This window comes from Anomalospiza imberbis, chromosome 10 (assembly GCF_031753505.1).
Source record: "Anomalospiza imberbis isolate Cuckoo-Finch-1a 21T00152 chromosome 10, ASM3175350v1, whole genome shotgun sequence".
Lineage (NCBI taxonomy): Eukaryota > Metazoa > Chordata > Aves > Passeriformes > Viduidae > Anomalospiza > Anomalospiza imberbis.
In genome coordinates, this window is record NC_089690.1 from 1,785,005 (window position 1) to 1,926,347 (window position 141,343).

A 141,343-nucleotide genomic window follows, 5' to 3' on the forward strand; every position below is an offset into this window, starting at 1 on the left:
AGGTGTCCCTGCCTGTGGAATCCTGGTGGAATCCTGATGGAATCAAGGATCCCTTCCTGCCACCACACTCCCACTCCCCACAGATTTCCAAAATGTAGCAGCTGAGGCAGCTGCACCTCCCCAGATCCCCCAAACCCACAGAGGGTGCAGCCCCTACATCCACAGCCACTCCAGGATGAATCCTCTGGCCCTGGCTCCTCCCGAGCCTGTATTCCTGCACTTCCCCAAGCCAGGCAAGGGGCTGAGGCAGCTGGGGCTGCTGCAGAGCACAGCTGCACGCCAGGATTGGAATTCTTATTCCTTCCTGTGCCCTGCTCACTCCAGCCACAACGCTCCTTGTGTGGTGGGACACGGAGCCGCTCCTGAGCCACTGCTGCAGGCTGAGCAGCAAAGCCCAGCTCACAGCACACAGGGCCAGCCTAAATGTTGTCTTTAACGAGCTATCAACAGGCTTTAATATTTCATGGAGCTCGGAGGAAGCTCCAGCTGATCAGAAATGCTGTTGAAAGGCTGAGCTCTATTAACGGCTGGGCAGGTTGCACCAGGCACCTGCTGTTTACTCCCAGTTTGCCTTCAAAACACCACATCAGTTATTGTCAGCTCTGCAGGGAACGGGGCCCCTGGAGCTGCTGCTGGAGCTGCTGCTGAGCATCCCAAATCCTGCTGGCCATGGGCAGGGATGAGCCCCCAAAGCAAAGTCCCCCCGTGTGAGGCAGCAGCTCCTAAAGCAGCTGGGGCTGCACCAGCTGCTGGCACCTCCTGCCCTCCTCTCCCAGCCCCTGCCTCCTTCTGCAGGGAGAAATGTCCCCAAAATGAGGACACAGATGCAGAATAAACCCCTGAAATTCAGAGAGAAACAGCAGTTTCTCCTGGTCTGCCAGAAGCCCAGCACCACCAACACCTCCTTCCTCAAACTCTGTATCACAGCTGACAATTTTTTCCCCTCATTTTTGCCCATGAGCACTCCAAAATGTGTCATAAATCCGATTACCCAAAAGTGGGGCTGACAGCAGGGGGATGGCTTGTAGCTATCAGCAGCAAAATCATCACCAGGGGGGTAAACAGGATAAAGGAAACAAATGTACCCCACGTGAGGCTCACGTAGGTGGGTCAGCAGCTGCCTATCAGATTTGGCAGGGTCACCCAAGAGGAAACCAAGCAGAAAAGGTCTGGTCAGCTTTTGCCATGTTACTCACTTTGATGTTAGTCAGTTTTTCCATGATGAAAGCTCCCTGTCCTTTCCCTTTTTACTGGAGTTTTGCAATTAAGCTGAAGGTAATCAGCAAACCACACAGATGAGGGGCTGTGCTCATGGGGGTGGCTTGGGACACCACTGGGTGACACAGGGACCTGTGAAACCTTAATGGCAGGAATAAAACCCAACCAAAATGAAGAAAGAAGGTCTCACTGTGCCTGCACAGGTACCAGGGCCCCAGTCTGTCAGTGCCTGCTCCGACTCAGCCGTTGCCTCCCTTTCTAAGCTGCAAAATCCGTGCTGGGCTCTGCACCCTGAGTTGCTCATGGCTCGGGTGTCACTTGCCCTGATGTCCGTGGGTTCTGCTCATCCCTGCAGCCCTGGGTTTACCCCACAGACTCAGGCATTGCTCATCGACACATCTCTGTGTCCTTGGCTCCTGCTCATCCCTGCATCCTCAGATTCACCATTCCTTGGGTGCCGCTCATCCCCACATCCTTGGGTTCCTCCCCGTCCTGGCTCCCGCTGTCCCCGTGTCCTCACACACCGGCTGTCCCTGCCACACGGGCTCAGCGCTCAGCTCGGGCACGCTCAGCCGTGACTCGCTGGCGGGGCCATCCCGCCGCGGACCCCGCGGCTAAGCCCGGCCTGGCCGCGTTCCCCGGCCCCATTAGGCTGCGAACGGCCGCCAAATGTCCCCATCAATATTTCATGCGGACCGAGGCCGCCGGGCGCGGATAAAGCGCGGCGCTGCGGGCGGGCGGCGGGGCGCGCAGCGGGGATGGCGGGCGGCCGCTGCGGCCGGGGCGGCTGCCTTGGGGCGGGGGTCGCGGCGGCTCCGGGGCCCGCGGCGGGGCCCCCGTGGGTGCCGCGGGCGCGGTGGCTGGCGCGGAGGCTGGCGGCGCTGCTGGTGCTGCTGGCGCTGGTGGCCGCGGGCTGCGCGCTCCGCCGCCGCGCCTGCCCCGCGCCCCGCCGGCCGCGCCCCCCGCCCCGCCGCGCCCCGCCCGCGGCCCCGGGCACCGGGGGCACCGGGGGCACCGGAGGCACCGGCAGCCCGCCGGGACCGGGCATGGGCGTGGAGCTGCCGCACCTGCCCAGCTACGAGGAGGTGAAGCACCTGCCCAGCTACGAGGAGGCGCAGCGCTGCCCGCCCGCGGAACGGGGCGCGGCCGCGGGGATGCGGGACTGAGCACCCCGGCCGGCCCCGCACCCATGGACCTGCGGGATGGATCATCCTCATCCTCCTCCTCCTCCCCCGGACCCCCGGGAGGGACAGCGGACAGCCCCAGGTGACCCAGGAGGGATGCGAGGGCAGGATCCAGCAGCGTTCTCTGGTGGGACAGGGAGGAACCCCGGGAATGCTCCACAGCGCACGGTGACCTGCTGGACACCCGGCTCTCCAAGAGACCCGCCAGGGACACTGGGGATTCCCGGGAATGCTCCACACCTGCTGGACACCCGGCTCTCCAAGGGACCCGCCAGGGACACTGGGGATTCCCGGGAGTGCTCCACACCTGCTGGACACCCCACTCTCCAAGGGACCTGCCAGGGACACTGGGGATTCCCGGGAATGCTCCACACCTGCTGGACACCCCGCTCTCCAAGGGACCGGCCAGGGACACTGGGGATTCCCGGGAGTGCTCCACACCTGCTGGACACCCGGCTCTCCAAGGGACCTGCCAGGGACACTGGGGATTCCCGGGAATGCTCCACACCTGCTGGACACCCGGCTCTCCAAGGGACCCGCCAGGGACACTGGGGATTCCCGGGAATGCTCCACACCTGCTGGACACCCCGCTCTCCAAGGGACCTGCCAGGGACACTGGGGATTCCCGGGAGTGCTCCACACCTGCTGGACACCCGGCTCTCCAAGAGACCCGCCAGGGACACTGGGGATTCCCGGGAATGCTCCACACCTGCTGGACACCCGGCTCTCCAAGAGACCCGCCAGGGACACTGGGGATTCCCGGGAGTGCTCCACACCTGCTGGACACCCGGCTCTCCAAGGGACCGGCCAGGGACACTGGGGATTCCCGGGAATGCTCCACACCTGCTGGACACCCGGCTCTCCAAGGGACCTGCCAGGGACACTGGGGATTCCCGGGAGTGCTCCACACACAGGACGCCTCACAGGGACACGGCACAGCCCTGGAAGGAGTTCCAGGAGGAAGGTGACGTGGGGACATCACCTCCAGCGCAAGGACACGGAGCGATGGGAAGCCCTGGCTGTGGTTCGGTGCAGCATTCCCAGCTGCTCTCACCTGGGCTCGAGTTCCCCGGGAATTTTGGGATGGCTGGGGCTGTGGGATTTTGCTGCGTGGACAGGACTGGGTGATCCTCAACCCCACGGGTGCCAGAGGGAGCTTTTGGGACAGCAGGACCAGGCTGTGCCCCCCGGCCTGGGCAGCAGGGGAAGGAGGGAACCCCTCCAAAACCTGCAAACGAAATATCAGCACCTCCTGCTCCCGTTCACTGCGGGGAGCTGGGACCCCTCCTGCCCCAAGGGAGTGAATGGCACGGCTCCTGCCCGCAGCTGGCAACTCTTCCATCAAGGAGAGAAACAGCAAACCCCGAGGACAGGCAGCGACCTCTTCCACCACCCCGGGGGAGCCGGGAGTGCCTCCTTTGCGCCCGAATTCTTCCTGCAGCACACCCCAGCGCAGCCCGGCGCTCTGACAGTGCGACTGCTCGGAGCCCAAAGCTTGCATTCAATACCTTTTGTTTGCCTTTCCCAGCTTGACTTTAGCACTTGGAACCGAGGATGTGCTCAGTGCAGGAGCAGCAGCCACGAGCACTTTCCTTTCTCTCTCTTGAAGGTGTCTCTAATGGCAAAGCAAACCTGCAGGTTTATTTAAAATACAGATTAGAGCTTCTCAGAACTGCAGGGCTCCAACTAGCACAGTCACTTCTTTATATGAAGTAAAATAGTTCTTGCAAACCCCTCATGAAAAACACAGAAATAATGGAATGTTTTATTGTTTTGTACAACCAAGCTCTGTGCAGGCTCATCCCTCTCTTTCCCTGCAGGTACTGGCCCATCCTATTTTCCCAAACTTTCACAGGAGGGCAAAGGCACCTGAACTAAAATGAAAAAGGCTAAATTTTAGTATTGGAAATTTTATAGCACAAAGCAACCACTGACTGATTTGGATCAATACAGATAAACTTTGGAAATAGAGATTCTCACATGTGATCAATTCATAAAAAACATTTTTCTCCCTGGCTCTTCCCCATCCCCTGCAGAGTAAAATCTCAACTCTGTTACTATGAAAATAAAGAAATGGAGGTCTTAAAACGTTTAATAAAAACATATAAAACCAACATAAAAAACATATCCATAATATAAAAATAGTAAATAGCTTCTCTCCAACCTCCCCCCAGCTGTAGGTGATACAAACTTTACATTAATATTAATACCTATTAAAATTTCAGAATTAAATTTTAGAAAGCTTGAGCTTTTCCATAGTTGCTCATTTATAATTCTGACTATTCTGAAGTGAATCAGGCAACAATCACAGTTTTTCTGCAGGAAACAGTTCCACATAAACTGTAAAATTAAATTTTCATGTCAGATGATTCAAACCTTCCTCCTGTTCCAGCCCCAAAGGGTAAAAGCCCACAGACAAATCCAGATCTCCAAGTTTTATTGCCTTAAAACCAGAAAAGCTATTTTTAATTTTTCCTCTGAACTACTACAAATATGCAGTAGGATTTAAACACCCACCTGAGCCTTTACTTTTGCCTCACTTGAGGACTTTATTTTTCACCTAAAGATGTATTTTTCAACCTCCCTTTTTATAATCAGAGAGGATTTACTGTGGCCAAGGTTAAATGAAGTGAATGAACTCAACTCCTACCCTGCTATGGCAAAATTTAGGTTATTTTTGATTATTGATCCATCACAGCAGCACCTAAACAACTGAATTTTAATAATGTTAATTATTCTCTGTTTCTTAAATTGGTTTATGATGGTTTAAATTAAGCAGACAGTAATTAAGTGAGAGGTATTTCTTTTTAAAAGAGGGTTTTGAAATAATTTCTTGTTCTGGGCAGTAATGTAACCAGAATGTACCTGAAACATCTGCAGCCTTCTGCTATTTATTTTTACTTAATACTGAAAATAACTGAAAACAGGTAAAAATACAATGCAAAACTTCGGACACCCCAGAAAAACCAGCTTGGAATTACAATCCCTAAAATCCCTGCCAGTAAAGTCATATAGGAACGTTTTCTCCTGAGAATATCCTGAAATTCAGATTTCATACCCAGGGTCATGACCGTATTTAGAACCTGGTGAAAACAAGGAATAAAAGTGCTCTACCAAAACATTTTGCTTTGTTTTCTATTTAACACCAGGATGCTCAGGACTGGATGTGTGTGATAAAAAATGGAGTTAAACACCTCTCCCATCCCTTCTGAACGTAACTGAAACACCCCAAATATTCTTTTTTTAGCACTCAGTGGAGATGCCCACATGCAGCAGCTCTCAGATACATTAAAACCTCCACTTTTCTTTGGTTTTATTAAGAAATGAATGAACTGTGCAAGAAAGGGTCACACAATGATTTACAAATATGCTGTATGTACAGATATTTAACATTTTGCTGGTAACATTTGGAAGATACATAATAAACCTTGTCAGTGATGAATAAACTGGTCATGTATTTATAACATGAAGAGAATGCAGCCAGCTGTGGGTGTGAAACAAAGGAAAGTGTATCTTAATGAAATAACATAAAATTAAAAAAAAAATATTTACAAATCAAGTGCTTTGGGCAGAAAAAATACATGAAATATTCTCTTATTATAAATATTGTCAATTTTACACATTACATGCTACAAATGCTGTTTGTTACTTCCAACAACCCTGAAAGAGCATTCCAAAGTATTTTAAACAAAAAAAAAAATCCTTTTACTGCTGAATGTTTTGCTCAGTGACAAACATGAGTTGCTGAAATTACCTGAAATAATCTATTAAAGAACTTACTAACAAATATGCATTCCCTCTACTGGGATTTGTACTTGAGAGGCTCAAGCTCCTTTTTTTTTGCATTTTCAGCACTTCCACTTTGCTAAATTTGTTTTAAGGCAATTGAAAGAAGTCTGGAGAGGTCCCTGGGGTTGCAGAAATAACCAAACTGCTTAACTTGGGGCTTAACTTGTGATTTCAGTAGAGGCAACCCAGGTTAAAGAATATTAATGGCAATAAAGATTTAAAATCACTAAAGAGAGGAACTGTTAATTCCCTTTTTTCTCATATATGTAGTCATTACTGGCACCAGAATATAAACCCAGCTCAAAATGAAAGGAAATAATTCCTCCTGTGTGTCACCCAAGGATTCAAATCCACAGAAATTCTCACTCCTGTGACCCACAAAATGTTTGCTGTGGCTTTTTTTTTTGCAACAAACCAGTATCAAATATTGAAGCAGCACTTTGAAGGTGCCCAAAATGTGAATTATTGCTGCACAGTCACACTGCTCCTCCCTGCAGCACTGGCTGCTGCCCGTTCTCTTTCTTTAGCAATTTCCATCTCTATTTTGGCTTTGATTTTATTCCAGTCCACTTCCAGCTGCAAGAAGAGAAAAATGAAACACACAGAGCTCAACATCAGAGAGAGCCAGGTCAGTTATTCAATTAAAAAATACAATTATTAAGTGCTGGGTACCCAAACTCATGGAAGATATGAAGGCACAGCTGAGTTCTAACTGAGCTTCACCTTTAAAATAAACCAAGCCTGAGCTATTTTAAAAAATCTCATTGTGTCTGGCAATAAAACACAAAAATAACCTGCTTCTGATTTAATTTTATGACATCAGTGTCCTGTTACTGAAAATTTAGCCCTGCATCATTTATTTATGTGATGTCTCCTCCAAGGAGCTGACAGGATATCAGACCAGTTACCTGCTCCAACAGAAATCAGACTCCTGCTTGGAACTGCCCTTCTGCATCAAAAAAAGGTTTAGTTTTAACCTTGGCATTTCTCCAGCTGCAGAGAATTGGCATTTTCTGGCTGTGTTTTGTGTCAGTGAAACCCCAGGCAAGACACACACCACAACATCACAGCACAAATGTGGGCAGAAAAGTTGTTTCTTCCCCAAAAAATGCTTGACAAGGAAAAAAAAAATGGATCATGGTGCATTTGATGACCATAAAAACACGTTCAAAAATGTCATTGTGCAGTTCAGTTCATGGCTGGAGAATTAACACTGGCAAAGGTGGGATGGGAGAAGAATTTCAAGGGCTGCACAGGGAATTTTCCTCTGTAATTAAGTAACAGAATAACAGGGGAGATTCTCCAAGAGGGAAAGTGAAATTAAACACCCACATTCTCAGGTGAAAATATAATAATAACACCTCAGTTCTAGAGGCATTGACTGGGTCCAGGGTTCTCAGGGTATGTGTAAGGAATTGAGAACCTGATATGCAAAATAAGCACGATTTTAGATCCTGCCTGGCTGCAGAAAAGAGAGGAAAAAACTCCTTATTTAAGCCTGAAGAGGTTTGAGGCTGTGAGAGGGAAACTGAGACCCTTTCTTATCCCTGAGAAGGAACAGCAGCACAAAATCTTGCTTTTCTTTTCAATTTCTTTCTGATGTTGCTTTCTGAGTCTGACAGGTTCCATGAAGAATTTAATTACAGCTCAAAATTCACATTATGTGGATCCCTCCTACTCACAGATCCAGCAAAGACCTCCAGCACCTGGATGTGGAAAAGGACTTTTTCCCTCCAGAAATCTCCTGAGTGAGAAATTCAAATTTCAAGAAAATGTCCAGATTTCCAAATCAAATTTCAGAAAGCTTCAGAATCTCCAAATTTCAAGACTGAGTAAGCTGAAAAATCATCCTGCTCACACCTTGTCACCGCCAAGGTGGGATTCCTTAGGAATCCTTCTGGAAACTACAGCTTCCTCCAGGATTTTTAAAAAATCAGGATTATCTCCAATGTCCATCAGAGGCATCAAGGAATTTCTGTGATTTTTGCTCTATAATGGGTTTTACAGAACACACAGAGCTGGAAAAGCTGCAGGATAAAAATGCTTGGATTCTGTGCTTTATTTGCTGTATTTTCCAGGTAAATTACTGTGGAATTGTTCATTAGGGGCTGACTTTTGCTCAGGAAATGAGACTCCTTAAAAGTGCTCAAAGCTAATGCCTTCCACTGGAAATCCAGCTTTAGTCCAAGTGTCCTGGGCAGTGTCCATGGGAGGATGGGAACTCCCAGCCCAGGTGTCCCCTGACCCTCCAGCTGCAGGGGACAAAAGGATTCCACACAAAGGAAAAGCCTTTTTGGGGCATTCCTCCCTCAGGATGCTGAGGAACAAGGAGGGGAGAGGACAGGAGGGAACTGCGCCTCTCCCGAGGGAAATGTGTGGAAATATTCCAGTGGAATCCAGGATCCAGCTGCTGACCTTCAGGACGTGCCCTCAGGATCTGTGAAACACTAATAAATTGATTTCCTGGTGATGCAGAGGCTTTCCAATAAATGTATACTGAACTGTTGATCGTAGTTTATATCAGAATGGTTTGTGGTTCATAAATATCCTGATTTCCTTCAAGGTTTGTCACTGTTTCTACCCATAAAATGCCAGAAAAAATGTTAGAAATATTTGAGAAACTCACTGAACCATGGTGAAGTTTAACTCCCTGTTTATAGAAAACAACCGTGCCTTCACCTGTGTGATCTTCACCAGATATTAAATCTGTATATTGTGAATCTTCAAATACAACCCATGCCCAGCTATTCCTGGCCAAGCAGCCCAATATTAGGCCAAAACCTGTAAAAATTCCACATCTCCGTTCACTTTTGAACCCGAGAAGGAAAGCAGAGGTGCACACCCACCCCACCCTCCAGCAGGAACCACCCCGAGGGACACTTACACCTTCCGCATATTGCAAAAACCTTTGGTTGGTTTCTTTTTTCCCAAAATCCTCCAAGAACTTCTGCCTGTAAGCCAGGACCGTGTCCACGTGTGTCCGGTGCTTCACTGCCAGATCCAGGGCTCTGCAATGGAGCAGGAACGGGCTGGGGAAATGCTCTGGCACCACCACAACCAGCCAGGCTCTGCAGAAACTCTGGCGGTGAGGACAGAGATCCCAAATCCAACCCCACATTAGGATCAGGAGGTTAAAAGTAGCCAGCGATGAAAAAAACCCAACAGTTATTCCCACTGACAACCTCATCACGTCATTAATTTAACCCCAGGAGGCTTTTTATTTCAAGGAAATGCAGAATATTTCAGGGTTTAGCACTAAAATAATCATGTTTAGTAACTTTTTTCTCGTCAGAAATAGGTTCTGAACACTCATAATATACATTAATGATATAGTCTACATAATATTTATAAATATTGTATAGGTGAAAAAGGTCAGACACTGGATTCATTTAATGAATTACTCACACTTGGTTTCTTCTCAGTGGCTTAAAACCACTGATATTTGATCTACAGAGAGTTTTTAGATAAAAGAATATTTTTTTCTAATATCCAGCTTAAACCTCCCCCGACACAGCCTCGTAACAAAACAAAATTACAGATTTGTGGGGGAAAATCAACCTTTTGCCTGAATATGTCAATATAACAGCAGAGAAATTAGGAGCAAACAACTCAGAGGATTCGGTCAGAAAATGTGGGGGTTTTGTTTAAATGAGAAATTCCTCCTTTGTTTTCTCAGCCTTAAATCATATTTTCTCCACCTACACAACGCTGGGAGCCTGGGTAGCCACAATTTTATTTTTAGCAACAAGACATTTCCAAGCAGCCCAAATTCCACAGCCAGTCTGGGGCATCCTCTGTGCTAGCAGTGATGAGAAAGCAAAATGTTATTTCAAAATGTTTCCAGGAATATTTTGGGCTTTTATCAGCAAATATTTGTATTTTCTAAATACAAAAATGCTGGTTTATTTGATTATTGTCAGGCTATGATTTAATTAGTTTTTTTGAAGTCGTGGGTGATTAAAAGATAAAAAATGAGTCAGCAATAAAACAACTGATGGGAATAATTAGGAAAACAACTGATGGAAAATAATTATTTATCACCAAATATTTGTATTTTCTAAATACAAAAATGCTGGTTTATTTGATTATTGTCAGGCTATGATTTAATTAGTTTTTTTGAAGTCGTGGGTGATTAAAAGATAAAAAATGAGTCAGCAATAAAACAACCGATGGGAATAATTAGGAAAACGTATTTTAATGGGAAAAAACCTCCTACCTTTCCCAGTTGTAAAGGTTAATGTTGATTTGGATAGCTTGGTAAACCAGGCCTGACTGGAGCAGGAGGGTCTCAGCCTCCTGCGTGTTCCCACTGAAGAGCAGCATGTGAGCCAGCCTGGACTCCTTGGAGGGCAGGTCCTTGATGGAATTGATGTACTGCACTTTGTCAATCTGCCCACGAGCAGGACAGCAAGGAAATTCATTAATCAGTTGGCTTTGCAAGGATTTCATTGGGGTTCAATGCCACTCCCTCACTGCGTTTCCTTACCTCGCCGATCGCTGCATAGGCAATTTCAGCCGTGCTCATGTCCTTGCTGGCCACTGCCATGGCAGCCAAACAAGCCCACAGGGTCTGATCCTGAAATTCCAAACAAAACCAACTTGGAAACCTCCAAATGTTCATCATCAGGCTGCAAACGACTCCTCAAAGCAGCTACACAAGGCTCAAAAATTATGTGTAATACTACATTTCTCTGCACATTTATGGCACTGTGCTCTAAGTCTCTTATTAGGAAATTATTAATTATTTCTCTGGACTAGGAATTAGAAAAACTTCATGGTAATAATACTATGACACCTTTTATTTCTTATTTTATATATTACTTTTGATTATATTTTTATATCTTATTTATTTATAAATTTATAAATAAATACATACATCTATATATATTTTGTTTATATATATTTATATATTACTTTTTAACCTTCCATTTATTATTTTATATATTACTTTTTATTATATTTTTATACCTTATTTATTTATAAATTTACAACTAAATATATAAATCTATATATTTTTATATTTATATATTACTTTTAACCTTTAAATTATTTTATATACTATTATTTTACATATTACTTTTTATTATATTTTTATACCTTATTTATTTATAAATTTACAACTGAATATATAAATCTATATATTTTTATATTTATATATTACTTTTAACCTTTAAATTATTTTATATACTACTTTTATTATATTTTATATATCTTATTTATTCATGAATTTATAAATAAATATATAGATGTATATTTCTATATTTTTATATATTACATTTTTACCCTTTTATTATTATTTTATATATTACTTTTATTGTTTCTGTGAGGGCATTTTGGGGTATTTTACACAACCTTGAGGAAAGCTCATGAACTCAGAATCTAGGAAGATCCTAAATTACATTTTGATGGATTTTCAAGCGACAACATTATGACAAAGACACACTCATAAACCGTATTTTAATATAGTTTAAGCTACAACATCTAAAACTCTATTCAGGCAGGAAAAATGTAATTTTGGACTTGCTAGTCCAGGAATTAAGGAGAATTTTGTTGAGTGGGTTCAGTAAGAAATGCGGAAATAAAGACTTTGCACTGTGCAGGTTTGAGAAGGATCACTCTTGACTGAAATCAGAATATCAGAATGAGCAGCTGCACTGAGGGAGCTCTGAACACATTCCCGTATTTCCCAAGTGACTTTTCCATCAGGACAAAGCCTCCTGCACGAAGGGCACAATCTGGGAAAATTCAGATTGTTCAGAGAATCAAACTATCTTAAAATCTTTGTCACATTCCCTTCCCACTTCCTTTTTATTTAGAAAATCAGGTGATAAAATGCTGAAAGCTCAGCCTGAAATTGTCCAGGAGATGAATTTTGTTTTTGATGGTTCCAAGTTATTTCTTGCTGTTTTTTCCCCCCTCAAAGAATTGACTCATTTTGTTAGTCCTGATTGGAAATACTTTCTACTCCCTACCTGGACTGCCAAAATCAAATTATCCTGACTTGGATGCTTAAATCAGGTGATGTGGACACTGCAAATAAAGATTCTGTTACAATTATTCTAATTATGCAACCCAAATTATCTGGATGTGAATTAATTTAATAATAAGTTACACAAATATCTGAAATACACATTTAAGGTACTAAACTTTTCTAGGAATAACTGGGAAGGAAGGTTTGAAAGGATATTGTTGTTTTATGAACTACCACACTCACCTCATCTGTTGCTGTTGTCTAAATAAAAACAAAAGAAAGCAATGGAAAAGGAAGGAAACAAAAAGAAGTGAAGTAAAAGATGCAAATTAACAGGTAATTGTGAAAATGTCACTTTTCATTGGTTATATTAAGGCTCAGACCTTAAAGTTAAAGGTTGGTGTTATTAAGGCCCAGACCTTAAATATTGGTTATATTAAAGCCCAGACCTTAAGTTTAAAAACTTTAAGTTTAGAACTGAATTCTGTGAGCACCTGTGCTCAATCCAGCTGGATTCTGGTGTGGCTAAAAATAAGAATTATTATTTATCATGGAACTTATGGAATTATGATGTTATGGCATTAACAAAACCACCTCACTTTCCACGAGTGACAAAAACGAGCGACAAAGCAGGCTGGGAATGAGCTGCACCATTTGACATGGAGAGATCACAACTGAAGAACACTTAAAACCATCAAAAATGGTTGTGAATATTGCCAAAAATCAGGGGTACCTTATTGTAAATGCAGGTGAAGCCGGTGGGAAGAAGTGATGATGTGTGACTCCAGCTCAGAAGCTGAATGGTTTCTTTATTGTAACTATGATATAATACATTAATATGCTATTTAAAGGAGATACTAAACTACAAACCTACTTGTTCTAACTCCCGTATCTAACTCACTCACAACTCCTGACCCTCTCTGAGTGCAGCCACAGGTGGGTTGGATTGGCCATCAGCTCCAACAATTCTCACCAGAACCCAGCCAAGCCATCACCCCAGGTAAACAATTCTCATTCCACATGGGAAAAACAAGGAGCAGGAATAGAAATGGATTTCTCTTTCTTCCCTCTGTGCTCCTCTGTGAAAAATCCTGAAAGAAAGAAGGATGTGCCCGGCACAGTACCTTGACGAACCTGCAGAGCCTGAGCCCGTCCTCCCAGCGGGCCGCGCTGGCGTGGCCGTGGAGGATGGCGGGGTAAGGGGAGACGTGCAGGTGCACCAGGGACCCGTCCGCCCTCCTGATGGTCACCTGGCTCCCCACAAAGCTCACTATCTGAGCGGCCGTGCTGAATTCGCTGCAGGAAAATCCAAAAAGAAGTTGGCATTTGTTTGTTTTGACAGGAAAAGGATTTCAGATCGGTTATTTGTGAGCTGTTATTTTGCTGCTTTTAATTTCCGACATCGTCGGAACAAATCTTTTCCGGGTTTTTTTTTTTTTTACAAAACCTGAGGTAAAATTTTACGAGAAAGAATTCAAACTTTGCTTTTACCTCCAGATGCTGCTCTGCTTTCAAACCCTGCATCACCATTTCAACCCTAAACTTTATCATTTTCCTTATAAACCCCTTTTTCCTCATTTGCCAAGGAGAATTTTAGAAGTTGCAAAGCCAGCTTTTACTTCTCCCGAGCACGATTTGTTAAGAAACGAGGGGAAAAGTTAAAATAAATCATATTTGGATTAAAAAGGATTTCTCACCTGGCATCTTTTTCATACAGGGTTTTTGGGAGCAGGTCTTTATCCACGTAGACTGTGTTGGGATAATACCAGACCGTGAACCTGGAATCCTGAATCCCACAGAGGATGTTGGAGGCGTCATTCCAGGCCATACTCTGCACCATTGTCCCTTCATTTATAGACAACAAAAATTATAATAAATGAATAAATAGATAAAGAAAGAAATAAGACATTTCCAGGAGAAACTTCAAAAGAAAGGGAATTATAACAGGGTGGTTATTCAGCATTTTTGGTCGCTTTTTTAAGGGTTTAACCCCAAATTTGTAGCATTTTAAAAGCTGCTTTGCATGGAACTGCTAGAAAAATAAGCAGAATTTAGATAAAATTTAGTGAAATTGTTTTTGCCTCTATCATGCAAAAGCCACAGGGTTTTTTTTTCAAATTCAATTTCACTATTAATAAAGCAAAATGTTGTCTCTTGTATTAAATATCAATTTATTTCCCTCCCAGCATCTTCCCAAACATGAATTTGAATTTTTCTCACCTATTTTGACAATCTTCTGCTCTTTCCCAAACCTTTTCACAGAGGTGATGAAAAGATCTCTGTTCTTATCAATAAAAGCTATTTTTCTCTCACTTGTCAGTCCTTTCTGGTCCAAAGCAATCTCCACAATCTCTGTCTGAAAAGATAAAAGAGAATCTCTGACTCTTATTTTGGAGATTTTATATTTGAACATTCAAATTGATTTTTTTCCTAAAAACAAGGCACAAAATTCTTGGATAAACCGGGATGGAAAAACACTTTGTGTGTGATTTCTCTAGGGAATAAATGATTCCATGGGGTTAGAATTAAGATTATTTTAAAGTCCTTTCCAACCCAACCCATTGCGTGATTCTGTGATTTCATAAACTGAGTTTCATGAAGATTAAAACAGTTCTGAAGACAACACAAAGCATTAAAAGTCAGCTGAAAAGCTCCTTTCTATTACGATTTTCAAACCTTTCACGGGTTTTTAGTCCCATCATTGAGGAAAACCATTAGTGATTCTTAATTTCTGAGTAAAATAAAGACATTAAAGCCTTCACTTTACCTTGTGGGTCAGAGGTTTTCCATCACCCAGTGGCTTCCCAGATAAAGCATCAAAGATGTAGATAACTGAAGGAAAATAATTGCATAGTTTATTAATAAAAGCAGAAGTTCTTAATGATTTTCCAGTGACTCCATTCTTTTTTGAGTGTAATTTAATGCAAGTGGCTGAAACATTCCATTTTATCCACTGATAACATGGGAGTTTTATCCAGTTTATCCACTGTGAGTTTTACCAGTGACTTTCACATGGTGGGGAAAAAAAATCTTCTAAAAAACGGAATTTTCACTTCCCATCCCTATTTTTCATTTCCTATCTCAAATGGGGCTTTCCAGAAATGACACCAAATTGTGATAAACGCCTGCACCCATAATCTAAATAAACCCACATTTCCAACATCAGATTGACTCAATCTTAACCCACAATTTCATCAAAGTTTAGAAAGAGAAAAAAATGGAAAATCCCATCAGGGAGTGAAAACTTACTCAATTCTTTTCTGTAAATATTCCAGGGATCAACTGGAAATTCAGAGCCAAACCATTCTCTTGAAGTCTTTAGATGTAATTTTGAGCAAGACCCATAACTTGAGTTCATTTTTGTTCTGAATGTATGTGTTTTTATCCTAAATAAAGCAGAATTTACCCTTCTCATCAGCCTTGTCCTTCACTGCCAGGGTGTCATTGCTCAGGGACACCGTCAGGGCGTTCAGAAGGTCTGTCCTCATGCCTGGGTATTTTGGAGAGGAAATCCATCTGCCTTCATAGGAATATAAATAAAGCCCTCCACCATCCACGAGAAGAAAATGCCTAAAAAATAAGAAAAAAAACCCCTCCAACAACAAAGAAGTAAATCAGTAAATAATATAAAAAATGGTATTTTCAACAATGGGAAATGTTTAATATCCTGCAACTTTTCTTCCAGCTTCCATCATTCCTAAGCTTTAAATTTTCAAGATATTCTGGAAGTTCTGTAAGGAAAAGTTTTGTTTTTTTAATGTGTTATCTTCTTCCAGGAGAAATATTTATTATGTCAAATATTTATGATTTTATCTGGGTATTTTTTGTTTATTTCTGATATTTCAATTTCAGCTTATTTTGTTCATTTTATATATAATGAACAAAATATAGCAAACAATACTATTATAATAAATAATACGATTAATATACTAATATTAATATACCAATAACAGCATATAATAATATTATTATAAGAAATAAAAACATTTATTTCTAATATAGATAACAATGAAATAAACGTATTTGTAGTATAGATAATAAATTATACTAAATAGATAGAGATAATATATTATACTATACATAAAAATACTATTATAATAAAACCATTTATTTCTAATACAGATAATAATGAAATAAACGTATTTATAGTATAGATAATAAATTATACTAAATAGATATAGATAATATACTATAAATAAATAATACTATTATAATAAAACCATTTATAATATAGATAATAATGAAATAAATGTATTTACAGTATAGATAATAAAATATACTAAATAGATAGAGAAAATATATTATACTATACATAAATAATACTATTATAATAAAACCATTTATTTATAATATAGATAATAATAAAATAAATTTATAGTGTAGATGATAAATTATACTAAAGAGATATAGATAATATATTATACTATACATACATAATAATATTATACTAAAACCATTTATTTATAATATAGATAATAATGAAATAATTTTATTTATAGTATAGATAATAAATTATACTAAATAGATAGAGATAATATACTATAAACAAATAATACTATTATAATAAAACCATTTATAATATAGATAATAATGAAATAAATTTATAGTATAGATAATAAATTATACTAAATAGATAGAGATAATATACTATAAATAAATAATACTATTATAATAAAACCATTTATTTCTAATATAGATAATAATAAAATAAATTTATTTCTAGTATAGATAATAAATTATACTAAATAGAGATAATATATTATACTATACATAAATAGTACTATTATAATAAAACCATTTATTTCTAATATAGATAATAATGAAATAAATTTATAGTATAGATAATAAATTATACTAAATAGATAGAGATAATATACTATAAATAAATAATACTATTATAATAAAACCATTTATTTATAATATAGATAATAATAAATTTATTTCTAGTATAGATAATAAATTATACTAAATAGAGATAATATACTATACATAAATAGTACTATTATAATAAATAAAACCATTTATTTATAGTAGAGATAATAATTAAATAAATGTATTTATAGTGTAGATGATAAATTTATTTATGTAATAGCTACATTATGTTCATGATGAGCATTTTAACAATTCCGGCACCTTTCTGCTTGGAGAATCAAACTGACAGTTCCTTCCTTCAGGTCAAAAATCAACGGAGTGTTCCAGTTCCTGGTCCTGCAAATAGAAAAAAATCAGCATTAAAATCCCTCATTTCCACGTATTTCGACACAGAGTTGGATTCAGCAAGCAAAACAAACATTTTTAATCCGCAGATGTTCCTAAAAGGAGTTTTTCCAGCTTCACGCAGCCTTTGGGAAGCCAAGGAACCCCGAGGAGCACCAGAGATGATGGAACAACACTTGGGCCTTTATTTCATCCCTTCACCGCAGCAGCAGCTGCCCCCGGAGGCTTAAAACCCAGCAAAACTGTATTTATACGGATTATTTTATTTGTAAAATATTTCAAAAAGATTTCTGACTCCCTTACAGCCATCTGCACTAGTGCCCACCGAGCAGATATTCCAGTGACTATTTCAATTAATTAAAAAGAAATGAGTTCTTGTGCTTCCAGTGAAGTTTCTGCCCCTCTTTTCCAGACAATGTGAGGAAGAGGAATTTATTTTAGTTATTTTAGTTATGTGTTTTTCACAAAAACACGTAACACTGCAGGGAAAAACAGCAAAATTATATTTATATGGATTATTTTATTTGTAAAGTATTTTAAAAGTATTTCTGTTTTACAGCCATCTGCACTAGTGTTCACTGAGCAGATATTCCATTGAATATTTCAATTAAAAATTAAAAATTAAAAAAATTAATAAAAAAATTTAAAAAAAAATTAAAAAGAAATTCATTCTTGTGCTTCCAGTGAAGTTTCTGCCCCTCTTTTCCAGACAATGTGAGGAAGAGGAATTTATTTTAGTTATTTTAGTTATGTGTTTTTCACAAAAACACGTAACACTGCAGGGAAAAACAGCAAAATTATATTTATATGGATTATTTTATTTGTAAAGTATTTTAAAAATATTTCTGTTTTACAGCCATCTGCACTAGTGTTCACTGAGCAGATATTCCATTGACTATATCAATTAAAAATAAAATTTAAAAAAATTAAAAAGAAATTCATTCTTGTGCTTCCAGTGAAGTTTCTGCCCCTCTTTTCCAAACAATGTGAGGAAGAGGAATTTATTTTAGTTATTTTAGTTATGTGTTTTTCACAAAAACACGTAACACTGCAGGGAAAAACAGCAAAATTATATTTATATGGATTATTTTATTTGTAAAGTATTTTAAAAGTATTTCTGTTTTACAGCCATCTGCACTAGTGTTCATTGAGCAGATATTCCATTGACTATATCAATTAAAAATAAAAAATTTAAAAATTAATAAAAAAATTAAAAAAAAAAATTAAAAAGAAATTCATTCTTGTGCTTCCAGTGAAGTTTCTGCCCCTCTTTTCCAGACAATGTGAGGAAGAGGAATTTATTTTAGTTATTTTAGTTATGTGTTTTTCACAAAAACACGTAACACTGCAGGGAAAAACAGCAAAATTATATTTATATGGATTATTTTATTTGTAAAGTATTTTAAAAGTATTTCTGTTTTACAGCCATCTGCACTAGTGTTCATTGAGCAGATATTCCATTGACTATATCAATTAAAAATAAAATTAAAAAGAAATTCATTCTTGTGCTTCCAGTGAAGTTTCTGCCCCTCTTTTCCAAACAATGTGAGGAAGAGAAATTTGCTTTACTCACAAAAACACGTAACACCACAGGGAAAAAATAGCAAAATTATATTTATATGGATTATTTTGTTTTAAAAATATTTTTAAAGTATTTCTGACTCTTTTACAGTGATCTGCAGCAGTGTTCACTGAGCAGATATTCCACTGACTATATCAATTAATTAAAAAAAATGTAAATAAATTCATTCTTGTGCTTACAGTGAAGTTTCTGCCACTTTTCCAAACAACGTGAGGAAGAGGAATTTATTTTACTCATGAAAACACATAAAACTGCAGGGAAAAATTAGCAAAATCATATTTATATGGATTATTTTATTTGTAAATATTTCTGTATTGCAGCAATCTGCACTAGTGTTCACTGAGCAGATATTCCACTGAATATTTCAATTAAAAATTAAAAAAATAGAAAATAAAAATATTTTAAAATAAGTGAATTCTTGAGCTTCCAGTGAAGTTTCTGCCACTTTTCCAAACAATGTGAGGAAGAGGAATTAGCTTTACTCACAAAAACATGTAACACTGCATGCAAAAAAATAGCAAAATTATATGGATTATTTAATTTTTAAAATATTTCTGTTTTACAGTGATTTATACTAGCCTTCACTGAGCAGATATTCCATCGAATATTTCAATTAAAAATATAATTAAAAAAAAAAAAAGAAAATAAATTCATTCTTGTTCTTCCAATGAAGTTTCTGCCACTCTTCCAAACAACGTGTGGAAGAGGAATTTATTTTAGTTATTTTTGTTATGTGTTTTTCACAAAAACATGTAACACTGCAGGGAAAAAATAGCAAAATTGTATTTATACGGATTATTTTATTTGTAAAATATTTCTGTTTTACAGTGATTTATACTCGCCTTCACTGAGCAGACATTCCACTGAATATTTCAGTTATTTATAAATATTTTTTTTTAATAAATAAAAAATAAAAATATGCAAAAAGAAATGAAATCTTGTGCTTCCAATGAAGTTTCTGCCACTTTTCCAAAGAGCGTGAGGAAGAGGAATGCGCTTTACTCACGAAAACACGTAGCACTGCAGGGAAGTGGAGGCCACCAAATATCCATAATTCAGGGAGGCTTTAATGACCCTGTCCCGGAATTCCAGCAAATCCACGGCGTCGTCGATGACATTGTGCACCTGAGCACAGGGAAACGGCCATGGAATTACACTGAAGAATGAAATTCCACTGAAGTCACCAAATATCCCTGCTGAGAAAGCAGCTTGAACCCTGAATATTGTTTTGTTAAATTTGTTGGATATATTGAAGTAGATAAGGTATAACTATTATGATAGTTAATATATATATGTTTATTTTTAAAGGTTTTTTATAATGGTGTACGGTTTAGTTAATTAAATTATTGAAATATGATTTTGAGTTTGTATTTTTATATTTAATATACAATATAAATATTTTATATTTGTGTTTTGAGATTATATTTTTAACTAGACAGGTCTGAAAAATTGCCATTTTAAGATCGTTCATCTGTTGATGAACTGAGTGTTTGAAATGAACACGTCAATGTTTATTTCATTGTTATTTAATTAAATTTCAGTGTTATTCAAACAAACACTTCATCCAAACGATCCAGCAATATCCAGCATTGGGATGAAGATGCTGCTGGAATTTTTAGGATTCCACAGCTGGAAGCACAGGAAATTCAGGAGATGGGCTGGGTGAGCAGCTTGTGGTCTTGTTATTCTGCTTAAAATTTGCTCAACAAAATCAGAATTTGCCTCAGATTTTTCAGCTCAGATATTTGAGAGAGCTAAAAATCCAAGGGGGGGACCTTAAACAAAAATTATTCTGGTTTTGTGTGGGGTTTTGGGGTTTTTTTTGAAGATGCCACCATTCTGAGGGTGGTAACTTCCTTCCATTATGCACCAACTGCAAACCATGGACTGACCTCAATTATTCCAAGAGCCTGGAAACCATTTCCAAGGATATTTTAATTGCCATGCCCACCACAGCATCACTAATTAACTTTGCCATTGTAATACTCAGGAAAAAAATCCATCTGCAAGTTTTTTGTAGGATTTTGTAGGATTTTCCTACATAATATATAGCAATAAAATCACTGTAAATGAATGCAAATTAAAAATGAGTCAAGGTTAGCTACATCTCCTCACTCTTTGAATTTAAAAAGGGAATTCAAACCCCATGGAGATCATTCCCAAGTGCATCTGGAACGAGTCGACGTCTGGGAATGAGGGGAAAATTGGGAATTTTGAGCTGATTTGTGCTGTGTGTTCCCAGACACTGACTCACAGCATCCCACCCACAGCCCAACCCCAAATCCAGCCCTGCTGCTGCTCCAGCTCTTCCCAGTTCCAAACCCAACATGAAAGAAAATGAAAAAAAAAAACCATTGAAGGGTCTCATCAGGAATTTAGGAACTTGATGCTGAAAAGCCCCAAATGTGTAATTTGGAAAATGTGGAAGGATGGAAATCTTGATGATCCCAGAGAACAAACCTCGTGAGTCAACGTCTGGCAACACAAATTAAATCCAAAACCCCCATTTTGCACTAGAACAAGCTTTGTGATCGGGCTGCCCTGCTCTGAGGTGATTTTACCTTCATGGTTCTTCTCTTAATTAAGGTAATTTGGAAGTTCTGCCACTCCCAGTGCTGTTCCACCACGTGGGCAAAGATGACCTGGCCATTCCCACAGGCTCCGGCCAGCTGCGTGCCATCGACGGACCAGGAAAGGGCAAAAATGCTGCCAGTGTTGGGCTTCTCCAGGCCATAAGACCACTGGAAAAAAAAGAGAAAATCATCACTGCACTTACTCTGTGCTTTTAGAAATGATTTCTTGTCAGAAATACGTTTGCAGGGTTGGGATTTTTCAAGCAGTGACAATAAATGAAGTTTTTGAGATTGGATGTTTCAGTCAGAGTCTGGGGGGAAAAAAAGGAAAAGCAGCAGGCAAAGCAGAAATTAAGAAGTCACAATGCCTCAAGTACACCAGGTACCAGTCTTTTACTCACAGTTTATTCCAAGTGTGCTCTCATTCATAAATCCAGGCAGTCACTACATAAAATTAAGGTGCTAAAGAAAGAATTACATTTTCTCCACTCTGATGCTGTCCCAGTGAAGGATTAATTAAAAATTTCCTCCAGCAAAGGCCTTAATTCTTAATTCCCTCAGCCTTAGCCATGAGACTCCTCTGAAGTTTAGATCCTTATTAGTAAACTCTAGTCAAAAATCAGAATTCCCAGACCAAGACATTCTTAAAAATTTCCTGCAAATCAGAAACACAAATCATCCTGAATCTCCGAACAGATGCTTCCCTTAAAACGGACGACAAATAAAAATTAAATAATCTTCTCAGGGAATTTTAGGAAGATATTCAAGCAGATTTTAAAACAAGAAGCAAACCTCAATTATTTCCTCTCTATGTAACAGAATATATTTTTGTAAAATGCAGTAATTGAAGAACTACCTGAATATTCACATATATTTAAAGTCTTAGAGAGCAAATCAATAATAAAAACCACAAGACTGAAGTTAAATGTACACATTGGATTGACTTTTGGAGACATGAATTATCCCAAAAGGGGCACAGCTGGAAGAAAATCCTCACCTGCTGCTTCCAACACGTTTCACATTCTGATTTCTTTTGCAGAGCGTAAAACGCTAAAAATGAAGTCCTTCTCACAAAGTCTTCATATCATTTAGGTGGACAGAAATCCCAAAAATCAGTGTCTTTGTATGAGTTAGGTGGAAGAAAATTCCCAAAATCCAAATCTTCATATTACTTAGGTGGAAGGAAATCCCCAAAATCCAAGCCTTTGTATGATTTAGGTGGACAGAAATCCCAAAAATTCCAGTAAAATAAAGGTGTTGGACTCAAAAGGTTCAGTGGGGAGGGAATTCCACTGGGTGAAATCCAACCCCAGTCATTCTGGAAATTCTGGGGTGGAAAAAAGAGCTTTAATTCCACCCATTTTTGAATTCTAAGGAAGGAAATGTCAATTTTTGGACTCCAAGGAAGGAAATTTCAATTTCTGGATTCTAGGGAAAGAAATTCCCATTTTTAAATTCCAATATTTGAATTCCAAGGAAGGGCACTTCAATTTTTGAATTCCAAGGAAGGAATTCCCATTTTTGGATTCCAAAGGAGGAAAATCCCATTTTTGGATTCCAAGGGCAGAAATTCACTATTTTAAATACCAATATTTGAATTCCAAGGAAGGGCACTTCCATTTTTGAATTCCAAGGAAGGAAATTGCCATTTTTGGATTCCAAGGACAGAAATTCCCATTTTTGGACTCCAAGGAAGGAAATTGCCATTTCTGGACTCCAAGGAAGGAAATTGCCATTTCTGGATTCCAAAGGAGGAAATTCCTATTTTTGGATTCCAAGGACAGAAATTCCCATTTTTGGATTCCAAAGGAGGAAATTCCCATTTTTGGATTCCAAAGGAGGAAATTCCCATTTTTGGATTCCAAGGACAGAAATTCCCATTTCTGAATTCCAAAGGATGAAATTGCCATTTTTGGATTCCAAAGAAATAGATTCCCATTTTTGGATTCCAAGGAAGGAAAATCCCATTTTTGGATTCCAAGGAAAGAAATTCCCATTTTTGAATTCCAAGGACAGAAATTCCCATTTTTGGATTCCAAGGACAGAAATTCCCATTTCTGGACTCCAAGGAAGGAAATTGCCATTTTTGGATTCCAAAGGAGGAAATTCCCACTTTTGGATTCCAAGGACAGAAATTCCCATTTTTGGATTCCAAGGAAGGAAATTGCCATTTTTGGATTCCAACGGAGGAAATTGCCATTTTTGGATTCCAAGGACAGAAATTCCCATTTTTGAATTCCAACGGAGGAAATTCCCATTTTTGGATTCCAAGGAAGGAAAATCCCATTTTTGGATTCCAAGGACAGAAATTCCCATTTTTGAATTCCAAGGACAGAAATTCCCATTTTTGGATTCCAAGGAAGGAAATTGCCATTTTTGGATTCCAACGGAGGAAATTGCCATTTTTGGATTCCAAAGACAGAAATTCCCATTTTTGGATTCCAAGGACAGAAATTCCCATTTTTGGAGTCCAAGGAAGGAAATTCCCATTTTTGCCCAGTCCAAAACTGCTCCCGTGCCCGGCCAGGATGAACTCAGCCCCACAGCCTCCCCATTAATTAACCCCGGTAATTAAAGGCTGGCTGCAGCCCCGGGAGCTCCATGCAGATGTTTTTCCCAGCTGGAATCTGCCTGGGAACACTTTCAGGAGCTGTTTCAGGCTGAGCCCTGGGCTCCTCCCAGGCAGAGCCGAGGTCGTTTCCCCGGATCCAGGATCCCCCCAGGAGGAACCAAAGGCCACCGAATCAGAATTCAAAACCACTTTAAGAAACTCCAGGAATTTTTTTTTTTGTAGCTCCTTTTCCATGGAAAGCAGAGACACTTCAGCTCTGATGGGATCCATTCCCAAAACTCCTTTTTTAAATATTTTTTTTTTTCTTCAGACCATTGAAAATCACTCAAATATTTCCAGACTGTAACCTACATTAAAAAAAAAAATCCCAGAAAAAGCCATTTCCAAGCTTTATTTTCCAGCTGTTTTGAAGGCTCTGTGCAAGTCAGAGCACTCCAGTGATTCATGCTCCCTGCAGATGGCTGGGGCATTCATCATGGCCATAAAATGTTATCAGAAAAATCATTTTAGCTCTTCATTTTTAATAGAAACAATTTAAAAAGTGGAAGAGTCGCTGTGGAATTCCTAAATACACGGATTTCTCTTGTAAGCAAAGGTCTGACTGTGACTCCAGGAATGAATATTGGTCCAACATAAATGCAGTATTTTGGGCTCTACTTTTCCTGTGCCATAATTAATTTTTTCACTGAATTCTCTCAAGAACAAACCCAGGAGTTCTAAAAGTTTTATTTTATTAAAGAAATCCATAAAAGCAGGAACTTGGATTTCCCTTTTCTGATTGCACAATGCAGTAAAGCTTGCAGGATGTTTTCCTCTATTTTCCAAAGATATCAGGCAATACTCCACATTTTTAATAGAATGTCTAGCAAAATTTGATAGAATAGAAAAATATAAGAGGATCAGTCAAATATGCAAACTGCCAGTGTAGCAACATGGCCAAAATTCACTCTGCAATACAAGAAAAAGTTTGAAGAATGTACAAAATTTTAAAATGGATGGATTAATGGAAATAATTGCTTTTATTACACAGAATTTCCTCAGCAGAGTGTGGAAGACAGGAGTAAGGCAAAGGGCAGGATTTGACAGTCAAATAAACATCAATTTATAGATAAACATCAGCAGAAAAGAAATATTCGACAAGAAGAACACAAACAATTTGGAAAACAAAAACTTTAAATCAAACTGATCAATCCCACTCAGGGCAAGTAAGTCATTAAGAGAAGATGCATAATTAAATTCAGCATTATTTACTGGATGCCCCTACTTACTAATTACAATTATTAATTTGACCAGTGTTTAATTTTTAATATTTTTATCACTGATCCCTCTACACTCCCTAGGCTTTGGGAACACAACTTGCCTATAGGACATCTATAATAATTTATTACAGATACTTATATTTTTACATATATATAACAATTTATTTTATGTTTATATATGTATTTTATATTTTATTTATTTCTTTTCACGATTTTTAATCAAAGAAACACAATTTAAAATGTTACTATTAAATTTGTAAGTTTGGTCTTTACCACAAAGCTGCTTGAACATCCCAGGGAGGTAGGAAAAAATGAGAAAAAAGAGCATTGAGTTCAAGAATTTCATGGAATGATGCCCCAAAGTGAACACATATGCTGGGGAGGAGTTAATGATAAATATTTATTGTGCTGATGGCTGCCTGGGGAGCAATCTGCCAGGGCAGCTCCATTCCATCAGACACAATCAAAGTGTCTGTGCTGAGCAGCAAAAGCAGCTCTGCTGCTCCAGCTCCATGCAATCACTCCCTGATTCCTCTGCAGCCCAGCCACTTCTGGAGGCAATATGTGCATTCAGGGGCATTATTTACATTCAAAATCCTCAATTTGAAGGGAATAAAACCTGCTGAACACACAAAGCAGCTGGCAGCAGTTACTGTTCATTTCTATTTAAGAGATGAGTAATTAACTCTTAAAAAATAATAAACTCAAGTATAAAATAATAATAATAATAATCATCATCATCATCATCATTATCATCCTTTTAGTAAACTCAGGTAAAATAATCCTAATTTTCTACAAGAAATACTCCTAGCTGCATTATCATCATCATCCTCTTAATAAACTCAGGTAAAATAATCTTAATTTTCTACAATAAACAATCCTGTCTGCATTATCGTCATCATCCTCTTAGTAAACTCAGGTAAAATAATCCTAATTTTCTACAAGAAACAATCCTGTCTGCACCATCACCATCATCCTCCTAGTACACTCAGGTAAAATAATCTTAATTTTCTACAAGAAACAATCCTGGCTGCATTATCATCATCATCCTCTTAATAAACTCAGGTAAAACAATCTTATTTTTCTACAAGAAATACTCCTGGTTGCAATATCGTCATCATCCTCTTAATAAACTCAGGTAAAATAATCTTAATTTTCTACAAGAAACAATCCTGTCTGCATCATCATCATCATCCTCCTAGTAAACTCAGGTAAAATAATCCTAATTTTCTACAAGAAACAATCCTGTCTGCATTATCATCATCATCCTCTTAATAAACTCAGGTAAAATCATCTTAATTTTCTACAAGATATAATCCTGTCTGCATCATCATCATCATCCTCCTAGTAAACTCAGGTAAAATAATCTTAATTTTCTACAATAAACAATCCTGTCTGCATTATCATCATCATCCTCTTAATAAACTCAGGTAAAATAATCTTAATTTTCTACAAGAAATAATCCTGGCTGCATTAAAATTCCCAATGACCTGTTCAGTATTAAATGCTAATTAAAACATTGCTTTTTAGCTTGCAGGAGGTCTGAGGCAGACTTAACAGTAAATTAAATTACAGATCTGTAGATATCAAAAAAAGACATTTTTAAATCAACAAATTGACACTTTGCAAAAGAAAACTGCATTTGAGTACTTTTCCTTCAAGATAATTGTAATTAAATTTTACTTACAGCCTTGTAATGGAATTCTATTTAAACACTGCCAGTGAAAATCAGTGAAACCAGAATCACTACAGAAGGTGAAAGAGGAAATTCCAGAGTTTATCCTTATGCCTTTTCTCAAATAATCTTTAATTTTAACCTTATACCTTAATAACCTTATTATAACCTTAGAAACTATTATTACATCCTCATACCTTTAACCTCATGCTTTTCTCAAATAATCCTTAAAGGTTCCTCCTCACAAATAAAAACGTTTGAAATGCACACTCCAAATTCACGGTGAGGTGAACCCTGATTGACTGAGCACACCCAAAACACCACAGCAATTTTTTCCCAAAAGGAGCAATAAGCACAACAAGAATCCAGGACAATAAAAGTCCCAAATAATCAAAGTTTGCTGCAAAAAATCTGAGTAAAAATGTGCAGAACCACAGGAAAGCCACAGAGACAATGAGGACAGTCTGGAGGTGAAGCTGCGTTAAATTCATTTTTTATTGGAGACCAAGTTGCAAAAAACCCTATAAAAATAAGGAGTAAACCTTCAAGGGAATAAAGTTCAAATAATCGAAGCGGTTCTAAGATAATATAGTAATATAATATAATAATAAATGGTTCCTCCACTTCCTTCTCTATCGGGTTATTCTTATACACTCCTTTTCATGGTTAAAAATAGCAATTTATGATTAGTCATCACCACAAGAGATGCTTGTGAACTCTGTGGTTTTCAGGTAAAGAATTTCACGTCCCAAAAAGCAAAATATAATTAAAACCAAAATATTCTGGTCAGCAAAAAGGTGCTGGCAATCACAAGCAGTTTTTGCTAATAAAATACTCACCTGTACACTGATATCCTAAGGAATATTTGCTGTATTATCAATAAATGTGGAAAATTTCCAGACTTTTACTCTGGAATTTTCTATTTTTATTAAATTTAATAATTTTTTTCATGTATATAAAATAAATGTGCAGAGTTTTACTCTGGAAAATATTTTAAAATCATTTAAAAAATTTAAAATAAAATAGAAAAAAAAAATTAAAAACATCAAAAAATCTTTTTATCCTATTTCATAGTTCTTAAAATCTATATGAAATAAATCTTTTTGCAGAGTTTTACTCACCCCAGTTTTATCACAGAGACGTAAAGTGTTGAAAGATCCCACAGCAAATAATTCTCCATCCAGAGCCCAGGCAATGGAAGTGATGGGATACTCGTGGGGCTGGGAACTGTACAGGGCACGGCCAAAACTGTCCCAAACCTGCAGAAAATCCCAATTTCCAGCCATGGCACCACGCTTGGGGGAATTTGGTTATTCCAGAAGAATCATTTCCCCTCATGGTTCAGGGGAATCTGAAAAATCACTATATGACAGTTCATTTTTGGTTTATATATTTTTTTTTTCTGTATTTTTGTTATTGCAGAAGTGTAATTTCCCCTCATGGTTGAGGGGAATTTGAAAAATCACGATATTATTTTTAGTTTGAAAAATCACTAGTTCATTTTTGGTTTATAAATTTTTTTTTCTGTATTTTTGTTATTGCAGAAGTGTAATTTCCTCTCATGTTTGCAGTGTGATTTGAAAAATCACTATATTACAGTTCATTTTTGGTTTATAAATTTTTTTTCTATTTTTGTTATTGCAGAAGTGTAATTTCCCCTCATGTTTGCAGTGTGATTTGAAAAATCACTATATTACAGTTCATTTTTGGTTTATAAATATATTTTTTTGTATTTTTGTTATTGCAGAAGTGTAATTTCCCCTCATGTTTGCAGTGTGATTTGAAAAATCACTATATTACAGTTCAATTTTTAGTTTATAAATTTTTTTTTTGCGTTTTTGTTGTTGCAGAAGTGTAATTTCCCCTCATGTTTTCAGTGTAACTTCAAAAATTACCTGTAATACATATACTAATAATATATATAAATATTATATATTTAAAGATATATTTTAATATATATCTCACTTTTGTTTTATATATATTTTTTTTGTATTTTTGTTACTCCAGATGTGGAATTTCCCCTCGTGTTTTCAGTGAAACTTTTAAAATCACCATATTACAGTTCACTTTTGATTCATATATATATTTCTTGTATTTTTGTTACTCCAGAAGTGGAATTTCCCCTCGTGTTTTCAGTGGAACTTTTAAAATCACCATATTACAGTTCACTTTTGATTCATATATATATTTCTTGTATTTTTGTTACTCCAGAAGTGGAATTTCCCCTCGTGTTTTAGTGAAACTTTTAAAATCACCTGTAATATATATATACTAATAATACATATATACAATATAATATATATATTATAATATAATCTCACTTTTGTTTTATTTTTTTTTTTGTATTTTTACTATGCCCGAAGTAGAATTTTCCCTCATGATGAAGTGTAACTGGAAAAATCACCTCTATTATTCCTCACTTTTATTTTATATATCCACTTGTTATACTTTCATTATTCCAGAAGAATCATTTTCCCTCAAGACACAGAAATGGGAGAAATAATTGCCCAAATTAATTAAGTGTAACTATATATATATGTGTGTGTGTATACTTATATATAAATATATGTATATATGGATATATAATTAATTAGTATTGGTTTATTTAATGCAACAGACTTGCTTTTTGCCATGGTAAATACCACATATTTCTGGATAAAATATTCGGGATAAGTATTTTTGCACCCCTGAGTTTTGTTTCCTGTAAATTACCCCAAGTCTATAAAAGAACCCTCTGGAAATTTAAAAAAAAAAAAAAAAAAAAGAGATTTTTTTAAATGGAAATCAACAGAATACCAGGAAGTCAATCCAGAAAACAATGTAATAATTTATTGGATTTTTAGAATTCCTTAATTATCTATTTGCTACCACAACCATTACACAATTAAATGACAGAACCAACACGTGACACATTGAAAAATCAGTTTTTATTTAAGGGAAGGTACTCAAAAGGTGCTTTGTATTTTGGATGCAGATTGTATGATTGTATTTCCTGCATCCAATTATTCACTAATATATTTCAAACTTTACTGAGGATTCACCAATGTTCCTGCAGTAGAAAACAGCAGTTTTATCTCCTCTAATTTGATATGGCAGCTTAAATTAATTCAAATAATCACTTCTATGTTTGGACACATTTCTCTTTTTGTTTCACTCCAATTTTACCAATTTTCATCCTGCTGCATTAAAAAAGATTTGTAATTTTATCTTACTGCACAGAGTGAGGTGTATTTATTAATAATACAATTTTCTTGAGAAGTGAAGGATTGCTCATTTCATGTTGGGCTTCCAGGGTAAAATTCAAAAATTTCAGGATATCCAATAAATTTATTATTCATTACTTATTATTTAGTTTTGGGCACGGAGTCAAAACTGAAGGAGAACTCACCTTATATCTGCAATCCTCCCCTGCAGAAAGAATCAGATCATTCACTGAATTCCAGTCACTTTTCAAAATCAGGCCATCGTGGGCTTTCCACTGCAAGGGAAAAAATCAGTTCAACAGTTGTGACAGCTTCTCTTTTTAATATTCATCACTTGTTGGACTTGAGGATCTTGCAGGTTTTTTCCCAACCTTAACCATTTTATGAGTTAGCAGAAAAATAAATTAAACAAAGCTTGAGCAAGGCAGAATCTAAGCACAAAAATCTGCATGAAAATCCTTCACCCAAAAATCCATTAAATTGTTTAATCCAAAATAATTAAATTCAACAACTGCTTCTTAACAAGAGAAAAGGGAAAAGGCTTCTGTATCTTTATTTCTGTAAATAAATCTCATGAATTAATCAGATTATTAATGGTACCTGCAGAACTTTAGCATTTGGCTGGAGGGGTTTAATAATCAGCTGCTGCCCTGAGGTGTAGAGAACTTTGTCAGAGTCAGGTGCCCAGGACACTGAGTACACTGGAGTTCCTGTGGGCATGAAAAAATACTGTATTTAAAATAATAATAATAATAATAATAATAATAATAATAATAATAATAATAATAATAATAATAACAACACAACTTATTTATTGCAAGATACAATAGTGCATAATAAATAAAATATTTCATTATATGTAATATATAGAAATACATCTAAAATATTTAAGTACATCAAATATAATAACACAATTATTGCAGAAAATAGATTTAGATGAGATAAATATCTGTGTAGATAACACTGGACTACATAAATGTACATTACACGTTTCTCAAGCCTCTTTATCTATTGCCATTTACCACATTCTCAATTTCTAAAACTACAAAAAAAAGGTTTTTTAAGTGCAGAAAAGTCCAGACAACCAACAGGAAATAGCTGCACTTTGTATTTATATTCAGATAAATACAGATTTTATTCACTGATATATTCAGATTTTATCCACTGATACAATTTCAGTCCCAACTGTCACTCCAGAAATACAGAAAATCAAAAAAATACTCACCAAGTGACATCAGAAAATCAATCTTTTCACCCCAAATTATGAGGCTAGACACAAAAATGGGTGGAAAAAGTTTCGTGTTGCACCTAAATTGTTCTTTTTTCCATTTTTGGGTACCATAATTAACACAGATTTTTGTTTTGCTGCACAAACATCCCATTCACAAGTAACTTCCCAAATAAATGACAATAAGCACAACTGGCCACAGGCTGGACAGATTTTTCCCAAGTAACTGAAACTTTCTTAGACTGAAACTCTCAGAATTTTGTATCTGGAATAAAGCTGACTGTTCCGTTTTAAAATCATGTTCCAGTTTTCAAATTAGATTTTTTGAAAACAGAAGAAAGCAAAAATTACATGGAAAAAGATCCAAGGAAAAAAAAAAGAATTTAAAAAAGTCAGACTTGCCAACTATGCAAATATTTTCCATATTATTTGACAAGATTTGTCTCCTCTGAAGAAAAATCAAAGGATTTTGCTACTTGATTCCTTGAACTAAAACTAAGAAAGTTTAGTAAAAAGCTTGTCCAAGTATTAAACTGAGCGACTGAATTAAAATTGTTCAAATAAACTATTTTTAATGGAACTTTATGGTAATAAAAAAACCTCAGAAGGGTTAAAAATGCTCTCACAGGGTAAAATTCTCAGTGACAATTTTGGCATATCAAATTCTATCTCCAAAAATGACTCAGGAATATTCTGGTATGGGAATATTTTGATGAGATTTAGATACTTAAGTGATTGAGCAGCCCTAAAATCATCCAGTATCTCCCCACTCCTCCCTGTGCAAAAAGCTGATTTTATGATGGTTAAACTCCATTTGAGCTCCCAAATATTCACCCTCTAAATTGAGACCTGGTGTCGTTGCTCCTGAAGATTTCTGTATTCCACAGATTTTCTTTCAGGGAATTTTATTCCTTAAAAATACAGAATTATTTTTTTTAACTTGTCAACCATCGGAGCAGACAAGTCCCAGAAACACAACATATATTAAATAAATGTGGCTCTGGCTGTTTTCCTCCTGGCAATTCCTGGTGAAAATGCCATAAATTCTGTCCCCAGCTGGAGCAGAAATTCTAAATAAACTCTTTTTTTTTTTTCCTGTCCTTTCCTAATGCTGATCTAACAATCAGAAGAGTTTTCTATTTAAACCAAATGTTTGCCTTTTTTATGATGGCTGAGGACTTAACCACAATTTCCAGGGCTTAACAGCAGGAGCTGAGTTAACTCATTTCCTCCTGCACTTAACAAGGACTGGCTTGGGAAAATGCTGCCAACACCCTGGAAAGCCCAGAGGAACAGCCCCACTGCAGGGAAAACAGGAATATTCAGGCAGAAAAGGAGGCTAAAAGGCAGAAAATTGGGATTTGAGGAAGGAAGGTCTGGCTCATCCCACAGCAGACTCGGTAATTGCAAGAGTTTGTGGGGGATTTTGCATTGTCACAGCAGGAGAAACTTTAATTTAAATAACTTCAGTTCTGGTGAGGGCGTTTCCAAAAGAATGTAGGTATCAGGAATAAACTCCTCCCTGGGGAGGGCTGGGATGGAATTCCCAGAGCAGCTGCGGATGCCGGGGTGTCCAGGACAGGTTTGGGATGGTGGGAGGTGTCGCTGCCATGGAGGGGATGAGCTTTAAGGCCCTTCCAACCCAAACCACTCCAGCATTCCGTGATAATCCTGTGGCTTCCCAACACATTATCCAAGAAATCCATGGAAAAAAGTTTCCTCATCAAAATGGATCAGTGGAAGCCCAAATACAACAGTTCAGTGTAAGGAGAAGGAGGAACAAAAGGAAGAATTTTAAGGAGGAATAAAGGCCAAAGACGGAACAGGCACGTGGATCAGCACCCCAAAATACCAGCCTGAAAATTTATTCCTAACACAAGGAGTGCAGTGAGGCAAAGGAATGCTGGCAGTGGGAATTTTTTCAGTTCTTATAATAAAGGAAGGGAAAAATTGGTTGAACATGATGCACCACTCCTGCAGAATCCTGTCCTGACCCCAGGTATGGCCATGCTTACCACTGGGACTGTGGGATTCTGCCTCTGAATTTAAAGGATTTCAGGGCCTCACACGATTTGAAGTGGAAAACACAAACACAAGGTGACAGTTACTCCATGGGGACTCAACTGTGCTTTTCTACTGCAGCAGAAACTTGCAGAAACCAATGGAAATTCCTATTTCAAACTACAGCATAGAAAATACTTGGTATGCTTTTTCAAACCTCAGATAAGCAAAATGATGCATAAGAAATTTGACAACATAAACTGAGAAATGTTAAAGACTATGTGCTTCAGTTTGAATATGTTTTTTTGGTTTACCTTTTTACCTGACAAACATTGCATGAGCAAGTGAACTTCCTTAAAAGAACTGAAATGCATTTTATATTCACTGCTGTGGTTAAAATGCCTTCCCCAGGTTGAAAGAATTCAGATCATTTGTTTCAGACAGAGATAAGGGCCTGACATTTAACCCAAGCCCAGGTGCATGTGGTTTCTTCAAAAATGTCACAGGGTCACACGGGCTCTATCTATGAAGTCTGAAAAACAAAATTTAGCTGAGGATCTTCACTGAAATGGCACCAAATCCTCAGCGTGGGACTGAAACTGCTGCCTAAAAATATTGCAACACTTTGAATTTGAAAAAATGAAATACTTCTAAAAAATCTTATTAAAATGCAACTCTGTTTTACATTTAATTTTAATTAAGGCTTTAACACCCTTGAACAAACCATCACTGCCATATTTAGGGTCTGTTATTTAAATGTATTTCAGAATAACAAGTTCTGATGGAGCTTTGAGCAAAGAACTCACCTTGCTGAGCCAGAGTGGATCTCAGCATTCCACTTTTAGACCAGATTTTCACTTGGCCATCTTCCCCAACTGCAAATGAGCACAGAAATCAACAAATGCCATGCAACAATCAGTCTAACAAATGTATTTGTATTTTAGTCAGGAAACACGTGAGTTAAAAGAAATCCAGCATTTCTTACAGGTGAATTGCTTTTGTTTAGTCTTCCAAACATGCAATAGGAAGTATATGAAGGAAAAATAGTTAAGATGGTTCTTCTGTTATTATCAAGAAACCCTCCTTTCCTGAAAATCCCTGAATTCTTTTCTGAAGCTGCTCCTAGGAAGGGAAAATCCATCATTATTAAGCATCCCAAATTCTGTATTTTTGATTCCTTCAATGGCCCAGAAGCTGCTTAAAGGAGTCTGAGAAGGCCCATGGGAGCAGGAGCAGATTTGGTGGATTAAACTGGAGATTTCACAGCTGATAAATGGTGGAAGTGAAGATAACTCTGTTTGGATGGCTTCAATTTTCTACCATAACTGTGTGTAACCAAATAACCCAGTTTATTTATTGAAGAATTCACTGCTCAACACCACACAGTTAGGGCTGCTGTAACAGCACACAATTCCTGGTGTGGTGTCATTTTTAAAATGCTCTGGTCCTTCCATTTAGGCCCCCCAGATCCAATTAATGAGGAAAAAGGTGCACCTAGAAATTAACGTATTCTTCCATTCATATATAATTTATTTACCATATTTCAGGTTTTTATATCTGGCCAATGTAGTTTCAAATGTTTTTTAAAAAAGTTTAAAAAAAACCCTCAACAAAATTAAAAATCTTTCTTGTGCACATTTGATGCTATTGAGATATAACCATGAAAATATTTGAAGTGGTGCAGTAGCAATGATTTATTTACTCTTCCTCCAAGTGCAGCTGTGGTATAAGAGGAGCTGATCTCCTCAGAATAAACTGGAAGTGGTGATGAATTCCCACACTCCCCAAAAAGTGTCAGTGTCATGCAGTCTCATTAAAGAAAAAAAAAAGGGTTTCAAAAGACAATTTTAACTTTGTCTTTGGAGAAGTTCCTGAGGCAATGCTGTCTTTAAAAAGAACAATATTTGTGTTCCTCTGGGATTCCAGAGGAACAGGCCAGACAGAGTTCCTTGAAGCAGCATTTCAGAGTCTGGAAATGAGCAGATCCAAAATTATCTTCAGTTCTTGTGGCCTGAGCTGGAACTTGTCCAGAGGAATCAGCTGTGCTCCATCAGCAGGAGCTGACACCACCACAAACCCCAGCACAGGCAATTTCAGCAGCTCCCCTAAAACCGAGACAGAATCTGGGAGAAAAAACGCCAAAAGCAACTCATTAACAAAAGATTTAGGACAAAAATTGGGGTAGAAATAAAGAAATTGTGGGCTCACTCCCCTAGCATTAATATAAACAGGCTGTAGGTGATAATTACTGATAAGTGAGGAATAAAGCACAGGAATATTCAAGACCAATGAGCCTTTCTGGCTAAAAACCCCCAAATCTGCAGGGAGAAATGTACCATAAATGTACCAACTTCACAAGTTTTTCCTGTAACAGATAGAAAAGAAAGAAATCAAATATTCTCCTTTCTGAAGTTCAGAACAGCCACAAAACCATCTAAGCACTCTGATATTAAAACACGTATTTTCAATTGGAGTGGATGACTTAAATGAAAAAAGATAAATGTTTTTACTAGATCTATTAATTAAAATGGACAACACTAAGCTAAAATAGCATAAATTAAATAGTGCAAAATGAACTCCTACTAAACAAGGTGGTAACAACCTCTGTGACAATTAAGACCACAAAAAGGTAGATTATTATTTTAGTTTTCAAAGCACTTTATTAATATAGGAATGCTCACCTGTAACCAGGGCTGTTCCCTCATAATTCCACCTTCCTGCAAGGACAGCTCCACAATGTGCTTCTACACTTTTCTCCACTCTTCCTAGCTTGGAAATCAAATGGAATTTCCCTAAAAAAAAAAAAAAAAAAAACAAGATACAGTGTATATAACTTACATGATTATAGATAATTAATTATATTACATTATTAAATACATTACATATTATTACAGCAGTGCTGGTACCTTCTGTGGAAAACACAGACAAAGCAAGAAAGCAACAACACAAAGAGAACATCCAGTTGTTTTTCACAGCTCAAACCAGAACGATTCCTGCTCCCAGCAGCCACCCCCGAAGTTTGTAATGATTTCAACAGAAGGATCAGGAAGTTTTTCTTCCCAAATAAGGGATGCTGCTTAAATCCAGGAAGATCAAATTTAAACTGGAGCAAAGAGCAGACAATGGAGAGCTTAGAAAAATGAGCAGCCCAGTAACTGAAATAAATGACTTCAAAATTAAATTATTTTTATTTATTTGATCTAGCTGCCAGACTGAACCACTGCAAGGAAGTTCCTGAGTGACCAGAACTTCTGGCACAATCATTCAGCCAAATCTCTGCCAGTGCAAGATTTCCAAGGAAAAGATTTTTAACACTGACAAAAAGCTATGGTTTGGATAAACCAGTTTATTTGAACAGATCATTTAAAGTTCCATGGAATCCCAGACTGGTTTGGGCTGGGAGGGACACCTTTCACAGACCAGGCTGCTCCAAGCCCCTTCCAACACTTCCAGGTGTTCATTTGATGCATTCCATTATTTCATAGCTATCAAACAGAATTTATCTGATGAACGTATCACTTATTGCATAGAACGCCTCTCAGGTCTGAGATTTTCATGTTTCGTGTGTAAGCAGTAACTGGATTTAGAGGAATTCAGTGTTCATTTCTCCAATTCAATTGCCAAAATTGCCTTTTCTACTTCTACATCAAAAAACCCTTTTATTTTCTGAGAAATACATACTTTGTTTTCTGCACCTTTTTCCATGCAGTGTCTTTGTTCCACCTGTATGCAAGACCTTTTTCACTGGAGAATCCTTAAACCCAATCTCCCAGGAACAGGAATATTCCTGTGCCATCACCTACAGGACTCAGCATGAGGTGGCTGAGCTCTTCAGAGCCATCGCTTTTTTCAGGATAAACAGAATTCCATAGGATTTTATATATTGAAACAGCTTCTATTGATCTAAGCAAAACCCCTGAATATTTCTGTGAGCAATTCCTCAGCTCATAAGAGACAAATGAAATTCCAGTGGAAGCTCAAGCAGTTGGGAAGGAACTGAAGGTTTTGGTGAAGTCAAAATATCAGGAAAATGGGCAATGTCAAAGTATCAGATAAAATCCTGTTATCCAGGGAAAACTCCACTATTTTCCCAATCTTTTGCATCTTCTCCCACTCCACAAGCTCCTACTTCTCTCACAAGGCCCCATCAAAGAAATTGTAGCTGAGCAGGGAAGAACATGGTTACATGTAAAAGCAAGATCAACTTTCCAGAATTCCTCCGGAAAAAATGTGATCATCACTTAAAACTGTATCCTAATCCTTCTGCAGAACAGGGAGATCAAGTTTTCAGGGACAGCAGCTTTACTTCTGCAACCTCTGTGCTTTTCCAACAGGAGGATTCACAATTGCAGCCAGTCAACCTTTTTCCACGGCATTCCCACAGGGAGGTTTCTCCATTTCCATGGATTTCTGTTCTTCAACTGAGGCAACAGAGACTTTCAAATTACAACTTACTACACAAAAAATAAAGAGAAAATTTTAGCCAAAATGCCTGGAGTAGGTAGAAGTGATTCAGCTTAATCTCTGGTCCATTTTCTTTTTATTAAGTATTGAAGACAGAACTATCCTCAACCTGAAAATGACTCCCCAGTTTTGAAGGAATTTCCAGTGGGAGACTCCCAGCCTATCCAAACACAGAATATAAAACATGTATGTTTTGTTCATTAACTTCCATGGACTCTTAAATGCTGACCTGATATAAAACTGTAAATAAAAAATGAAAAAAAAGGTTGAATCACTTATGATTTGTCCTTAATTTGAAGGTTAAAGCCAAAAATAGTCTTCATTTTTGTTAAAAAATAGCACCAAAACCAATGTCACTAAGAAATAAAAGAACAATATTCCCCAAGAGATGCATTTCAGAAGAAAACCCAAGGGGACTAAATTTACATGTGCTCTGATTTCAAACATCTGCAGTTCAACTAGGAATTAATGCAAGCCTGTAAAGACATCAGGCTGCTTTTCCATTGGATTCAGCAAGTTTCCAGGAATCCTTATCACAGAGGGGAGTTTGCTGGTGCAGGGAAATTGCAAGAATAAGCTGGTGCAGGAAAATTCATGCAGGAAGAAAAACCTGGCTGGGTGCAAAATCTTTTTGGGGAGAAGAGGAAAAAAAAAACCATCCCAAGCAATCCTGAAAGCTTCTTGCTCCCCAAATAATGCCTTGTATTTGACTGAGATGAGCACTAAAGGGTACGAAACCAGCAATATTTTTATTTTACCTAAACATTTTAAATTGCCTTTGTCCCAGATTGAAAGGCAAGATGTACTCCATTTGCCATCTGTTTTCTGTTAAGTGGGCAGTTTTTCCTTTTCCCTTCCTCAACAAATCCTCTCTCAGGGCAGACATCAGCTGATCATGGGCCACTGAGTGTCACTGCCTGACTGATAAGAACTGTAACATGCCATTGTGAGATGCTCTGCCCAGAGGGAGGAGCCAAGCATTCCTACCTGGATATACTCTTGAGTTTCTGGAACACCAGCACGGCTTTTCCTGCACTGGATTTCCCAGAGGAAAAGCTGCCTCTTCCACTGCCTCTTCAGAGGAAGACTGCACCCTTTTCTACGGATCACTGCTCCTACAGAACCACACCTGACACTCCAGGGGGACTGCAGCCACAATTCCAATTGGACTGCTACCAACACCCTGACCAACAGGGTGTCAGGCTGTATTCTGACTCTGTCAGTGCTGTTTTGGTCACTGCATTGTTCATTTTATCTTTTTATTTTCTTCCCTAACAAAGAACTGTTATTCCTGCTCCCATATTTTTGCCTGAGAGTCCCCCTTAATTTCAAATTTATAACAATTTGGAGGGAGGGGGCGTCTACATTTTTTCCATGTCAGGGAGGCTCCTGCCTGTCTTTCCAAACCAAGACAGCCTTACCATCAGAACTCGTCAGAACAAAGCTCTCAGCCTGGGATTGCTTCTTGCCACCAATCCCTCTGGGAAACCAGTGCAGATCTATGGGATAAACATCATCTGGAAGCTTCAGCACTCGAGCGGTCTCGCTGGTCACAGGGTTCCATTTCATGACCTGGTGGTCATCGCTGCAGGAGTAGAGCTCGTCAGCTGCTGTCCAGCCCACACAGCTCACCAAGGCCTTATGTGTCATTCAGCTAAGGAATCTGGAAAGTTCAGCTATTAAAAATAATCAAGTACCCCATCTATTCAGGGACAATACAGGAAGATTATTTTGATAAGATTGCGTGAAACGTTTAATACTTCAAAAAAAACCCACGTCATTTTCTTGCTCTTCTGTGACAAGAAGAGCTGGTAAAAATTCAGCCAGAAATGAAGCAAATTGTCATTCTATAAAATGAAAATATTCCATAAAAATAAAATTCTTCTCATGATGTTAAGTTAAAGCTATGGAAACATGGCTAAAACGCTGGGTTAGTGAAGGGTCTTAGTGCAAAATACAAGTGCAAAACATCCAACTATCATGCAAAAGTGTTGGTTTATTAACACCACATCATATATAAGTGTTCAATATCTCTTAAAATATTGTCCTTGAAGGCTGCAGTCAATGACAAGGGGAACAAAGGAAAATAAGGAAAAAAAGCCATCTTCCATTTACTAATATTTCACTGTAATTTCAACAACAACCAAAAAAAAAGTTTTCTGGAAATGTCTATTTAGAATGAACACGATGTTCCATGTTTTTTTCTGTGACAAAGGATATGTTTTGGCTCCTTTAAAAGGGAAGTCTTCAGTCTCATCTCAGCTGTTCAGATGGAGCATTAAAACCATGTGTTATAACTGTTATAAAACAAATACAAACTGTATAATTAGCATAATATATATGCATACACAAGCAGACAAAATTAAAAAGGAAGACACTAACACTAAAATTTAAAGTTCTGAAGTTATATTACATCACTACTGGGGGAAAATAAGCACCAAGAAATACTTGAGCTTAAAGAGAATTCCGTTTTCACGTTATTCAACTGAATATGGACAACTTGAAGAGAAAATGATGCTATGAACAGTGAATCCTTAAGGTTGGAAAAGACCTTTAATATCAAGCCTGAAACATCAGAGGCTGGAGCACTGGAGATCCCTTGTGCTGACACACAGCCAGGAAAGGAAAACGTGGTATTTTCCTTTCAAAGCCCAGAACTTTATTATAATTTTTGAAGCATTTTAATCGTTCTGTATGTGCTACTAAAAGGCTGAACGCCCACCGTGGGCCACCCACAGGAACATGCATCACTGCCAGCCCACGTATTCCCTACGTCCCAAGGAATCCAGCAGGGCTCCGCTGGAATTTTAGGAGATGTGGCAATAACCAGGAGTTACAACCAGGAATTATAACCAGGAACGGTCCCGACCCGGAGAAGCCAAAGTGCCTGACGCCTCCTCCCTTTGCCATCCGGAGCTGCTGGCCCGGAGATGAGGATCAGGGAATGCCAGAGGCGGGACGGAGGCAGCGCAGGGACGGAATGCCAGAGGGAAGGATGGGGGACCAGCGGGAAGGAAAACCAGCGGGCGGGACAGGGAAGGCAACGGGAAAGGACAGAGGCAGAGCAGGAAAGGGAAGGAATGCCACAGCAGGATGGGGGGGAATCCCGAGAAGGAAAAGCAGCCGGCGGAATGGAGGGTACAGAGAAGGAGACACCAAACCCTCGGGGCAGCCTCGGCCACCACGCGCTGTTCCCTCGGTTTCCAGCTTTCCAAGAAGCAATTATCCAACCCCTCCCGAGGGTCGGGGCTCCCCCGCCCTACCCTCAGCTGTCCCCCGGAGCTCTCCCTCCCCTCCATCCGCCCGTCCCACGCCCAGCCGGGGGTCACGGCTCCCGACCCTCTCGCCCACCGCGGCGGTGACTCAGCCCAGGGGAGGGGGCCGGCGGCCGCCGCCTCCCCAGCGCGCCTTTACCTGCGCGGGCAGCGGGAGGGAGCGCGCAGAGCGGCGGCCGGAGCCCGCTCCCGGCGGATCCCAGGAGGATCCCGCTCCCGGCGGATCCCAGGACGATCCCGCCTGCTGCTCCCGGCCGATCCCGGGACGATCCCGCCTCCCTCTCCCGCTGCCTCAGGAGCGGCGGCTCCCGCTCCCCCCGCCGCCAAGCGCCGCCGTCGCTATGGCGACTTCTCGCGAGACCGCATCCCCTTCATCCTCCTCCTCCGCCACCTCACGGGTCCCCCCCGGCCCCCCCAAGGTGCCACGGCGCCGCCCGTTAATTAATTAAACCCTCTTCAAAATCGCCGCGCTGTCACAATTTTTAATTTTTTTTTTCACTGGTAAAAAACTTTTTTTATAATTTTTTTTTTTAATTAATTTTAAACCAGCGCGCGTCGCCCAGCAACCAGGCACCGCCCACTGACCTACTTCTGAAATTAAGTTTAACCCTTTTCTCCGCCGGTACGGCCGCGAGGCTGTGCTACCGCGTCGCCCTCACGCCCTAATGTCTCGCACCCCTCCGTCTCTGCCCAGAAGAAGCCGCTCCCGGCGGATTTCTGGGCGCTTTCCCCTCCCTGCGGTAACGAACACAAGATGGCGGGCGGGGGCGGCGGTGCCGTTCAAACCCGCGGGCCCGGCCCCTCCCGTCCCAGCCTGCCCCGCGCTTTTCTAACGAATTTCGGTTCGAGTTCGCCGTTTCGGCGCCATTTTCGAGTGTGGTAAGCGGCCGAGCTTCTACAGCAGCCGGAGCCGCCCGCGCTACCGCCGCCTCGCCGGGGCACAGAGCCGCCGGGAAGAGCAGGTACGAGCTCGGCGGGAGGAAGCGATGGCGGCTCGCCTCAGGGCGGTGGGGTGGGGGGGCTTCGCGGCGGAGGAGGTGCCCTCAGGGGACTGCCCCGGGCGGGGGGTGCTGAGGGGATGGTGCTGTTGGGGGGAAAAAAAGAGATGCTGGGAGAGTTGAGGGGACGCAAGGGATGCTGAGGTGGAGGTTAGGACTTCTGAGGGGAAGATGCTAAGGAGGAGACAAATGGTGTTGAAGGGAAGGAGCTGAGAAGGAGAGATGGGGGCGCTGAGGGGGAGACAGGAGGCGCCGAGGCGGAAGGCGGGGGGTGCTGAGGGGATGGCAGGAGGTGCTGGGTTCTGCCCCGCTCCTCATTTCCCCGCTTCCCTCCTCGCCCGGAGGGAGCAGAAGCGGCGGCAGCGCCTCTGCCCGGGCCGGGCTGCCCCGCTGAGGGTCCCCGCTGAGGGCTCCGGGCCCGGCGGGTCCGTCCCGGCTGCTGTCGGCTCAGGGCTTTGAGGAGCGGCTCCCCGCGGGGCTGTGCAGCCCAAGGGCTCCCGCTGTGCCCTCAGGGACCCCCGCGGACCGCGGCTCGGGGGACGTGGAGGTTCAGGGACGCGTTTGGGTAGCGGAGAGACCCGATTTTAATCTGCTTAGAGCAGGGACCCTTCTAGCCCCGGCTCTGCCTGCTGCTTTGATGCTTGAAGGATGAGAGAAAAATCCCAAGGAAGCCCTTAACGCTTGGCCATTCGCTTAAAAGAGCTGGACTCGATGATCCCCGTGGGTCCTTTCCAACTCGGAATATTCTGGGATTCTGTGACTTGGAAAGAGCGTGACAAGGGTGCAGTCTGGCTCCTTGGGCTTTAAAAAAGCCCCAGATTTGTCACTGACAGGGCTTGTCTCTATCAGTTTTAATCGGCTGTTAATAAGGAAGCTTTTCTGTCCGTCTCCGGCTCTTTTTTCGCCATCCCCGTGAGGAAAACGGCGCTTGGCAGGAGAGATGCTTTTACCGAACACCTTCGAGCTGGCTCGGGGGAGGGGCTGGACACGAATTTGTTAGATTTGTTAGAGACTATGTGGCAGCTGATTTATCGCGATTTAAAAGCTGAGGTCAAGTAGTTCGGCTTGTTCATTCTGGTGAAGTGTCCGTGGGGGGAGGGAAGGGTTGGGAAGGTAAATAGGTCTATATTGCACAATTCTGTTGGAGTGGAGCAGTTTGGGAAAAAAAATAATAAATAAATGTGCTTTGAGAGGCTGTAATTGTCCGCGACAGCCATTGCGGAACAGTTCTGAACGGGGGCATAGACTGAAATTGCCTGAAAATGAGTTCTGTCTCTCATTTCCCCCCCTCCCCCATTGTCCCAAAAGAAGGACTCTCATGAGAGTGTGGGTTGGGGGTAGGTCTGAAAACGTCAAATGATTGGCACCAATTGTAAGATGACTTTCTAACCACGTCAGTTTTTTATCTTGTGAGAAGTAAACTTTCTCATGTCTGTTTTTCTGCGAACTCACTTCGCCACTTGCTGCGATTTCAACTCTTTGGGGAGAGTTTAGCTCCTTTTCTTCTCATCGGGTGCTTTCTCTTCACCCGTTTGGGAGCTGTGCTCGAGTGCCAGCTGATGGCTTTTGTAATGCTCGTCCTTGCTCAGATCACTTTAACATCCCGGCTAGATGAAGGTATTTCGTCTTTGCTTTCTCTCTGAAATGCTGAATGCTGGCAGGAGGGGTTGTGTTGTGTTTTGTGAGCAGAGTGTGTCGATGTAAATTACTTAAGAGTCAAATCTTTGCTATAATCACGCAGGGCTTTTGTTTCTCTATCAGTCTCTTTATAGCCATACAAGTATTTAGCAGGGATTATTGAAAGTAAAACGAGCGTCAGGTCTGAAATATAACGAGTTCTTCCAGGAGAGTTAGAGACATGTGGCTCCTGGGCTTGTTATTCAATGTGCCTTTAACTCTTTTGCCCCCAGCACCACGGTGGCTTTCAGGGAGCAAAGTCACTGCCCTGAACGTGTCCCCACGAGCTGGCAGCAGGTAGATCCATGCTGTTGAAACAGATTAGGCTCAGCCCCTCGTTTTGGGGGTGATGTATCTTAAAATACATCATTATGAAGCTAACCTCAATATTTTGTTTCAAATTTCGATTTTTTATCTTCTAAATGCCTCCAGTCTTGAGTTTCTAAATGAGTCAAGAATCTAGGCAGAGGTGTAGGTGAATTCCTTGTGGGGCTGTAGCTCGGTGCTGAGATCACGGGGGTTCTCTTGTTTGTGTTAGCAAAGGAGATAGAGCCCTTCAGTTGTTTGATTGCTTGGAATGGAAGGGGAGCAGCCAACAGGGACCGTGCCAGGCAAGAGCACCAAAACCTCCACTGCAGCCCGTGGGAAGGGCAGGGAGCCCTTGGAGGAGTCCTCCATGGACATGGACGTGGAAAATGAAGGCACCAGGGAGCCTGACAAAGAACCTCCCCAAGGTAGGTCTGGGCTGGCTGTCGTGGTGCTGACTGAGCCTCCTTAGCAGCAACTTCAATTTCCCAGCTCTTCCAGATGGGATTTGCTCTTTTCCCTTCTACAAAGAAACGCTGAAACCCCTGGCAACTTAAAACTGCTTTTAAAATGGTCAAAAGAGCTTGCAAAGAGTTAAAGGGCTTGGCCCAGTACAAGTGCAAAAGCAATTTGTAGACTTTCTCCTAATAAAGCCTATTTCGGAGCTCTGATCTGGAACATTGTACTTAAGATTGTGGTACAACAGCAGGATTTTTCAAATTTATAGGCAGCCAATGGTATGGGATTTCTTGGAATGGTATAAATGTCAAGTTTATTTACTTAACTCTTAAAATGATTTGACTTTCTTTTTCATGAAGCAGTGTATTTTCTTGAGTTCCTTGAGCTGAGCTTTCGCAGAAAAAAATCTGCAAAACCAGCAGCTGTGTAACTTTTTAGGGAGCCAGATGTGCAGTTGTTAAAGGCAGGTATTTGACAAATACGTGGAAACTGGTGGCAAAAACTGCTGCTTGTTGGAAGGAGGAGTTGCTGGTGCCTGGGGAAAAGCTGCTCTGCTGATATCCAGGGGGCCAGTTTGTTTTCGTAACAAACTTCCTGTCTTTGCAGAGCAGCCGTGCTGTCATTGCAGCTTTCAGAGCCTCGTGAGAGATCCCCAAATCTTGCACAGTGGCTCTGAAATGTGGCTTTGCACTTATTCATTAGAAAGGCTTTGCCTGCTTCAGATTTGCAGATTTATTGTGATGGTTGGAGCTGCTGGAATTGCAGGGGGCCTGTTAAAGTGTGTTGGAATAAGAATTACATAATGAAAGAACAAACCCAGCGATGGGACATCTTAAGTAGCTCTTAAAAAACATTTTGTTTGTGGAAAGAAGAATTTTAATTCCACTCAGCTCATATTAATAACTACAGGCCAAAATGTAGCTCGGTTCAGACAGAAGTGATGTTTGCTTTTTTGGTTCAACATTTTAAAAGGTGTCAAATCACTGAGAGCTGACGGTTGTTTTTTTTTTGTTGTTTTCTTTTTATCTTCCTGTTGATTTGGATGGGTTTTAGCAGCCTCAGATGAGGTGGTGGATAATCGAAGTTTAGAAGAGATTTTGGGTAGCATCCCTCCTCCCCCACCTCCAGCAATGACCAGTGAACCTGGTGCTCCTCGCCTCATGATCACTCACATTGTAAACCAGAACTTCAAATCCTATGCAGGGAAGCAAATTCTGGGACCTTTTCACAAGGTATCTTTCTTTTTCCTTAAGTAGGTTTGAACTGAAGGTAAGACTTCACTGGGTGGTATTATTCCTTCCTGCATTTTCTTCATCTAAGCTGTCCTCAAAATAACTGAAAAAATATCTAAGGTTTAGAAATATTTTGATAGTAATATTCTAAATTAAGTAGAGAAAACAGTTAAGTGCAACTTTCCAATGCTGTGCAATTTTAATTTGTCAGCACAGCTTAGAAAAGCTCTCTTTTTCTCTTGATTTCGTTTGCTGGAGAACTTTTAGGGCTGTGTTTGAAGAAAGAGAATATTTTTTTGTGCCCACAAGAGACTTACGTGGCTGAGCATGAAACTTTGCTTGTGAAGCCTGTGAAGTGCAGGGCTTTGGGTTAAGCAGTGCAGCTGGGAAAGCTGAGCTGAGCTGTGGGGCTTTTATTCACTTTTACCTTGGCAGCAAAAGCTCAGCTCTCAGACACTTGCACGCACGAGGAATAATTGTGCTTGAAATGGGTGATGGACGCTGGGCAGGATTTATTTCCCTTTGAAGATCACTTTTTCCCTTCTCTATGCAGCGTTTTTCATGTATTATCGGGCCAAATGGCAGTGGCAAATCCAATATCATTGATTCCCTGCTTTTTGTGTTTGGCTATCGAGCCCAAAAAATCCGCTCCAAAAAGCTCTCGGTGCTGATCCATAATTCTGATGAGCACAAGGACATCCAGAGCTGTTCTGTGGAAGTTCACTTCCAAAAGATCACTGACAAGGTATGTATGATCCCAGGTTTTTTCCCTGAAGGAGCTGAAAAACTTTTAATATTTGCTTATTTTCATTGGAGCTTCATAGCATGATTAGTTTACCTTTGGGATATAAACCATCAGTGTTAATTAACTTAAAAAAATCCTCTGAGTAGTGCAGCTCTTAAAATCCTAGTAAGGATTCTTTAATTTGCTGCAGGACTAATAGGTGGTAGATTTCTGTTGGAAAACAACTTAGAAATTTTTAATCATCATTTTAAGAAGAACTCGTTTTCATTTGTAATCTTGTTTACCTCAAGTGAATAAATTTATTTCTGCAATTAAAAGAATTTAATGAAAATTTATAAATCTATATTTGGACATACTAGATAATCTTAAATGTATAATACAAATACATTTATTAAGAAATAAAACCTATTTAAGCAAAACTTTTCAAACCAATTAGAAATTATTTTAGGTTATCTAAATTTAGAAAAATACAGAACAGATCTGAAACTTATTTACACTTCATGTACTGCAAACAAACCTGCAATTTTATAACACATTTTTCAGCAAAAATTCTGGACCCCATATTTTACCACTAAAATTTTTTGAAGCTGATATTTTGTTTGAATGAAATAGAAAGTGCTGGCAAATTAAAAAAAAATATGTATTTTGCTTGCTGCTCTGTGTATTGATAAAAACCTTAGCACTTTTTTGTTCATTTATTGCAACTGTGGTACAAAGAATTTATTTCTCCTAATTTAAATTTCTTTTTTGTGCACACAACCGAACTTTTAAATTTAGGGTCAACTAAAAAAGTGAGAAGTGTACATTGAAATTCCAAAAATGGTGTTAATAAAGAGGCAGCATTTACAGCCTTTTTTAGGACCTGTTTTAAAAGACACTTATTTTTGTTTCTTTTTGTATTTTGAATAACCTGATTAAAAACTCATCTATTTATTTTTTTTTTAATTTTTTTGACTTTGTGTGAGCATCCAGAAGCTGAGTTTGATTTAAAACCAGAGAGCAATTTGAGAGCTCTTGGGGGTTAATCTGGGTGAGTTTTAACTTCTTAAAGCCTGGCACCAGCTTTATTTTGGCTGCTGCTCTGGAGGTAGATGGAAGCTCTCTTTTGAAGCTGCTGCTGTCACATTTGTCACATCTTTAATGTTTGGCTTTTTTATCTGGTGCACTTTCCCTGTGAGCTGAGAGCAGCTCTGGAGGAGCTGGAAGTGCAGGGAGCTCTGCAGTCCCCAGGGCTTCCAGAGTCACTCCAGGCTGGGACAGCACAGCCCCTGCAGCCTGGGCCATGCACAGGCAAATCCTGCAGCACTTCCACAGCAGCAGCTCGGCTGGGGGGGAAGGCATCAGAGGAAGACAATTCAGGGGATTTGTTGTCCACTTCTCAAAGGATTTTTTGGTTGTTGTTTTTCTCTCTTTTTTTGAGAGATGCAATTTTAAGACAGCTCCCACTTCTACAATTCAGAGTCCATGATAAAAACATCTCATGATGAAACTTATCTGGTTAATTGTGAAATAGGAGGTAAATTCCCATCTACAGTAATTGTTTCTCTGGCTTTGTGTTTCCTCAAAGCAGGAAGGAGATGATTACGAAGTCATTCCTGACAGCAAATTCTATGTCTGTAGAACTGCCTATAGAGACAATTCCTCCACCTACTACATCAATGGCAAGAAAAAGACATTCAGAGATGTGGGGATGCTTCTCCGAAGCCATGGGATCGATCTGGATCACAACAGGTTCTTAATTTTACAGGTTGGTGTGTGAATAAAACCCATTTGAAAGTTGTATTTCCAGTTAAAACAAAAAAAAGTGCAGGTTTGAAATGTTGCCTTGGAGGCCTTGAAGTGCTGTAGCAGCACATCATGGTTTGCATGCTCTGCTCAGGGTGCAAATCATTATTTGCTGCTGTAGGAATTGAAGGCTTAGAAGCACTGGGGGATCCTCTGTCCCTTTTCCAGGAGGGAATTTTGTGGTGCTGCCTGCAGGACTCGTGCTCGTTCCGCCCTAGCAGCACGTAAATATTGGAGTGTCAAAGAAACCTTCAACCCCAATATTATTGTGCTGCTTCAGCGTGGCAGAGACTCAGCAACTGGGGGTGCTTTTATCTCTGAACTCCATCAGTATGAATTGAAATTTGAATTGTTTAATTGTTTCATCTACTGTTGTCTGCTGCTCTCATGGAGACACGGTTTTACTGAGAAATGGGAGTGGGGAAATGAATTGTGCATAAAATAAGTGCAAGAAAAATCCCCAGAATTGTGTTTGTTGTTTACACTTGTTTACCAGCTCCTGAAATAGTTTCAACCAGTGTTTATAACCAATTAAAGTTTACAGCCCATACTGTAAAATTAATCACAATTTGTCAATATAATATCATTTATAATCAGTTTTGACCTTCAGATTCTGAGGCTTGCTTGCGTCTGTTTGGTGTTTGAAAGTCAGGCTGAAGGGAACAACATTAATTTTTTTTTCTAGTTTTTAAATAATGAGAATTTTTGCTACCTACCAGCAATTAAAATGTAAATTAAGCTACAAGTATTTAAATATTAATTCCATTAAATAACTATTTCTGCCATTACCTGTAATTACTAATAAGTCCCAAATCTACTCTGGCCTGGAAGTCGGTGATCAGTGGGAGCTTCCCAAGGTCTGAAATGTTTAATAGAGTTTATTTTAGGCCTGGTTCTGTCAAAGGAGCTTCCAGTTCCCCTCTAAAAAACCAAAATATTTAAAGAACTTGTAGCTGGGTGGCTGTGCTTGCTTCACTTCCTCCAGGCTTTCTGTGCAGTCCTTTTTTACAGCTACACCCACAAAAAGAGGATATCTGTGTTTGCAAGTCTCCATGCCAATTAATTATTTCCTCCAACACTTTATTCCTGTATTTTCTGCTTCAGGATGGAGCGAGAAGCACCTCCAAGAAAACAACCTGGAGTGAATACATCCTTTTTTTTTTTTTTTTTTTTTTTTTTTTTTTTTTTTTAATACAGTTGTTCTGAAATCTCATTTTGCCGAAATTTCCAGAAGGGAGAAATGTAAAGTGAAAGATGAAGCAGGGTGGGAATGCTGGCCCAGAGATACCCAAAGCTCAGTTAGGACATTTGGAAGAGAATATTGATAACTTCATTTATTTTATATTTCCCCCCCCCCCCAGAATGGGATTTCTTCTCCCACAAATTGTTTCAATGAGGGGAGCATCCCTTTTTTCCTAAAAGCTGGAATTTCAGGCTTTCTACCCTACAAAGGGAAATAAGGGGAAGTACAACAAATGTTAACCATAAAGCAGAGTTTTCCCACCATAATTTTTACATTTCATCCCACCAGGCTTTGTCTCAAAAACTGCACTGAAATTTTCTGCTTTCTTTAGCTTTTCTGACTGAGGGCAGGGCCTTTCTCTTTGCCTTTGTAAAGTGAAATCCACTGATCTGACTGTCCAAAATTGAGAATTTCCACTTGGGAAATGTAGCAATATTTTCCACAGAATGACAGCAGAACTTCAACCCCCAAATCCCAACATTTATAGTTACAAGGAAGTAAAACCATCTAAGGCTGTGGATTGTTATCACAAGGATTGCATTCCCCCCACTAATGTTTTCCAAATTATTTAAAATTGAAGGGATAAGTAACAGCTTTATTTGGCTTTTACTGTTTTTTTAAAAAAACAGCAAAACTAAGAGTTTAATTAAACTAAGTTGAACCAAGTTTTTCTCATTTAAAATAAATTATAAATCTCTGCTTTTGGACTATATCAATAGGGTGTAATTAAAATATTTCATTTGTACTCTAGATTTTGGGGAAAAATATTAATGAAGGATTATCAAATGCTGGTTTGGGCGTGTGACAGAACATTTGCTGTCAGTACTAAAGAAAATGTTGTAAGAGAACATATCCTACATGTAATACCAACACCTTCAGAGCTTTGATTTTATCTTGCTCACATAATTGCCATTACTCAATGGAAAATATTTGCTTTTTAGAAGACTGCTTCAGGTTTTTTTGCTTCCTTTTCCCCCTTTCGCCCCCTATTTTGCAGTGTTTTTCTGCTGATTTTGGTGCTTTTTAGGGTAAAATTTGTAAGCTGAGTTTTGATCTAGGTGTTTCTGCTGATGCCAAACTGAAAATATTCAAATCAAACTGCTGCTAACTTCTGTGAATAACATCACAAAAAAACCACTGTGGGAAAACAGAAAATGTGAGAGTAATTGAGTAGTTCTAGAACAATTACAAATTCTGTGCCTGAACTTGCAAACTGAAATAAATCTGGTTTCAGAATTCTTCTGGTTCCAGTGGGATGTTGCCAGCAGAGAACAGGAGGAGTTTGTCACTTCTGGGATCCTTAACTCCAACACTCCATAGTGCATGTTTTAATAAATTTTCCTGTGCTTTTAGTACTTCAGGAATAGACAATTATTTTGCACTGTTAAAATAATTATTCTTTAAAATAATCAAATATGTTGCATTTTTAATGAGCTTGCCACAGCCTGAAACTGCAGCAGGAAAAAGTGCATCTTGTCACTTAAAAAAGGAGAGTTTTGGGGAAAATTTGGCACCTTGCTGCTGCTTTTCTGTCCTCCACACCTTCCAGGAGCTTGGAGAGATGCAAAGAACAACAAATAAATAATTTAGCTTTCACTGGAAGCCTTGGAAGCCTGCTGTGGCCAGGCTGACAAACTCAGTGTTTGTGCTGCTCTCTGCAGTGACTCCTCTGAAAGGTTCAAACACCTCAGCCTGTTGTGCTTTCCTCTAAGGAAAGGATGAGAGAAATGGGAGCCCTGGGGGAATGGCAGGGTTGGAAGTGCAGGGGGAATCTGTGGCCACCTCTGGGATGGGCAAGGTGAGAAGCAGAGTCACCAGAAAGGGTGGAAAAGCCAAGTGGAGCTGCCCAGGTAACCCCCCTCTGCACATCAATATTGCAGAATTCATTCTGCATTCATGGCAGCAAACTTGTAAATTGATTTTCCTTTATTTCAGAATCTTACAAACAAATTAGAATTGTTTTAAGTCAATTTTGTCCTAATTGCAGTGATTTTCACTTGAATATATTTGATAAACTTAATTAAAATATTCTCCTATCATTTTAGGTCTAAACAACTGCAGGGCTTTTATTTGGTGTGTTTTGTAACTGGTTTTAGTTGGTGTATTTTGGAGTTCAGTTTTATCCTGTAGCAAGATGGGGTTGCCAGGAAGGAAATTCTGTCAGGTTTTTCACCTGCTCCTGCTGTGTGGAAACAATGTGGGAGTCACTTCCAGGGGAGTGGGGAGGAAACGAGGGAGAGATTTTCTTCTCCTTTGAGATAAACCAGAAATTCCCAGTTGTTGAGGTCTGTGCTCCTGGTGGGACACTGGAGCTGAGGCTATAAATGGGGTTATAAAATATCTGTGCTGCCAGCTCTGGGGGTGAACAGAGGGTTGTTCCTGTAGGAAATTCTGCAGAAAAACATGGAAAAATGGGAGGAGAAGACGAGTGATAACTGAAGAATTTTTTAGAACACCCCAATAAATCAAACACTGCAGGTTGGGTTTGACTTAAATTCCAAAGTGACTCTGGAAGTGCACTCACTTTGTGCTTTTATGTTAAACACAGGAATGGCCTTAAAACTTGTAAACTTACTTCCAGAATACAGAATTGCAGTTTTGTGCACACAACTGAATGTTGTATAAAGGCTCAGTCTGAGATTTTCCTCATCTCTGGCCAGTGGTGGCATTGCAGACTTCTATAAGTACTTTTATTTTGTATTTGACTTTATTTCCCACTGAGTTTTCCTCAAAAGGAAGACGTTTTGGTGCTTTTTTTCCCCTCCTGTATATTCACCATGTGGTAAAAATGAGATAGGATTGCAAGCATTTAAATAATAGCAACAATAACATGGAATTACAGGAAAAAAATCCCAAATCAATCTGTTGTAACTTCCCAGAGCTGTGTTATGGCAGGAGCATAATGAGCTTATGGGAATATTGCCTCTCTCCATATATATTCCAAAATCCATGGATGCAGAATTGCAATGCGTGGGCAAAGCTTTGTGAGATGGGATAAAATAAACAAACTGAAGATACAGAAATTTAGGACTTATTTTTGCCATTCTTTACTGTACTGCTTAAAAATGAGAGCTAAATGGTAAAGTGGGGAAAAAAACTCCAAAGCCAAGTGTGAGCACATAAAAGAAAAAACTAAAAATTGAAATCTGGGAGAGAGGGTGAAATCAGTGGAAGCTGCAGACAGAGAAAGACTTGTCTCATTTTGCTGCCTAAAGGCTTTTGAAGAGAAAAATGCACTTCTAGTGCCTTGTTATCAAGAAATTGATGGCACTAAACAGCCAGGAAATAAAAATGTAGTGAGAAAACAAAATTCCACAACTTCCAGGCTCCTTTTCCTCTAAATGTTCCTCCCCTTGGCTTCTGCTGCAGTTCCAGGCTGTGTCAGACAGGTGGAACTGGAGCTGAACGAGCCAAGAGCTGAACTCGGGAGCACTAACAGTGGGTAAAGAACCAAAGGAAACACAGGAGTTAGGCTTGGATTTTCTCTTCTGAATCTCTAGAAAAGCAACTTTATAATAAACATTCCTGCTGTTTTAATGGGATTTTTCCTTTGAACAAATCCTGTGTCACTCTGGCTTTGCTCCTTGTGATGCTGAGGAGTTTTCTGCTCCTGGAGAAGCTCTTGCAAAATCTCTTCACTTCCATTTGCTTCAGTGTTTGAGGGAATTGAGCATTGCTGTGCTCTGGAAAACAGTCAAATAGAACTTGACTTTTATTAAGAGAGCCCTGTGCTGGGTCACCTTTGGCTCAATTCCATGGTAAAAATTTGAGAAAATGATTGAAATTGGGGTGTAATTTGAATTAAGATGGGTTTTTTACATTTGGACAAACAAGTAGCAGATTTTTGCTCTGGTTGTTCTAATCCTCCACAAAAGTGTGAGTTAAGGTGGTTTTTACAACTGCAAGCACTGCCCATGCATTTCCAGTACTACTTCATCACAAATATCCCTTCACCTTGTGATGTTTGATAAATTCAATTATGTCCTAAATAAACACTGCATGCTGATATTCATTCAATTTCATTTATGTCATACCATAAAGTTGCAAACTAATCTGTGTAATACTTGATTTAGAAAGCAAATTGTACATTGATGTGTTACAGTACTAAGGAACTATTATTGTTAAATATTAATTTACAGGATAATGGGATTCTGCTGGAACAGGTGTTATGGTTGGGTTACAGAGAAGTTTGCAAGATTTTGGTCTCAATAAAAAAAACTCCTTTAATGGGGGTTTAAAAAGCCTTAAAAGCTTTTCTATTCTAAAAATCTACTGCTGCTACAGTGAAACTACTAAAATATTGTTCTGAATTTCAAAAAATTGTCTTAAATATACTGAATATTCCTAAAAATACCAAGTATCATAGTCACAGTTGTCATATATTAAATTTTCTGGTGGTTTAATGGGAATTTGAAACAAATTTATATATTTTTACCCGTCCCCAACCAGGGAAGGTCTTTCTGATCCCTAATGTTGCATTTTCCAGGAAATATTTCCATTAAAGCCATTTCTTCTGAGCACAACTGTGATTTTCTCTTCAATCAGATGTCACATTTCTCCACCTCTGATAAGTGGTGCAGGGATCCCCTAAAAAAAAAAAAAAAAACGAAAACAAACCAAAACCTAAACCACCACAAGTGCACCACAAAATTCCCTCAAAAACCACCCAAACTTCCCTGAGCTCCTGCCCAGGGCACGGTGCATTCCCAGCTACTGCATTCAAAGCTATCCCAAGGTTCTCAGCTTTTTGAAGATGAGCTTAAGACAGCAGAAATTGAGAATCCAAAATCCTGGAAAGCTGGTTTTGCCTCCCTGGTGCCATAACTATTCTGTGGGACATTGGCAGAGAGCTCTGGGACTGCTGCAGTGACAGTTTGGATAAAACTCAGGCTGTTCAAGGTGCTGCCTTCCCAAAGCTTTATCCCAAACAGGGATGAAAAGAGGAAGGAATAATCAAGAAAAACAAACATCTTCCTAGGTTCTCCAGAAACAGCTCACCCTGCCTGAGGGCAGGATGGGATTTTGGGGAGGAATTCCTGGCTGGAATGGGATTCCCAGAGCAGCTGTGGCTGCCCCTGGACCCCTGGAGGTGTCCAAGGCACCCTGGGCATAGTGAGCAGTGTCCTTTAAGGTCCCTTCCAACCCAAAAAGTGGTGTTTGCTCTTCATGAAGAGTTCTCAGCTTGCTGTCAGTAATTTTTCAATGCCAGAGGCTTTTTGCCATGCCTGTCTGTTCCACAGCAGAATTCTAGGATGGAATGTGGTGGCTGGATCCCAAAACTGCCTCGTTCCCTGTCTGCACTATCCCAGTGCCCCACAATCCCAGTCACAGCACGGGGGGCTGGGATCCCTGCTGGGATCAGCACTTTGTGCCATTCACACTCCAGAGCTTTGGGGAACAGGACCCAGTCCCACGGGGAATGTTCTGGAACACAGCACAGCAGATGGGAGTTGCCTCTGTAGGATCCTGTGTCTAGACCACAGTTGCAGGAAAAGCCTCATGAGTAGGTCAAACCTCCCTTTTATCAGGCAGTTAGAAAACCTTGTTAAAAATTCCAGTCCATACGTGCCAGAAAACCTCAGGTTAGAGCTGTGCTGAGAGTATCAGCTGTTTTCCTGCTTTTAGAGAAAACAGTGCTTGTGGGCAAATTCAGAATTTTAAACCAGTGCTGGAACATGCTGCTGGTGTTTCCAGTCCTGAAACTTCTTTTAAACTTTTCCTCTTTACTTAGGTACAATAGAAAATCAGATTCTTAAATTGAGGAAGTATCTTAAACATCACAGCTGTGAATTATTCAGCTGTGCAAAGAACACAGGTTCCAAATTGCAGGGATTTATTCCTCATGCTCTTCACCAGAGGAGCCACTTCCAGCTGAGAAGGGCTCTTCCCTTATTTTACAGCCTGGTCTCCAAGCAGGTTTGTCCTGATTTGCCCCAGGGCTCAGCTGATTGCTTGGAAATGTTTCCCCAGATGAGGTGGTGGTGTAGGATTCCCATGGTTGTTCCCTGAGGAATTATGTGGGAACTGAATGCTGCTGGGATGTGTGTGGTGGTGCAGAGCTGGAGCTGGCCACGTGGATTCACGTGGATGTGGAAGACTCCACACGCTGCAGAAGCTGGAACTGGGTTTGTGATTCCATTTAGAGCTCTTGCACTGAGTGTAGAACCTTCCCAAAGGGCTTGGTGGGTATGGAAACGTGGAATCCTGGCATGGCTTGGGTGGGAAGGGACCTTAAAATCCCATCCAGCCCCACCCCTGCCTTGGACAGGGATTCCTTTGGTGGCCCAGGCTGCTCCAGCCCCAGTGTCCAGCCTGGCCTTGGGCACTGCCAGGGATCCAGGGGCAGCCCCAGCTGCTCTGGGCACCCTGTGCCAGGGCCTGCCCACCCTGCCAGGGAACAATTCCTAATTGCCAGTATCCATCCAGCCCTGCCCTCTGGCAGTGGGAATCCACTCCCTGTGTCCTGTCCCTCCAGCCCTTGTAAACAGTCTCTCCATCTTTGCAGCTCCTTCAGGCACTGGAAGGTCACAGTTCAGGCACCCTGGAGCTTCTCCAGCAGATCCAAGGCTGGAATTTCGATATTTGTTTCCTTGTTGGCATTGCCCATGGCTGGGTGTTGACATCCATTTTGATTGTCTGAGCAGAGCCTGCATTTCCTTTCTGTTTTACACATTGCTCCCTGTCCTGAATCCCTGAGCCCCAGGAAGACAGCTGAGGGAAGGAATTGCACAATTCGGGTTCTGCTGGAGCCTTGGCAAAGCTGGGGGTGCCAGCTCTGGGGAGCTGCCCGAGCTCCTTCCCTCGGTGCTCAACAAATGTCTGCCTGCCCCGCCTTGGTTTCACTTTCACAACGTCGGGGCAGCCCAGCCCTCCTGGAGAGCAAGGAGCCTGGGGGCTTGTAAATTCACAGTTCAATTCATGGATCAAGTAATGAGCGCTGCCAGTTAATTAGGAAACACTTAAATGGAGCTTTTGCAGTTGTAAAATCTGTTTGCTCGGTTCATCATTGTCAAGAAGAGCAGGGACAGGTACAACCTTTTTGCTCTCCTTTATCAATTAAAGGGAACCTTTAATTTCTTTTCTGGAAAAATATTTTTAAATATATTTCTAGAAACTTTTTTATTTCTTAAATCTGGGCTGAACTAAAAATATTTCTTTATATATTAACTTAATAGTATAAATATTAAATAGTGCTTAATACTCTTATTATTTAATTAACAACTTATAAATACGCTTATTTTTACCCTCAATGAGAAAATAATTCAAGAACTTACATTAGTGAGCTACAGAGAAACCCCACAACTGCATCATCTTATTTCTTAGAGATGGTTAATTCTGTTTAGCCAAATAATAAAAATAAGATTCATTCCTTGCCTGTCCATAATTGCCCATTTTTCCCTGTTAAATCCAAGGTGGGTTTGTGTTTTACACCACTGAACACGAGGGCTGGAACCCAGTGTAAAAACCTCCCAGTCCTGATCAGACTGAGTTAAATCTTTCCTGTGCTTGTTTCCTCATGGATGTAAACAGAGGAAATGCTTTCATGCAAGAAGGAGAAGGACTTCTGGCAATCCCAAAACAACTGGGGAGGTTGCACAGTTTCCTTCCCCAAGAGCTGACAGGCAGTTTTGGGGAGAGAATCCACACTTTTGTGGCAAGGGAGCAAATGGGTAATTGGGGTTTTATACAATCCAGCAGCAGTTATTCACAAATTGATTGTCTTGCTTTTTGAGATGTGCAAGAAATAAAAATAAGGGTTGGGTTGGGGTTTTTTGTCTTGTCAGACTTGCAGCAGTAACACAAACTGTCTTTGTCACTGGCTCTCTTTTATCCTTTCTAAATCTTATTTCTGAAAATTCAAATTATTTTTAATACCACCTAATCACTTGAAATTAATGCAGTGCATAAAGGGAAATTACACAAAGGAACCCTCTTACCTAAAGAATCCTTTTCTTTCTCCACCAGGGAAGCCTCAATTAAATGAATTCCAATTCCAGTTCATCCATCAGCCAGGATTTGATGGACTTTCTGTTTCTGAAGAGACCCTTCAGGGACTTCAATCCTGATTAAGCTCTCTTGCCAAGGGCCTGTTTTATTATCTTCTTCTTTTTTTAGGTTGGGGAAACAGATTTTGAATCTTTAGAGAATGAAGGAATGGTCAGACCTGAAGGGTGGCTCCACTTCACCTTGGAAAGGATATTTCTCTTCATTCTGATCTTTGTTTTCCCAAATAAATGGGAAGGTTGGACTAGATCTTGCGGATCTTTTCCAACCTTAACGCTTCTGTAATATTCCAGTTTGAATATTTTTAATTGCTCCCTTATTTTATTCTTTTTTTATAACATCTCATACTAATTCCATGGGGTTTTTTAATGAATACTTTCCCCATCCCAAAAAAAAAAAAAAATATATATATTAAGGAAAGACCCACCCAATTTTTGTTTCCCAAGGGGGAGGTGGAGCAGATTGCCATGATGAAGCCCAAGGGGCAGACGGAGCACGACGAGGGATTGCTGGAGTATTTGGAGGATCTGATCGGATCGGCGCGGCTCAAGGGGCCCATCCAGACCCTGTGCCGCAGGGTGGAGCTGCTCAACGAGCGCCGCGGGGAGAAGGTGAGAGGCAGCTGGGCTCTGAGGAGCAGCCGAGGCAGAAAAGGACACTCGGGTGACCTCAGCTCTCCACAGCTCCTGAAAGGTGCCTGTGCTCAGCTGGGGCTGGGCTCTTTCTCCAGGCAGCACTGACAGCACCAGAGGACACAGCTGTAAGCTGTGCCAAGGGAAATGCAGGTTGGATATTAGGAAAATGTTTTTTACAGAAAGGGTGATAAAGTTCTGGCGTGGCTGCCCGGGGAGGTGGTGCAGTCCCCATCCCTGGGTGTGTTTAACAAAGCCTGGGTGTGGCACTGGGTGCCAGGGTTTAGGTGAGGAGTTGGGGCTGGGTTGGACTCGGTCTTGAAGGTCTCTCCCAGCCTGGTCATTCTGTGATTCTGTAAACTCCTGGGGCATCCCAAACAAATCCCAGCATTTCTGCACACAGCCCTGTGGAGACGTCAAAATACACAGAATTACAGCTGATGCCTCAGGTTTCAGCTTTTCTATTTCTCAGATTCTGTGCTGCTTTAGTGTGTGGGTCTGAGCTTCATATCTATGGGATGGTGAGCTCTCCTCACAGAGCAGGGAGACAAAACAATTCCTTCTCCAGCTGGGCACCAAGGACAAATGATCCAAACCTCAGGCCCAGGAGCACAAACAACGTGGGCTGGAGAGAGAAAAACAAGCAGGATGGGACTGCATGGGCTAAAGCTGGAATGGGACAATGAACTCCAGTGTGCCAATGGAGCAGAGCTGATCGCAGCGAGAGCCCCCGGGAGCGCTCGTGCATTTTGGGACCATTTGGGTTCATCTTGGGTGCAGCCCTGGCTGGGCTCTGGTGCTGCCCAAGGTGGATCCATGGAGGAGATCCTTTTCATGAATCCCTGCTTTATTCTGGAACTCTGCCCAGCCTCTGCTCTAGCTCAGCCTGCACAAGGCATCACTGCTGCCCCTAAAAATCCTGCTTTTGTAATTTTATTGGTGCATTGGGTGCTAAAAGGACTAAAAAAACTCTAAATAAAATCAAAGTTTGTTTTTCTTGATGTGTCCATGGTTAATCCTGTGGCAGACGTGTTTTAAAGGTAAACAACACCTGTAGTTGTAGGAATTAAATTCAAAATGGCCAGTCAGAAGGTTGAGATAAAGGAAATCACCATAAAATTGTCTTGCAGAGGTAATTCATGATACCATTTTTCCAGAGCATTCATGTCCTACGAAGGGTTGGAAATTTCTCCTCATGGTTTCCTCCTGTAGTGCTGGCCCTGCCTCAGCTCTGCCCATCTGTTTTCTGCAGTTAAATCGAGTTAAAATGGTGGAGAAAGAAAAATATGCCTTGGAAGAGGACAAGAATAAAGCCATTGAGTTCCTTTCCTTGGAAAACCAAATATTTAAGGAAAAGAATCAGATGTGTCAATATTACATGTAAGTAATTCTCAGGGTTTGGGTTGGCTTTAATGTGGTGGGGCTGCTGTTAAACTTTGCTTCAGTGTCTCTAATAACAAATATTTTCTATTTCTAACTCCAAATTATTATTTTTTGATATTTTACATAATTCTGTTGTTACACTGAGAATTGGAACTGGACATTCATTGTGAAGATGGAGAAAAGTGAGAATTTATTGCTTTATTTTCCTAGCCATGATCTAAATAAACGAATAAATGACCTGGAAATGCAGAAGGAGAAGATTAATGAAGAAACTAAAAGTATTAATGAGAAAAGCAGTAAACTTGCAGAGGAAACAAAAACCAAGAATAAAGCTTTGAAAGACCTTGAGAAGTGAGTACTTTAGGGATGTGTAGTACTATGTTTTACATGTTTCCCACTAAAAAATTTAATTATCTGATGATCAGAGTCATTTCTGATACATCTAAATACACAAAGAAGCATTTAAATTAATGCACAAAAATAAATTAAAAACACAAAAATAAATCAAAGCAAATTCACATTGGTTTGATTTGGTTCTGAGGTTCACAATTACATTAAGGAAATGTCTGATCTTTTTAATAGATTTTAAATATTTATATTGACTGTACAAAAAAAGAATTAGTACATGCTTTTTAGATTTACCACCATAATGCTTAGGGACATGGATTTGGGAATTTTCCCCTGGTTTCCTCATGAATCATTTATGCATAAGTTGTGTTTCTTAAAGCTGCTTTGCTTGGGTGCTGATCCCCAATCCAGCTGCAATACTGACCTGCTCACCCTCAGGGAATTACTGGGGAGAGATAGGAATTATTAATTCTGTCAAGAAAAAAATGAAAATTTCTGAAAATATGTTTAATACTGCTTGGGTAATTGATCTTTTTCTGATGGAACATCATTTTCCCAGGGAAAATACTGGGAATATAGTGAATATTGGGTGTTGTTAATCATAAAACCTGAGTAATATTAGTTTGAATTTTTCATGTTGACTTATTAAACCAAGCTTAATAAGTCTTATTTTTTTTACTGTATGAAATAATTTTTTTTTCTTTTTTCCTCCAGGAAATTCAATAAAATTACAAAGTTCATAGAGGAAAATAAAGAAAAGTTCACTCAGTTGGATTTGCAGGATGTGAAAGTGAGGGAGAATCTCAAATACACCAAGAGCAAGGCTAAAAAACTGGAGAAGCAGCTTCAAAAGGACAAGGAAAAGGTAAGGGTTGGATCAGCTTGACTGGCTTGGAAAAGAGCAGTAAATTGTGGGAGAAGATGGGAAGGGCACAAAGAAGGTGGGAAGATGGGGCTGGAATTATTTTAATCAAATATTTTAAGCCATTAAATCAGCCTGAGGCTTCATTTGCTAATCACTCACTGCAGTGATCACTCCACGAGTGGAGTTAATTCATGGAGCTGTGTCATCCACTCGGTCACTGAGAGCTTTTGGGCTGCCTTTGGAGCCAGGAGGGATTCAGGAATTCCTGTCCAGTGGCAGAGGAGGCTCAAAGTCCTTTCCTGTGCAGGTGGAGGAACTGAAGAACATCCCCTCCACGAGCGCCAAGGCCATCGAGGAGGCCAAGGCCAAGAGGGACCTGCTGGCAAAGGACAAGGACAAGGAGGAGGCCAAGCTCAGGCAGGTCCTGGCCAGCCTGCAGGAGGAGACCAAGGGAATCCAGAAGGAAAAAGAGGTTTGGACAGGCAGGAATTGCCCACCTGCTGTAACTTCACTCTTCTGAAGGAAACCAGCACCAGGCACTTGTCAAATGCCATTTATTGACAATTCCACTGTTCCTCGTGGTAGTTCAGAGGAGCCTGGGTGGCAAATAGATCTTAAATGAATAATTACAGCTAAACCCTTGGCTGCTTTTTGAGTGCTCGAGCATCATCAGGTAGCTCATTCATAGATTTAATATAAATAATACACTCTGATTTTCTGCCACCAAAACATTTAAGCCAGTGGTGTTGCTTAAATAAATAAATAAATATATTCTGGAATGATCTGTTCCCAGCCTTTCCCACACTGTCTGTGAATTAATGGACAACTACTTTAACTTTTGGTTATTGGTGGTGTTGTTCAGTACTTGGAGGCTGGAAATTTATCTTGTAAATTTTCAGGGTTACTTTCTGTCCTTGAAAACGTGGATTCTCCATGGATTTCAGCTGTAATTTAGCTCAATGTGTAGGGCTCCTCCCACCTTTGAGAAAATAATCCAGAGCTGGTATGGAAACGCTCTGTGATAACTCCCTGAAGTTCTTTATAGTTAGGAAAAGCCTCGTTAAATTCCCAGCCATTAATGTTGATTAATGAAGAAATGCTGCTTCTCCCAGAGAAGTATTTCCTGCTGCCAGGGCTGGAAAAGCACACCCCATGTCCTGTTCCCCTGTGCCCAGCTGTGGGGCTGAGCTGTCCCTGCTGTTCCTGCAGGGCAAGGAGAAGGAGCTGATGGAGTTCAGCAAGGAGGTGATCGACACCCGCTCCAACATGGAGATAGCGCGGTCGGAGCTGGAGCTCTACCTGAGCAAGTACAACTCTGCCCTGGCCTGGCTCAGCCAGGCCCAGGAGGCCCTGGAGAGCACCTCCAACATCCTGAAGGAAAGGAAAGCTGCCATCAAAGACATTGCTGAGAAATTACCCCAGGCTGAGCAGCAGCTCAGGGAGGTGAGACTTGACTTTCCCATTTCATTTTGAGTCACACACAAACCAAAGGCCCACTCTTCTCTTTGGCAGTAATCGTGCTGAAAATAAACCATGACCCGTCTCCTCTAAAACATCACTGAAAAACTGTTTTCTAGTACTTTACTGGTGGAGCAAGTACTGGATTTCAGACTTACTTTGTTAAGCCAGTGTTGACTTAACTTAAATCCTACATAGTCCTGCAAGGGAACAGATTTAATTTGACACTGAGACGTGGCTGCATTCCTGAGCCTTCTTCAGGATGCTGAGGCCCTGGCACAGGGTGCCCAGAGCAGCTGTGGCTGCCCCGGGATCCCTGGCAGTGCCCAAGGCCAGGCTGGACACTGGGGCTTGGAGCACCTGGGACAGTGGGAGGTGTCCCTGCCATGGCAGGGGTGGGGCTGGGGGAGCTTTAATGTCCCTCCCAACCCAAACCATTCTTTGAATTTCATCTCTTGCTCCTCAATCATTCCCCAAAGAACAAAGCCATGCATTGAAGACTCCCTGAATCCAGTGGATTTTGGGAGGCTGAGCCAATGTTTTGAACCCCCAGAAAGAGAATGCTCTGGAGAAGATGGGAAAGGAAGAATCCGTAACCAAGGATCTCGTGCGAGACCTGCGCCAAAAGGTAGAGGAAGCCAAAAGTTCTTTAGCACAAAGTCGCAACCGAGGAAAAGTGCTGGAGGCTCTGCTCCAGCAGAAGAGATGTGGGAATATTCCTGGGATCTATGGAAGGCTGGTAAGTGTTAGGAGGCTGCTACAATTCTAGTGTTGAACTTTAGAGGGGCTGAGTGGTGTTCCTGTGACGGAGTGTGGGATGCTTCGCTTCTCTGGCATTAGGAATTTGGAGAGGGATGTCTTACTTCCCTGGCATTAGGAATTTGGAGAGCAGAGCTGTAAATCCCATGGACTTGCTGTAAAATCAAACATTTTTCAGTTTATTCCAAGGAATGTTGCTTTAAAGTTCTGAAACTTCAGAGCTGACTTTTTCATTCCTGTTGCACATTAGTGTAGTTGTAAAAGAGCTCATTTTGTATTCTGCAGTTTTTTGTCCAAGGAGAATTATCCTGTTTCAGAAAAATTAGTTTATTCAGATTTTAAGAAGTGCATTCATGGATTTACTGGGACACGACTCAAAGAGCAGCTTAGGTGCCAGCTAATCAGTGTTTGCCCCTCGTCCCTCCATCCTCAGGGAGACCTGGGAGCCATTGATGACAAGTACGACGTGGCCATTTCCTCCTCGTGTGGAGCCTTGGATCACATTGTTGTGGACACCATTGACACTGCCCAGACCTGTGTGAACTTCCTGAAGGCTGGAGGGATTGGAGTTGCCACCTTTATAGCCCTGGACAAGGTGAGTCCCACCCTCGGGAAAACAAATCATTTTACTGTTAATTGCAGCCTAATTACATTTGTTTTGAAGCCTTAACATCCTGTAGAATAATGGGATGACCTCAACATTTATCCCAAAGATTCATTCCTTTATTTCCTCTGTGGATGTAGATGGCTGTGTGGGAAAAGAAAATGCAGAAAATCCCAACTCCTGAGAACACCCTGCGGCTCTTTGACATGGTGAAGGTGGAGGACCCGAAGGTTCGCCTGGCCTTCTACTTCGCTCTCAAGGACACTCTGGTGGTCAAAAACCTGGAAGAAGGCACCAGAATAGCATTCCAAAAGGAGAAAAGGTGGAGGGTGGTAACCCTGGAAGGACAAGTCATCGAGGTGTCAGGTACTGCAGCCCCAGCTGGAGCTCCATTGGAAGCACTTTGTGGGTGATATTGCAGCCCAAGGAGTTCTCTGAGCTCTTGTCATCCCTTTTTCTGTAGGAACCATGACTGGTGGGGGAGAAAAAGTCATTAAGGGCAGAATGGGCTCCTCAGTCGTGACGGATATCTCAGAAGAAGAGGTGAGTACATCATGGAAATGCAATTCCAGCAGAATTCCTTCATTTGGCCACTTCTGACACACATGTGCCTTTCAAAGCAGCATGAGCAGGAGCAATCTGGGATGGAAGATAATTAGAAAGGGTTACAAAGCCAAAATTCCCAATGTTAGCAGAGATTAGAATGCTTTGAAGTGCATCAGGGATAAAAGGGTTGCCATTGGCAGGGGCTGCCCAGGGAGGTTTGGAGTCCCCATCCCTGGAGGGGGCACTCAGTGCTCTGGGGTGGGGACAAGGTGGTGACCTGGCACAGGCTAGACTCCATGTCCTGGAGGGCTTTTCCATCCTCAGGGATTCTGTGTTTGTTCACTGCCCAGCCCATTGTTGAATTCAGTCTCACAGTGCTCCCTTTGATAGCTTGGACACCATTTTAGAAGAGCAGGATACAGTTTGCTTTTCCTTCTGAATTCCATTTATGTTTTAATCTGGAGCTGCTCCTCTTGTTTCTCACTGGCAAAGCTGATGTTCCCAGCACTCAGCCTCCCCAAGCTGAAGTTCCTACTCCACTTTCTCCTGTGTTTTAAGAGCTGTTGAGCACAGGGATGAGCCCTGGCTTGGTTTTGTCATGGTGACACCAGTAAATAATCCTCTCATTCTGTGTAGATCAGCAAAATGGAATCCCAGCTGCAGAGGGATTCCAAAAGAGCCGTGGAGTGTGAGAAGGAGAAATACCAGCTTGAGGAAGACATAATGAAACTGCAGCAGGAGATCCGGAAAATGAGGAACACCTCGGAGAAATACACAGCGAGTATCCAGGTGAGAATCCCTGAGCACCTGCCAGCCTCAACCCCACACAGGCCTGCCTGCTCTCAGGGAGTTTTCAAGGACAAGATTCCAGACCAGTTTTGTGCTCTCTGCAGGGATATTCTGAGCAGGAAATTGATCTCAAAAATCAAATCAAGGAACTCGAAGCCAAGGTCGCTGCTGCTGCTCCAGACAAAACCAAACAGGAGGAGTTGGAAAAAGTTCTTGATGGTTATACAAAAGGTACATTTTTTGGAAAGGGCATTTGAGATAAAAGTTGTAGTAATCTCTTTTACAATAGAGGAAGGAATGGGTTTTGGTTTGTGCTTCAGTTCCCTGTCTTGGTTTGGGACCTCGTTTTTCTAAGATGTTTCTAGAGATCAGAAAGTAAAACCCCTTTTCTTTGTAATTGCTCAAGTTCATGTTTTAGTCAAGCTAAAGTAAACATGAATTTCAGCATTTTGTTTCTTTGCTTAGATTTTTGTGGTTGTATCACACATTCATAGGGAAACTTAGTATAATTAGGGCTAGAACTGTTAATGAGGAGGCAGTGATAGAGAAGTCAAGTGCAGGTTTTTGCCTTCTAACCAGGCTCTGCCATGAGTTTATAAAATAAATCCCTGTATTCTTTGTGGGAACACATCCCTTTTGTGCAGTGATGCTGTTCAGCAGGGGCAGGAACCACACATTCACAGCAACTCCTGGGAAGTGCTGGTGGCCAGTTCTTAATATTTACCTTTTGAGCATCTTCCCATTAGTTAAATGCAAACAGTGAGCTTGGAGTAACTTCTAATGCACCACCTCATGTATTTAAGTACTCTGTGTACATTAACCAATCCATGTTGAGTGGGTTTTGTGGCTGCAGAGCTTTGGTAGAGCAGTGGCAGAAAGAAGTGCGTAGATTTTGCTGTTTGTCACAGTTAAACTGATCATCTGTCACAACATGGAGACTATGTGCACTTCTCAATAGAGGAGCAGAGCTTCCATCTGAAATCCCCTCCATGACTTTATCCCTTCAGCCCTGGTGCCCGTGAGCCCCTGACTCCCCTTTTCCATGCACAGATTATCAACATCTGTCTGAGCAGGCCAGGAAGATGGAGGAGGAAGTGAAACGGCTGCACCAGCTCATCATGGACACCAACAACCAGAAACTGAAGGCTCAGCAGGACAAAATTGATAAGATTGACGAGGAAATGGATGAATGTTCCTCAGCCATCACCAAGGCTCAGGTGACAGCCAAGATTGCAAACAGGTACAGCACAGGGAGCCTCAGGCTGGAGCTGCACTCCATGTCTGTGCTAAGTGGGGCTCGGGGAGGGAAAGAGAAGTCAAATTTTGTAGTTTCTAATAGTTTAAAAGTCACATTTATTTAGCATTTCTCTAGTATTTGCCTGAATTATTTCTTTAATATTATGTAAACTGAAATATTCAGGAGAAAGTCCAAAATAGCACTCGACTGGATGTGCTGGAGCAGTTCAAATCTGAAGGGACTGATTTTATTAGGAGCTCTGTCAGGAAATAAAATGGGATCTATTTTTTATGGGAGCTCACCACTCCATAGAGATTCCAAACTCTAAAAGAAGAAATGAAGTCATTTAGTGAGGTCTGGCTGCTCAGGAAGACAACTTTATTTTCCTTGGATCCCTCTGGAGTGTGGGAGGTGGTGCCTAAACCAGCACTTCTCCTTGTTGCCAGTGAGATTGTGCTGCTGGATTATTTGCTGTGAGGTGTACAAAACTCCCTGTCCCTGGGCAGGAACCTGAAGAAATATGAGGAGGCTGTGCAGTGCACGGAGAAGGAGATGGAAGAAAATGAGAAGGAAATGAAGAACTTGACAGAAGAGCTGACAACGCTGGAGGAAAAAGCCACCGAGGTGTTGAATGAGTGCAAGCAGGCTGAGGTGAGTCCTGGGACCACTCTGGGCTCCAGGGAAATCTGGGAGAGGAGTTAAACCCTCCCTGTATCCCACTGATATCCCATTCTCTCTGCAGAGCAGCCAGGCCGTGGCAATGGTGTATTTTTATTTTTTATACTCACCTGGAAATTTATCCTGAGTCAGTTTAGGAAAAAACTTACAACAGGTCTCCCCAAAGAAATTGCTGGGTTTAAAAGTTGCTTAAACATAAAATTTTTCCACTTATATGGTATTTTCCCATCTAGATTTCTGTGAGAGAGGGAAAGCCAGGATGGCTGAAATGCTTTCAAATAAATCTAAGATTTGATGTCTTTAATTAGTTAAAAATGAGTGTAGGACCTGTTTGATTCAGATCTAGATTGAAAATACAAACTGCAGCATTTTCTCAGTCATTCCAGAATTCAGGGATCAGTTATAAATCCAAGAATATTTATTTGTTTCCATCCACAGCCATGAATAAATTAAGTGAAAACAGACTTTTCACCCTAAAAAGGGGCAGCATTTTTGTGGGTGATTGATTAATGCCCTTTTTGGGGGCATCTGCCATTTTTCTATTCAGGAAACTTTGCCAGGAATGCAGGAGGAGAAGAAGAATTTACTCCAGGAGATGCTAACTATTCAGGATGCTGAACATGTCCTTCAAACTGAAGCTCTGAGCATCAAGCTGAAAATTGAACAAATTGACAGCCACATTTCCACCCACCAGGGAAAGCTTAAATACTGGCAGAAAGAGGTAGGAAATGGTTTAGTTCCTAAAACTTATATCAGGGAATTGTGGAATGGTTTGGGTTGGGAGGGACCTCATACCTCATCCAGATCCACCCTCAGGGACACTTTCCACTATCCCAGGTTGCTCCAAGCCATGTCTTGGCCTTGGGCACTTCCAGGGATCCAGGGGCAGCCACAGCTTCCCTGTGGCTCTCACAGAAAGAACCATCGACATCCCCTTAGAAAACAGAGGACTTGGGAGAAAATTCCTCTTCAGACCCCAGCTTATTGCTGTATATGCAGGACCAGGATAATAGGATAAAGGGAATTTATTCTCTTTTTCACTTCCTATTTTAAAGGGACTTGTGGGAAGAATCTTGGAGTGTTTGGAGATCAGAAGCTTCCCTGTACTAACCCAGAAAAAACTCCTGTTAGAAACAGCTGCACGTGTTTGCTAACGCTTCCCAGCCGCTGTGTTTGCATTGCAGATCTCCAAGTTATCCCTGCACGCCATCGAGGGCGAGGCCCCCGAGGAGCTGCGGGTGCTGAGCCAGGAGGAGCTGGAGGCGCTGCAGGAGCCCGACGTGCTCAGCAAGAGAATCGCGCTGCTGGAGGCACAGCGCCACCAGCTCCGCCCCAACCTGAGGGCCATCGCCGAGTACCGGAGCAAGGTAGAGCCCCAGCAAGCCCTGGGGGCACAGCCCAGCCCTGGGCATTGCAGGAGAACCGGGCCTGATCCCCTCCCTCCTTCCTTTGGGAAGCCTGGAATTTGCCTCTTCCTGTTGTTAGCAGCTCCTCCTTAGCCAAGGTGGAAGTTGTTTCTAGGAGCTTCCTTGTGCCTTTTGTGTCCCACACCACCAGTGTCAGGTGACAACGACTTCCTGGGTGATCTAGAAGTCGTACCCAATCTAAATAATTCTGTGATTCTCCTGGGAATGTTTATTTAACAGAGTCAAGTCTTCACAGCCAAGACAGACACACAGTACCTGGATTTTCCCCTCCTCACATCAGTAATAGTGAACCATTCAACAGATGAAATCTTTTTTATTTTGACACTGGTTTGGTTTTTTGTTTTCCCTCAGCGGCAGAGATGGGAAAAGAGAGACAATATGGGGGTTTTGTTTCAGGACTGTTAGCCAAGCTGGGGAAAAGGAATGTTCAAATGGTAGGAAAAGTGGTTTAAACACTAAACTGAGGAGGCAGCTGCTCCAAGTGCCCTTGGTTTGGTTGTTTTCCCCTGCAGGAAGAGCTGTACCTGAAGCACGTGGATGAACTGGACAACATCACCAGCGAGAGGGACAAATTCAGAGAGGCCTTCGAAGAGCTGAGGAAACAGAGGCTGAATGAATTCATGGCAGGATTTAATGTCATCACCAACAAGCTGAAGGAGAACTACCAGATGCTCACGCTGGGAGGGGATGCTGAGCTGGAGCTTGTGGACAGTCTGGATCCCTTCTCAGAGGGAATCATGTTCAGGTTTTCAAAATACTTTACATTCTATTAATTTTTAATCATAGTCCTTTTTCAACCTGTTTCTAAAGCAAATGCTCATTGACCATCAGTGAACCAAGACAGGCTCAATGTGGGCAAATAGTGACAGAAACCACAACATTTTAGCTCTCAGATTAACTTCTTTCTCTTGGAGAAATCACGAACTAAAGCAGTTGGAAAGCTTTGAACTCATTTCCCAGCACTTCTTAATTCCCGGGTCACTTCATTCTGCCTAGGGAATGATGGCAGTGTTCTGTCAGGACTGCTCCCAGGATAAATCCATGAACTGGGAGTTCAGTGGGAAAAGCAGTGAGGAACAGCCCCGTGTTACCCAGCTGAGCTCAGGCAGAGATCAGCATTCCTGACAGACACTACTCTTGCTCTGTTCCAGCGTCCGGCCTCCCAAGAAAAGCTGGAAGAAAATCTTCAACCTGTCGGGAGGAGAGAAGACCCTGAGCTCCCTGGCCCTGGTGTTTGCCCTGCACCACTACAAACCCACGCCGCTGTATTTCATGGACGAGATCGACGCCGCCCTCGACTTCAAGAACGTCTCCATCGTAGCATTTTACATCTATGTAAGTTCCTCATGGCTCATCTTCCTGAGAGGTGCCCCCCTCCTCCAGAAGGGACAAAGTGGCCACACAGTTACAGGCAAATTTAAAGGTCTGGGCTGCTGCAGTTTTACTGCTCCCTCTGGAACACTGATGATGAACTGGGTGTCCCCCTAAATCATCAGCTGCTGTCAGAATCCACAACTTTAGCTGTTACTGATGTCTCCGTGGATCCAGGCTCGTGATTTCCCAAGGTTCCTTGGATTTACACTTCCATGTCATTCCCGTAGGTGTCTTTGACCTATATCTTAATTAGTAGTAATTAATTTCTTTCATGCTTTTAAAACTTCTGCCCTCAGCACATTTAATCAAAGCAAACCCCTTACACGCCTCCAGTTCAGGTAATTAAACACTGAATATTCAGAGTTATTATTAACTGCAGTTTTGGAAGCAGGTGACAAAGATTAGGAGCAGCTACTTCAGATTAGGGAAACACTTAGAAGTTCCCTGTCTGCAGCTACAGTTTTAAACTTGGCTTTGTGTGCCACACCAGGACAGAGGGGATTTTGGGAATACTAGGCACTAACACAAATCACTTCTGTTTCAGGAACAAACCAGAAACGCCCAGTTCATCATCATCTCCCTGCGGAACAACATGTTTGAGATTGCAGACAGATTAATTGGGATTTATAAAACCCAGAACACCACCAAAAGTGTGGCCACCAACCCCAAAGTCCTGGCTGTGAAAGGACTGGAGGAACTTGGTCTCCCTGCGTGCAGTGTAACCCAGAGATAAAGAGGAAGCAACTTCCAGCTCCATGGCTGCTGTTCTATTTTTGTCTGATCTCATTTAGTATCATAGACTTTGTTTTGTTTCATAAATTCTAAATAAATGTTATAAAAATTTGATCTTATTAATATAGACCCAGCATCGATAAATTCCAGTTTTTGACTGTATGTAAAAATTGAGGAAAGGGAGATGTAAATTGATGAAAATAAGAATGCTTCAGGTTGGGCAGGGGCAGCACCAAAGACACAGCAATTTAAGGAATCAGTGTAACTTACTATATAATGCAAAAGTGCCAAGAGTTATGGGAGAAGCTCAGCAGTGCACCTGATCTTTGGCAGAGAGTTCCAGGATGTTAAGGACCGAATTCCGCAGTTGTGGATCAAGGCAAAACTCGCCTCTCCTCACCTGAAGTGGATCAGAACTTTAGTTCAGAGGAAATCCATGCAATACAGAAAAGGGAGGATACACAAACAGAACAAGTGTAGAGCTTTAGCAATCCAGCTTTTAAGTAGAAATTGAAAATAATGCTGGATTGCTGCATGAGGTTTTCAGTCTAATTGAAGTAGTCAGGAAGAATTCTCCTGCACTCTGGCCTGCAGGTATGTGCAGGAATCCTGATAAATCCATAGCAGGAATTCCCAGAGACGCGCCAGAGGAGCCGGGATGGTGCCAGATGAGATTTCCTAGTACCATAACAACATACATGTAATCATGATCAGCAGAAGAGCATGTTGATCCTTCTGCCATAACAACACGAGTGAAGCCACGATCATCGGAAGAACAGTCAAGAGTTTAGATGCTGTTTGCTTTCCACAGCGTTGGCTTTTGTGAGCCAGGTGTAGCTTTGGCGTGCAGATCATGTGCACCTGCCCTATTGGAGTTGCAGACCACGTGTCCTGCAGCACCTTCTTCATCCTAGGATGGATCTCCACAGCTTCAGGCTGCGGGAGTTGCCTCAGTCTGAGAGCGTGGAGCCGCAGCTGCAGCTCGCTCATCTTCTCCAGGAAAAGCAGCGGGGACTCCTCCTTCTGAAGAGCCGAGTGCAGCTCCTTTAGCTCACTCTCTTCTAACTTCAGTTTTTCCACCTCCTCGATGAGGGGATCGTATGTCTCCGAAATGTGGCTGTCGAGTTCATCCAGTGCACTCAGCAGAGCTGTTTTTTTGTGCTCTAAGACATCACCAAGTTCCTCAAAATACTTCAGCACAGCTTCCCTGTCACCCTGCAGGGTGCTCTGGCACTGGGCCTTCTGCTCCCGCAGCCTCTCGGAGCACGAGAACACCGCGGAGCGGGATGGATCTGCCAGCTCCCCCAGGAGCTGCCCCGAAGCCTCCCTGGCTTTCCTGTAGGCGCTCTGGAGGTCATCGATGGCGTGCCCGCGGTGCTTGCCGACGGTGAGGCACTGGCCGCACACCAGCCGCCGGTCCTGCAGGCAGTAAATGTTCAGCGGCTGCCGCGGGTGGGCCCTGCACATCCCGGCCCTGGCCCCGGCCCGCTCCTCCTGCTGGCACTTCTCGATCACGGCCTTGAGGGCGAAGTTGATGGGCAGCGCCTCGAGCCCGGCAGCGGGCACGGCCACCAGAGCCCTGCAGCTGGGGCACCTCAGGCCCGGGCCGGGCTGCGGGAGGCCCCGCAGGCACGGCCCACAGAAGGTGTGCGAGCACGGCAGCACCCGCGGCTCCACGAAGGTGTCGCAGCAGATGGGACAGGTGAGCTCCTCCTCCAGCTGCTCCATGGCCTGCGGGGACACACGCATGACACCGTTGAGCCAGGGGCGAAATGAGCGTTCATTCAAAAGCACGTCTCTCTTTTATCAAGAACAGCGTGAACACTAATTCCATTGGTCTTAAAGTAAAAACATTTCACCTGATTGGTACCCTGGACTCGGGTCAGTGTGGTAGAACACATCTATAATCAATGTGAACCGAAAGCAAGATAACAGATCGTTTACATTCCTCTCGGACTTCTTCCCAGGCTTAGCCTGGCAGAAATCTCTTTTTCTCTCTGACTGACCTGAGAATATCCACACACACACACAAAACACACACAAGCAGCAGGGATTGAGCCCCAGCAGCACATCTCCTAACTGGGAATTCCCTGCCTTGGCACTTGAGGTGAAAAAAGGAATGGAAGTGAGCAACGCTTCAAGGAGCACTCAGAGCATTCACCCAACCGTGTCCATATCATCCACAGCCAACCCTTCAAAACCCAGGAAAAGCAGCAATCTGCCACTGGTTACAGTGGGAAACGGCAGCAGAGTGGGAAAAGCAGAACTAGGATTTCTAAATAACCCCAGAGCTATGGAAATGTTCTCCCACCAGCAGTAACATTTTCAATGGGAACAGAAGTACAGATTTTTTTTCTCTCCCCCACTCGTCTCAAATGTTACTTTTGTCACATAAAATAGTCATAATTCATGAAACAGTCACACTGAGAAGCTCTCAAGGCTCTGGCACAGGAAGTCCAACTCTGCAGCCCTCACAGACAGCACCACACCAGGAATTACTCCTGGGTTACTTTAAGCACCAAACTGAAAAATTAACTTTCACTTTCCATTCTCTGCAACGTTGCTTTGTTCTGTTTCCCAGCTGAGTGAAATCACACAGCAAAGTCACAAGTAACAGTGACACTAAAGCCTGTTTTCATCATAAATTACAATCCTGGTTTTCCTTCTGCTAAAAATAGGGAAATTGATACCAAAGTTCCTTCTCGTTGTGCCACACTTCCCTCCCCTTCATCAGTTCCAGTCAGCTCTGTGGCCTTTGCTACAGTGCAGAAAGAAACTGTCAGAGCATTCAGGATCAAAGCCCATCAGTTCAGGGTCTAACCTGAGATCTGCAGCTGGGCTCGGGCTGAGGGAAGGCAGGAGCTCAACAGCCAGACCCGGTTCTTTGGGAGGTAAATCAGCACAGAAATAAGCCTGGCTTATCTCACTGGCTTAGTCAGGGAGGGCAGCCTGGGCTGCTGACTCAGCCCCTGGGCTGAAATTGAGGTGAAATGAGGCAAAGGCTCAACTGTGATGTTTTATTTATGGCAGCAGGAGTTCCAGCTTTGAAGGAGAGGAAGGAAAGCGAGGCAAAGCTCAGGATCAGCACCCAGGGCTCCCACACTGGTACAGGAGGGAAATTTCCTTCCTGAAGAACACACATCCAACTTACCTGAGCTATGGAATGGGTGAGAGGAGGAGCTGTTTGCTACCAGAAAAGCAAAGGAAAACCTTCACAGAACGTCTCTTGGCTGTGTCAGGAATGCCCTCAGAGCTGCAGGAGGCACATCCTCCGCAGCACACGGAGCCTTCCTGCCCCAGCCAGCCCTGCTCCAGGCTTCCATCACCCATCCGGGGGAGATGACACTCCCACTCCCCATGAACGCTCCCTGTTTCCCAGGCAACTCCCAAGCCGACTTGGGGCAGGAGTCAGCAGCTGCAGCAGCGGGTTTGGCTCAGCTCCGGGCAGGGGCCAGGGCTGAGAGGGGCACTCCGGGCTCCCGGGCACCTCCAGAGCGTGGAACAGCACTGGGGCTGCTTATTTGTTACTCCTTCGTGTCCAAACAAGATTTGGAATGCTCAGGTTTGCTATGGGCACCCAGGGTTTTCTCACTTTGCTCCAAAGTAAAAGGTGGAAATCCTGAAATTCAGTTTCATCTGACACTGGCAGCAGCACGGAGGAAATGCTGATTTCCTGATTGATTTCTGCCACAGATTGGAAACAGACTGGGAACACAACAGAAAGGACAGAGAAGACACCACAGAGTTCAGTAGAGAACAAAAAAGTTTTCCAGGGGGAAAAAAATCAGCAGGAAGCTGGGAAATGCTGGCTTTATCTGCCACAGCATCCACACTGCTGTGGAACACAGCAGCCATCAGTGTGCAGGCAGATAAATAACTGCTTTATGCGACAGGCCAGCCCCACGCTACTGTGAGGGATTTGAAAGCTGAATTTGGTATTGGACAATGGCTCTGGCAGCCCATTCCAAGGGCAAAGCGCCCTAGGAACGAGAGCTGCCAGGCTCCTGCTGCTCCTCATCAGCAAAGGAAACCTCTGCTCCCTCCTGCAGGACCGAGACACCGCTGAGTGCAAACCAAGGCACAGCCAGGGCTGTTCTCTGCTCTTTCATGTCAGAGAGAATTCGGTGCCAGCCTTGGCTTGTAAGAAATCCACAGCAATTTTCACTCAACTTTCATACTCTGCCTCCATCTCAGAGATGTTTCAAGACCGGTACAGGCATCACTGCAATTCAGACATTTACAATAGGAACCAGTGCTGGGAATTTTAATAACAAACTTCAAGAAAGCAGGAGAAACCAGGGCCAGGAGTTTGGGTCACTGTGGGTCCCTTCCAATACCCTCAGGGCGTTTTATGATTCCGTATCCCGCTCGATCTCTCGGTTCCGTTGCCAAGACTAACCCGCCATCCCTTGTAACTCTGTCAAAGCCTCTGGCCACGAGCGTTACCTGTTCTCTACCGCAGGGCCCCGGCAGTGGAGCCGGAGCGAGGAGCAGAGCTCCAGCTGTCCCCTGCAGCTCCCGGACACGGGGATCGATGGCGCCGTCCCTGCACGAGTGCCTGGGAAAGGGATCCACACCTGGAACCTGCGACTCGCAGCGACAGGAACGAGCTGAAACACGAGAAAAGCGGCCCCGCACCACGCGGTGTCCGGGACGGCGGCGCTCCCGGGCCGGGCCCCTCAGGCTGCGGGGGCAGCACCGGCCCGGGCCTCCCGGGGAGCTCCGCCGGGCGGTAGAGCCGCTCCGGGCCCCTCCTGCGGAGCTCCGCCGGGCGGTGGAGCCGCTCCGGGCCCCTCCTGCGGAGCTCCGCCGGGCGGTGGAGCCGCTCCGGGCCCCTCCTGCGGAGCTCCGCCGGGCGGTGGAGCCGCTCCGGGCCCCTCCTGCCGGGCTCCGCCGGGCGGCGGAGCCGCTCCGGGCCCCTCCTGCGGAGCTCCGCCGGGCGGCGGAGCCGCTCCGGGCCCTTCCTGCCGAGCTCCGCCGGGCGGCGGAGCCGCTCCGGGCCCCTCCTGCCGAGCTCCGCCGGGCGGCGGAGCCGCTCCGGGCCCCTCCTGCCGAGCTCCGCCGGGCGGTGGAGCCGCTCCGGGCCCCTCCTGCGGAGCTCCGCCGGGCGGTGGAGCCGCTCCGGGCCCCTCCTGCCGAGCTCCGCCGGGCGGTGGAGCCGCTCTCGCCGCCCCGCTCGGTAACGGCCGCGGCCCTCGAACGCCAATGGCGGGAGCGGGAGCCGGTGCAGGAACGGGCGGAGCCGAGGGAGGGAAGGGATGGAGGGAGGGCAGGGCCGGAACCGCCGCCGGGTCCCTCCCTCGGCCGGCAGGAGCGCGGTCTGTGGCGCTGCGATGGCGGAGCCGCGGGAGGAGCTCACCGGGAAGGTCCCTCGGTGCCAGCGGCAGGAATCGCTGCAGGGCTCGGGATGGAACAGCGGAGCGGATCCCGCTCCGGGGCAGGAGGGACACGGAGGGGATGGAACAGCGGAGCTGAGCCCGCTCCGGGACAGGAGGACACGGAGGGGATGGAACAGCGGAGCGGATCCCGCTCCGGGGCAGGAGGGACACGGAGGGGATGGAACAGCGGAGCTGAGCCCACTCCGGGACAGGAGGACACGGAGGGGATGGAACAGCGGAGCGGATCCCGCTCCGGGGCAGGAGGGACACGGAGGGGATGGAAGAGCGGAGCTGAGCCCGCTCCGGGACAGGAGGGACACGGAGGGGATGGAACAGCGGAGCTGAGCCCGCTCCGGGACAGGAGGGACACGGAGGGCATGGAAGAGCGGAGCGGATCCCGCTCCGGGACAGGAGGACACGGAGGGGATGGAACAGCGGAGCGGAGCCCGCTCCGGGACAGGAGGACACGGAGGGGATGGAACAGCGGAGCGGATCCCGCTCCGGGACAGGAGGGACACGGAGGGGATGGAACAGCGGAGCTGAGCCCGCTCCGGGGCAGGAGGACACGGAGGGGATGGAAGAGCGGAGCTGAGCCCGCTCCGGGACAGGAGGGACACGGAGGGGATGGAAGAGCGGAGCTGAGCCCGCTCCGGGACAGGAGGGACACGGAGGGGATGGAACAGCGGAGCTGAGCCCGCTCCGGGACAGGAGGGACACGGAGGGGATGGAAGAGCGGAGCGGATCCCGCTCCGGGGCAGGAGGACACGGAGGGGATGGAAGAGCGGAGCGGATCCCGCTCCGGGACAGGAGGGACACGGAGGGGATGGAAGAGCGGAGCGGATCCCGCTCCGGGGCAGGAGGGACACGGAGGGGATGGAACAGCGGAGCTGAGCCCGCTCCGGGACAGGAGGGACACGGAGCGGGAGCCGCGCGTTCGTCCCCGCTCTGCTCCCAGCATCTCAAACCTCATTCCTCTCCACAATCCGCGGAAAAATTCACCCTGAAGGTGGAAAACGGGAGACACGGAACCACAACTTGTGCCAGCTGCTGACCACGGAAATTTAAATGATTTCGTCTTGTCTTTGAAGCTCATGTATCTGTCTCGGGCTAGCTGAGAGGTTTTTAGGTCGTGCCAGGACACAAGGCAGAGCTGGGTGGGATTTTGGGAAGGAATTCCGCCCGGGAAGGGTGGGCAGGCCCAGAGAAGCACCCAATGAAGGCTTTTGTCAAATTCCACATTATTCTCCATTAATTTACAGTTAATGGAAGTTACTCGCAGCTGTTACAAAGTGAGTTTGAAAGAGAAATGCACTCATTTAATGTTGTGATGTAAATCATAAGGCACCATCATTCCAAACTTACCTAAACGTGTCGAAAAACTACCGTGTAGAGAATATTATACAAATATCTGGGAAACAGCTGGAATTGCATTTCAATAAATAAAAACCCTCACGCTCTAATCACAAATTACCCAACACATCAGGAAAACCTTAGGGGAAAACCACAGGAGCAGGAAATAAGGGAGCTTTTCACAATAATTCACAGTACTGAGAGTAAGAACATATGTTGGTTTTCATCTATTTGAAGTACCTAAATTCAGAATTCAAGAAGCAGCAGCAATTCAATGCAAACTGGCACTCTGGGAATTAAACCAGTGATTAAAGCCATGGTCTGTGTTGCTGATAGGAAGTCTGACCCTCACCTGCCTTTCCATCAAATTACAAAACTCCTGGAACACATTTACCAATAATTGGCATTTAAAGTTTCCCCAAACTGGTCCTTTTCTACTAAGAGCAGCTTTTAGTGCTTTACAGAGATTTAAAATTGAAAGTATTGAGATTTTAATGACAACTTAAAAGAAAAGTCTTCCTCAGCTTTGGGGCACAGCAAACCAGAAGGGTAAATACAGGATTTATAATGGATCCACTGGCAAAAATGGGAATTATTTGATGGAAATGAAGCTTCCAGCCACTTTCTGTGGACAATGCAGCAATATTAATTCCCCAATGATTTCTGAGCCCCCCGACTTTCCCTGGAGCAGTAGCTACAACTTACCCAGAGCGAGTTTGTAAACTTGACACGTTTGCAGCTGCCGAGTTTCCTCTCAGCAATATTTGATCCAGATGCAGAATTCCTCTAATTGCTTCCAGCCTCAGGAGCAGCCCTCCTGCCAGAGTTTGGTGACACGCAGAGCTGAGGAAACATTTACAGTTAAAAGTGGCAAAAAGTCTCCGAGTTTTAATCTGCAGACATCCTAAAGTTAGGAAGGGACTCTGCCAGGATTTCATTTGCCTTGAAATCCTTTTCATTTGTCCATTTTCTGCCTTTCTGTGCAGAAATCAGGATTTACCAGCCTGTCCCACTCCCACAGCAGAAATTCACAACGTACTGGGAATGTCTGGGAAGGAAGATGGGATGAGCTCTGTGCAGGGAATGCTGAAAAGAACCAGGGAGAATTCCACTTCCAGCAGAGAAAGGATCAACTTCTCTCAAGAAATCCCTTTCCACTCACCCTATTCTTCTTCCCAAATCCTAAAATTCCAGGGCAGCTGTTTGATTTTTTTTCCTTAAAATAAAAATTCCCACCTGGCACAGCTGATTTGCGGATTCATTTTTGCCCTTTTAATATTTTCTGTATTTTTCTATTTGCTGTCCTAAACTCAGATAAAAAGATAATTTTCTAATCCAAAATACAGGATATTTTTAAACACATATAAATACAGATACAACACCCACACTCAGTGATCAGTATTCCCAGAGGCAATTCCCACATTAGTTCTCGTTTGTATCCCAGGATTTCCCAACAAATCTCCCCTTCCCCCACAACGGAATCAAAGCATCACCTCAAAATGCAAATTTTGGGAAAAAAGACACCAAAAAAGCGGCTCCAGGTTTGCTGCCCGAGAGCTCGGCTGGTGCCACCCTGTGGATATTCTGGAATATTTCAGATTCCCCTATTCTGCTGAAACAGTGACAGGATCTGCTGTGAAGCAGGGGAAGAGAATTTACTGGTTAAAAACCCACCCCAACCCCCCCAAATCCACAAAAAAATGGAAAAAGCTGGAACAGCAGCAGCTGAAGGGAATTTTTCTGAGTTATGTCATACCCAGGAAGTGCCCAAAAAGGCTTTTTGTGGCATTAAATACGGAGTTTTGGGGGTATTTCGATTTTAGAAAAATAGAAGTTGACACAAATGCCTGTTCTCCTCTTACCCCAATAAGAAAGGTTTGCAAAACAGCAATTTTGTATGGAACATCCCTCACAAAGGTGTTTGAGGGTTAAAATTGTAATTTACTGCTTAGAATTTTCCTTGGAACACTGCAACTTCCATAAAAAGGATTTTACTTCCCTCCTCCATGGATTCCCTACATTTTCCATGAAAACAGCCCTGATTTATTTAGAGAATATACAGAGGTAATGAAGTAAAAGTGAAGTAAAATTGTTATTTTTTTTAACATTTGTAGCAAAATGACTCCATGCTTCCAGCCTGCAACACACAAGCATTGAACAGGTAAAAACCTCAACGCAGAGCCTTTAAAAGTCACTTTCTTCAAATAACCTGTGTTTCGTGCTGAAAAATGTGAATATTCCATAAAGAAACAGGCAGAGCAGCAGAGTTGCAAGTTTTAATGTTTATTTCCCCAAGACAGCCTAGCCTGCACTCTACTTGGATAAATTCACAAGCTAGTTTTCCGCTGCTTCTAGTTTTAAACTTTTAACCATGTTTCTGATGACAAGGAATGCTGCAAAAATACTCTAGTCCAACAAAGAGTTATGATCACAAAATAATCTTTATCCATTCTACAGTGTTTCAGAATTACCAGCTGATTTGAAAACACAAGGTAGATATAGATGCTAATGGTGGCTAACCTGGGATGTTTTATTATAGCAAACTGTTGTTCATGCAACACTTGTGCTCAAAGGGGAAGGCACAGCATTTCCTACAATGAGCCACCTTATCAAGAGTTCCGTTTGTACAAATTTGTAACATCACCTTGAATTTAGTGTGCACCACCTCAAAACTGAGGCATTCCTCCAATTATAAAAACACTTGCATCCTTTTCGTGCAAGTTTTAAAAATACAAAGTTTTTTTTTCTTTTTTCTCTCTAAAGTGGCTCAAAATAGATTGTTCATGGCTGCCTACATCTAAGATAAAAAGAGTCTAAAACAATTGGATTAGGCATATTAAAGGTGTTCAAACCATGACTTGATTTGTACATCTATTCACACCTCTTTTTTCGCTCTTTATTCAGCAGTACATATGCACCAAATTTCATTTTTAGACATTTCCATATCATTTTCATAGAAAACAAAGTCTGAAAACAAGTAACATTGAAACACAGCACGGTATCCTACCACAACAGAAACATTTGGGTTACAGGACTCAACGAAATCTAAAAATGAACTATGCTGGAGATTACCACATGCAAAGGTCTTCATGTTATCTTTGAAAATGAAAAGGATGAGGTTTTATTACCACATTTTATACTGCTTTCTACTAGTATGGCAACTTGTGTACTGCAACACGGTCTAGTTTGAAGGGAAATGGATCTCTTTTTTTTTTTTTGTTTGCTTGTTTTTCCATGCAAAAAAATCTACAAATTAGTTTTGATGATATGGAAAAGCTTTTCATAACATCAAACATTCATCTGGTGCAAATGCACAGGGAAGCCTTCCTGAAATTCTGACTTTACAAACAACTAAGAAGCTGTAACAGGAAAAGAAATTAAAAAGAACCGAAAGAAAAAAGAAGAGGGAAAAAAATTTAAAATAAAACAAAAGGAAAAAAAAATAAAAAAGAGGAAAACACAGGCTGCAGGAGTAAACCAGAGTCTGCTGCTAAACCGGTCTTGGTGTGTCCAGTGTAAGTCAACACTTGTGAACTCATTGGATGGTTTTAGGTTTCTCAGCCCCTGGAGGCGACTCAAGCTCGCACGCTCACAGACACATCACAGGCACTCTCCTCTCGCACGCCCGGCCTGGCACGGCCCGGGCACGGCAGGGCTGGCACGGGGCAGCGGCGCAGACACTCACTCCACGCTGGCCATTCACACGGGGCTGCAGAGCAAGGCCTGGGCTCCTCTCCCTGCGCTGTGGGCATCCTGTTCTCTGATGCTTACGAGGCTGATGATGAGAGTACTGCGTCCCCCCGCCGCTCCGGGAGGCCGGTGTTCCTTCTCAGGCACTGAAGATCTGTGACCTGTAGCCCTTTTTCTTTGAACAATCTAAAGAAGCATTCAGTGTGAAGTTTGTCATTACATTTTGCCACTCATTCTCACTCGCACCCACTCGCCATCTTGACTTCATTTGGGCTTTTCTGTGATTCCAAATGAAATCTTCACATTTACTTTCCCGATTTAATGCAGCAGCGGATCCCATGAGCCAAGATTGATGGATCAAACCTTTTTTTTTTTTTTATTCAGTGCTGCATTGTACCTAAACTTCCAAAATACCACTCTAAAACTGGAACCCTTCTGCTGGTACATTGGCAGATGAATTGAAACCAAACGTTCCGCCTTGGATTGCTTCTGGAACAAGGCTTGGATCTTCATCAATCTGGAATGCAAAGGGAACATCGTGAGCAGGGACACAACAAAACCTCCCTGCCCGGGAGCTGGACAATCCCAAAAGCAGCTCTTTCTTCACCTCCTTGCATCCAGTCCTGCCATCCCTCCCCGAATTTCGTGAGAACACCAAAATGAAGTGATTTAAACCCAAATGTTTTAGCTTGTATTTGTCAGGGAGTGCTACATGGCACCCCCAAACCCTTCTGTTTACAGAATTTTCTCTGCTGGAAAACCTTCTGTCAGTCTCAGAAACTGTCTCAGCTCTTTGGAGAAGACCAACACCACTAAGCTAAGGAAGCACTAAGCCCAAATTGTGGTTCCCCATCTGACACTGGATTAAATTCCAAGTCCAGCTGTAAATGCCAAAGTTGAGTTGCTAAACAAGACTTGGATCTTACCGCTCACGTCAAAGTGAAACTCCGTCACAAAATAACCTTCCAAGTGAAAACAGGCCATGAATGCAGCTGCACCCAACCATTCCTGCAGTTTTCAAGCCAGCAGGAAGCCCTCCCTGCATGGCACACACTGCCAGGGCTGCCCTTCCCCTCCCTGCAATGAACTTCCTGACTGGAAGTGCACACAAATCAACCCTGCCTTTGATTTGTGTCCCATGGCTGAAATGGGAGCAACCTTCCTGATCAGCACATTCCACCCCTGGAATTATTCAAACATTCCAACTGCTTTGCTCCTTAAGCAGCAGCCTCAGCCCTGGAGTCAGCAGGGAGCTTATCAAATGGGAAATGTCAAGCTGAGAGTTAAGGGAACTATTCACAGCCTGGGATTCTAATCCCTAGAGATGAGGCTTAAATTAGGCACCAGATCTGCTTTAGATGCTTCAGCAGCAGCAGTGGCAGGAGGTGCAGGAGGGTCACACCAGGGCTCCTTCTCCCCTGAGCACAACAAGTGCCACAGAGCAGCCCTGGGGCTGCTGCCTTTCCCCTGCAGCAGATTTGTAAATGAAAACAAGGAGCACGCTGCAGGGAACTGCACACTCACATCATCTGAGGAGAAGAACTGGTCAATGATCTCATAAGCCAGTTTGTAGATGTCTTCATTTTCATGGTTTTGTAGCTGTTCAATTTTCTCCAGGCCTGCAACCAACAAACAAGAGATCTGAGAACACCAAATTCAGGACAAACAACTCCCAACAGAGCAATTAAAAATACATCTGGGAATAGAGTTATGAATAATCTGGTTATGAAAAAGATGCTGTTAAACCCACCTGGAGTATTTATATATATTTTATAGAGATGAACACAGAAAATTTGAACATAAAGATGAAAACACAAATCTTTTTGAAGCTCTGACAAGCAGAGTTTTGGCACAAACACCTCCTTCCCCCTCCCAGCCATCACTTAACCTGTCTGCCCTCCCTCAAGATTTGGTATTTTGAAGATTTTTTTACTCCATGTTAACAAATCCCACAGTTTTTACCTATGCCCAAGTTTAATTTCACTGTTCTTTCATCCCTGAATAGTTTCAGTCAACTTAAACCACAACCAACATGGAGAAAGTCTCAAAACCATGAAGAAATTAAAGTTATTACATTTTCATAACCACTGTATGTAGAATTATTTTTCCAAGTTCACCTGGACACGACTTGTGCATGATTAAGGTAAGCACATCACCCCCACACTGACTAATTTAGTTTCTGTTAATTAGACTAATTTGTCTGATATACAGACTGTTACAAAACTAGCAGCTCATGAACTTTACTGCCATTTACTGCTCCTCCACATTTTATTTGATCAGGAACTTAGGAAAAGCTGTGGATATTCACCTGAGAGGCATGAAAAAGGTGCTTAAAATATCTGTGCCAACAACAAACCCAACACAAGCTGCCAAAGCAGCAATCCCTGGAAAAGTTATTTAAAATCTTGCTCTTCCTACCTCCACACTCTTCTATAAGATTGGCTATGGTTTCTGCTTCCTCTTCAGCCATTTTTAATATATTACTTAGTCCATCCAGAACCACTTGCACAACTTGTGCATCTTTTACTGTCAGCAAATTGCAAAAGGGAGGAATTACATTTTGTTGAATTAAGTAAGCCACCTGAGGGAGGAAAGGCCAAGAGTTACAGCAGGAACGTGGCAGCAGCACAGGCAAACACATCCCAGCAAGCCCAAGCCCTCAAAGTCAGCCCCCAGCCCAGAGCCCTCTGCAGGGGCCACCTCAGGAACCCCTTTCTGGCACGTTCAAAGGTAACATTTGGCTACTAAACTACAAATAGATTTGAGATCTGCAACACCCAAGGAGCAAATACTGTGAATTTTTCAGTGTACATAAGGAGTTTCAACCTCGTCTCTGAAGAGTGACAGCACCACCCCAACCCAGCCACAGATCTCTTACTCTGGGCTTACAAGGGACTTGTGTACTCCTACTCATTGGTTACTGTCCTTTTAATCATCACATCCTCCTGGTGTGGGAAAGAAGGTAAAAAGAAATGTGGAATGCTTGAGAATCCCATCAGAGCCTGACTGAAGTCACTCATCCCAAGAGAGCTTCCAACAAACCCCAGGGATGCTCCTGACCTCAGGTCAGCCCAAAACAAGGGGAGACCACTCTTAAATCCCATGAGGAGAAGGGAAAGTTCCTGAACAGCGAGGAACAGAGACACCCATAACCCCAGCACCTCCCAAGGCAGGAAATGGAGGTTTTCCCAAAGCTGCACTCACCTGGTCTTTTCTCCCACTAATTGTTAAGTTGCTTATTGCCCAAGCAGCTTCCTTCTGAGTCCCAAAATCCCCCTGGAAGCACAACCAGAGACAGGAACAGTCATCCCAGGGTTTGTGTCAGGCAGAATTCCCACCAAAAATGCATGAGTTTAGTTACAGTCCCCTCTGCAAGGTGCCACTGTAGCAGTTTTGTGTGGGAGTAACAAACAAAGCCCGTCCTGTTTGAGTCTCTCTGTGTTCATCCCTTCCCTGCAAGCAGGGCTTGCAATTGATCTGCCAGGGGAGGGAATGCTGTTTCCATCAAAGCCAAGAGGAGCTGCAGCACTGCACTCTGCCAGCCCTTAGCAGCAGCTGTCACATCCTGCAGGGCCAGCTGAGCCCAGTGTGAGCTGGGATAGAGCTGCACAGGCTGCAGCTGGGGCTGGGATTACATGGAAAAGTCTCCAATCTTTTCTCTCACATCAATAAATTGGCAATTAACAGAGCTATTTGTGACCAGCTCTGGGTTATTTGTCTTTTCCCTTAAATAACTCCCACATGCTTTTAGCTGTTCCTTCCTTCTGCCACAGCAGATCCTTGGGAAGGATCCTTCCTTCCTTCCTTGGAGAAGTCACTTTTTAAAAGACACCAAGAGCTGGAAAGGAATGCAGGATTTGAAGCCCACCACCAATCCTTGGGATCTGACCTTATCTAGAAGATGGATTATCATTGGAACAAGGTTTGCATCTATTACTGCCTGGACTTGCTGCTGGTTTCCTGCAGTGATGTTAGATAGGAACCACACTGCTTCCTGCAAAATAAAGCATCAGGAATTAACTCACAGAAGGATTCTACAGCATTTCTGTCCACTGCAACTGGCCAGCCTTAAACACAACCAAGCACTCCCTCAGCTGGATGGTGCAGAGCTGAAATCTTGCAGACACAAACCAAAGGGACACTCTCACCTCAGGAGACTCCACAAGATTCCTCAGTCTTTCACTGTCACCAGCTTCAACCAAATACTTCAAATTAAAAGGAGAAATTATTTGGAGAGAGAAAATGCCAAACGAGCACTTCTGGTTGCTTCCAGCACTGCCAATTAGCAGCTTTCAGCTGATGGCCTGACAGAATCCTGTATTCCAGACACGACAGTGCAGGAGACAGTTCTCCACCTCCTTCCTGAGGTCTCTTCTTAGCTTCAGGAAAATGCAGCACTATGAGTTAAACACTTGATTTTTAACAATACTCTGAAGTTTATGACTCTTTCTGCTCATTCTGTCCACAAGCACAGGACTCTCCTCCCAGGCAAAGCAAGAACAGATCTCTCCCCCAGCAGCTCCTCCCCGAGTTAAATTCACAGCCCTCACCTCCCTTTTAGAGTGGGAATCTAAACTTCAGTCAAGAAATGACAGTTTTAAGTACAATTTTAATTACACGCAGAGTATCAGCCTTTTAAAATCCTACTGCTGATAGATTTCTCCCTTCCTAGAAATGCTCCACCATTCAATTCCCTTCTCAGCCTCCCTGAAGGAGAACATTTTAGCTGAGAATTCTCCCAAAATAAGCTTCAGCAATGTCCACCCCTCCCTCCCTGACTCTCTGAGATCAGATCACAGGATCAGGGCTGACCCTGGAGACCTCTGGGCTGCCTGGGGCTCTCCTGGTGGGCTTTCCTGGGGCTTTAATCACTGGCAGTGTTGCAGAGGGGCCCCGAGGTGCCCAACACGCCTCAGATGCACTCCTGGCTCAGCACTGCCATCAGTGCCCCCACGAGAGCCCCTCACACACCCCACACACAGCCCCACCCCCAGCTCTGCCTCAGTCCCCCTTCTCACACACACTCCATCCAAACACACCCAGTGATCTCCGTGTCATCACTTCTGAGAGAGCCAGGTTAATTAATCAAGGTGACATTTCACGTACTGACAACTCCTACACAAGCCACCAGCAAGATTTATGGCAGAAAGCTTTGATTTCCTACAAACATTGACATTCCTGTCAAGCACAAGTCTGCAGCTCCTAAGAGACTTCCCAGTGAATATTAATTTCCAGGAAAAAATCAGCATTTGATGAAATTTGCCACAAACTGGAGGAAAGAGTCAATTATTCACATCTTTATGGCACTACACCACGTGGAACCCAAGCTCAGTCAAATATAAAAGTCCTCAAGCAGGTAAAATCCCTGGTGCTGCTCACCTTATTAATTTTTTCTTTGGGATGTGTCAGAAGTGCTGGGAAATGTGAGAGAGCTTCACAGTTGAGAACCACCTGTGTCTGCTCGTCGGTGCCGGTGACGATGTTGCCCACAGCTCTCAGCGCAGCCGTCTGAAAACAAAACATTTCCTTTCAAAACAAGCTCTGCAGCAGAGCTCAGCACACAAAAGGCTTCATGCAAATGCTGCAGGAAAAAATATTTGTTACATTTCAACGGGAGCTTGTTTCGGTTTGGTAAGGAAGGGAGGTTTTTTAGGAAGTTAGGGTTAAATTAATTAGTGGTTAGATTTAGATATTAATGTTTGGAGTGATTGTTGAAGGTATTGGATGTATTTTTGAGAATACAGGGGGTTAAAAGTAGAGAATTTTTAGGGGATTTTTTTTTTTGTTAGTAGAAGAGTGTAAATTCTTTTTTGTTTAGTTATAGGTTGGATGGGGAAGAGAAATCACGTAGTTTAGGAGAAGCAGGTTTAGGGCGTGAAGGGATTGGAATTAGGTAGGTTTTTGTAGATAGAAAAGTAAAAAGAAATTGAAATTTTTTTTTTTAGAAGGAGAGAGTGAAAGAGATAGCAATTGTATTAGTGGTATGTCAGCAGAAAGTAAAGTGAGAAAGTGTTTAGCTGGGGGAGTTGGAGTTTTAAGAGTTAAGATTTTAGTTGTTTTAAGAGACCTGCTACAGGGATGCTAAGAGAGTGGTAAGAGTAGAGTGAACAGAAAAACTGGCATTACACCAAAATCAAACCGTAACAGAGCTACCAAAAGAAAGCATTTTCTGCAGCAGCACATTTTGGGGGTCACCTGCTCCAGACTCACCTGGACTTTGACCTCCTGGTGGCTGAGGAGAGGAACCAAGTGAGGGACAATCCCAGAGTCGATCACCATCTGGATCTGCTCGTTGCCAGCATCCGTGAGATAGGAGAGTGCCCAGACTGTGTCTACCAAGATCTGAGAGACCAAAGAGCAGCTCTGTCAGCACACAGCATCAGCTCCACAACGCGGAGCGTTTATGGGTACGCTGACAATCCATTCCAAGTCCTGCCCGCGCGCACCGCACGCACCAAAGCCACTTTCAGCAGCAGGAAATGTGAACATTTCAACTGACAGCTGGCAAAAATACCGAGTGAATGTTGTTTCAGCTGACAGCTCGACTGGCTCACCAATACAGGCGTTTCCAAAATTCTAATAAACTTAATTTCACCTCCTTAGAGACAAGAAATTAAATCACATAATTACTATAGTAAAGTTAATACAGATTTTTTTTTTTGCAGAGCACTGTTGCTATTAACTCAGTTACAACTTCTTTTGGAAGCAAAGAATTAATCTTAAATTCTGATTTATGTTCAGGCAAAAAGCTGACTCATTCCATAATTTCAATGAAGTTTGCTCATTTACTTCACTTTTAAATAAAATTTCATATTTAACATCTCAGAAGTTACATCTAACCCTGACATTTGACATGTGCAGCATACACTGATTTTTCTTTCATTCACACTGATTTTCATTACAAATTTAAGTGCTAAGCAAAAAATTCCTGTATTTCTCTGTGAATGAATGCTCACAGCAATAAAAATAGAAAGCAGTTTCAGTTACAAGTGCAGGGGAAGTACATTCAAATAAACACTTGCTAAGACAGAAATACCAAGGAAAAAAATCACTATTTAAAAATAACACCAATATTTTAAAATAAGCACTTAATAGATACCCAAAGAAGTTTGTTCTAATCAAAGGGAACATCACAGATTTCAATTTTATTTTACATTTCAGCTAAAAATGCACAGCAGAAGCTGAAGTGGCTTTAAGAGGGGTCACTCACATTTACATCCGTGTGGTGAATTAAAACACAGAGCGCTGGCAGGATCTGAGGGGGGAAAGAAACACCTGAGGGTTATTTTGGAAGCAGCCCAAGCCCCAGCTGGAAGCCAGCCCCCTGCAGAGCCCTTCCATCACCTCCTGGATGGTTTCCATCGGTGGAGGGGGGTCTTTGTGGCGGCACAGGTTGACCATGACCCAGGTGACGTTCCTGAGGAAGGTGATGGGGATGGAGGGGCTGATGAAGGACAGCAGGGGCTTCACTACTCCAAGACTAATGACATAATCTCTACACTGGGGTCCATCACCTGTGGGACACAAGCAGGGGTGTTTGAGCAGAAAACATCCCAGCATTTACAGATTTTACCAGCAAACATCCCAGCATTTACAGATTAACAGAAAACATCCCAGCATTTACAGATTTTACCAGCAAACATCCATCCCACTGCTTACAGATTTTACCAGCAAACATCCCAGCATTTACAGATTTTACCAGCAAACATCCCAGCATTTACAGATTTTACCAGCAAACATCCCAGCATTTACAGATTTTACCAGCAAACATCCATCCCACTGTTTAGATTATTGTTCTGTTAAAATTTACAGATTTTACTGGCAAACATCCCATTATTTAGAGATTTTACCAGCAAACATCCATTATTTATAGAGTTTACCAGCAAACACCCATCCCATCATTTACAGAGTTTACCACCAAACACCCATCCCATCATTTACAGATTTTACCAGCAAACAACCCATGATTTACAGACTTATGGTGGTGGGTAAGGGAAAGGGGTGGCAGACAACACCAGACCACCAAGAACAGTGAGAGTCCAACATATTCCTGAGGATTCCTTGACAAAATCTCCAAACAATAATAAAACATCCCCAGAAGTTGGTGGTGGCAGGAGTAACAATAATAAAACAAAACATCCCCAGAAGTTGGTGGTGGCAGGAGTAACAAGAATGAAATAAAACATCCCCAGAAGTTGGTGGTGGCAGGAGTAACAATAAAAAAACAAAACATCCCCAGAAGTTGGTGGTGGCAGGAGTGACAAGAATGAAATAAAACATCCCCAGAGGGTGGTGGTGGCAGGAAGAACACCCACCTATGATATTTCCTAAAGCCCACACTGCTTGCTCACAAACATTTTGATGAGGTGAATGCAGCAGTCTCAGGAAAAGCGGCACAGCATCTGAAAGGTACAAAAATAACCCAGGGAAATGGTTAAAAATGCATCTCAAAAGAGCAAATAATTCACAGAACTAACTCTCACATGACACATTTTTCTCCTGGTCAAAGCCTCACTAATTTCCCAGGTGATGCTAAAATAAAGCACTGCAATGATTCTTCCTTTGCTGCATATTCTTACAGAGCCTGCACTGGGGAATATTAAACCCCTGACATTTAATTTGTTTGCAAGTCTCAAGTTTACTGAAGCTTGTCAGGATCCAAATTTAGTTCCATTTATTGAATTCAGAAATTCTCTGCTAAGTTATGCACCAGCCCCAAGTGCAAAGTAACAACAGAGACCAAACTCAGGCACTGCAATGAAGCAACTGGAGAAGAAGCAGGAATGGAGTGGGAATTGAGGAGTGGGAATGTAGGAAGAGGGCAGGAAAGGAATCCACATTGACATAACTGATCCTGTTTTATTCTCCCCCAGCACTGAGGTGCTTGCTTACATAACAGCCCAGTCTGAAAGGAACCCATTTATTTCATATATTTCAAGAGAATTTTGAAATTTTTACTTAGATTTTTTCTTAATGTATACCATGTGCTTACTAGAGAAACAACTCATCAGCAGGATTCTTATTTCCTGCTAAATAAAGGTATTTACAGTGTCTGTATGCAAGGAGAAAAAACATCTCCAGCAAGCAGATTAATAACTTCTCATGGAAAAATTACAAAAAAGCATCATTTAAATTGAAATAAATCAAAATTTCTTATGTCACAGCTATTAAATTGACTAACAGAGTGCAATACAGATTTACAGAAATCACTGAAAAAGTGCTCAATCCATTGATAAATTAATGAGTTCTAGATCAGGGGTGGGACAGATTATCTATTAGATTTCCCAAAGAAAACTCAGGTTGCAACTGGGAAAAGAAGAGGATGGAAGAAAAGATGAAAGTATTACCAAAGGGACATCCTGTAAGAGTGAAAATCAAATTACATCAAAGTTCACAAGCTCTTAACACTGAGTTTCCAAAAACAGAAGCAACTGATCCTGCAGCCAACATAATTTTTGTGTATTTTTTCCCTTAAATTTTAGGAAAAACTCATTTCACTGTATCTTTGATTCTTCAAGAGGCTCTGGTTTGTTCACTCAATTAAAAACCCTGCCCACTTAGTTTTGATTTAGCAACAGAAGCTCTGCTCCAGGACATGCCTGGAGTCCAGAACAAAGTTTGCTTTGCCTGGTAGCTCAGATTCCAACAATTCCTTCCCACGTTTCCGATGCCTCAGAATAGGAAGGACAGGTTTTGTAATTCAACTGAGTTTTGAAGAGTTCAGTGTCAGGCAGCCTCTGGTCTGTGAATATTCTTCCCTCTTCACAACAGGGAGCTTTTCAGAGGGGTCGTTTGGTTTTATTTCAAGTTTTTTGGTGACTTTTGGTGGTTTTTTTTCCAAGTTTGAAAACTGGAAGCCAGCAGGTATCAACTCTTCTAAGATATTTTGACTTTCCAGCTGCTGCTCACCATTAGGAAACCCAAATGGGTTTAAACCCTGAGGAAATGAAGCCAAAACCAGGTGGTGTGAGGTAAACACCTGCAGCAGCTCCTTCAGGGCCTTGACTGACAACCTGATCCCAACCAAATCCCAGCTGTGGAGGAAGCAGATCCCCCTCAGGACTCACTGGATTGAACTACAGCCTGGGTTTGCTCCGAGGTTCCAGAGGCAATGTTTGTCAGAGCCCACGCAGCTTCAAACTGTAAGGAAGGACTGCAGAGAAAGAAAAAGCACAGTTGTTATTATTCAGATCAGTGGCACATCAGCTATAGAGCAAGAGCTGGTGCAGTATTTTGAGTTTTGGCAGTACTCACTTGTCATCTCTCTCAAGACAGTGCACTAAGATAGGTAATATTCCTGATTTTATTAGGTCATCAATGGGTGGATTGCGGTCACTGGACAGCAGCTTCCTGCAGGGAAGAGGACAAAAAACCAAATTACAGACAAATCCTGCCTGGAAAGGAGCAGGGAGCTGTTTAATCCAACTTTCCCCTCAAAAAGGGATCAGTGCTGCCACTGGAGCAGGCCAGTAAAGGCTTCCCCTGGTTGAGTTTGGGAATCTCCAATGGAGCCCCGACAACCAAACTGCACCTGCTGGGCTGGGAATTCCTTCCCAAGGGTTTCTCTCCTCCTCCCCCCACAGATCCACAGGATTTGTTTCTTCCTCTTTAAGAGCAAATAATCCCCCAAAGTGAAATTATTGAGCCACTGGAAAAGCAAAGCCATTACAGCCATTTCATTCCATGCTTTCTGCCCTCTGGAAGTTTATCACCAGCTAGGAAAATAAGAGTTATTCAGCTCCACCTCCTACAAAAGGACACCCAGCTTTTCTGCACTTAAAGCCAAAGATTTTACAGTCCTTTGAAGTGTGTATTTTATTCTGTGAGAAGCATCAAGTTTGCACCAAGACAAATCCAGGTATTTACACGTAAGGAAAATCCACACTACTGAAAAGGTCTGTGCATTCTGATTTCTTTAGAGTTCTATTTTCCTTTTAAAAATCACTTCATTAATACCATTTCAGTTAAGCTAGAACACATTTTCTGACATTAAAAGCATGATAAATTAAGAATAAAATCGGGATATTTGAGGAAAGTGTGTTCTTACCTTGCTGCCTGCACAGCACTTAACTGAATACCCTGGTTGTCACTTGAAGCATTCTAAAATAAGAGAAAATAGATTTTTCACACATTTTTCATCATGCCATGGAGAATATTTAAAGAATTTTATTGTTTTTACCTGTACTATTGCCTCCAAAGAAGTGTTTTGCTAGAAAACAGAGACAAGAAGCAGTTAGAAATTCCAAATGTCTTTTAAGCATGTAAAAAGCAGAAATTATTGCAAGTTAATTCTTACCACTCTGAAGTCCCCATCTATATCAGAATCCTCACAGATATCTTCATGGGGTACATTCCTTCTCTTTAGGAGATGTTCATCTCTTTTGTTCTTAAAGAGAAAAGTGGTGGAATATCTTTAAAACTTGGATTTAGGGGGGTAGGGGTGTTAAGAAGGGAAGATAAGCTTCTGTTTCAAACAATCATAAATACACCATGACTGACACTTAAATCTTCCTAAAAAGAGCTGGAAGGACTGCCCAGAGAAGCACATTTTGGGAATTCCTCCTAAAAATCCCGCATCTAACTTGTGCTGGAAGTTTGATGTGCACACATCCCTCAACATTCCAGTTTATTTGTCATCATTTCTAGCAGGACACAGCAATTCCCAGAAGTTTTCTGCTCAGCTCAGAAGAAAAATAATTCCAGTTGTGATTCCTTTTTCCAACTATTCCAGTTTTACCGTCACACTCTTCCACACTTATTTGTAAGGAAATAATTTTCTTCCTGCAGATGAGTAGGAACAGCTAATTTTCAAAGGAAAAACCAGATCTTTAAAAACCTCTGGAAGTGCAAGAATGAGTCCCTCAATTTTAAGTAGGTTACAAATAAACTCCTGGTTTTCAGGACTAAAGTTGTGGAACTCCCATAACTTCAGAACTTTTGAGTCTTTAATGAAAACTCTTGCATTTTATCAGAGTAACAACAAAGTCGAATCCCACTTGGTGAGAAAAATTTCATAAAATAAAAGAATAAAAACTCTGGGTCATCTCACCTTTCTCAACTCCACAACAACTTCATTTCTTTGTCTTCTCATAGTCTGGAAAGAATAAAGATGAAAAAATTGATAATCTGAATTTAGATCAATTTAAAAAGTTATTGTACAACTATTTCAGTTCATGCACTTTAAACACAAGTTTTACACACAGGGTTTAATTTTAATTATAAAAGTAAAGATCCTACAGGAGATGGAAATAACTACAATATTTCTGTTATGTCATAGTAAAACATTATCCTAAGTCTTCATGTTGAGGAAAAAGGGAATTAGGAATAAAACCATGTTTTTCAAAGGGCAAAATGGAAAGGAGTTGTAAAAAACAGCACCAAAAGCACTATAAAGACCATGGCAATCTAACAGCAAAATAACTTTATAAACAAGCTCAAATTAAGAGACCCTGCAAGCAAAGCTGAGTTCCAGAACTATTATTTATAAATTAAAACCTTTGACATTTAAAAGCAGTATTTGTTATTTGCTCTACAGCTGCCACTGACAGTACTCAGGGAAACAAATCAATTGTAAATATACATAAACTGGTTTATTGTTGCTTGTGCTACTGCAGTGAAAACAGAGAAATAAATCAGTCTGGAGTGATTTTATCCCAACACTTTGAACTCCACAGCGAATGACAACAGCAAAATTCCAAACAATTCCATTTTTACTGTGACAAGCCCAGGGAAAGCTGGAAGTCCCCGAGCACAGGACCCTACTGAACAGGGAGGAGATCTGAAGATAAGCATAAACCTCACATCCAAAGCATCATTATCTTATCAAAAAGAAGGTGCAGCTCATCAGATCAAATTTCAGTGGAGCACTGCAGCTCCCCAGAGAAAAGGGTTCAGGACAGGAAAAGTGGCAAAGCAGGGATGGCTCCCTGCTGCTGTGGGAGCAGAACTCTGCATGGGCTGAGGGGAAAATCCAACCTCCCCCAGTGACAGCTTCCTGCTCTGGAAAAGGCAGAGTGCCAGCAGCAGCTGCAGCAACCTGGGGGAGCCAGAACAGAGGAGCTGGGGCTTTTTTTGTTGTAATATTTCTTTGTCCCACTCCATTGTCTCTGTGTCAGCAGCAGCTTTGCTGTGGGCAGCAGTGTCAGCCCTGGGGTCTGGGAAGAGCCACCCCTGTCCCAGGGCAGCTTTTGGGTGGGAACGCTGATTTTGCTGCCTGTGCTTTGAGAAGGTGTTAAAAGCCCTGTGAGATCACCAGGGACCTGGAAATATCCCCCAGCCTGGGACTCCCCAGCAATGCCCAGCGCCCAGGACAATGGATGCAGCTCTGAAGAGCAGAGGGAAGGCAGGAACCACTCCAGGGACGTTTCTCTGAGCTCCAGGAGAAGCTGACACCCTGCTGGATCACACACAGCACTTCCAGGCTTTGCAAAGATGCTGCAGCTCTCCACCTGACTTAGGTGCTCCAGGCTCCTGCTCTCAAATGCTCACTAGAGTTTCTCCAAACTCTAGTGATCTGGCACATCCAAGGTGAAAATAATGTGAGGAAAGCCTCTGGTAATCAGATTGCAGAACTGTACCACGCCCCTGATGATCTCACAGGACTTTTAACACCTTCCCAAATCACAGGCAGCAAAATCAGCATTCCCACCCAAAAGCTGCCCTGGGACAGGGGTGGCTCTTCCCAGACCTCAGGGGTGACACTGCTGCTCAAGCAGAGACAATTGAGTGGGACCAAAACAAACATTACAACAAAAAAAGCCTCAGATGGGTCATTTAGAAAATTCTTTACTTAAAAAAATCCTATCTGCAGGTGATCAGACTTTAAAGGATCCTCTGCTGGGACAAGAAGGATGTTCTCCCTCCTGCCAAGAGCTGTCAGGCCTTGCCTGAATTCCTGCCTGCACACCTTGGAATCACAAAAGCCTTCACATAAAAGACAAGCCACCAGTGAAGTCACTCTGAAGCACGATTTACCAAACCCTGGCTCCACTAAAAATCACTCTCTGTGTAAACAGAGTCTGTTGACAGAATAGTTACAGGTCAACCTGGCACTGCTCATCCTCTGAGGAGGAGGACAAGCACCACAAATGAGAACTGAAGTCAGCTCTGCCATGGGATTTCCCAGTGCCACCACCCCAGCTAGAGATGGAACCGTTTGGAGAAAGTAAAATGCCAAACAAGCCAAGGTGGACTCGCGCAGCCTTTTGGAGAACAGCTCAAAGGGCAGAGATGAGGGATGGCGGTGTCTTGGCACGTGGGGAGCTATTCCTTCTCTTCTGGGGGAGATCTGAGCTATCTGAATCAGCTCCCAGCTCACACCACCACAGGAAACCACTCTCACCAGAAAGGCTTTACAGCAGAGCTCAGAATGGCCTGGGAAGGGCTCCAGTTGAAAAACACGCACCACTCTGTCAGGAATTCACGTGGCGCCCTCAGTCACTGGATCCTGTTTGTCATTTGCTACATCAAAAATCAAATGAGCAGATCTATTTCTGTCAGCCTACGATGGCCACCCCTCCATCCTCCTTTTTTTCAATTATATTTAGCTTCAGATTTATCATAAGGGCTATTTCTGACCATTAGTCATGACTGAGCCCTTCAGCTTATCATTAAAATCTCGTGGTAGTGATGCCTGCAGGATCCTGGGACATTCTGGGGGTTTTCAAGCGGCTGGGATGCACCAGCCCTTCCTGAACACACCTGGAATGGGATCCTGGAATGGGATCTCTTCCCTGAAGGGATCAGGAACTCAGCCTGTGCTCACGCCTGGGTGGGGTAGGGATTTTTTGCTGTTATAAAATGTTCCCCTCCATTTCTGCACCTCCAGCAGGGAGGTCTGACAGCACAGGAGTAACTGTAGAACTCTGGCTGCTGCTCTCATCCCAGGGAATGGCTTCCAAAGGCACATTTTTTCTGTTGGGGAACTGCAAAGTCAACAGTTACTGTAAATAAAAAATGAGTTGGTTGTGCCATCCTTCCTTCCTTCCTAGGAAGTTGCTACCAGCAGCAGTGTGGTCTGGGACTCCAAATAAAAACAAAACACACCCCACAGGGAATAGACAGCTGAAACCAGACTATTTTTCCTCAGTTATAGCCAGTGATTCAGGCCCTCCTCCATCCATTATTCCCCTCCTTTACAAATCCTATCTCAATTCCAAAGTGGAGCAATGAAATCTGCTCTCAAGATCACTGATAAAAACGCTTTGGGATCATAAAGCCAGCCCAAGATACCCCCAGAAGTCACATCTCAGCAACTTCAGAATGAAAATGGCAGTCTGAGTTCCAGATAAAAAAATAAAAATCAATATGACATTACAAGTGCCACCAGGCCCATTTTTCCTGGAGAAGCTGTGCATGGCAGAGAAAATGCCTTAAACAAATATCTCAGTATCATTTGAAAGTGACAAGATGGATGAGCTTCACCACAGAACTCCAAGTCAGCTTAAAGGAACCTATTTTTATCTCACTGAGTGAAATTCCTGCTCTCCTTCAGTTCTTCCATATTTAATCCCAAGCAGACTATTTTGTGTGGGATACAGAAAGGGCTGAAAAGCTTCAAAGTACCTGCAATATTCACTATATATCACACCACCACCTTTCCTTCACTCCCCTGGAGCTTCCCTGGTGTTCCCAAATATATTGGTATTTTTGAAGTCCATTGAATAATACTGGCAACTCTTAAAATCCTGACATTACTGATCTTCAAGCATCTTGATGCAATGGCTGCTCCAAAATTAGTTTTGAAGTGCTCTGCATCACGAATTATCACCATTTCCCTTCATGCATCTCTCAGTTGAGGAGCAGAAATCTCTATTTAACACCTCTCCTGTGCTGGCACTGTTCAAGCAATCCTTAATCTCCTGCCCAGCAACACAGGTGAGGAAAGATTCAGCAGAGTCTTCCAGGATTTCCAGAGAAATAAAATGCAGGAAATATTTTTTATTTCATTTCAAAAACAACCCCTAAACAGATTGCAATGCTGCAGCAGGCAACAATCACCAAGGGAAAATGAAATGTTGAATCACCAGGTGAAAGAAAATGAATCAAATAAAACACCCCAAAACGCTGCAAAGCTTCCCAAATCAAGACCACTAAATGCAGGATGAAAAAGGCATTATTTAAGCTCAATTTGTCCATAAAACTCTAGCACAGCCACAATGATCAATCTGCACTTATCTGGCCTTTGTATAGTAAAGATCTGGTATTTCATTCCAAGATCTGTGGTATTACCATTAAAAACAAAGGTTGGATGGGTGCCAGCACAACAACCCACAACAACCAGTAAGAACCAGCTCAACCCTTCTCATCCAAGGGAAAAAAACCCAAGTAAAACCTGTTCCTCACTGAAGACAAGATGAAAAAAGTCACCTTACCCTGCTCCCTAATGGATCAGTATTTGCATCATTTAATAGCAGAGTCCAGATAAGCCCTTCTTCAAGTCCAGCTTTGGGGCTGGAGGTTAAAAACTGTGGCCACTTCTGCAGTTTTTAACGCTCCTCTTTGTGCTGAACCAATTCTGTTTTCCCCCCACAGCTCTAAAATCTTGAAGACCCTAAAAAAACCGTTGCAAGCACTGACCAGAAATCTTCAATTCCCCTCAGAGATGCTGCCTCAGCTCCAAATTACTGCTCCCCCACTATTAAAAACTTTATTACATGTATTCCTTTGAGCAGGAGCAGAAACCAGGGACAGGAGAAGGAAATCTTGGGGATTTCTGGTCCCAGTGAATCCCTCAATTCCCAGTGTCACCACCAATCTGTCATGTCCAAACACATGGCAGCAATTATTTACAACATGCCCATGCAGGAAATGTTTACCCAAGACTTCAGCATATGAAGGAATTTTGTCAAACACCTTATGTAAAACAGGTGCTTCTGCTGGGGTTTGTTTTCTTTTTCCCCCTCTTTTTTCCAGGCCAGAATTTGTATTTTTAGAAGCACATTGGGGGAAAGAAATCAAATAACTAAAGTATCCAAAAAGGTGAATAAATGTTTGGTACTTTAAGGGGTAAAATGTAGGAAATTCCCTGATTTTGGTCAGAAATTCAAGAACTTCCTGTGAATACGTAAAACCTGGAAGGCAAGGGCAATGTGACAGGAACTGTAACTGCCAATGGACTGAGCTGAGCACATGGAATTAAGAGATAACATTTTTAGGAAGTTTGCAATTCACAACATGGCAACCTTTCATAACCTCCAGAAACCTCTTCATTTGGCATTCACCAAAATTAGGGTGATATCTCATTTCTCTAGGGGTAAACTGTCATGGAAAATTAAAAAAAAAATTATGGTTTTGTAAAAACAACCCAGGGCCAACGAGAATTTCAGCGCAGATAAAAAGGGGGAGGAGTGAAGGAGATAAAAATCAAATGTTGGCTTCCTCTGCCAAATAAATACACAACTTTCTGCCCAAACAGCCCTGCAAGCTGGATTTTGGAGGTTGGCTGGGAGTGGGCACCAGCAATTCCCTCAGCCTGATGCCCAGTGTGATGTGTAAGCAGTTAATGAGCAGCAGGGACAGCCAGAAGCCTGAGCTATTGTATGAAAAATAGCCCTGCACCGTGGTTATTTTAGGGAGCAGGCATGTGCTCCAGGATTTGCTGGATAAATGTCACTCTCTAAAATTTAACACGGCCCAGCAGTGGGTTTGGGCTGTGGAAAAAGGCATTTCAGTGCTGCAGCAAATTAAAAAAAAAAAAAGACTGAAGAGCTTGCCTGCCTTCTGACACACTCCCACGTGGTGCTACCTGCGTGTCCATCTTGAACCTTCCCTACTTCAGCCCTTTCCCCTTGAAATTCTGCACCAAAGCACCTGAATTCCAGCCCGTGTCTACTCATGAATCCCACTTTCCACTGTAATGGCACATTCTGTGTGCATTCCTAAAGATGCCTTCCTCTAACTGCCTATTCAGTGGTAGCAACATTTATATAAAAGTAAATTAGTATCTAAGGCAAGGGGTTGCCAACCAACCTCAAACACTGTTAGCAAGCAGAGCAATTAATTATCCCCACTCCCAATAGTCCTGCCAAAAGTTTGGACATAACTGAGGAATAAACTGTTTTATCAATCTAATTGGGCAGGTTAGAAATCCAGGCGTTACAGACTTCTGGGAAACTTGGCTGATGTTTACATTAACACAGACAATATAAAGGAGTTTTCACTTTTGAAACATTGTAATGTATTCATATATAAGACTGGAATATTATGGAAAACACAAGGGACACTTTGAAGCTAGCAAAAGACGGCCACGAGAATGCCAAGATTCTTGTCCAGAGCCCGGTACAGACAATTTTAAGCTCCAACCAGCACTCCTGGCCGAGTGTTTAAAGGTGAGGATTGATACCTAGTTTTAAAATTTGACTATTTCCTACGGAAACCCCAAGTAAATTATGTATCCTGCTGTGTTTAGGAAGCACCTTCACAGCCAAAAAGTTCAGGAGCTCTGTGCTACAAGCCAGAACGGCTTCTCAACTATCCGAGCAGAAAACAGAAATACAAAAGTTAAAAAAAAAAAAAAAGAAAAAAAAAAAAAAAAAAGAGAGAAGTGTTTTTTTAAAAAAATAATCTAGCCATGAAAGTTATGGCGTTATTTATTTAATTAGGTATCCTGGAGACACGCAGCAGAACAGCCAACCGGGCCCTAATCCTGACTCAGGCTTTTAGGAGCTGCTCGGAGAGATTGCTCCAGCAGCGATTCCGGCGAGCCCACCCCGAAGCGGGGCCGCCGGGGCAGGGCCGGGCCGAGCCCCGGCGGGCGCGGCCGCAGCCGCCCGGGAGGAGCCGCGGCCGCTGCCGGGCCCGAGGGGCCGCGGAGCCCCGGAGCGGCGCCGGCCGGGCGCGGCCGCTGCCCCTCGCCGGCCGCCCGCGGGCCCGGCCGCGCCCGGCCCGCAGCGCGGCCTCGGCGGCTCCTTCCTCGCTCCCCGCCCGGCCTGCCCTCCCTCCCCGCCCGGCAGCGCCGCTCCCGCCTCCCCGCGGGCTCCGCGGCCGGGCCCCGCCGCGCTCACCTCCAGGTCGCGGCCTTTGTTCTTGAAGTTCTTGAGGCGCTGGTTGTCCAGCTTCTCGTTGTCGGCCATGGCGGGGGCGGCCAGGGAGGAGCGCGGCCCCTCCGCCTCCGCCCGGGCCCGAGCGCGCCGGGGGCCCGGCGGGCCCGCTCTCGGCCTCGGCGAGCCGGGAAGGGCCGGGACGAGGGGAGCGCCGCTGCGGGGCCGGGTGGCGGGGCCCGGAGCGCGGCCGGGCGCGGCGCGGCGGGGCCCGGAGCGGGGCGGTTCGGAGCGGGCCCGGGCCGGTGCCGGCGGCCCGAACGCGCCGGTGCCGCCGAGCGGGGGAAGGGAAGGGAAGGGACGGGCGGGCGAGGGAGGGAGGGGGAGCAGGGGCAGCCTCGCTCTGGGCGCCGCCGCCCATTGGCTGCGCCGCGCGCGCCCCGCGGCCAATGGCGGCGGGGAGGGAGAGGGCGGGAGCGGTGACGCAGCGCGGGCAGCGGGGGGGAAGGCGGGCCCGCCTCAGCGCCGCCGCCATCTTGGGCGCCGGGGGCTGAGGGGAGGCGCGGCGGGACGGGCGCTCGCCGCGCCTGCGCTGCCTCCGCTCCGGCCGGGAACGGAGCAAAGTTAATATTTTAATCCTTCCACCAGCTGCGCTTTGCTTTGGCTCTCCTCGTGGAGCCGACAGTTTACAGTTGAATCCTGCCGCTTGCTAGGCTTGGCGTTCACTCCCCTCGTGGAGCCGAGGGTTGACGCTTGAACCGCTCTCCTCACCACGCTTCACATTCCGTCCCCTCGCAGAGCCCAGAGTTAATAGTTTAATCCTTCCCCTCACTAAAGTTTGCATTTGCCCCCATCATGGCGCCAAAAATTAAGTTTAATCCACCCCCTCATTACACTTAGCATTTATTTGCACCGTGAAGCCGAAAATTACAGTTCAATCTTTCCTCACTCTTTGCATTCGCATAGAGTAATCCCCCTTCCTCCCGGTCTTCAGAGTTTTAGCAAAAAAAAACAAAAAAAAAAGCTGCTGCAGAAACTTTAAATTTTTTATTGGAATAAGATAAACAGTATTAAAAGCGAGAGATACACTTGCAGAGCAGAGGGGATGGTAATTTTGTTCCTACTTCTGAAATTTTACCTGGAAAATAATGCCTTTGCGCCATAACTAGAAGAATTCTGTAGAGTATGTGTGTATATCTATATATAGATATATATGTAGATAGATTATAGATATATAGATATATAGGTATATAGATATATAGATATATAGATAGATTATAGATATATAGATATATAGGTATATAGATATATAGATATAGAGGTATATAGATATATAGGTATATAGATATATAGATATGGAGGTATATAGATATATAGGTATATAGATATATACTGCCCTGACCCTGCATGTAGTCTCTACTCGTTTTTAATGATTGAAAATGAGCTCTGTAAAGTCTTCCATGCTGATAGAGCTCATTATCATTTTCCATGATACTTGTTGAGAAAAGTCAGAGTTATGACAGGGGATGCCTTTCCCAAGCGTGAAAATGAAGTCGCCCAGTCCCTCAGAGACTGAGGAGTGTCAGGAAAGAGAAGTTGGTTTAGCTCCTGGGGAAAACACAATGATTTTTCAGACTATGTGTGTTTTATCTCTGGGCGTTTCCCAGAGGATGAGGCTTGGATCGGATAGTTCTCAAAAAACCCCAAAAGTGACAGAGGCTGAGTCACCGCAGCCCCATCCGTTGCACAAACATGGCAGCGATGTCACAGCAATATGAGGAAGGTAAATTAGTCGGGGCTAATTAGTGCTGGTGGTGTTCCATGGAGGCATGGCTTGTCTCACAGTACGTGGAGCATTTTCTCCAAACCTGGTGTAGGACAGCAGCCCTTTCACATCCCAGTCTGGATGGACAAAAATGACATTTTCTTGATACAGCTATTTGCTTTTTAAAATGTAATGCAGATTTTTCCATGTAGTAATACTGTAAAAGACTACATAGAGATAAAAATGTTTTAAAAAATGGTATACTTAGTTAGTGCTCTGTTTCATTTACAGGCTGCGGGAGTTCGGATTGTTCAGCCTAGAGAAGAGAAGGCTCTGGGGAGAACTCAGAGCCCCTTCCAGAGCCTAAAGAGGCTCCAGGAGAGCTGGAGAGGGACTTTGGACAAGGGATGGAGGGACAGGACACAGGGAATGGCTTTGAACTGAGAGGGCGTAGGTTTAGATTAGATATTAGGCAGAAATTCTATGATGAATAATGAAATTGGACTCTGGCACTATGTGTTCCATTCCTGCCCAGTGCTCAGAACTAGTCAGAATATGATGGTAAAAAAGCCCCTCTGTGTGAGACCCAGCCTGGAATTTTATGAAAGAAAACCCTTTTATTCCAGCCGTGCCCTTTTCATCACCACCTTTTCCACCTCTTTGTTACCCCAGACGTGCCCATCCCACCCCGTGGCGTGGTCTGGGAAGGATGGAATGGGAAAGGCAGCACGTCCTGGCCTGCCTCAGTGCCCAGCCCAGTGCCAGTGACCTCGCAGGGAAATCATCCCTGTGCTGCCCTTCCCTCTGTGCTCCTGGAAAAGGACTGACCGAGCCAAGGGGCTGAGCAACAGCCCCGTCCCTGTGTGAGTAACCACCTGAAAAGAACTGAGAATCACCCTGGAGAATCTTCCTCCAAATCCAGCCCTGCCCGAAAATCACCTTGCTGCACTCTGCTGCTTTTATTATAAATATATATATATATATATATATATATATTAGTAAAAACATGTAAAACATGTAAAAATATGTAAAGAAAGTAAAATATATTACATTTATTTACTTATATTAGTATTTACTAATATTTATTAGTAAAAACTAAGTAAAAATTATAAAATTTATTTACTAACGCCCCGTTTCCTTTCTGTGCGACTCCATATAATAATATCCAAAACATGCTTTGCTCTTGCTAAGTTATGAAGGAAGACAATCCTCCGGTGGTCTTTTGATCTGATATCACCCAAAGAATAACTTATATTGTGATTTCATTGTAGACATAATCAGGGATGCATCAAGTGCATTTTGTGTACTGTAATCTAATTAAGCTGCTTGGCTCTCAGAGGAACAATTTCTGCTTGATTTTACCTCAGGATCACAGTGCAAAAACACTCAGAAGACCAATTTTGAAGGATAGACCAGTTCCAGTCTGAATCCTCAATCCAGTGTCACTGGGCTGCCTTTAAAAAAAAAACAAAACAAAAACCCAAACAATTGGATCTTTTGATTCTAAATGAGTTTTTTTACTAAATTAGGGTTTTTTTAATAAATCAGTTTTTTTAATAAATCAATTTTTTTACTAAATCAGGGTTTTTTACAGTTTTGTAGGTGCCTACAACATAATAAATTATGCATAAACCACAAATTCTCATGGTATGGTGCTGTTCAGAACTTCATGTGATGCTACAGAACAAAGCTCTGCTTCTTTGATATTTTTTGCATATTTTTTAGCTTGGAAAATAATAATGCAAATATAAAGGTGGTAATTAGGCTCTGCTCACCTTCATATCCTTCAAGGAACAGATAGATTTGTTTTACAAAGAGTTCACATTTTGTTTACAATTCCCAATTTGTGAATTTTGCACCTCATTATGCAATTAGAAAATGTTTAATTCTCGGTTTATCTTAAACACCTCTTTTGAGGAATCATGTGAATTGATCTGAATGCTTTTACTAATATATTAACAAAAATTATATAAAAGATACAAAATTTATTTACTAAATGTACACTTAGGTGAAAGAAGCTCCTGCAAATGGCTTTTCATAGCCCTATCTCCCTCCTGTAAGAAACAAAATGTTATGTAAAGCTGCAAAGATTGATGTTGCACACAGAAAAACGCCTGTTAATCCCAGGGTTTATCCAAATGGAATAGCTGGTATTAACAAAGAAGCAGCCCACTGCTGGGAGGATATTTCATGATAATCTTTCAGCTGCGTGCAAAGCCTGACTTGTGCAAGAGGCAGGTTTGAAGGGGTTTTGATGGGAGTTGGCTGAAGTGCTGTGGACGAGAGGAGGAACCAAAGATTTGGCCCAGGGACACTTGGACAGCTCGAGAGGAGGAACCAAAGATTTGGCCCAGGGACACTTGGACAGCTCGAGAGGAGGAACCAAAGATTTGGCCCAGGGACACTTGGACAGCTCGAGAGGAGGAACCAAAGATTTGGCCCAGGGACACTTGGACAGCTCGGCTGTCTCCAGGCTGTTCACACTCACTCAGGGCTTGCTCCCTTGTGGAGGAACATTTGTATTCAAAAGCTGCAGAGTTCCTGCGCGTGTTTCCCCTTGGGTTTGTACATTTAGAACCGCTGGTTGCACTGTACTCTGCTTTTCTTTCTCTTTAGAAAAAAAAGAAGTATTTGCACTTGGAGAAAATACTCTTCAGTCAGGGAGGTACTTAAAAACTCACTTTTTGAAACAGCTTCTTAACGTGATGGACTGCACAAGCTTGAGAAGGAAAATCAGCTTCAGATGTTGCCAGTATGACAGGATTCGATGCCTTTCCATGTCTAACCCGTTGGCCGTGTGGGACACTGGAATCCTGGAGCTGCTCTGGCCCCTCTCAGATGTTAGGGCAGCCCAGGGCCTGCTGCGGCACCGAGTGATTTGGGATCTCTCCCTCATTCCCAGGGCCCTGGACCCCTCTCAGATGTTAGGGCAGCCCAGGGCCTGCTGCGGCACCGAGTGATTTGGGATCTCTCCCTCATTCCCAGGGCCCTGGACCCCTCTCAGATGTTAGGGCAGCCAAGGGCCTGCTGCGGCACCGAGTGATTTGGGATCTCTCCCTCATTCCCAGGTCTCTGGCCCCTCTCAGATGTTAGGGCAGCCAAGGGCCTGCTGCGTCACCGAGTGATTTGGGATCTCTCCCTCATTCCCAGGGCCCTGGACCCCTCTCAGATGTTAGGGCAGCCAAGGGCCTGCTGCGGCACCGAGTGATTTGGGATCTCTCCCTCATTCCCAGGGCCCTGGACCCCTCTCAGATGTTAGGGCAGCCAAGGGCCTGCTGCGGCACCGAGTGATTTGGGATCTCTCCCTCATTCCCAGGGTCCTGGGCTCTGCTGTGTCCCTCAGAGCTGCCTCGGGGATCTCCTCCCACGAGGCCTCTCTGAATGTCTAACACCCCCAGTGAGCACTTCTTTCCCCAGTTAAAGGCATCTAGATGTTTTTATTCTCATTTTTTCGGAAGCTGCCGTGGGATGAGCTCTGCGATAGCTCCCAACATTCTGTGTCCCCCAGGGGAGAGGCTGCAGCACAGCTCCCAGAGGGTGCAGGCTGGAGGGAGTTCTCCCGCTCCAGTGGCCCTTTGCTGATCCACATCAGCCCAACATCTGCTCCTGTGACCAGAACTCAGCCCAGGGCTGCCGCATGACACCGAGCAGGAGCCAGGCAGCTTCAAACGCAGGAGCAGAGCTCCAGAGTGCCTCTGCAAGAGCACAGCCTGCTCTGGTCTCAGCCACTCTGCTTTAAATCACTTTTTATTTCCTACAACATTCCATTGGGGGATTGCCTTTAATTTACATCCCGTGCATTTTCTACAATTCAGCCCGTAAATGTTCGGCTTTTAATGTGCTAAATCAGAGCTTTTGCAGACAAATTTGTAGGTGATGATGTGACCATTGGCAAAAATGTTCCTTGGTACCAGAGCTGGAGTATATCCCAAAAATCATTCAGCTGCAAATAGCCCAAGAGGAATCAATCCTCAGTCAGCAGATTGTGGAGCTGCACTTCCCTGCTGGTGTCCAGCTGCTTTGCCTTTCCAGCAGAATTTCCCTATTAAAGGAAATTCTAATTTTTTTTTTTTTAAAAACCCCACAATTTTCCTATTAAAGGAAAGGGGAAAAAATAATTTGAGAATGAAAAAAAAGTGAAGAAATAGTTACTGAAATGAGCCATGTCAGCGTGCCCTGGAAGATCCAGGGATGTCGTTTTTCCATGTTAAAACAAATCCTTGTGGCACTGCTGATGGTGGGACAGTGACAAAAAATGCTTCTGTCTCTGCTGGTTTGGGGTGAGCTCAATAATACTTCTAAAAGGAAAGGAAAACTTCTGATCTGCTGGCAGGTCTGGGAGCTCCAGTATTCTGGATCCTGTTCCACTTCACTGCGGGAAGCGAAGCTGCTTTTCCATCCTTAATTCCTCAGGTTTCCAAAAGGACGATCATTGGAGCTGTAGTTGAAAAATCAATCTACACAAATGCTCAGATAAATCAGTGTGAGGGGTTAGGTGGTGTGGTTCACGTTGTACACAGAAACACTGACAGGATCATGAAAACAGAGACATTTTGGGGAGCAGCTCAGGTTCAAACTCTTCTTTCTGGATTTTAACACTTCCAGGGAGCAGAGTTTAGCTCATAAAACAGCACCAAACCCAAGACGCAACAAAAATGTAAATGTCCAGATGCAGATTGCTACCGTCAGTGCTGTGTCTCAGGCTCATTTTGGAAGGAAACTCGAATACATGGCTGAGTAAGGAATTTCGAAAGGCTCGGGCTTGGTATTGAGCAGAGAAATGAAAATACTCCAAGTTTGCATCTCTCTTTGTTCTGCTGTAATGGAGAAAATGAGCGCTCTGAGCAGCAGCACTAACGAGGCCCATTCTCCCAAGGCTCAGGACTGTGATTTCCTTGATTTTCTGATGGCTGATAAATGGTAATATTTCTGTTCAGCTTTTCTTCTCAGGGGGAGTAATGGGCACATCGTTTTCCTGAATTACGCAGCATTTCAGCCGCTTCAGGAATCTGTGCCTCTGTCAGATCCCCGAGATCAACCCTTTCTTTTAATGCTCATTATTCCTCTTTATATTCCAACCTCACTTCAGTTATGAGCTGGTAACCTGGGCTCTTCCAAATCACACCCAACTTGGAAAAAATGGGAATTCCCCTTTAGGAATGTGCTTGTTTGGGCAGTTTGGACATCGCTCATTGTTAGGAATTTTCAGTGCCACAAAGTGAAAATTCATCTTAATACATGATGAAAACAAATGTGGGCTTTACCTAAAGAGCAGAAATTTATATATTTATACTTATATTTATAATTTAGAAAAATATTTATGTTTATAGTTATGGTTATACATTATATTTACATATATTTATATTAATAGCATTTATTTTTATTTTTATTTTTATTTTTATTTTTATTTTTATTTTTATTATTTTTATTTTTATTTTTATTTTTATTTTTATATTTAACAAATTGAAAATAATATCTGAAAATAAGCCCATCGGTGCTGCATGGAGGCAGGTTTTGTTTAAAAAAAGCGATGGAGGCAGGTTTTGTTTAAAAAAAGCGATTTTTGGCTGTGTGGTGTAAGTCTCTCATAGAATCCTCGGGCTCCCCTGGTCGCCGTTTGAATTTGCAACCCGGTAGTTTCGTTTTGACGAGCTGCAGGAAGCCTCACACACCACAAGATGTCTCAGCGAGAAAATGCATTTTATACAAGTATTTTTTAATAATATTACTCAATTTTCCGGTGTTTTTCTCGGGTTTTCCTTAGTGCTTGACAGGGGCTTTTCAGCAGCACACGAGGAAGCCAAGCCTGTACAAATTTACCCGTTAGCGTGGGCAATAAATTGGTATTTTAAATAATCAATGATCCAAATGACTCAGTGGAAAACCTTAAGCGTCAAAAAGAAAAGGCTCAGTGTAGGTGACAGCTAAGAAATTTTCAAATTTCCTGTGTAGGTTAAATGGAAGAGTTATTTGAAATGATAATTCATTTCCACAAGGTTTGACTCTAATATGTGAGATATTTTTAACTACTCACACTCAGGATTAAGTGTGTAGAGTTGCTATGAGGAGACAGTTCTGTGCGGAACGTTTTCTCCAAAGTTACATCATCTTTATGGCCTGATAGTATTTGATCTGTGAAACTGCTGCCTTCATGACCCTTCAGGGAGAGCCCAGGGAAGTTCCCCCTGTGAGCACCAGGAGGGATTGCACCCATGAAATGTTGATTTTAAAAGAGGAGCAGCCTCAGCTTTTGCACCACAGTGCAAAGTTAATGGCTGGGAAGGAATTTTTTTTTTTCTTTCTATTACTTTGTGTTTTTACAACACTCAGTACTTTGGCCTGAGAATTTTCTCACTTTTCTTTTCGTTTCCCTTTTTCCTGGTATTGCTGTCGTTTATCTTCCCCCACCATCCCTCCAGATTAACTCCTTAAATTCTTCTTCTGTAATTCTTTCTTTTTTTTTTTTTTCACCTTTTCAGAGAATTCAAGCTGTGTAAATACTGATGGGCACATAAGAATTGCGTGACCACCTATAGACATTTTAGGTAAATTAAACCTTTATTATTAATCTTCAAGAAAGGAAAATCCACGTGAATTCAATCCAAAATTATTCCCTTTATTGTTAATCCTCAAGAAAGGAAAATCCACGTGAATTCAATCCAAAATTACTCCCTTGTGCAGGGAAAGGCATCCAGCCCTGAGCCACCCCGTGAGGAGCCAGCCATTAATTTATCATCTATTAATGAAGCTGTTTGCAGAATGCCTTTATGTTTTGTGTTACATCCATATGATACGAGGGATTTTCCCAGCAATCTGGGATGGCCCTGTAAGAAATAAAACTTCTCTGAGTTGCTCAGGGAAGGTTGAGAGACTCACATTCTTCAGTGATAAACGTGTGTGCTTTAGATAAAGTACCTGAAAACTATTGATTAAGGCACAGTCACCCTTTAACAGCCCAGCAGAATTTCAGAGGAGATTGGCCTTTGTCTGGATCGATAAAATCCTTGCTGCTGTTGCAACTATAATTGCTGAAACCAAATAATATGCATGGCTCAGGCTTCAGAGCCAGGTGGTTTATTAAACACATAAAATTACTTCTTTTTGCAGGTATTTTGCCACAATCAGGGTAATACAAGGCCTAGAAACTTCTCATTGGCCGGGCAAATAAAAAGGATAAAACAAAGCAAAAACAAGTCAACAAAAGGTTAAAACAAAAGTAAAAACCCAGAACAAAATGATGATCTTTGCACCAAGGAAAGCACCTTGTAAGGCGGATGAATAAATATGAGGAGAACAAGGAAATAATAAAAATACTCATCAAAAGCCATGGCTCGTAAAGCATTGTCAGGAGGTTTGCATGCGTCGTGGGAAAGGAGAGCTTTGAGGAAGGACCTGGCAGAGAACAATGAAATGGGGCTGGAAATGTCTGGAAATGTCTGTAGGTCACTCCAAGCCCGAGGAGCGGCTGAGAGCAAACCCAAAAACCCCGGGGAAATCTGATAACGAGACCACGGGAGCTGCACTCCCTTGGCGCTCCCGGGGAAGGACGAGGACAGGGAGAAAGCTCTGCTGGGTACAGGCAGGGAGGGCACACACAGGTGACAGGGCTGAGGGGACGCGTGTCAGTCCAAGTGCCACAAACACACCGGGGATGAGCAGGAGCAGCGCAGGAACACCGAGCACAGCTGTGGAACGGGATTTTGGAGAAACTGAAGCACAAGGAATGCTCAGTTTGCTAAAATCCCCTGCCTTCAGAATGTGTCTGGGCTCGTTACTGTCCGTGAATTTCCATTTGCAAATGGTCCCTGCAGTGTGGTGTGTGCTGAGGGCCTCCACTCTCCAGAATTTACATCCCAAATTACAGCCAGTTGGTTAATCCAGGCTGTGGGATCTGAGGAGATGGATGTCCAGAATCCAAACAGGATACCTGAGCTAATTCAAGTGGAGGAAGCCTGATTGTAGCAGCACGGCCCATTTACTTGGGGAGAAAAACCTGTTTAATGTGCACACAGCACTTCAAAGTGGTGCTGTGTCCTTTGCAGCACCTGGAACTTGTTTGACACCCAAAGTTACTTGTCCGAAATGAGATGGCACAGAGACATTTTGACACCAGTTATCAGAGACATTAACACCAGTTATCTGATACCGGAGAAGCCTTGTCCTGCCTTCCTTAGACAGCACGCTTCTCCTGGATTCTGAATTATTGGACTGTTGTCTCCCAGGCAAAGCAGGAGGGAGTGCTGCTATCCAAATTATTCTGCTGCTCCACACCTTCCCTTAAAATGGCATTTCATCCCCATTTCACCCCACTGGAGCCATGTTCAATGAGCTCCACGAGTTATTCCTGAACTCAGAAACCTCAATGTGACTTCAAACCACAGGGATCTTATCAAGGAATGGGCAACAGGACAGGTCCCATCCTCTGGGTCTGTCAGCTTTTAAATGGAGCCATCCAAACACATCTCCCTGGGAAGGCACAGGGTCCTGCAGGCTTTGGGGTTCAGATCCTTCTCTTCTTGTGCTCCACTCGTTTTTGTCACATTGACTCTTCTGTCAGCACAAAGGGTCAGGGACAGCAAACTCTTTAAGGAATAGGAGCAGACACTGAAGGATTTGAGAACACAGCAATTAAAAATACAAAACAGCAGGGTGAGCCAGTGAAAACCCAAATTTGAAGTAAAATAAATAGCTGACCCCAACAAACATCTGACCCCAGCTCTTTAAGGCCTTTCGTCCCATGAAAAGCTTTCAGATCCCAGACTTCAGCTCTACTGCCTCAGGGCTCTTCAGATTCTGATTTCTCACTATCTCAAAGCATCCCAGACCCTTCAAAAATCCTAGAAGTTTTTTAGTGAGTGGTCTGTAAAAATTCTAAATAATGAAATAAGCCAAAGTTATGCAGGAATAAATTATCCCTGTGCTGTGGGTTGGATTTTAGCACCAGCAGAATTCCTGAAACACCAAGACAATTCTGCTCATGGTGTTCAGCCAAGCAGTTCCAACTCTCCAAGAGGGATGGAGCTGGAAACTTTGGAACCTTTGGAAGTCCTTGGGTACTGATTTCACCACGGAACATGTGATGGGATCAGAGATCCAACAATTCCCAGGCTTCCCCCAGGAGCACACAGCGTGCCGGGGTGAGCCCCAATTCCCTTCCTCTGCACCTCCCCAAGATGTGCTGAGTGCCAGGGAGGTTTTTGCTCCAGGTTTGGAGCAGTGCACTCCATCTCTGTCCCATCCTGAGGGAGCCCCGAGTGCTCTGCTGATCCAAGCAGGTTGGAAAAGCCCTGGCAGCTCCCGGAGCAGAGGAACCCGTGAAGCCCTGGCTCTGGATTGATGTCCCTTGTCAATGGGACATTTATCTCCGTGGGGATCAGCTTTTTGTGCCTTAGCAGCATGGCCTTCAAGGGGTGGTCACTTTTCTCTGTCTCACTGAGGTTTTTAATTAAACTTTCAGGCACCTAATTGAACCTGCGCCTCCAAGCCAGCTTGGCTGATATTTATTTTAAACCTTTACAATGATTCCAAAAGGTTGGAGTCTCCTTGGGCAGTTAAAACAGGCCTGCCTTCACTCCTCTGGGAAAACAAGCTCTTCGAAAATGCAATTTTTAAATACTTGATATCCTATAAAGTGAATGGAATTGAGTTTATTCCTTTCCTTTGAAGAATAATGTAAAACATTTCTTCAAGTTGATGTGAGTGTCATTTAGTGTAATTTGATAACCTGCAGAAGGGCCTGTGTGCCTGAGAGCTTATTTTCATTGTTAGTTGTATGAGCTGGTCTATTTTCCGACTTTATTTCTCCCTTCAGAACTTGCTTCTTGGCTAATTAGAGACCCTGGTGCACCCTCATTAAATCTCTCAGGAGTGTTTCTTCCTGAGGAAGTCCTGAGGCCACAGAACTAAATTCTGCTTTATAACAGACACGTGGTCAGATTAGGAGAATTCACCCTATACACATGCAAACGTTTATAAATGTATCAATATGAAATAGCACATTTTTAAACATTGCATTTTTTGGCTTGGAAAACCAACACTGATGACTTTTAAAGATCCTTTTAGGGAGAGAAGATGATATTTTCTATTGAGACCAAATCACCAGAGCGGGCAATGAGAAGTTCAGACATTTGCTCTGCTTTTAGCATGAGTCTCAGCATGACACAGGATTTAGCCCCTGGTAATTAATTAGTCTCAGTATTAATAACAGCTACTGTTGGGAAACTTCCCTTTGTTTACTATTTCAGCAAACCCACCTGATGTAGTTTGTCTTTGAATAACCCGTGCATGAGACAACAGCGTATGTCTGGGTGATTTTATTGCTGCTTCACCCTTTTATAACTGGCCATTCCTGTCTGTTTGTTAGTAAGAATGAAATGTAAACTTCCCACTTCCCACCTACTTCCTTGGTGTAATCCTGAAACAAAAGAAGCGGGAGCACCAGAGGACCCCTAGCCGGCCTTTTCCAGAGCCCAGGACTGGGAAGCCAGCACAGAACCGATGGGATTCAGCTCTTCCCTGGCTGATCTCCAGTGAGGAGGGCAGTGCAGCAGTGCAGGAACAACAGGAGCAGCACGTGGATCTCTGGGACAATGGGAGGTCACAGCTGCGCCTTGGGGACAGCCCTGGAGCCAGGCTCTGCCTGGGGCTGGGTGAGGAGCTCGTCCTGCTCGCCACCACCTCTCTGCAGGATTTGTTTCCAGAGTGCAGAAACAGCCAAATTCTCTTGCACGTAACTAAGAGTTGAAGCTGTCACCCCACTCTATTTTCAAATAAGAAACACATCTATTACATTTATTACAAAACAGCATTTGATCACTGCTGACCAAATGACTTGGTTGGTTTACATCTTGAAAAAAAATTGATTTGAATCTTCATTTGATTTAAGCCACTTAAACACTGCTCACCTATTTTATTTCCATGTGCTTGACTGCCCCTTTCTCATAATTCAACTTGAATAAACCCATGTAAATAAAAAAATAATAATAAAATGCTACAGAGTTCTATCTCAGGTATGAGATACCCCATCAGGTATATCAAGTATCTGCAGGTATAACAGTGGAATTTAATATTGTCAAAGCCCTTTATAAATATTTATGCATAAAATATTCCAGTATTCCAGATTTAATCTGTCCAACAAAGAGTCACCAGAAGTGGATGATAGAAATCCTTAAAAGGAGTTGAGTTCCTTCAGGGTGATGAAAGTCTCCTTTGACTTCTTGTACTGCCTGGCAAACGTGGCCACCCTCTGGAGAGCTTCTGCCAGCCCCTCTCCCGTGCTGGCACAGCAGGGCTGCACGTACCAGTTCCTGTCACTGCAGTACTTCTTCATCTTGAGCTTCCTGGTGATCTCCTCGGCGTTCAGAGCTCCAGGCAAATCCTGCTTGTTCGCCAGCACGACCATCGGGACGTTTTTTATGGATTCATTCTTTAAAATGAGCTCAAGTTCCCTCCTGGACTCCTCCAGCCGCCACTTGTCAGAGCTGTCCACCACGTACAGCAGCACGCCGGCGTCTTCCAGGAAATTGCTCCAGAGCTCTCTCATTTTCTTCTGTCCTCCAACATCCCAGAATGTCAGTGTGAAATCTTTCCCTGCTTCAATCATATCCACATTGAAGCCGATCGTGGGCATTGTTATAAAAGCATCTTTGTACCTGAACTTGTAGAGCAGCGTGGATTTCCCTGCAGAGTCCAGCCCCAGCATCACGATGTTGGCCCCCTTCATTGAGGGCTTGGCGTTCTGGAGGCCCATTTATCCCGGGGAGCTCTCTATTCCAGGGATACTCCCCTCTCCCCCAGGCCCAATTTGTGTCGCTGCCTTTCCCCCTCCTGAGGTGAGGCACAAGCAGAGAGGGAGAAGAGGCAGCTGTGAGCTCTGGAGCAGCCAGACTCTGCACAAACACACACTGCTTTTATCGAGGCGATAAGGAGCCACGGGGCTTCGGAAGGCGCAGAGCTCCGTGCCAAGCCTGTGGGTGGGACTGGGATGAGTAACCACGGCCCCACTGGCACAGGCACAAAGGTTACAGGCTGCCAGCTTGTTTGAACAGCACCTGCAGCCTGATCCATGGATTCCATGACCACGGCCAGGTCCTGGCTCTGAGAGAATCCCCCTGAGCATCCACAGCCATCTGGGAGAAAAATGAGATTGGTGCCTTAAGTTTTAGCTTTTATATTCTGATGTTTTATATTCAGATTCTGTGCTGCTTTAGTGTGGGGGTCTGAGCTTCATGTTAAGTGTTGGTGAGCTCTCTTCACAGAGTAGGTGGGCAAAACAATTCCTTCTCCAGCTGGGCACCAAGGACAAATGATCCAAACCTCAGGCCCAGGAGCACAAACAACGTGGGCTGGAGAGAGAAAAACAAGCAGGATGGGACTGCATGGGCTAAAGCTGGAATGGGACAATGAACTCCAGTGTGCCAATGGAGCAGAGCTGATCACAGCGAGAGCCCCCGGGAGCGCTCGTGCATTTTGGGACCATTTGGGTTCATCTTGGGTGCAGCCCTGGCTGGGCTCTGGTGCTGCCCAAGGTGGATCCATGGAGGAGATCCTTTGAATAAATCCCTGCTTTATTCTGGAACTCTGCCCAGCCTCTGCTCTATCTGAGCCTTCACGAGGCATCTAGATATGAACACAAGCAGTGAGGAGGGGACATTTAAGATTTAAGGTTTGTCCATACATAGCAAGCCACAAAATGAGCAGGTAGCTGATTTATCAGTGCATCTCATCTCCCACAAACTGATCTTAGGTGGTCTCAAATACGAGTTCCAGCCCATGGACTCAGTAAAACCCTAAGAGAACTCCACTAAAACTGGGCTCTGCTCTAAGCAGCTGCCTCAGTGACTCCTCCTGCCAGGGCTGTAAACTCCGGGAGTTTGTTTGTGTTGTTGGTGAACGAGTTTAACTGCACCCCACAAGGTGGAGCCTCATGGTCTGGTCATCACTGAGATCCCGCTGCCTCACATTAAAAATTCCTGTTACCTTCATTTCGCTCTACTCTGTGGTTGCCCAATGAAGATTTCCTTCAGGAAAGGGTCAAGAAGCGAGGAAATAACCGAGTCTTGAAAATTTTTTTTTTTGGCCACCATTCCAAGTAGCAGAATGAAACATGAGGAGATAAAAAATGTAGTCAGCTATTAATGAGTTCCTATTGACTGTTCATTTTCCTGATAGTGGATGCACGTTGGGCTGCTCTGACACATCCTGAGTACTGCAGGAGTTGCCCTTACACCCAGGAAAACATTTCTCTTTGCTTCAGAAAGTCCAGAATCAGCAAAAAGATGTAAAGGTCTTGTAACAAGCTGCTGACTGATAGAGCAATCATTTCGATAATTACGACATTGGTTGCGTAAAATCCACCTCAGCCCTGACAGACAAGTTATAATCTGGTTTCTCTTGGGGCTAAAAGGGTTAGACTGGGACTAACTGCGGGCAACAAGAGATGCACTCACTGCTGCACGTTTTTCACAGTTAATAACACAGATGGATTATGTGTAGGGGTTTTCAGGAGTAGGTCAGGGGGTATTAAACCAGGGGAGAAAGTGTTTGCATTTCTTTACAAATGAATGGACATGAATGAATTGAAAGATGGGGAGGCAGGAAACTGCAGAACACGGGGCTAACACGTCAAATGGACCACAATTCCCTGATGAGATTCCAATAAAACATGAATATTTTGAGCAAGGCAGGGATGGATGGTCGGTCCCCAGCTGTGATTCGAAGATCACTCACAGTTCTCTGCTCTGTGTGCTCCACCTGCACCGGGTGTTTATGATCACAGCGGTTATTCCCTCCATCAGCTGTCACTTCAAAGCAGGGATCGAGCAGAGCCTGACTTTTTACAGGTCAGGTAATTACACAGGTATTTCGTGTGGGGCTCTGCAGGTTTCTGACCGTGCCGGAGCCGCTCCCAGGAAGGATTCCCCGCGCTGCTCGCGAGTCGGACCGCAGCACAGAGCGCTCCCGAGCTGCTGTGGGCCCGCGGCGCCGCCGGCAGCCGGAGCGGACGGAACCTCCGCCTTTGCTTGGGCTTGGGTGGCTTTGCTCCGCCAGGCTGCGACCGCCCCGCCTGTGCTGAGCTTGCCTTCCAGTCCCCCTGCAGCACCCGAGCCGTAAAGCGGGGAGAGCTGATTGAGCACAGACTACCCTGAGCTCCAACTCTGCCCGGGAACCCTTTTGTAAACTGAGAGCTGAATGTGAGCCCCGCGCGTCCCCAGCTCGCCCAGGCTGGCTATCCCGGCGCTTGATGAAGTGACGCGGTGCGATGGATGCACTAACTGGGCAGCGAATCCTCGCTGCGGGCACTTCCAGCGGCCGAGGCACGAAGGGGAGGCAGCTCCGCTGTCTCTGCCCGGCCTTGGCTGCCGGAGGGAAGCCGGGCAGCCGGCGGCGGCCGGGGAGGGCGGAGGAGCGGCAGCGCTCGGGGAGGCGGAACAGGAGCGGCTCCTTCCCGCTGCGGCCGGCCCGGAGCGCCCCGAGCGGGATACGGCAATGGGGCTGGGAAAGGGACGGGGGTGGGATGGGATGGGATTGGGATGGGGATGGGGAATGGGATGGGATGGGATGGGATAGGATGGGATGGGATGGGATGGGATGGGATGGGATGGGGATGGGATGGGGATGGGATGGGATGGGATGAGTTGGGATGGGATGGGATGGGATGGGATGGGATAGGATGGGATGGGATGGGATGGGATGGGATGGGATGAGTTGGGATGGGATGGGATGGGATGGGATGGGATAGGATGGGATGGGATGGGATGGGATGGGATGGGATGGGATGGGGATGGGATGGGGATGGGGAATGGGATGGGATGGGATGGGATGGGATGGGATGGGATGAGTTGGGATGGGATGGGATGGGATGGGATAGGATGGGATGGGATGGGATGGGGATGGGATGGGATGGGATGGGGATGGGATGGGATGGGATGGGATGGGATGGGATGGGATGGGGATGGGATGGGATGGGATGGGGATGGGATGGGATGGGATGGGATGGGATGGGATGGGATGGGGATGGGATGGGATGGGGATGAGGATGGGATGGGGATGGGGAATGGGATGGGATGAGGATGGGATGGGATGGGATGGGATGGGGATGGGATGGGATGGGGAATGGGATGGGATGGGATGGGATGGGATGGGATGGGATGGGATGGGATGGGGATGAGGATGGGATGGGGATGGGGAATGGGATGGGATGGGATTGGGATGGGGATGGGGAATGGGATGGGATTGGGATGGGATGGGATGAGGATGGGATGGGGATGGGGAATGGGATGAGATGGGATGGGATTGGGATGGGATGGCATGGGATGGGATGGGGATGGGGATGGGATGGGGATGAGATGGGGATGGGATGGGGAATGGGGAATGGGATGGGATGGGATGGGGAATGGGGAATGGGGAATGGGGAATGGGGAATGGGGAATGGGGAATGGGGAATGGGATGGGATGGGATGGGATGGGATGGGATGGGATGGGATGGAATGGGATGGGATGGGATGGGATGGGATGGGATGGGATGGAATGGAATGGAATGGGATGGGATGGGATGGGATGGGATGGGCTGGGATGGGATGGAATGGAATGGGAATGGGATGGGCTGGGATGGGATGGGATGGGATGGGATGGGATGGAGAACGGGCACGCGGCTCTGGGGCAGCCCAGGGTGGAGCGAGACGCGGGCGGGGGTAGCGCGCAGTGCGAGCGAGCCCCGAGCGCCGCTGCGCTGCCGCGGTGCATGAGAAACCGCAGGAAAGGGCTGGAATGGGTGCCTGAGCTCGGCAGAGGGCGGCACATCCCCGCTGCCGTCCCCTCCTGCCCGGCCGGGACCTCCCCGCCCTCGGAAAAGGGAGCTCCGATGGACTGGGCACGCACGAGTGACAGCGAGTGGCAGGTAAAGGTCTTTTAAAGGGATTTTTAAATTTTTTTTTTGACATAAAAACCTTGACGTTTTGTTATATAAGAGCATCGCAGCCCGGGGTTTTGCAAAATTGCTTCTAGTTTCGATTGGTTTTAAGTTTAAAAACATAGAATCAATGGCTGGTTTGGGCTGGAAGGACTTTAAATGTTATCTCGTTCCCCTGCTGCGTGTGCAAGGACACCTCCCATAGTCCAGGCCGTGTCCAAGCCGGCCTCAAAGCCAGCTTTAAATCATATATTTCCAAATTGTTTCTGCTGGTAGCTCTAAAAAGGATTTATTTTCCTATACACCTGTGATTATGGTATTTTAAAATCATCATATTGAACTATTGGTTATTATAATTAGTAATCTTTAATGAATATGAGAATTTCCCACCTTTTTCCTGCCCAAGCACGTCCACACTCCACAATCCCCTACCTGTGTGGGAGATGGATCTAAATCCCTGTGGAGCATTCTGAGCCTTGCATTGCCTCACATTTATTTCAAAAGTCACCAGTTTTATCTTTTGGCACAATCTCAGCTTGGAAGACAATGAAAGTAATGCCCTTGAAGGAGCTGGAAGGGAGAAGCTGCCAGCACAAAGTCTGGAAGCGGAGGAGGAGCTGCAAGGGCAGAACCTGCACCATGACCAGAAGTGCTCAGACCTCGCTGACCCAACTGCCTCACTTTGCTTCAAGCACTCGAAATAGGAGAAGGTGGGCATTTATTTCCCCATGTGGCTGGGGTTTCCTGAAGCACCTGAACTGATGTTTATTTTCCCAGATTTTTCCTTACGTAGCAGATCAGGATTTGTATCCAATTTTGTTGTTCATAGTGTCATGAAACCGGGCTTTTCTTCCTATAAAGAATCAAAACATTTCAAATTTTTTTTTTCCTTTAGGCAGCCAAGAACTGATCAAACAGATCAGTTTTCACTGATATGCTTTAAAGTTGGTCATCCAAATGAATGTTATTGATCTAAAATCAGATAATAAGCACTGATACATAACTTAGGTTATTTTCTTCCAGTATGTATTTCCTACTGTCCACTGAAAGTCAGATTGATGCATAAAAAGAGAAGATTCCTATTAGTTAATTACTGATTTTGAGAGGAATCCAACCAAAATTCTTCTATTTAATTGCTTTATATGAAATTGCTTTGATACGTTTTGAGGCCATTGTTGGTGAAATGTTCTCCAAATGCTTTGTTTAAAGATGATTAATTTAAAATCAGATCGTACACAGAAACACGAGGCAGGTGGGCTCTGGAAAATCAAATTCCCCTGGATTCCAGTGTGCTGTTCTGGGGGTTGGATTTATTTGTCAAATCTAAAACATTTATGAGCCCTGCAGTGATATTTTTGAAGATAAAGAGCAATTAATTGTGCTGTGAAATCAAACCTTCCACCATCCTGACTGTGTCTTTGTGTGTGCTCGTGCAGGATAAACATTATTACTGCAAACATCAGAAACCATTTGGAATTCCCACAGTTAGGCACTGGAGTTATTTTGGCTTAAAGATATCTAAAATAGATGATAGAGCACATGTGGTTTTAAGGAAATAAAACTACACGAGGGTACAGGCCTGGGGGTCTGGTATTAAACTGAGTTTTGTGAAGATTTATCCATTGGAATCTAATCCTGACATTGGAGCAGCGGCTTCAGCACGGATTCCACAGGAGTCTGGAAGGACCTGCTGTGGATCTGTGTGCCTCAAATCCAAAAATTACCTGGCTCATGGTAAAACCAGTCATGATTTTGGTCAAAAACAGCTTTAATACATAGCTTGGTTTAAGGAAGTTGATTTTTACCTTCGCCCCTTTCCCTCAGAACAAGGAACTGCTCAAACCTTGAATGATGATTAAATCCTTGCTTTCTTGTCCCAGTGCTCCAGCTCACACAGATCAGTCAGACTTTGTCTTTAACAGAAACAACAAAATTCGGAGGCTCAGAGCATCCTTTTCCTGAGCATTTGTTGGGTTTTGTGCACAGTGTTCTACCCTTGAGGTGGAGTCGAGTCAGAGGCTTGGTGCTGTGGTCCCTGGGATCACAGCCCTTGGAGCAGGATCCTGGCTGGAGATCAGGTCTGTGCAGGGGCATCTCCAGGGTGAAAGCCACGAGCTTTCAGTGCAAGCCCTGCTCTGCAAACCCTGCAAACCCTGCTGGGCAGGGGCTCTGTGCCCTGCTGCCATCCATCCTGGGATCAGGGCCGTGACAGCTGGATCAGGAATGCTTGGTTCGGCTGACACCACAGCACAGTCCCAGCTGGCACTTCAGGAAAAGGAAAAGGTAATATTTGACTAACAGCACTCTGAATGCCACTTTCCCCTTTCCTCTTCAGCAAGGAAGATGCTCCAGGACTCATGGAACAGATTCTGAGGGGCACCAGCAGATCCTGACCATGATCGTGGTCCTGGTCAGCGCCGTGTACATGAGACCCCTGAAATGGACTTTCCTGTGGCTGCTGATGTTTTCCCTGATAACCATGTGGTACATAACCTTCTCCTCCAGGGCTGGCCTGGAGAACGTGAACCCTCTGTACTTCTACGAGAACGAGCCCGTGTACCGGCGGCCGCGCCCGTTCACGCTGCGCGAACGCCCCCGGTGCGCCGACCTCCACCCCTTCCTGGTCATCCTGGTGGCTTCCAGCCCCAGGGACCTGAAAGCCAGGCAGGCCATCAGGATCACATGGGGCTCCCGGGATTCCTGGTGGGGCCAGCACATCCTGACCCTGTTCCTGCTGGGGCAGGACATGCAGAGGGAGGACAGGGCGGCGGCGCTGGCGGTGGAGGACGAGAGCATCCTTTACGGGGACATCATCCGCCAGGATTTCGTGGACACTTACGACAACCTCACCCTGAAGACCATCATGGCCTTCCAGTGGTTCTCCGAGTTCTGTTCCAACGCCAGGTTCTTCATGAAGACCGACGCCGATGTCTTCATCAACACTCCCAACCTGGTGAAGTTCCTGCTGCAGCTGAATTCCTCGGAGAACGTTTTCACCGGCTATCCCCTCATCGACAACTTCGCCTACAGAGGCTTCAACAGCAAAAGGTACATCTCCTACCAGGAGTATCCCTTCAAGCTGTATCCTCCCTACTGCAGCGGCCTGGGATACATCCTGGATGGAAAACTGGCTCTGAGGACTTACGAGCTCATGGGCCACGTCAAACCTCTGAAATTTGAGGATGTTTACGTGGGAATTTGTGTAAATATACTCAAAGTCAACATCACTATTCCAGAAGACGCAGAACAATTCTTTCTCTATAAAATCAACTTTGATATCTGCAAGTACAGACATTTGATTGCAGTTCATGGCCTTACATCAAGCGAACTGGTCCAGTTTTGGCAGGATTTGTCATCCAACACTACAAAAACTTGCCTTTGATGGTGGATTTATTTAGAAACTTCCATTTGCTGTAAGAGTGGCCTCTGGAGATGACTCTTGACTGCTGGGGCAGCGTTTCTCTAGGGCATTCCAGTGCTCTTCAATGAAAACAGGGATTCACAAAGCACTTTTCCAGGTGTGCATCCCACACCCAGAGGGTGCCTTGGAATGCTCTGTCCTGTCTGCCTCGGAGCAGCCCTGGGATTTCCCCCTGAATCTTCTGGAATGCACAAAATGCCACAGAGGAAAGGTGCTTCTGCCAAGAAAGCAGCTTGGAGCAGCTTCCTGAATTCCTGCCTGGATTGGTTTTATTGTTTTATTTCCACTCTCCTTTGTTTGCTCTCAGCATGGAATTTAACCCAACCCAACGTTTTTTTCTGTGTAACCCTGCTGAGACTGTCACACCTTGTTATTAAAATATGTTACCTCCACAAGGCTTCCAGGAGCCTGGGGATCCTGTGGGATCTGCAGGAGCAGGTGAGAAATGCTGGAAATGTGATGCACTTTGTGTGTCCATGTTAAACTCTGGTGTTCCTGTTGGTGTTCCCAGACCAGGGAGATGGAGTGGAGCTCACCATCAATTTGGACATCCCAAAAACATTGGGATCATCAATCCCCCCACCCCTGTGTGTTGTGTGTGATGCATCCCAGGAGTTTTGGAACCCTGTTGCGATTTATGCCTGTTTCTAAATGAGTTTTTTGGTTCCGGTTTTAAAATTGGAAAAAGGAAGAAATCCCCCCATTGCTACTTTAAAGAAGACCAACTCCTCCCTGTGTGTAAAGACCATTTTTTAATCACTTTATTCATATCAGCAAGGCCCAGTTTTCAGTAGTTTACACTTCTAATGGACAACGATACAGAATTTGCAATTGCATGAACAGAATTAACCTGGACACATCCACTACACGGGGGAGGGACTACGGAGACGTCCTGGCCACGCTCCCAGGGCTTCCCCTCGGGCTGGCACGACCCCACAGCCCCGGAGTCTCCCAGAGACAGAGCTCAGGGCTGCCCAGGAGCAGGGCTGAGGGGTCACCAGTGCCTCCAGCACCCAAGGGACACTGCTGGCTTTTGCTCTGCCCCACAGCTGCACCTGGGGCTGGGGTGGAATTTCAGGAGGGGCTTGTGTTTTTTTAGGGATGAAAAAGTCTTGGGGACAACACTCTCCAGACAAGGGTTTAAGATGTCAGTGTTCTGATGGTGAAAAGGTCAAAGCTTTTAAAAAATAAAGGCTATTTTAATTTTTTTTTTTTGGGTGGGTGGGGGGAATACAGTATTGCATAACTGAGGGAATGATGCTTTTGTATTCTGAGATCCAGGTGAAATTCCAGCTATGCTGTGGGTTTAGGAACTGGGATTTGATTGTTCTCTGAGCAGGTCCTGGGAGAACTGCCTTGTTCTGTGGTTGTTTTCACATCTCAAACCCCAAACCCCTCCGTTCTTCTCGAAGCCTGCCATGTGAAATGCTTAGAAATAAATTATTTACCACAAGAACACTGATACTACAGCACAGCTTGTATTGCTTTTTCCAAAATAAAAATGCAATTATGACTCTGCCTCCTTCAGAAGATGGATAAAGCAGAGAGTGCTTGTGGTGAGGGAGGAATGAGAGTCCTGGGGAGGTGAGGATGGCCAGAAATTCTCCTGTCACCGGCAGGAATTTGGGGTTTCTGTGCCCCAAATGCTGACACTGCTCACAGGTTCCAAGGCTTAGGTTTATACACAGTGATCTCTTTGTGCCACCTGAAGTTAATTGTCCTTTACAGTGCCAGCAGCGTTGGAAAAACATCCATCCTGCTCCTGGCTTTCCTAAAAAAAAAAAACTCATTTCCAAATCTGGCTTGTGTTTGATTCTGACTTTATTATTGCTTTAAAGGCTGTAAAATTCCTGACTGAGCTCCTGTTTCTGCTCAAAGCCATTCTTAGGGAGGTTTTTAGTGTGAGCAGCCTGGCAAAAGGTGAAAAACCTTAAAAGTATGAAATAATCTGGGCACTGAAGTGGGGAGGGGGGGGTGGTGGCAAATTTTATTGCATCTGCCTAGAATATTATACTAAAAACAAAGTGTAAAACACAGACTAAAGGTTTCCCAATTTGTTCTCATGCAGCTGTATTAAATCAGAATTCAAAATATTTGTGATTTTTACAGGAAAACTGTGGGGTTTCCTGACCTGAAAAACATAATAATAATAATAATAATAATAATAATAATAATAATAATATAATTAATTGGGCAAAGATGTTTGGAAGTTGCTGCTGGGTAGGGAGCAAAAGTGGGTTCCAAGGTGAAATTCCCAGTCTGGATGTTATTTCAGAGGAGTTAAAATGCTGCAATGCTTTGTGTGCATCCTGGCACAAAGAAATTCCCCATAAATCATAAGGGAAAATGTAGGGGCAGCACTCCCTGTGGTCAGTATAACAGGATATTTGGGAAATTTCCCTAAATTTTGCCTCACATTTACGGATGATTGGCGTCAGAGAGGCTGCCTGTGTCCACGGATGCAACTCCACAGGCTTCAAAAAATGCAGGAATGGCCATGAAATATGCTTGGAAAAAAGTCCTTTAGTTCCCTATTGCTCAGATAATTTAATTCCCAGAATCCCAGACTGGTTTGGGTTGGAAGGGACCTTAAAAACCACCTCGTTCCAGCTTGCTCAGGGCTGAGCAGAGCAGGCACAGGAGCTGCCCAGATCCATGAAATCCACACATTTTTCCTTCAAGCACTGCCCTCAAAGCTCTCTTTGTGGCTCTGGCAAGGCTCCAGCTGCACCCACCAGGTTTTGCTTCCCAGAGCACCCAGGTTATCCTCCAGAGCTGGTCCCTGGAATTTTAAGTTACCTCAGGAAGATCCAGATTTATCCACCTGCTCCCCTAAGCCTTGTCCAGTCAGCACTGGAAAGATGAAATAACAAAAGTTCAGCTCGTTATTCATTGCCTGTACAGATCTTTTTCTCTGGGAGTTTTGGAAAGGCCATTTATGAATATATTGGGCACGAGGGGCAGCAGCTCTGGGCTCTGCAGTGGCCAGATTCCAGCAGAACATTCTCCCTTGGAAATTTGTTCAGAGGCCTAAAATCCTGCTTTGGGGGATGAAAGGCCGGTGAGGTGTTTTTTCTGTAATATAATCACTGACTAAATGCTTGTCTGTGTAAAACAAGTATCAGCTGCATTAGCAATAAATCCATATTATTTAAAGCAGGGCTGTCCTGTATCCTGAGACACAAAATTCCCTTTTTTTTTTTGAGGCTGTGGCATTGGTTTTTCTGCAGCCAACACTGCTCAAGCTGATGCAGCGCTTTATTTCTGACTCCTGGATTCTAAAATCTTCACAATATTTTTAATTTCACCTCTGGGAATGGTTTAACCCTGCGACAACAGCAGCAGTGGGAGTTGAAATCCTTTATCCGGGGGGCTGCTGTGGGGTTTGTGGGACAGTCTCAGGGCAGCAGAAGGAGCCACGGTGCCACCAAGCCAGGGACAGGCTGGGACAGCCCCAGCCCTGGCAGGAATTCCAGGAAGGATCCGAGGGATGGATGAACTCCACAGCAATCCGTGCTGCAGGCTGAGGGAATCATCAGAGCGTCCCGGGGGAGTGACCTGGGAGCTGGGACATCCCTGGGAACAGCTGAATTCCTGAGCACTGGGACATCCCTGGAACTACCCAGTTTGGGAACAGCCCAATTCCCTGGCACTGGGAGCTGGGACATCCCTGGGAACAGCCCAGTTTGGGAAAAGCTGAATTTGGGAGCAGCCCAATTCCCCAGCACTGGGAGCTGGGACATCCCTGGGAACAGATGAATTTGGGAACAGCCTAATTCCAGAGTGCTGGGACATCCCTGGGAACAGCCCAGTTTGGGAACAGCCCAGTTTGGGAAAAACCCAGTTTGGGAAAAGCCCAGTTTGGGAAAAGCCCAACTCCCCAGCACTGGGAGCTGGGACATCCCTGGGAACAGATGAATTTGGGAACAGCCTAATTCCAGAGTGCTGGGACATCCCTGGGAACAGCCCAACTTGGGAACTGCCCAGTTTGGGAACAGCCCAGTTTGGGAACAGCCCAGTTTGGGAAAAGCTGAATTTGGGAACAGCCCAATTCCCTGGCACTGGGAGCTGGGACATTCCTGGGAACAGCCCAGTTTGGGAAGAGCCCAGTTTGGGAACAGCCCAATTCCCTGGCACTGGGAGCTGGGACATCCCTGGAAACAGATGAATTTGGGAACAGCCTAATTCCAGAGTGCTGGGATGTCCCTGGGAACAGCCCAACTTGGGAACAGCCCAGTTTGGGAACAGCCCAGTTTGGGAACAGCCCAGTTTGGGAAAAACCCAGTTTGGGAACAGCCCAGTTTGGGAACAGCCCAGTTTGGGAAAAGCCCAGTTTGGGAAAAGCTGAATTTGGGAGCAGCCCAATTCCCCAGCACTGGGAGCTGGGACATCCCTGGGAACAGCCCAGTTTGGGAACAGCCCAGTTCGGGAAAAGCTGAATTTGGGAACAGCCCAATTCCCTGGCACTGGGAGCTGGGACATGCCTGGGAACAGCCCAGTTTGGAAAGAGCCCAGTTTGGGAAGAGCCCAGTTTGGGAAGAGCCCGTTCCCGAGCCTGGCTCAGCACAGGTTCAAGGGCCATTTGTCACCTCGGGCCACCCACAGATGCTCTTTGGCTGCCACTCCCTGTGCCCTGAGGCTCCAGATGTCCCCGAGGGGATGAAGCCACCAAGCTGCCCTGCAGAGCTCCCAGCTGTGCCAAGGCAGCTCCCTGGTTTTGGGAGGAGAGCAGCAGCAAGGCTGGAGCCCTGCTGCCACAGCCAGAGGGACATTCCTGGCCAGGGCAGCCGGCAGCCCTTCCCAGATGGAGGATGGGGTGTTAAGGCAGTGGGAGAACCCTGCACTGGTCAGGTTGCATAAGCAATATGTACAAGGAATTCATCTTGTCAGCCTCCAGCTGTGTCACGACAGAGTTTGGCACAAATCAGCGCCACTGGAAAGTCGGGAATGCCTTCATTTGGAGGGGAAACTTCCAAACCTTCCAGCTGGGAGCACAGGTAGGCACTGCACGTGGATGTGGGAGAGCACACAAAGCCTCTCACCTCCTCCAGTCCTTCCTCTTTAAACCTGAAGCAGCTGAAGCTCCTTTTTTAAAGCAATCAAAGCAGAAAGCCCCGGGCTGGGCAGAGACCCTTGGCATGGATGGCTCTGGCCAGCACAGCCCTGCCAGGGAGGGGGAGAGGAAGCTGAAGGTGTGAACCGGTTCTTGCTGCAGCTGCAGCCACTGGGCTGGCTGGGATCTGCCCGGAGGGACAGGGAACGATCCTGGAACGATCCTGGAACGATCCTGGCAAACCTGCAAACCTCTCCTGCCCCGCTGTGTCTGCCTGAATCCTGGGCAGTGGCTCACTTCCAGCGTGAGCTGCTCTGCCGGCTGCAGCTCCTGCCAGCTCGTGTTCCTGGCTGTGCCAGGGCTGTGCCAGAGCTCCCGGATCCCTCAGCAATGCTCACTGCCCTGGGATGCTCCGTGCAGCCAGGAGCTCCCACCCTGCGCTGTTTTCCTGGGTGGGACCATCATTCCAGCCTCTGCAGTGCCTGCCATGGGGCAGTGGGGATGCCTGTGCACACGAACATCCTCTCCTTCAGAGCTGCTGGCTGGAATCCCTCTTTCCCTTTGCCCTCCAAAGGGAACAAGGGGAACAGTGAAGGGCACAGGGCAGGCAAACTCCACACACCGAGCTCTGCCTGGAGCTGCTCCCCCCCTGCTGCCGTGCCATCCCAGCCCAGGATCCAGCACTGCCATGGAATCATCACCCAAGGGCTGCCCTTGCAGCACTCTGACCTCAGCTACCTCTGCACGCTGAGCAGTTGAAGCAATTATTACCGATTATTACCGATTATTACCAATTACTATTCCCAATTCCTGTCAGCTGCCCAGCTGAGCAGCCAGGCTGCAGCTCAGCTGCACCGAGTGCAGGGGATGGAAAGTCAGGAAGCTCCCATCCCATCCCCTGGGAAAGGAGCGGTGCAGGCTGCCTGCCTGCTGCACAGAGGCTGCTGGACACTTCTCAGGGGCTCTGGACTTCAGCACGAGCACAGGGGTCCAGACACATTTTGGAAATGCCACCACAGACAACTGAAGGCTGAGATTATCCCCAAACAAATTAAAGGAGGGAAGCTTGTTGGGGGAGAGGTGACCTAGGGGCAAAACAAGACAAAGATGGGGATTCCTTCTCGAGCAGAAGTTTGTGCTCTTTGATTTTCTGCCTTGAGAGACCCTGACCCCCTCAGCACCTCCCCAGCCCAGCTCAGCCCCACCCCAAACCCCTGCAGGTGAGCAGGGGGGCCAGGCAGCTGGGGAATGAGGAATATTCTCCTTTCCCAAGGAGCAGGCAAGGCCAGGAATCCATCAGAACCCTGACCCAGCTCCACACCCAAACACAGGCAGCCTCCATCACCCTGAAGACTTGAGCAGATTGTCCAGGACCACGTTCTGGGGAGATCCCAAGGACTTCTGTAAGGCAGGATAAGGATAAAGGAGCCATCCAAAATCCTGCCTGCCCTGTCCCTCTGCCATGACACAGCTGGTACCAGAGGTGCGGCAAACCCAAACTGTCCTCATTCCAACTTACAGCAGTCACAGATCCCAAAATACAATTAAATACTGAAAGTTAGATCTAAACATACTTTTAAAATCTAGATTTAACACAACCTTTCATCTCTACAGTGCATTGATGCTGCCTGGCATTTGCATGTCATCCCAAAAGCCCGTTCCAGAGGGGTCTGCCCTGGGATTAACACCACAAATCCATCTGCAGTGGTACAAGGAAGTCTTCCACAGGCTTGACTTCCAGCTAGGTAGCTCTGAGGAATGCCCTGCTTGGGTGAGGTTCCCGACAGTCACCAGTGAAATTCATTTTCTCTCACATCACTTTCCAAGTCCGTGCCACAGAAATAAGGTCAGGGTGATTCTCGGCGAAGGACAGACATTCCGCTATCCCAGCTGAGCTCTGTTCCTGTCCGGGAGGTTCAGAACTCCCAGGGTTTTGCTGAAGTCCACCATGAGTTGGTTTGGATACAATATGGCCTAGAAGAACTGTTCTAGAGTAATGCACAGCCTGAATAAACGTGGTCATTCAGGAGCTCTACCTACTCACATGCTTGGCAGGGGTTTATTTTGGGGGGAGGTCAAACAAAGCGAGAGCCAGCAGTGGCAGCAGGCTGAGAGTTGGCTCCTCTTCCTCCTTCACATCACAAACCCTTCTCCTACCCACCCCTGCCAGGGGACAGAGATGAGGAGCACGAGAGCAGCTCCTGAGCAGTGACACCCACGAGGGAAAAGCAGCAGCACTGCCCTGACCCTGCCGTGCCCCTGAGCCAGCCTGGGGCTGCCACACCGCAGGGGACCAATCAAACCAAAAACCTACACAGGATTCCTAAAGAAACGTGAGAAATGGGAGGTTCCAGTCGGTTCCTAAGGAGCAGCGAGGGCACAGGGCAGGGTCACGGGGACAAACTGGGTTCTTGTGGTCGCTCAGCATGGATTTGTTGTATTGCTCCTTTTGTCAAGCCACGAGCAGAGCCCAGAGAGATCCGTTGCTGCGGGAGAGCCCGCACGGCGTTCCTGGAGCTTCCCACCACGGACAAACTGTTCTGAGTCCTGAGCGGGCCCGGGGGCTCCTCACTGCTGCTCCTCGGCTTTGCTGCTACTCCTGAACTTCACCACCATGACTGTGATGTTGTCGGGGCAGCCTCTGTAGAAGGACTGCAGCACGATGCTCTTGGCCCCGAAGTGCGGCTCGTCCAGGCGCTCCTTGATGAACCGCACGGCCTCCTCGTTGCTGAAGGCGTCCCACAGCCCGTCCGAGGCCAGGATCATGAACTCTGGCTGCAGTTTGTCCAGGTCAAAGCTCAGGATGTCGGGGTCGGGGATCACCACGTTCAGGTTCTTCAGGGGGTAATCGCCCAGCGAGCGCGACATGGCCAGGATGCCCTGCACGCGCCACGAGCCGTTGAAGCTGATGAATCCACCTGGGGGGAAACAGCAACGCTTAGAGCAGCTCGTGGGAACATCCAGGCAGCTCTTTGGGATGTCCAAGGAGCTCTTGGGAACATCCAGGCAGCTCTTTGGAATATCCAAGCTGCTCTCTAGAACATCCAAGCAGCTCTTTGGAATATCCAAACTGCTCTCTAGAACATTCAAGCAGCTATTTGGGACATCCAAGCAGCCCTCTGGGACATCCAGGCAGCTCTCTGGAATATCCAAGGAGCTCTTTGGGACATCCAAGGAGCTCTCTGGGACATCCAGGCAGCTCTTTGGAATATCCAAGCTGCTCTCTAGAACATCCAAGGAGCTCTTTGGGACATCCAAGCAGCCCTCTGCGATATCCAGGCAGCCCTCTGGAATATCCAAGGAGCTCTTTGGGACATCCAAGGAGCTCTCTGGGATATCCAAGGAGCTCTCTGGGACATCTAGGCAGCTTTCTGGGAACATCCAATCTGCTCTTTGGGACATCCAGGCAACTCTCTGGAATATCCAAGGAGCTCTTTGGGACATCCAAGCTGATTTTAGCACTGAACCTCCCTCAGGCTCAGACCAGGCCTCTCAAAGCCAAGCTTTGGGCAGGGCTGGGGCTGAAGCTCTTGGGATGCTCCTGGTTATCCACGTGGAGATCCCAAGGGATGGTCACTGGGCTGTTGAAGGCTGCTCTCCTTACCCCAACCGGCTGGGTAAGGGGTGGGTCACCTGCTGCCACCTCTGCCCTGGGACATCCCAGCGGAATTTTGGGTGGAAAAAGAGAGATGTGATCTGCTGCCACCTCTGCCCTGTGACATCCCAGCGGAATTTTGGGTGGAAAAGGAGAGATTTGATCTGCTGCCACCTCTGCCCTGTGACATCCCAGCGGAATTTTGGGTGGAAAAGGAGAGATTTGATCTGCTGCCACCTCTGCTGGGTGCTTCCCACCTCTCCCAGGGGAAAATGTCAATTTCAGTGACCAATGAAAGCTGAACCTTCCAACAACTCACCAGCTCTCTTAATCCTCTTCCTCTCCTTCAGCTGGTAGGGCTTGTGGTCGTGGGACAGGGGGATGGCATTGCCATCCTTGTCACAGAGGACGCCCCGGGAGTCGCCCACGTTGGCCACGGTCAGCTCCTTGTCGGACAGGAGGGCGATCAGACACGTGGTGCCTGCAGGGTGGGAGGCAGAGAACCACAGGGGCTGGGTTTAGATGTGAAAAAACATCACATTTCTGTCATGAAACGGATATTCCTGATCAGCAGGGAAATGCTGTTCCTGGCACGGAATGCCAGCATGGTGGAGCTGGGAAAAACTTCCAAGACTGGGGAGTCCCAGCTGTGACCCCCCGAGCACTGAGCCCACCTTAAAATGGGAGGAATAGTTCCCATTTCCCATCTCCCATCTCCTCTCCAGTTCCCATCTTCCCCTTCCCGCCCCTCTCACCCAAAACCAGCAAATATCAGCTAAAAAAAGGCCCCATTCTGGGGCTGGCACCCGGCTCTGGATGCAATCCCTGAGTATCAACAACTCCAGGACTGCTTGACAGCAGGGAAAAATGAATCCCATCTCTTTTTTTGTTGTGCAGTAATGAAACTCAGTTTTTTCAGGACTCCTGAGGAAGAAGGGCCATCCATTAAGGAAAAGAAAAACAATTTTCCACAGGACAAAACCACCTCCAGAACCTCCCAGCAGGCTGGAATTCCCTGGCACGCTGGAAATAAATGCCAAAATGCCTTTAAATAACCAAAATTTGCCACAGATCAGGCACTGACCGCCTCAGACGTTTAGAGATGCTGTAAATCAAAGGAATGGGATTAAGAGCCAGCAAAACTTTGTTGGGAGAAAATATTCTTGCACAAAATTACCCCAGCCGTAGCTAGTCAAGAATGCCACTTTTTAAACTAAAGGATTTAGAGATTAGGAGAGGATTTGTCCCCATCTGTCACTTTTGGCCTCCTTTCATTTTTTAAAGCTTCCTTACTCAAACCTCACAAAAAATCTTGCCAGCATTTGAGTATCTCCAGACAAACTCATTTTATTTGTAGCTCTGAAGGATCGATTTCCTAAAGGGAAAGATTCACAGAAAGAGGGACAGATCCACATTGGGGTGTGGAGTCTGCCAAGGCTGCACTTTATTAACACTGGGTGTTGCCAGAAAGGCCAAATTAACACCCAAAATTGTGCCAAACCCAGAGCAGTTCAGCTTTCTTCTGGCAAATGGATGCGGCTGAACTCAACCCACTCTGGGAAACATCCCAGGGGTGAAAGGATTTACCTGGGGGCGCAAAATGGTCCTTCCAAGAGGGATGGTGTCGCCCTGATTTCTTAGGATTTTCTAAAGCCTTCTGAATTTACATTCTTGTAGAGAACTTTCTCACGCAACTTTCTGTAAACAACCTATTGTTTTGCATTCTTTCATAGAGGCGGAGAAATTTGATAGACTGGTAGTTTGTCCAGTGTCGTTGGAGAGGTGGCACGTTCACCCTCCAATCCACTGGCACCTTTTGAGAACTATAAATGATTGGAGTCAGAGGAAATAAATTAGTCTCTTCATGGTGACCAAAGCTGTGGTGCGTCGTTTTTCCTTGTGTCCTCTGGTGACAGGATGGGAAAGGTTTCCTGGCTGGAAAAGGTGTGGAAGCGCGTCCCTGTCCACCACACCCAGCCACAACGGGTGTCTGAGCCCCTGGAGCCCCTGGAACCCCTCCTTTTGCAGCTCCCCTGGCTGACAGCTGCTGGAATCCCACCTGCTCATCCTTACAGCAGAGAGGAAACCCTGGCAGTGCTGCAGGAGGGGTCTGGGCCGTCCCCACCTCACCCCCCGCCAGACAGAATTCTCTTTTCTCCCCTTTCACCGCCATCACTTCTATTTTGCCAATTTTGGAGGATTGTTCCCTTCACTTTTTCTGCCCCACCAGCAGCAGCTCGAGTCCCTCATTCAGATGATTTTGCTGGGGGAAAAAAAAAAAAAAAAAAAGCCCAAAAAACCAGGGAAATGCCAGCACCAAGGGCCGGAGCAGCCAGGATCAGCAGCAGCTGCCGTAATTACATTTTACTGCCCATTTTCTGTGCTTTGCTCGCAGTCAGCTCTCGTTCCAAGGGCAGGTAGAGCCATTTCTGCCTTTCTCATAGACAGGGGACACAAGTAGGAGGATGAGGGGCTCCGCTGCTGTGTCTTCATCTCTGATGAAGCTGGAATTTTGGGCTTTCATTTACAGCTGTGCTGCTGGGAATTTTCTAAACCAGTTATTATGGAGCTTCTCATTTCCACATGATTTTTGCTGGGTGAGATAAATCCCCAAATATGTGTTTCAGGCACTTTTTATCTTTTTTTTCGCCGTGCAAACACAGAAAAAGCCTTCTTTTCCTTCTGACAGCAATCAGTAATTTCCCTGCATTTTCTCCTCCCTGACAATCTCCTTTAAATGAAAATAAGTGAAGAAGAGCTGGAGTGACCAAACTAAGGGAGAAAAAAAAAAAATACAGGATTTTGGGCAATTCTGCGTGAGAAAAGATCAACAGGGGTGACAGAAAGCAACAAAATCTGAAGCTTATTTTTTATGCATCATTAAAAGCAGGCCGTATTTGATGAAAGAAACATTCTGCACCCTCATTTGACCTCTGCTGGCCAAGCTCCTGGTGTGAGGTGTATTTTGCAAAAGGATCTAAAAGCTGGAAGGCATTTCTGACTGCTCGAGAAGAAAATGTTAGAAGAAGTTATCAGATCTGCAAACTGTGAGTTCAGTGTTAAAAAAAGCCTCCAAAAGTGCCTGGGTTTGGCTGCCCGTGGCCTCGTGTCAGGCTCAAAATCAGGTTTTGTGCCTGCCCAGTCCACTCCCAGCTGGGAAAGCCCAAAAAGTCAGGAATTTGTGAGGGAGAAAAGCTGAACCTGCACAAGGGGTTTGGGGAAAGGCTGAAAATGAGTGATTTTTTTGCACAGAAAAATGAGAATTCTAAGGAATCACTTGAGGACGAAGAAGCATTTCACAAAAACAAGGACAAAAGCTCAGCCTGCACAAGGGGTTTGGGGAAGGACTGAAAATGAGGTATTTTTTGGGGCAGAAAAATGTGAATTCTAAGAAACCAATTCAGGAGGAACAAACATTTCACAAAGACAAGGGAAAGATTGAGAATGAGCAGTTTTTCAAGGCAGTAAAATGGGAATTCTAAGGAACTACTTCAGGAGGAAAAAACAGCTCGCAAAAATGAGGACAAAAGTCCAACCTGCACAAAGTATTTGGGGAAATGAGCCATTTTTGGGGCAGAAAAATGAGAATTATGAGAAACCACTTCAGGAGAACAAACATTTCACAAAAACAAGGGCAAAAGCTCAACCTGCACCAGGGGTTTGGGGAATTGAGCCATTTTTGGGGCAGAAAGTTGCAAATTCTAGGGAACCACTTCAGGAGGAATAAAGGTTTCACAAAAACAAGGATAAAGTTGAACCTGCACAAGGTTTTTGGGAAAAAGAACCACGTTGGGGACAGAAAAATGGGAATTATGGGGAACTGCTTCAAGAGGAGTAAATATTTCACAAAAACAAGGGCAAAAGCTCAATCTGCTCAGGGGGCTTGGGGAAAGACTGAAAAGGAGCCATTTTTGGGGCAGAAAAATGGGAATTATGAGGAACCACTTGAGGAGGATCAAGCATTTCACAAAAAACAAGGACAAAACTTCAAGGGCTTTGGGGAAGGACTGAAAACGAGCCATTTTTGGGCCAGAAACATGAAAATTCTAGGGAACCACTTGAGGAGGATCAAGCATTTCACAAAAACAAGGACAAAAGCTCAACCTGCACCAGGGTTTTGGGGAACTGAGCCATTTTTGGGGCAGAAAAATGGGAATTATGAGGAACCACTTGAGGAGGATCAAGCATTTCACAAAAACAAGGGGAAAATTATGGGAATTATGAGGAACCACTTGAGGAGGATCAAGCATTTCACAAAAAACAAGGACAAAACTTCAAGGGCTTTGGGGAAGGACTGAAAACGAGCCATTTTTGGGGCAGAAACATGAAAATTCTAGGGAACCACTTGAGAAGGATCAAGCATTTCACAAAAACAAGGACAAAATCTCAACCTGCACCAGGGTTTTGGGGAACTGAGCCATTTTTGGGGCAGAAAAATGAGAATTCTAAGGAACCACTTCAGGAGGAGTAAATATTTCACAAAAACAAGGGCAAAAGCTCAATCTGCTCAGGGGGCTTGGGGAACTGAGCAATTTTTGGGGCAGAAAAATGGGAATTATGAGGAACCACTTGAGGAGGATCAAGCATTTCACAAAAAACAAGGACAAAACTTCAAGGGCTTTGAGGAAGGACTGAAAAGGAGCCATTTTTGGGGCAGAAACATGAGAGTTCTAAGGAACCACTTCAAGAGGAGTAAATATTTCACAAAAACAAAGGCAAAAGCTGAACCTGCACCAGGGTTTTGGGGAATTGAGCCATTTTTGGGGCAGAAAAATGGGAATTCGGAGGAGCCCGGCCGTACCTGCCTCGTCGTAGGACACAGTGAGCTTCTCCAGCATCTCCCTGTCGATGGAGAGGATCTGCTGCTCCAGGATGCTCTGGTAGGACAGCACGCTGTTCTCCTTGTCCCTCTCGTAGTCCTGCAGGTGCTGCTTCAGCACCTCGGGCAGCCGCGCCTTCACGTACTCCGCCGCGGACTGCGGGGCACAGGGAAACCAGAATTAGTGGCTTTAGTCGAAATTTTGGTTCGAAATTTTAAGTCGCAAAGGGGCAGAGCTGAATCAAAATTAGTGAGTTTATTCGAAATTTTTATTCGAAATTTTTACTCTAAATTTCAAGGCACAAAGTGGCAAAGTGAAATCAAATTTAATGTGTTTATTCTAAATTTTAAGGCATCATGTGGCAGAGTGAAATCAGATTTAATTTAATTCTAAATTTTTATTCTAAATTTTAAAGCATCATGTGGCAAAGTGAAATCAAATTTAATGTGTTTATTCTAAATTTTAAATCACCACGTGGCAAAGTGAAATCAAATTTAATGTGTTTATTCTCAATTCTAAATCACCACGTGGCAGAGTGGACTCAAATTCAATGTGTTTATTCTCAATTTTTCTTCTAATTTTTAAAGCACCACGTGGCAGAGCAGAATCAAATTTAATGTGTTTTTTTTTTTACATTTTAAAGCACCGAGTGGCATCCCTTCCCCTGCCCGTGCCACAGAGCCGGAGCATTGATCAACTGTTGCCACACACAAAGCCAGAGAAAATTCCTTTAATTCCTGCTCAGGGCCCAGGCACAGGGAATTAACACAAGGGCGCCGTGCTCCAGTTTTCAACCAAAAAAAAAAAAACAAAAACCAAAAAGAAATGCTCATCGAGTTGTTTTATTCCAGAATTATTCCAGAATAATATTCCAGTGACCTGAATCCCCTCTGCTCTGCTCCCGGCTCCTCCTGGGGTTCATTTCCCGAAGTCAAGCCCCGGTTAAACTGCAATCCTAAAATATCCCTGGAGTTGAGTTCCACCTTCCTGCTCGCCGCTCCCGGCTGGCACCAGGGATTTCCCCTGGAAAACCGAAGGAGCTGCCCACAGGAGCACAGATAATTAGTTAATTATTAATTACCATTGCATTTGAGGAGCTGGTTTTTTCCACAGGAAGGCCAGCGGGCGCATTGCTCACGGATTATTTGAGCCCAAATTCAGGAATTTGTGTTTAATGTGAGAACAGATCTATTCTCTCTGATTCCTGGGGGGGATTTTTGTGCTCCTGGGGAACACCTGAGCTCAGGAATTTGATTTTTCCAGTTTTCCTCCTCATCACCCCCACGGGAAAGAATTCCATGGCCACTTCTATAAAACTGAAACTCCAGCATCCCCTGGGAACCCGCTTCTCCAGTCTGAAGCAAATTAAATAAAGGATTGACTTTAATGCCTTCATTGACTTGAGGGTATTTCGTCCTACCATGGAAAATTAATATTCCATACAGAGAGCATATATTTTAAAATATCTACAATGAAACATACTCGCAGAGCTTACTCACCACAAAAATCCCATTTTTCCCTGTTCCCTAAAAACCCCCCCTGACATCAAAATCCCACCAGGAACTGCTGAAACCCCTCATCCTCCAGCAAGCTGAACCCAAATTTGCCCACATTTTTTAACTGATGGTGGGGGGGGGCGGGGGGAAACACCCAAAGCAAATTTTCCTTTTGGAAATGGTGCGGAAATTTGCACTTTTGGCTTTTTCTGGGAGCTGCTTTGTACGTGGGGGAAGGAGAGGTCTACAGCGTTCATTGTGGGCTCCTTCAGGAGCTGCTTCAAAAACCAAGTGGTGCCTGGAGAAAGCCTCTCCTCCCTCGCTGACTGGGGAAATCAATCTGGGGAAATTATTTGGGGAAATTTGCATCCTTCCCCATCCTCATCACATGCCACATCCTGATCTCTCCAACCCCCCAGTCCTTTAAAATTCCTATTTCCCCCCAGAATCCCACGTTTCTGGCACTGAAACGCCCAAACAAATTTTAATGAATCCTGTTGTAAACGCTGCTCCGTGGAAATCCCTCCCCAAGAGGGAAAGCTTTGGGAATGCTGCTCATCCCATGGAGGGGGAGGGAGGCAGAATGTCCCAAATTCCAGAATATCCTGAATTCCAGAATATCCCAGATTTAGTGGTTCCAAATTCCAGAATATCCCAAATTCCAAGGTTCTAAATTTCGTGGTTCCAAACTCCAGAATATCCCAAATTCCAGAATATCCCAAATTCTGAGGCTCTAAATTTCAGAATATCCTAGATTTTGTGGTTCCAAATTCCAGAATATCCCAAATTCCAGAATATCCCAAATTCCGAGGCTCCAAATTTCAGAATATCCTAGATTTCGTGGTTCCACATTTCAGAATATCCCAAATTCTGTGGTTCCAAATTCCAGAATATCCCAAATTCCAGAATATCCCAAATTCTGAGGCTCCAAATTTCAGAATACCCTAGATTTTGTGGTTCCAAATTCCAGAATATCTCAAATTCCAGAATATCCCAAATTCTGAGGCTCCAAATTTCAGAATATCCTAGATTTTGTGGTTCCACATTTCAGAATATCCCAAATTCTGTGGTTCCAAATTCCAGAATATCCTAGATTCTGTGGTTCCAAATTCCAGAATGTTCCAAATTCCAGAATATCCCAAATTCCAGAATATCCCAAATTCTGAGGCTCCAAATTTCAGAATATCCTAGATTTTGTGGTTCCAAATTCCAGAATATCCCAAATTCTGAGGCTCCAAATTTCAGAATATCCTACATTTCGTGGTTCTAAATTTCCTACTCCTGGGCTCCAGCCTGCACCTTGGGGGGAACCATCCCAGCAAGGAGGATTTATTAACACCAAAACTATTTATTAACACCCAAATGAGTGATTAACACCCAAACCACCGCCTCACTTTTATCAATTTTATTAATAAATTAATAATTAATAAATTAGCAATTAATTTTATTACAAATAGATTTATTTATAAATTTAGTTATTTGTTTATAAATGTTCTTAACTCTGTTATCAATATTTATAATCATTATAACTATATTATTAAATTTAACAATAAATAGTATTTATTCTATCAGTACAATATTTATCAATATTTATTATATTTACTATTGATAAATAATATCTATCAATACTATTTATTAATAAATTATATTTACCAACACTATTTTTTATATATTAATACTATACTATTAATATTCCAATACTTTAGTACTTTAATACTTTATTAACATTTGATATTTATTACTTTTGTTAATTATGTGTATTATGGGCTCACCACTGCCCTGGGAGCTCATGGATTTAATAAATAATATTTATTAGTTAAGAAATAATATTTATAATTTTTATGTATTACTTTTTATTTATTACGTTTTTACTATTTAATATTTTAATACTTTAGCACTTTATTTTAATACTTTATTAATATTATTTATTCCTTGTATTAATTATGGCCATTATGGGCTCACCATTGCCCTGGGAGCTCATGGATTTAATAAATAATATTTATCAGTTAAGAAATAATATTTATTATTTTTATGTATGACTTTTTATTTATGACGTTATTACTATTTAATATTTTAATACTTTAGCACTTTATTGTAATACTTTATTAATATTATTTATTCCTTGTATTAATTATGGCCATTATGGGCTCACCACTGCCCTGGGAACTCATGGATTTATTAAATAATATTTATTAGTTAAGAAATAATATTTTTTTTATGTATTACTTTTTATTTATTACATTATTACTATTTAATATTTTAATACTTTAGCACTTTATTTTAATACTTTATTAATATTATTTATTCTTTGTATTAATTATGGCCATTATGGGCTCACCACTGCCCTGGGAGCTCATGGATTTATTAAATAATATTTATTAGTTAAGAAATCATATTTTTTAAATGTATTACTTTTTATTTATTACGTTATTACTATTTAATATTTTAATACTTTAGCACTTTAATACTTTATTAATATTATTTATTCCTTGTATTAATTATGGCCATTATGGGCTCACCACTGCCCTGGGAGCTCATGGATTTAATAAATAATATTTATTAGTTAAGAAATAATATTTATTATTTTTATGTATGACTTTTTATTTATTACGTTTTTACTATTTAATATTTTAATACTTTAGCACTTTATTTTAATACTTTATTAATATTATTTATTCCTTGTATTAATTATGGCCATTATGGGCTCACCATTGCCCTGGGAGCTCGTGGATTTATTAAATAATATTTATTAGTTAAGAAATCATATTTTTTAAAATGTATTACTTTTTATTTATTACATTATTACTATTTAATATTTTAATACTTTAGCACTTTATTTTAATACTTTATTAATAATTTTTATTCCTTGTATTAATTATGGCCATTATGGACTCACCACTGCCCTGGGAGCTCATGGATTTATTAAATAATATGTATTAGTTAAGAAATAATATTTATTATTTTTATGTATGACTTTTTATTTATTACGTTATTACTATTTAATATTTTAATACTTTAGCACTTTAATACTTTATTAATATTATTTATTCCTTGTATTAATTATGGCCATTATGGGCTCACCACTGCCCTGGGAGCTCATGGATTTATTAAATAATATTTATTAGTTAAGAAATCATATTTTTTAAATGTATTACTTTTTATTTATTATGTTATTACTATTTAATATTTTAATACTTTAGCACTTTAATACTTTATTAATATTATTTATTCCTTGTATTAATTATGGCCATTATGGGCTCACCACTGCCCTGGGAGCTCATGGATTTAATAAATAATATTTATCAGTTAAGAAATAATATTTATTATTTTTATGTATTACTTTTTATTTATTACGCTATTACTATTTAATATTTTAATACTTTAGCACTTTAATACTTTATTAATAATTTTTATTCCTTGTATTAATTATGGCCATTATGGTTTCACCACTGCCCTGGGAGCTCGTGGAGCCCCTAAATTTTCCTCTAGGACCACCCTGTGCACCATCAGATATCCAGAATTGTGCCTGGATTAATTCATTGCAAGGTTTTTGCAGGTGCCCCCCCAGCAAATGAGAGCAATTCCTCTGGATTTATCAATTATTTATCGATAATTCCACCAAAGATCGGATAAGTCACAGCACAATTTTCCAAGGCAACAGTTTCTGTTCATCCTGAACGGGCACAGACTGAAATGCAGGAAATTCCATCGAAACTGAAATAAAAACTTCTTTTTTTTTCTGGTCAAACAGGGTGCTCTGAGAGGCTCTGGAGTCACCAAATCCCCATTTGATGTGGAAGTACCAAATCCCAGCTGGGCTGGGTTATCCCACCCTGAATATTTGTTCTGGCAACCACACACACCCCCCCAAAAATGAGAATAAAAGGAGAGTAAAGGAATTCTTCCCGCAGCAAAAAGAAAAAGCACCAGCATTTAAATTGCACATGCACAAACCCTGAATCTTAATTAGAAAGCCAATCATTACCCATGCCTCTTTTAGGAGAAAAATTAGGATTAGTGGGGAAATGAAAGTGAAAATGAGGCCCAAAGCAGGTGTTTGAAACAACTGCTGTCAGTTCTGACAAATAATTCTGACAAACACCCACGTGGCCACAAGGAAAGGACCTCAATGTTTGATTAGCATTTGAATTTACCAAGGCACGATTTAGTTAATGGCACAAAGCAAAACAGGTGTGATTGAAGAGCTAAAAAAAAATTAAAAAAAAATTAGGGATGTCAAGATTTCACCTGATTTTGATGCTAATTGGGTGGAACTATTAACAGAGATGAGCTGAATATGAAATGAAGGTCTGTAAAAAAAAAAGGTTTTAAAATGCCTGAAATGACTGGGCCATTAGCAGGTAACAGTGCAGAAAAGCCCAGGTCCCAAATTCCAATTTATTTCCTAAATTTTGTGAGCAGGGATTGCATGTGAAGGCCAGCCAGGAGCATTTCAGCCAGGCAGGATTAACTGAAACATTCTCTTATATCCCTGTAATCAGATCTGAGCAAAAGGGATCAGTTTTTATATTGGCATAAACAGGCAGAAGAGGGAGAGAAAGAGCAATAACCCTAAAAATAATGGTCAGAGTGCCATAAAGCCTCTGCATTTACACAGGTGTTGAACTGCTCATTTTCCAAGCCTTGCTTGATACAGCAAAATGCTGCATTTTGGATTTTACTGAGCTCATCAAGTTCAACACTGAAGGTAAAAAAAAAAAAAAAGAAAAAAAAAAAGGAGGTTTGCAAAATGACTCAACTTTAAATGACATTTCCAACCCTGTAACCCTGCATCAGCGCAGCCCCTGAACTGAAAGCTTTTATTAGGAATTAAAATGCCTTAAAACTGCTCCAGGGGATTTCCACAGGGGTCTCTGTGCAGAAGCTTTTCCAAAGAGCAGGGTTTTTTTAAGTGAAAAACCAGTTTTACCAGAAGCCTTTCATTCTGCTCCTGTAGTTGAGGGAAAAAATGTATTTATAGCCCATTAGACTCAATTAAAGAGCAAGAAGCATTCATCTTTCTCTGCCATTGTTCTCTCCCTCCAAGCACAGAGGGAGAGGAGTGGAATATTTTAGCCTAAATGGTCTCTCCTGATTTAGAGACTTCACTTTGTGCCAAGCAGAAATCAAGAACTGGGAAGATTCAGTCTGGGTGAGTTACACAGGAGACCAAAAAAAAAAAAAAAAAATCTGTTTTCACCTGCTTAGAATTTCAGCGGTGTTCACCAGCTGGTCACAAACCTGTCTCCCACTCTTCCTAGCACCTCTACATGGAATATTTCTGTAATTCCATCCGGCACAACCCCAAAGCTCAGCAAGCAGCAAACACACAGGATTTTAAATAACAGCAGAGTTCTCGTGTGTAAAATATTATCATTTTGCCTTCTCCAGCC

At 43.5% G+C, this 141,343-nt stretch overlaps 7 protein-coding genes, 1 long non-coding RNA gene and 1 other non-coding gene across 19 annotated transcripts; 2 read left to right on the top strand and 7 right to left on the bottom strand.

The window, feature by feature from the left end:
- Positions 1-5,698: 5,698 nt before the first annotated feature.
- IFT80 (intraflagellar transport 80) lies at positions 5,699-39,600 on the bottom strand. Of its 4 annotated transcripts, none has more exons than XM_068200191.1 (18): positions 39,358-39,600; positions 36,154-36,264; positions 34,279-34,347; positions 30,844-30,953; positions 30,429-30,518; positions 28,162-28,299; positions 21,523-21,702; positions 19,968-20,086; positions 17,296-17,370; positions 15,569-15,732; positions 14,930-14,994; positions 14,383-14,518; positions 13,860-14,007; positions 13,287-13,458; positions 10,678-10,767; positions 10,408-10,580; positions 9,076-9,199; positions 5,699-6,767 (listed from the first exon to the last, which is right to left on the bottom strand). In XM_068200191.1, the coding sequence occupies exons 1-18, from the start codon at positions 39,584-39,586 to the stop codon at positions 6,654-6,656; spliced, it is 2,307 nt and encodes a 768-aa protein (XP_068056292.1). In that variant the 5' UTR covers positions 39,587-39,600; the 3' UTR covers positions 5,699-6,653. The 4 variants fall into 4 exon arrangements, with proteins under 4 accessions (XP_068056292.1, XP_068056294.1, XP_068056293.1 ...); XM_068200193.1 differs by lacking the exon at positions 39,358-39,600 and adding an exon at positions 36,350-36,368; XM_068200192.1 differs by lacking the exon at positions 21,523-21,702.
- Positions 39,601-42,023: 2,423 nt separating this feature from the next.
- Positions 42,024-70,606, top strand: SMC4 (structural maintenance of chromosomes 4). 6 transcript variants are annotated; one of them, XM_068200184.1, is made up of 24 exons: positions 42,024-42,173; positions 44,425-44,620; positions 45,705-45,883; positions 46,437-46,628; positions 48,199-48,375; positions 58,107-58,271; positions 59,545-59,672; positions 59,886-60,026; positions 60,738-60,888; positions 61,196-61,360; positions 62,098-62,331; positions 62,900-63,085; positions 63,539-63,700; positions 63,850-64,075; positions 64,173-64,252; positions 64,892-65,044; positions 65,149-65,275; positions 66,095-66,284; positions 66,788-66,932; positions 67,507-67,680; positions 68,144-68,326; positions 68,899-69,131; positions 69,538-69,721; positions 70,305-70,606. In XM_068200184.1, the coding sequence occupies exons 2-24, from the start codon at positions 44,464-44,466 to the stop codon at positions 70,491-70,493; spliced, it is 3,921 nt and encodes a 1,306-aa protein (XP_068056285.1). In that variant the 5' UTR covers positions 42,024-42,173; positions 44,425-44,463; the 3' UTR covers positions 70,494-70,606. The 6 variants fall into 6 exon arrangements, with proteins under 6 accessions (XP_068056285.1, XP_068056289.1, XP_068056287.1 ...); XM_068200188.1 differs by having other exon boundaries at positions 45,708-45,883; XM_068200186.1 differs by having other exon boundaries at positions 44,430-44,620.
- A 211-nt stretch (positions 70,607-70,817) lies between these two features.
- On the bottom strand, positions 70,818-75,330 carry TRIM59 (tripartite motif containing 59). Its single transcript, XM_068200195.1, has 2 exons — positions 74,939-75,330; positions 70,818-72,223 (listed from the first exon to the last, which is right to left on the bottom strand). The coding sequence occupies exon 2, from the start codon at positions 72,218-72,220 to the stop codon at positions 71,171-71,173; it is 1,050 nt and encodes a 349-aa protein (XP_068056296.1). The 5' UTR covers positions 72,221-72,223; positions 74,939-75,330; the 3' UTR covers positions 70,818-71,170.
- Positions 75,331-79,487: 4,157 nt separating this feature from the next.
- KPNA4 (karyopherin subunit alpha 4) lies at positions 79,488-100,213 on the bottom strand. Of its 2 annotated transcripts, XM_068200196.1 has the most exons (18): positions 99,915-100,213; positions 92,960-93,004; positions 92,207-92,296; positions 92,090-92,119; positions 91,958-92,010; positions 91,165-91,260; positions 90,978-91,063; positions 89,226-89,312; positions 88,255-88,424; positions 88,121-88,165; positions 87,121-87,252; positions 86,290-86,418; positions 85,059-85,115; positions 84,800-84,904; positions 84,115-84,186; positions 83,329-83,491; positions 82,435-82,529; positions 81,260-81,427 (listed from the first exon to the last, which is right to left on the bottom strand). In XM_068200196.1, exons 1-18 carry the CDS (start codon positions 99,981-99,983, stop codon positions 81,329-81,331), a joined length of 1,623 nt encoding a protein of 540 aa, XP_068056297.1. In that variant the 5' UTR covers positions 99,984-100,213; the 3' UTR covers positions 81,260-81,328. The 2 variants fall into 2 exon arrangements, with proteins under 2 accessions (XP_068056298.1, XP_068056297.1); XM_068200197.1 differs by lacking the exon at positions 85,059-85,115 and having other exon boundaries at positions 79,488-81,427.
- LOC137480305 (small Cajal body-specific RNA 7) lies at positions 85,694-85,976 on the bottom strand. Its single transcript, XR_011002800.1, has one exon. It is a non-coding gene; the product is annotated as a small Cajal body-specific RNA 7 (non-coding RNA).
- A 12,561-nt stretch (positions 100,214-112,774) lies between the features above and the next one.
- On the bottom strand, positions 112,775-113,867 carry ARL14 (ADP ribosylation factor like GTPase 14). Its single transcript, XM_068200199.1, has one exon. The coding sequence runs from the start codon at positions 113,402-113,404 to the stop codon at positions 112,823-112,825; it is 582 nt and encodes a 193-aa protein (XP_068056300.1). The 5' UTR covers positions 113,405-113,867; the 3' UTR covers positions 112,775-112,822.
- A 4,272-nt stretch (positions 113,868-118,139) lies between these two features.
- On the top strand, positions 118,140-121,130 carry B3GALNT1 (beta-1,3-N-acetylgalactosaminyltransferase 1 (Globoside blood group)). Its single transcript, XM_068200200.1, has 2 exons — positions 118,140-118,275; positions 119,901-121,130. The coding sequence occupies exon 2, from the start codon at positions 119,961-119,963 to the stop codon at positions 120,945-120,947; it is 987 nt and encodes a 328-aa protein (XP_068056301.1). The 5' UTR covers positions 118,140-118,275; positions 119,901-119,960; the 3' UTR covers positions 120,948-121,130.
- A 1,080-nt stretch (positions 121,131-122,210) lies between these two features.
- On the bottom strand, positions 122,211-125,187 carry LOC137479705 (uncharacterized). Of its 2 annotated transcripts, none has more exons than XR_011002444.1 (3): positions 125,124-125,187; positions 124,939-125,041; positions 122,211-124,551 (listed from the first exon to the last, which is right to left on the bottom strand). It is a non-coding gene; the product is annotated as an uncharacterized lncRNA (long non-coding RNA). The 2 variants fall into 2 exon arrangements; XR_011002443.1 differs by having other exon boundaries at positions 124,939-125,016; positions 125,124-125,146.
- A 2,019-nt stretch (positions 125,188-127,206) lies between these two features.
- PPM1L (protein phosphatase, Mg2+/Mn2+ dependent 1L) lies at positions 127,207-134,617 on the bottom strand. The gene is made up of 3 exons (XM_068200201.1): positions 134,436-134,617; positions 129,954-130,115; positions 127,207-128,957 (listed from the first exon to the last, which is right to left on the bottom strand). Exons 1-3 carry the CDS (start codon positions 134,470-134,472, stop codon positions 128,608-128,610), a joined length of 549 nt encoding a protein of 182 aa, XP_068056302.1. The 5' UTR covers positions 134,473-134,617; the 3' UTR covers positions 127,207-128,607.
- Positions 134,618-141,343: the final 6,726 nt, after the last annotated feature.

Excerpts from the sequence above, each read along its gene's own strand:
- IFT80 (XM_068200191.1), bottom strand. The coding sequence starts at position 39,586 with ATGACACATAAGGCCTTGGTGAGCTGTGTGGGCTGGACAGCAGCTGAC. Across the intron at positions 14,008-14,382 it reads GCAGAAGATTGTCAAAATAG|GGACAATGGTGCAGAGTATG; the intron begins GTGAGAAAAATT and ends CTATAAATGAAG. Across the intron at positions 6,768-9,075 it reads TTTTGCAATATGCGGAAGGT|CTGGAAGTGGACTGGAATAA; the intron begins GTAAGTGTCCCT and ends CTCTTCTTGCAG.
- SMC4 (XM_068200184.1), top strand. The coding sequence starts at position 44,464 with ATGGAAGGGGAGCAGCCAACAGGGACCGTGCCAGGCAAGAGCACCAAA. Across the intron at positions 65,045-65,148 it reads AATACACAGCGAGTATCCAG|GGATATTCTGAGCAGGAAAT; the intron begins GTGAGAATCCCT and ends TGCTCTCTGCAG. Across the intron at positions 65,276-66,094 it reads TCTTGATGGTTATACAAAAG|ATTATCAACATCTGTCTGAG; the intron begins GTACATTTTTTG and ends TTCCATGCACAG.
- TRIM59 (XM_068200195.1), bottom strand. The coding sequence starts at position 72,220 with ATGGAGCAGCTGGAGGAGGAGCTCACCTGTCCCATCTGCTGCGACACC.
- KPNA4 (XM_068200196.1), bottom strand. The coding sequence starts at position 99,983 with ATGGCCGACAACGAGAAGCTGGACAACCAGCGCCTCAAGAACTTCAAG. Across the intron at positions 92,120-92,206 it reads TAGATGGGGACTTCAGAGTG|CAAAACACTTCTTTGGAGGC; the intron begins GTAAGAATTAAC and ends TCTGTTTTCTAG. Across the intron at positions 86,419-87,120 it reads ACCAGGAGGTCAAAGTCCAG|ACGGCTGCGCTGAGAGCTGT; the intron begins GTGAGTCTGGAG and ends TTTTGTTTTCAG.
- ARL14 (XM_068200199.1), bottom strand. The coding sequence starts at position 113,404 with ATGGGCCTCCAGAACGCCAAGCCCTCAATGAAGGGGGCCAACATCGTG.
- B3GALNT1 (XM_068200200.1), top strand. The coding sequence starts at position 119,961 with ATGATCGTGGTCCTGGTCAGCGCCGTGTACATGAGACCCCTGAAATGG.
- PPM1L (XM_068200201.1), bottom strand. The coding sequence starts at position 134,472 with ATGCTGGAGAAGCTCACTGTGTCCTACGACGAGGCAG. Across the intron at positions 130,116-134,435 it reads TGTGTCCTACGACGAGGCAG|GCACCACGTGTCTGATCGCC; the intron begins GTACGGCCGGGC and ends CCCACCCTGCAG. Across the intron at positions 128,958-129,953 it reads GAAGAGGATTAAGAGAGCTG|GTGGATTCATCAGCTTCAAC; the intron begins GTGAGTTGTTGG and ends GTTTCCCCCCAG.